The sequence below is a fragment of the Mustela lutreola genome, chromosome 1, assembly GCF_030435805.1.
Source record: "Mustela lutreola isolate mMusLut2 chromosome 1, mMusLut2.pri, whole genome shotgun sequence".
Classification (NCBI taxonomy): domain Eukaryota; kingdom Metazoa; phylum Chordata; class Mammalia; order Carnivora; family Mustelidae; genus Mustela; species Mustela lutreola.
Window position 1 is genome coordinate 15,645,151 of NC_081290.1, and position 144,179 is coordinate 15,789,329.

Genomic DNA, 144,179 nt, shown 5'->3' on the forward strand with positions numbered 1-144,179 from the left:
CTTTGTTGATCAAGGAAACACAGTATGGCTAGACATTAAACAAAAACTACTTTATCTCTGAGTTTATTAAATGACTGGACCTAGCCTTAAAGAACTTGAAATTTTCCCTTCACAAATAATTTGGGAATAGAAATTAAATATACATCTTTTAAAATTTCTTTAAGATTTTATCCACCACTTAAATATATTGAAACTTCCTAAGCCGGATTCCCTTGAGAAGTCTGTTAATAGTAAATTGCTTCTATTGCTTCATTTTGGCAAGCAGGACCATTCATTTTACTTAACATGGGTGAGGAACCTACTCTCATGGACTATATTATTTATATTATTTTAAACATGTTCTTGTTGCAAAATAATGGTGATCATTATCCATATTGCCTATTACGATGTGCGTAGTGTGTAACTAGCTCATAACTCTTTCATTCAGAACCAGCGCCATATAAAATACACCTAAGAATAATTTGTTACATGATTTTAAAATATGCTATTTTCCAAACGCCAGCAATCTATCAATTCTGGTAATAAATATGCAATAACAGTGCAGTATTTTCCTTTTATTGTATATCACTTATGGTAATAATGCTTCCTTTTCATTATCTATCTTTTATAAATAAAGACCAAATGCTTCTCCCTCTATCATAAATCTAAATTACACAGTACATCATTGACTGCTTTATCACCTTATAATACAAAGTCAGATATATTCCATTTAAATAACAAGAGAAATCAAATGCTTATAAAAACATGTTCTAGCACACTTTAAATTAATACATACAAATAGCAGAACCATACTTTCAGACCAAGTGAACATGGTCATGGAGGAGAAAAATGGAGTCCAAAAACGGATTTCTCCGTAAAAATTTCAAGGAGTCACAATCTGAAGAGAAGTGATACATTTAAAGAGCATGGCAAATATTTTGACAAAATTTTACATTTAATATGCATTGAGAGCTGATCAATAGAATATACAGACATAATGCGAGCAGTTACCTTCTTGAGGGCTATTTATTTTTTCATTCTTGCCTCCTGTTGGGCAAGAATGATTTATGAAATAACGAAAAGCTGCATTTTGCTTCACCACTAACCAAAAATGCAGAAAACACCACGTTTGAAGTCCTTTGTAAGACGGTAGCCAGGAAATGTGTCGTACTGAATGGAAAAGGTAAAGGAATTGTTTAGGGCGACCCAAGGGTGTATAACGAGGAGTAAAGGCATGAAATGAAGTAAAAGGGAATTGTAGGCTGATCTTCAGATCGATGTCCTAAGTTTATTAGGCTCTACAACTCTCTCTCGAGGGACATGGTGAAAGCCCCATTATTTCAGTCACTTAAAATTAACCAGGCAGAATACTCTAGGACATAATGTAAAAAATAATCCTGTATTGTCAGAATCAGATGGAAGAGATGATCTAACAGGTCTTTTCTATCATTAATTTCCATGGTCTATGAACTAGTGATTGTGGCTGCAATTAGCAGTGTTTAAATGAAAGTGCAATTTCAATACCACAACTAGCTTCCCTGGAGCTAAAAAGCCTGGACCTAATTCAAAGTGAGAACAAGGGGAGGAGGGCGAGAGCCAAACCAAACTACAATAAATATACTTAGAAGTGACAAAAGAAGGAAATTCTAATGTTAGTGCTGCTGGAGTTGGCTGTTGAGTCTTTTTTCTTTTTCTTTTACAAAGGAAACTTTGGTGGCAGTCCCAGCATTATTCTTTTCCACTCATGCATCATCTTGATTCATCGATTTATTTTCAGGTTCGGGGATAATGAATGTTTGGAGACTGTAAGGCTTGGCTCTCTAGTTAGCCACTTGAAATTGGTCCATGTCTTTATTCTCTCCATTTGTATGCTATTTTATCAAGCCATTTCGAAAAGATTCAAAATGCACAGATGAATTTCCAATGATGTCTAAAAAATTAAACTCTCTAGGGCAATGAAGTACAGGATCTCTCACCAACCAGCCACCCTTAGTAGCTATCTTTGTCAAATTTTTAAAAAGCATTTAACTTTCCTTCAGACATTTGTTAATGATTTATTCTCTTTTTTTAGGTTAAAAAAAGGAGAAATGAAAAGGAGCAATTCTGTATCCTTGACACTGATTCTGAAAAATAACTTTCAAAATAAGAAGGAGAGCAATATTTGACTCTCATACTTCCTAGAAGTAAATATTTCAGAAAGGTGAAATGAACATTGTAGAGCAAAGGCGCTTCCCAGGGAAAAGAGAGCCATTTTCATATCAGTAAATACAATCGTAGAAGTCTATCGGATGTTTGCAGAAAGGCAGAAAAAAGAATTTACCCGAATTTTACTTTCAGTAAAAAGGAAGAGAACGGCCATATTTTAAAATTCTTCAAACAAAATCATTCTTATCTGTTTGAACTCCGCAGTCATTTTCAAGCGACAGCCTCTGCCTTCAAAGAGCACACAGTCTAAATGGCAGGAGGAGATAAAACATGCATTAAATGTAACATTGATCATAATCGAATAATTTAATAAATACAACTGTATGTGTTGAAAAGATGAATTTACCTAACTGGTTCAAGGACAGAACCACAGTTTATTTATTTTTTAAAAAATATTTTATTTATTTAATTGACAGAGAGAGAGATCACAAGTAGACGGAGAGGCAGGCAGGGAGAGAGGGGGAAGCAGGCTCCCCGCGGAACAGAGAGCCTAAAGCAGGGCTGGATCCCAGGACCCTGATTTCATGACCTGAGCCAAAGGCAGAGGCGTAACCCACTGAGCCACCCAGGCGCCCCAGGACAGAACCACAGTTTGTTAATCTTTGACTCTGTGTGTGTGTGTGTGTGTGTGTGTGTGTATTGTGAGGATATAAAAAGGTATTTCTGCAAGTTGGGGCAGAATGAATAACCACATGGAAAAATGAAGTATATTAGGTCTTTGGGGAGGGACAGTTGTATGTTGCCAAAGGCAGACGTTTGAGAAGGAGTGCTAAGAATAAATGTACACACTAGAACAAGGATTTTCCATTCTTTAGCCATAGAGGACCATTAAAACGTTCTGTGTTTGTTTGCTCACTTGTTGGTTTGTTTAGCCAGGACTACTGTGATTAGTATGCGAACTACAAAGATTTCTGTGTCAAAGGGAATAGAAAGAAGAGCCTGCTGGAACCACAGAAATCCGTGGAAAGGCCAAGTCCAAAAATGCTAACATTTTCTTTTCCCCAATTTTTTTTTTCAAATTTAATTTGGCCCCTCATACCCCCCCCCCCCACGAAATATCTAGAAAGTATCGCTAGATCTTGAATAACTATGAATCTTTCTACTATAATTCACGGGAAATCAAATGTAATTAAACAGAAAAGGATAAAACAAAGTTTATCCACATCACTTAGGGCAAGCAGCACAATAACCTTGGTAGAATTAGTATATACAACAGCAAGTTGATTCTGAAAGGCTATTGAATGAAAGCGGAAACCACCCTGTAATCTCGTGTACTAAGTACAAAAATTGGCCTAAGAGTTTCAGCGGCCGCTGTGAACTGAAACAGGGCAGACATGGGATCTAGGGCTTTGCTCCCTAGTATTAGGTTAGAAAGCTAAGACGCAAAGCTTGGAGAACCACAGGGGGGCGCTTTGACGGAAAACAGCATCATTCATTTTCAAAAAAGAGCACCTCAAAAAAATACTTCTGAGGGAATAAAGATGTATTTTGCTTTGATCACTTTTAGAAACTTCTTTTATCAGTCATATTTTCTCCGATGGCAGGAATATAAGCTTAGCCACATGAACATTCACCTCACAGAGATCATGTAGCTATAGGCATCTGTAATGAAACACTCTAATCATTTTTGAAACCGTCTCTATCATTGAGTACGACCTAAGTATGTATGAACTGATTTTGTTGTGGTTTTTGTTGTTTGGTTGGTTGGTTGGTTAGTTTGGTTTGGTTTTAACTGGTGGCTCTAAATATTGATGATTTATTTTGAACATTTCAACTCAACTTTATCACAAATTTTGCCAAGGTTATGTTTTTTGTTGTTTGTCTGGTTGGTTAGTTTGGTTTGGTTTTAACTGGTTGCTCTAAACATTGATGATTTATTTAAAACATTTCAACTCACCTTTATCACAGATTTTCCCAAAGCCTATTACTACAGAATAAACTACACTGTAGGAGAAGCTTAAGCCTTATCATTAGAGATATTTTTACCTATCAGATGTTTCTATGGCAATTGCTTCTGCAATTATTATCAAGTAAACTCCAGTGTGTTTAATGTCGCAAATCACTTACGTAGCCTCTTTCTGTATATCCAAAGTGAACATACATGATCTTACGAGCTTCTCTAGAGCCTACTGGCACCTCAGTCATTGTAAATGACCTTATCTTCCAGCGTCATCAGAGAACACAGAAGAGAATAAGCACAAGAACTCTCACAAATTTCTCAACATCCACATAGAAATTTCTCATCACTTACATTCATCTTTCTCTCCCTAGTTCCACTTCCATGAGAAGAGACACCCTTCTATGTACATGTGGAAGGTGTTAAATATTACAAGGTACTTGAGTGATAAATGAGTAGAAAGAAGGATGCCCTACAGAACACACACTTCCAAATCACAGGACAAAGATGACCATACTCTTTGTATCTCACTTAATCATGTTCCCCTACCATTTAGTTCATGACATGTGAAGATTTTGATATGAGAGACAAATAAGACAAGATTTTGAAGTATTATACTGGAGAAGGATATATATATGTATCTATCTATCTATATATATATAGAAAGAGAGAGAGATACAGATATAGATATATAATTGGAAATGAACTTGGACTGGAAGAAAGACATCTTGGCCTTTCTTCCTTATAATTCTAGGCTGTTCTAAAGTAAAATAAAATCTCTTAAGAGATGCGAATCATAATGATCTTTGTTTTAGTAACTAATCTTCACATGTCCATGGAGCCTGAGTTCTAAAGGATAATATTAACATCAGCTTTAGTCTGCAAATTATGTGTGTGTGTGTGTTTTTTTTTTTTTTTTTTTTTACCATTTTACAGATGAGGCAAGTGATCACTAGGTATTAACTAATGTATCTAAGCTCACAACTTTTTCTGTCTGAATTCATGGAAATTTTCAGTAAACATTTTCAAAAACATGTTTTTTTGGCAAGTATTTTGTGTTTTATTTTATGTATTTTGCATATATTTTCTTTGTTTCTGTTAACTGGTATAATTATCCCATTTTTAGTGATAAGAAAATTAAGGTTGAGTCTGACAGTCCTGGGAGTGAAGAGTGATCCAAGAAAGCCCACGGCAGATCCACCAGCACTAGCCTGGCCAGCATTATCATCAATAAGGCCATAGGCATGGCAGCAGTTCTTAGCATCTCAGGGACTGAACAGCGAGGAAGGAACCAGTTTTCACTCATTTTTGAGTCTTCCCCAGTTTGAGAAAACCGGGTCTGGCACCCCAGGTAGAGGTGAGGCACAAAGGAAGCAGCAGACCAGTGACCTCCAATTCATGACATCTTACACTAACATCTACTATATAAAAATATTTAAGATAAAATCAAATGAAAGAATTGTGAGATTTATTTTTGTGTAGAAGGGTTCCATAAGGATGATAAATCAGGAAGCAACTTCATGATACAAGAGGGAGAGAAACTATTTTGTCTAGTGTTATTGAAGGAGGCAAGGTACATTAGCAGTAGCTAATGTTACAGATTGTGTTCCAGGTCAAAGCGGAAAATCTGAAACAGATCATAACCATCATGGATGTCAACCATCCCAAATTACCCACAGCACCACCAACATAGTGAGAATGAGGAAAAGATGAATTAAAAGACGGTTCATGGAAGGCAACCCAATAATGCCATCCTCACTACAAATGATGGTGATTGTCACATTACTGGATATAAAGTCACTATGACCCTCAGTCAGGTATCCTAAGCTTCCCTGGGCAGTCGTGGAGAGTGTTGACAACTGTAACTAAGGTAAAGGAGGTAAACCAGAGAGACAGAATGTGTGCTAAGGTTGCAGAGGGCAACCTACTCAGCAGGGGGCCTCTTCACCAATGACAGCTTAAAGAGGGCATCAGTAAAGGGTGAGGATGAGGGAAATTGAGAAAATATGACCCAGGGAAAATAGTCACCTCGGTTTAGGTACTGCCACATCTTTAGCTACCTACCCAGACTGCCACAAAACTAAATTACAAGATGATAAAGAAAAGAAAAGGAGCACATCAATCATCTGAAGAATTCTTAGTCCAGAAAACCCTACACTTAACCCAGGAAACCCTCAGGTCTGGCTATTGAAAGTGTAATCCAGGAACCAGCATCATCAACATCTCCCAAGACTTTGTCAGAGATGCAGAACATTGGGGTCTCACCTCAGCCCTACTAAATCAGAGACTGCATTTTAACAGCATTCATTCCGAAATGATTGGTGAAGATGTCAGGCTTAGGAAGCACTGTCTTAATTCACAAGAAGGTAAAGATACATTAGCATCAGATTCACCAGATGAGCAAAATACATCTGCTTCAAGCTGTGCAATGGTTTACTGATGAAATGCTGCCTTAGCAACTTTAACCTTATCCAGTTTTGTTATTCAACTAGAAGTAATTGACATGAAATTGTAGCAATAAGATTTGAACTAAAGGAGATAGAAAGAGTTCAGTGTTGGGTCTGTTATCAAAGGAACGAGACTGAGACAAAGTTACGCAAAGCCTTATTCTATGCCAAGCATTAGAAGTTAGACTGACTGGCCAGGGCGGCCTCCTAAGAGAGCGACGCCTTACAGGCTTGGTCTTACAGGCTAGTTTTTATAGGGCACAATCACAGACATCTGCATACGTGGCTTTGGCTGACTGGATGTCTCCTACCTGTGTGTTTTAGTAACGGTTACCTGGAACCGATACTAGTAACTGTTTTGGCGTTTATTAAACAACAAAATGGCCTTGTTTTAAGTATGTGTTTTAGTAACAGTTACCTGGAACTGATATCAATAACTGTTGAGGCATTTATTAAACAACAAAATGTCTACCTAGGCAATATGGAGTCACTATGGCTAAGTAGGCCCAGGCAGGCCCTAGGGGATTAACATGTTTTAACGTGGAATCGACCCCAACACTCAGATGTTAGGAAATACTTAAAATGTATAAATTCATGAAGGTACCATCTTTGAAGCTTTTTAGTTAGTTTGGTAAATATTACAATAAGTAATAAAAGAACAAATGAAAAACAATAAATATGGCAAAAATAAGTTTAAAATCACTTGTCATAAAAAAAATTAAGTGAGTGCCAATAAGTAATCCTTTTGTTATCCTTGGGAACCTAATTTTCCACATAAGAGACAGATTATACAGATATAAGATTAAAGATATTATGTTAAAAAAATCCTTGAAATCCTAAATTTGAATTGGAGATACTGTTTTATACTCACAATGCATATCTTTAAAATGTAATATTTCTTAGATATAATAATCAAATGCAATGTGTGATTCTAGACTGGATCTTAGATTGAAAAAATAAAAACATCCTTTGCAGGACAAATTGGAATAATTTTAGAGAAGAGGATTTTATCATTATATTAAATTTGTTTTTTCTAGTGTTATCTAAGATAATATCTTTCTTTTTAAGAGATGTGTGGATAATAGCTTTGTTCTTAAGAGATGTGTAGTGAAGTACTTAGATTAAGAGGGTCATGATTTCTTCAATTTACTCTCTAATGTTTAGCAAAATAACATGAATAAACAAAATACAATATAGGTTTATATATCAATCCAGATGAATCAATAGAGAGGTAGATAAAACAACAGTCACAACATGTTAACAACTGGTGAATAGAGAAACATACAGAATATGTTGTAACACGTAAAATCAAGGATGCTATCAAAGACTGCTGGAGTTGTATCTTACTCCCATGAAAAGGCTCCCACAAGTCAAGATTTGTCCCACGAGCAGGAATAATTTGAGCATTAACAAGAATAACCATTACAATTTATTAAAATATTACATGTCTAATTCTGTGAGTTTATCAAGATACAAAAATATATTTTTTTCAATTCCCATTCATCATTTTTGAAAAATATCCAGAACTTGCTGTTTAAAACTGTGAATAAAATAAAATAATCAGACATCTATCTTGACAACTATATCACAGATAATTAATGAGAAAGTATTTCTCTCTATGGCAATATTGCAGCTAAGAAGCAAAGAAAAAAACATAGAAAAATACTATTTTTCAAACTCTTAATGAAAAAAATTTTTTTTTTAAGATTTTACTTATTTATTTGACAAACGGAGATCACAAGTAGGCAGAGAAGCAGGGAGAGAGAGGGGGAAGCAGTCTCTCTGCTGAGCAGAGAGCCCAATGCGGGGCTCGATCCCAGGACCCTGGGTTCATGACCTGAGCCAAAAGCAGAGGCTTTAACCCACTGAGCCACCCAGGCGCCCCTAAGATGCATAATGAAATTCTTAATTTAGGCCATGATAATCATCAGACATTAATATCATAACAGCAAAGACGACTAGCTAGTTTATACCCTTTGATGGAAGAACACAAGCCACCTATGAAACATGCTTACTAAAAACTTCTAACTTGAATCTGATTCCAGTTCCTATACTAGATGGATGGATGGATGGATGGATGGATGGATGGTGGAAAGAACAAAGGAAGGGAGGGAGAGAGAGGATGAGGAAAGAAGGAAGAAAGGAAGAAACGGTGGAGAGGAAGGGAGGAAGGAGAAGATGAACAAAAAAAAAAATGGACTTGACAACTGCGTAAGTACTTGTTATGTGCTGACTACATAACACTGTCTGCATTACCTATGTAGCAGGACTTTTGCTGTTTTGTTACATAATGTTCCTTTTGATAATGTTTTCTTATGTCTGGAACTTTTAAAAGCACCTTTAAAGATTTTCACGCGGTCTTATGTGCAATTGTAGTGATTTTGTTGAGAACTTCATTTTTAATGAGCAATATAACTTCCAAAATTATTTTCAAATGTCCATCTATAAGCATATACAGATTTGTTCCAGTAAAAGCAACAAAATAAAACAACAAACACATCAACAACCAAATCAATAGTGGGAAATAAGAAGGATAATGCTTGAGAATATAGTCATTGAACTGTATGAGGAAACATAAACTTGGCCTTCAGAAATAATAAATTTGTTATCAAGAACAGGTTAGGGGCACCTGTGTGGCTCAGCTGGCAAGTGTCTTCTTTTGGTTCAGGTCGTGATCCCAGAGTCCTGGGACTGAGTCCCCTCATGGACTCTCTATTCAGCAGGAAGCCTGCTTCTCCCTCTCCCACTCCCCTTGCTTGTGTTCCCTCTCTTGCTGTCTCTGTCAAATAAATAAAAATCTTAAAAAAAAAAAGAGGTTAGAAAATTGTAAAATCAGTATCAAAAAGTAAGCAAAGCTCGGTTGTTCAATATCGATAAAATAGAGCTGATTTTAAAACTATTCTAAAATCTTCTGTTAACATTTTATGGAGAAGAAAAGTTACAAAGGGTAACTTTATATTTTCATGAATTCTCACAAATGTAACCAGCACCCAGGTTAAGAAACCCAAATTATCAGCACTTAGAAGCCCTTATCATGGGACTGGCGAAAGGAAGAACCAAGAATTGAAAATCAGAGAAAGAGGGAGGAAGAGTGGAAGGCAGGAGAGTGGTCTTGGGAGACCTGGGGGGGGGGGGTCACCGCTGTTCTCTTTCACCTGAGGTCTTTGAAGGACTTCAACTCTCTTCGAGTGGAGGGAGGATCCTGACTAGATGTTTCCAGCTCTGCTCAAGGCTCTCTGAAGATGTCGTATCAGCAGACCACGCAGTTGTTGCATCAAGCAGAGCAGATCCCTTTGAAGTCTCAGGTCATCCGTGGTCATCTAGGAGGAGGGGGAGAGATGTAGATGGAACGGAGTCCCAGGAGGGCTCAAAAGGAGGTAAATAAAGGAGGACTACGGGTAGAAGGTGGGAAGACCATCAGTGCCCCGAAGCAGAGGAGATCTCTGAACTGCAGAATGGGAGATGCAGGTGAACGGCTTGGAGTCTATGAAATAAGAGCTAAAGAAACAGCTGGATTTGCAACATACACTCACACAAGTGGTAGGAAGCTAATCAGAAGATTGAGGACCTCCAGGCCAATCAAGGTGTCAGGGCAGACCAGGAGCAGAAAATAAAGGACTTGGAGCAGAAGCTGCCCCTGCAGGAGCAAGATGATTGTGAAGGACAGGAAGTGTGCCGAGGCTGCCCCAGATGGCAAGGGAGCTGCAGCACTAGAGGGTGGATGATGCCTGCCTGCTGGAGATACCCGAGGCCCACAGGCTGCTAGAGGAAGAGCTAGAGGGGCTAAGCAGAGGCTGGAGCATCAGAAAAAGATACAGGAAATCTGGTTGACCTGTAACTGGATAAGGAGAGGTTGCTGGCAAAGCTGCAAAGCTGGGAGAGACGGGACAAGACCATGGGCTGCCCCTTCTGCCCCCGCAAAGACATTTCCAGATTCATGGTTGACCTATAGTCGAGGAAGCTAGCCCTGAAGGACAGGGAAAGCTCCATCACCAGCAGCCCCCTGGGACAGAAGATCAGGCAGCAGCTCAGAAGGAGGACCACCAGATCAGCTCTCTGCTGCCAGCGGAGAGGAAGAAGAGGGAGACGCATTAGGCATGGCCTGAAGACTTCAACTCCCACTGCTGACTGACAAAGGTGAGGAAATAGAGGCCCAGAGAGCATGAGGTGCCCAAGCCTACAGTAAATAAAAAGCAGTATGTCCCTTACCCTGATTCTGTGCTGCTTCCCTTTGGCGACCACTGGGGTCTGTCCTGGTTCCCTTCCACCTTCCAGCCAGAACTTGTGCCGTGCCCTGCGTGTGGCAGCCAACTTCTGATTTCCTTGGCGTGTTTGAGCACATCAAAAGTTCTTGCAGCAAGATAACCCATAGAGATATGTCTAATTGTGATGCTGTGGCTTAAAATTAACAACCTGGTAAGTGGTGTTAATCGCCTCTGCCTCCCTCTCCCCAATAATGAAAGTTAGAAGAATTGTAGCAGCTCTTAGTGGCAGAAGGCAGGAAGGTGAGTGGTGTGGGAGCAGGTGCCCAGGACCAGGACAGGGCTGACAACCTAGTCCTCTCTTCTTGGAGTGACCCACTCCCTTCTTTCTTCAGGTCTTTGGAGTTGCCAGTGCTTTGTGCAGAGGTGTCGGGACTCAGGCAGCACCGATGTCCCCTCAGATGCTAGTTCTTGCTACTCCACCTGTTCTAGAAGTCCCACAGCCCCTCTTCTCCAGAGCACCTCATGCAGACTGGTCCTCATTCTCTGTTCTGTCATCTTCCTTGTATCACAGACAGGAAACTGGGGGTGCGTGGGTCACTGGGCTGTCATCCGCAATTTCCAGCTGTTTTCTCCAGACTTAACTGATTGTGCACCCTTTTGTAAAAAAATTTCAATATGCATGCCAATATGTGCATATTCATTCTAAAAGCATATAAGCAGATATGAGACCCATGGGCAATGATTAAATATTAAATAATTAAATACTGAGTACACTTATTTTGAAAGTGTTTTAAACATGAGATTACTTATAAAATGTTTTAAAGACTTCTTCATTTTAATTGAGATATAATTGACATAATATTAGTTTCAGATGTACAACATAATGATTCAATATGTGTATATATTGCCAGATGATTACCACACTAAGTCTGGTTCATATCATTCACCACACATAGTTATAATTTTTTCTTGTGATGATGGGAACTTCTTTCTTTTTTAAAGATTTATTTATTTATTTATTTGACACACACACACACACAGAGAGCGAGCGCAAGAAAGGGGGGAGTGGGAGAGAGAGAAATTTCTCTCAGGCTTCCTGCTGAGCAGGGAACCCAATGTGGGGCTCGATCCCAGGACTCTGTGATCATGATCTAAGCCGAAGGCAGATACTTAACAACTGAGCCACACAGGCGCCCCAGATGAGAACTTTTAATATCTACTCTCTTAGCAACTTCCAAATATACAATATAATATTACTAACTATGGTTACCGTACTATACATTACAACCCCAAAAGCTTATTTATTTTATAATTGGAAATTTGTAACTTTTGAAGCTTTCACCCATTGTTGAGGACTTTGGCATCTATGTGCATCAGGGGTATCTTCTAATTTTCTTGCCATGTCCCTGTCCAGTTTTGGTATCAGGGTAATGTTGGTCTTTTAAAATGAGTTTGGAAGTTTTTCCCCCTCTTCTTTTTTTTTTAGGATTTTGAGAAGAACTAGTATTAATTCTTTATTAAATATTTGGTGGACTTCTGCAGTGAAGTCATTTGGGTGTGGACTTTCATTGAGAAGCTTGATTACTGATTCAGTCTCATTAGTAGTAATCATTCTGTTCAGATTTTCTATTTCTTCATGTTTGAGTTTTGATAAATTGTGTATTTCTAAGAATGTGTACAATTCTAGGTTGTCAGCATCCCAGAGGCTGAAAACCACTAGAAGGAAGAACATACCTAAGGGGAAAAAAAAATCATATTCAATTACACTCAAAGCAACACCTTATTCTGGTTTGAGGGGAATGAAACACAGAGCAGAGTATCTCTGTTTCAGAGTTCTAAAAAACAGTTCCTCTTTCTTATTAAGGAGTATCAACAAAGAACAACAAATTTAGTGTCATTTATGTGACTGGGAGACTAAACTACAAAGTCTGATAGCTTATTCCTATCCATTCTTAATGGGGTGAGGGAACTTAGTCTATTCACAGTAAGAACAGATTTTCTGCAGGTGCTCCATAAACAAATAATGGTGCAATTTACCTGATAGTTATGTTTCCTCACCTTCAAGTATGAACTCATAAAAACCCAAACCAAGCATCAAAATATTTCAGTATATCAGACTCAGCAATTGACACAATTTTGATGTTTTGATAATTTATCTTACTCTTCATAGTAAATACATCTGTGCTCTCATGAGTTCAAAATCCTCATACTGAACCTCTGACGTATTTGACAGTAAGCTCTATTTCTAAAACAGCCTAACTCTCCTTAATATTTCCCTCTACTTCTAAAACACCTTAATATTTCCAAACCTTTACTGATCAAAACACCCAAGCCTATTCCTCAATAAAAGGAGACATCTGTTAATACAAGTATATTGAATCCCGAATTGTTACAAGCTCCTTTACGATCTAGCAAGGCAACTGTGATTTAATAAGGAACAAACCACACAGAATTATTGTTTTCAGGGAAAGCACATAAAGTGAGAGGATGAATAAATGGTCTAGATGTTTTCATTTACTCAAGTGATAACCTCAGAATACACGAAAAATGTATCCTGCCAGTTGGATCTAAACTGAAGAAATGTCATTGTATCACTGTGGTTATGAATCACCTTCCCTTGACATGAAATAATAAAGATTATGTGTACCTACAAATCTGCCTAATACAAAGAGAAGGAAGATTAAGCATCTCCATGTATTTGAAAGCTAGTTCCATGGAAGTCTATATATTATAAAATTTTTCATTTCTAAAATACATTTGTAATTATCAATAAGAAGAAACCACTCAAAACTCTTATTAAAATGAGGGTTTTAACTCCCTAATTCTATGCTACTTTTTATGAAGCTAAAAATAAACTTTATATATCTTTTAACTTACCCTTTTAAATCTGTAAAAAAAAATTTCTTTGGAAAATACATATAATATGTCTTAAACCAGCTGTCTCTGGAAAGTACGTAATAATGTTCCTTGGTAATAAATTACATCATAATTAATGACATCAGAGTACTCTCAGAAAGTAGTACTAGATTTCACTAGTTTGATTCTCTTTGTTAGCAAATTGCCAAACAAATATTTATATTATTTCTTTAGATAAATCCATAGTTATTTTCTTCTTAAAATGCCATGCTGGGTACAGTATGTATCTTGATACTTTAAAACCTACAGTAATTTCTACTTTAAGCAGTTTGTCACTATATTTTACAAAGTTAACAGTTTATAACATATTGGAAAAAGAAAAGTGGTCTTTCATTACAGATAATTTCAGAAGCACACCTCTGTTCTACAACAGGATAGACTAGAAGCTAGTTCAAATGGATTCTGTCTCATTCTCATCTTTAGGAGCTAAACTTTCCTTTTGCATACTATGACACTGTTAGCTTTGAGGAGTCATTAAATTATTAATACACTGAACAGAATCTCCCAGACTAATGAGGTATTCATTGGTACAAGGTGAACAATCAGTGGGCAAGGAGACTGGGTGCTGTCCAGAGAGAGTAACACAGGCCCTCAGTTTGGTTCCACAGATTCATGGTATTTTGACCTACCCATCCACATCTGGTCTTCCAACCCTCTGACTCCCCAAAGTTGAAGAGCTCTTTTTTTTTCCTTTTCTTTCTTTTTTTTTTTTCTTTCCAGTTTCATAGAAGTTGAATTTCTAAGACACAGATATCCCTTCTCCTTTTCTATTACTTCCTCAAATAAACATTTATCCAATTTCTGCTTCTGAAAAACTCTTCTTATTGAGGGACTTCTGGGTGTTTCAGTTGGTTAAGAGTCTGTCTTCAGATCAGGTCATGATCCCAGGATCTTGGGATGGAGCCCCGCATCAGGCTCCCTGATCATCAGGGAGTCTGCTTCTCCCTCTCCCATTCCATTGCTCATGCTCTCTCTCTCAAATAAATAAGTAAATCAGAAAAAAAAAAAAAAAAAAAAAGAACGCATCTAAAATCTTTGTGACTAGTGAGTGAAGTATCCACAGCCCTTATGTCTACCTTTGTAACAGATGGCTGAAATCTAACTGTGCAGGGCTAAAAAAATAAGTGTATCAAGTATCATTTGGGAAAATAAAATGCAGTCAAGGTGAAAAGGAACACTCAGAGGTTAACATTTTGGAATATTCCAAATTGGGATAATATATTCTTACTCTTAAATATTATACACACACACACACACACACACACACACACACACACACACATACTATTTATTGTTACAAAACTGTTGATTCTTATTTTATATATTCTGAAGTAAAGTATTACCTTGTCAAAGGCAGAATGCAAGCATTAAGTGATAGAGCCAGGAACCAAACTCAGTTCTATACAAATCTGAGCCCCATTTACACTAGACTCAGTGTTTTCATCAGTCCATTTCACCTCCACCACAATAATGGAATATATGGCTAATTAGTATTTCCATACCTTTTATTTATTTTTTTTTCTATTAGGCAGCAAGGGGTGATGATGAAATTTGTAGATGAAATGCGCAGAGCAATTTTATTGTACTGAAAGTAATCTTCATCAATTACAAGACTAAGACTAAACTTGAAAAATCATCCCAAACAAATAAGAATATTACATGGCCTACTCAGACAAAAAAATAATAATAATAATATGGGACTTCAGGTTTAAAAATAAAATTACTATGCAAATGATAATCACATAAATGGAGAAGACATTCAGAATATTTACAAAATAAGATAGAGTTTAGGATATAAGACACAACAAACATTTATTTTTTTCTAGTACATTAGAATAAAGATAATATAAAACCAACATAAATTAGAATAGCATTGTAAGATGTCTTTTTCCCCTACTTTCCACATTTTACTCTTTTTTTTTTTTTCTCTTTGAAGAAACAACTGCTATTGGATGGAAAGAATAAAATTTCATTCCACGTACTTTACCTTGGCCAAGTGCAAATGACTTAGAATGGTGTTTATCTTATTAATCTAAATAGCATTAGGGAGGAGAGAGAAATGAACAGAAGAGAAGTACAATTCTGATTTCTGTGTCTGCAAATGGAAATACTTATCAAAGAATATGGTCTAACTGTGTGATCCTCTGAATAGAAATAAGGGAACAATGTGCATGATTTGTTAACTAGGTTTATCCTATGAAGTGTAATAATGTAATTGTCTGCTACATCAAACAAATAGAAGTATGCTGATTCATTCACTTACTTAGTTACTTCTGTGAAATGTCCTAATTTTCTTTCTTTATTTTTTTAGTATTTTGTTTTACTTTGTTTTGATGATATTGTTTATTTTTGAAGGGCAAAGTGAAAAAGAAACACAAGCTCATTCTAAAAATGATCTTAAAATTCTATTTTAGCCTTTAAAAATGTATTTATAATAAAATGAATTCCAATATGGAACTGTGAAAGTGTTTCTAAGTGCATGTTCATTCTCAACCACAAGACAAACACTTTTTATTGCAATATGATATTTTAGGGTCAAGTATATTTAAAAATCAAGCAATGTTATTTAACTTGTGTTATGCTTCTAAGTTGTTATCCATATACAGGAATGTGTTATAATGAGCCCCTCTTAGTTCTTGACTACAGTAAGCTCTGTGCAGGCAGGAAGCACACAAATCTGTTTCACTGCTATATAAGGAATGAAGGACCTTTGCTCGTCAAGAAGACGTGTTCCTGGGACGCCTGGGTGGCTCAGTTGGTTAAGCAGCTGCCTTCGGCTCAGGTCATGATCCCAGTGTCCTGGGATCGAGTCCCACATCGGGCTCCTTGCTTGGCGGGGAGCCTGCTTCTCCCTCTGCCTCTACCTGCCATTCTGTCTGCCTGTGCTCACTCTCTCCCCTCTCTCTCTCTCTGATAAATAAATAAAATCTTTAAAAAAAAAAAAAAAAAAGAAGACGTGTTCCTAACACAGAATTATGAATGAATTGCTTAGTATTTAACTTCTTTTTTTTTTAATGTGTAAAATGAGAAAGTTAGATGAACTTGTTTTAAGTGTTAATAAGTGAATTCTTTTTTTTTTTTTTTTTTTTTACTTTTTGGCCAAATAAACATGGGAAAAACTATATTTGAAATCTCTCTCCTAAAAATTCACAATGCCTATTAACATGTTAAGTTCTCACAGAAATCTTGAAACAAAACAAAACAAAACAAACCTGTGAAGATTTTTTTAAACCAACAGCTCCAAAATATGACTTCAGAACACTGTCTCTCCCCTCCCTCCAGGCATTCATGTTAGTTTACCAGTGGGCCTTTTTATGAAGACACATGGATTCTCTAGGTATCAAGGTACATTTAATTTTAAACAAATTTAGATCCCTAATGGGATGTATCTTTAGAAAGTAGCATAACCCAGAAGCTAGATCAATTGAAAGTATGGTTATCTATGCTTAAACCAAGCTAAACACACAACATTTATTTATTTATTGATTGATTGATTATTATTTAAAAACATTTGAATTTACTGCATTGAGTTGCCAGAATATTCATAACCGACTTTAAACATCTTCCTAAACAGACACAAATCTATTACTGAGATTAATGACTCTAAAGGGCAACAAACAAAATGCCAACCTACAAAAAGTAAAAGAAGCTCTGACCTACATTAAGAAACCTGTACCTCAGACTGCCTGGGTGGCTTAGTGGGTTATGCAGTTGCCTTTGGCTTTTGTCATTTCTCAGGACCCTGGATGTGAGTAGCACCTAGGCCTCTCTGCTCAGCAGAGAGTTGGCTTCTAACTCTTCTTCTGTACTATCCCCCTCTCTCTTAATAATACAATAAATAAATAAAATCTTATTATAGGATAAAAGCAAAGAAACTTTTATTTCTTATTTCATTTGAACAGTTTTGTTTATATAAATATTTGCTTGGATACACTTAATTTAGTATCTCCTCCAAGTGCTAAGCGAGATTCTTTCTTACAGGTCTCCATCCACTTTGCTAAGCTATTTTAAATATGACATAGTTAAGAGTTAATTGGTTTGTAAATACTGACTTAGTTTTTGATCTCTGCTGACTTCACTACTTCTCTCTTCACTCTCAGAGATTAACTTTTTTTTTTTTTTTTTTAAGATTCCATTCATTTATTGGACAGACAGATCACAGGTAGGCAGAGAGGCAGGGCGAAAGAGAAGGGGAAGCAGGCTCCCCACAGAGCAGAGAGCCCGATGCAGGGCTTGATCCCAGGCCCCTGGGATCATGATCTGAGCTGAAGGCAGAGACTTTAACTCACTGAGCCACCCAGGCGCCCCTCAGAGATCAACCTTAACTGTTCCAAGGTTATAATTCAAAACCATCTTGTTGAATTTCAAGTCAACTACATATCAGATTTCAAAATTAATACCTTACACTCTATCATTTGATTCTATGTCTCCCTCTTCTGTCTGAAACTTATTCTGTATCTCTATTATATGACATCACATTTCTTAAAAGTGCCAAAGAAGAATATTTTACTGTTAATGAATTAAATTTATTTACTTAAAAACAAATCAATGTAGGCAGAGCAGTATGTTAAAAAAAAAAAAAATCCTACAGAAGTTTCTTTAGGGAACTAGTGTATGCAGGAGAGTCTTAGAAATGTATGTAGAGAAGAGCAGGGTATCAGAGTAGGGGCAATGAAATAATGACAAAGGAAGTAGATGTGCACTAATCTGACAAACTTCAGTACTTCCCAGCTGGTCTACGGCTGGCCCTGGATATGCAATTACAGTGTGTGCATGTGGGTGGTGGCAGGGGATGTGTATAGAGAGAACAATGAATAAATAAATTCATCTTTTCACCCACTGGAAAATGCTTAACAATTAGAAGGAAGAAAGGAAGAAAGGAAAAGAGAGAGGGAGGAAATGAGGGGGGAAGGGTGGGAGAGAATATGACAGGAGCATTACATTTTAGTCCTATATCTCATAGTTAAAATTGACAAAAATATACACCTTCTCTTCACTAAGATTGAATCCTCTGAGGTTAAGAATGGCAAAGACAAACACCTATACTCATGTAGTTTGTAAAAAATTTACTGAGTCAGATCTGAAAACAAAAATATATTAAACAATATTTTTATTTTTCTTGGGCGCCTGGGTGGCTCAGTGGGTTAAGCCGCTGCCTTCGGCTCAGGTCATGATCTCAGGGTCCTGGGATCGAGTCCCGCATCGGGCTCTCTGCTCGGCAGGGAGCCTGCTTCCCTCTCTCTCTCTCTCTCTGCCTGCCTCTCCATCTACTTGTGATTTCTCTCTGTCAAATAAATAAATAAATAAATCTTTAAAAAAATATATTTTTATTTTTCTTTTAAGATTTCATTTATTTATTTGACAGAAAGAGAGAGAGAGAAAACACCAGAGAGGAAGCTGAAAAGGGAGAAGTAGATTCCCTGTTGAGCAGGGAGCCCAGTGCTCCCCAGGAACCCCGGGATCATGTCATGAGCCAATGGCAAATGCTTAGCTGACTAAGCCCACCCAGACATCTCTTAAACAATATTTTTAAAAGTTACTTTGATAGAGAAATCTCTGATGAATAAGAATTCCAAGTAGCTTACTTAGATCCCCACTCTGAAAGAATGTGGAGCTTACCTTCCCACTGTGTAAGTGGCCATTGTGCATTGTTAACTTCCTTTCAAAGGCTACAGTATGGACAGTGGCAGGGGAATTAATATTACAGTGGAGAAATCTAAGAAACATTAACTCAGCCAGGTGTTCAAAGCTAAATTCAATGGGGATAAGCTAGGTTTTAATTTTATATTTCTACACATCTAAAGCTATTCTAAAGTAATTGAAATTGCAACTGAAAAATTATTTGTATAACCAAATGATAAATTATACACATTCATTAATCTTATTCACTGAAACCAATAAAAAGATACTGCTTGGAATTATATTCATTAAAACATTTTGCAGTGATTATTTCTTATTGAGATCCTTCAATATTTATCAAATTTGAAATTTACATCTATACCCCATTTTTCCTGAATATTTCACCATAAGTTTGATATCAATGTATACAAACAAACAAACAAACAAAAATCAAGTGAGATTATATATGGTATATGGAAGATTACCAAAATACAATTTTATTCCCACTCTGCTTGTCCCCATTTTTTTTTTTGAGGGTGAGGAAGATGGACACACAGATATCAACTTAAGGTAACACATTGACTATTATTTGGCATCTACTATATATATCAGGTACTGTGCTAAGCCTTTATGAATACCCCAATGGAAATAATGCAGTCCTTCCTCAAGGTGCTCACAAGAAACAAATATATCACACAGTGTGATTCTACTATGATTGGGATAAACAAAATGTCACTATTGGAAAAATACATCCAAGACCAACTGACCAGTTCTGGGAGTTGTGTGAGGATTACAGAAAAAATAAAGGAAGGAAAATACACTGAAATCCAAATACTATGCAGGATTTGGTCAGGAAAACTGGTTAAAAACAATAAAGGCAAAGAAAAGAACACATGTAAATTTTCAGGAATAGAGGCAGGGCTTATTTGGGCACGAAAATAGTTCTGTAAGTCTAGAACATAGAGTACATAGGCGAGATGGTGAGAGGTGGGAAGGACATTTTATAGAAAAGACCATTTTACATTTGTTGAAGAACCTGGATTTTACCTTCATGGTGATCCAGTAATTGTGCTCCTTAAGGGGCTCCCAAGGGAAATGAAAACTTCTGTCTAATCAGAAACCTGCATGCAGATGTTTATAGGAACTTTATTCATAATTGCTTAAACTTGGAAGCAAGCAAGATGTGTTTCGGTAGGCAAATGCATCTAGAACCTGTAGTACATGAAGACTGTGGAATATTATTCAGTGCTAAAAGGAAATGAAATAACAGATTATGCAAAGCCATGGAGGAAACTTAATGCATATCACTAAGTGAAAGAAGCCAATCTGAAAAGGCTACATGTTGTATGATTCCAACTAGATGCCACTGAAAAAGACAAAACTACAGAGATAGTAAAATGATCAGTGGTTGCCAGGGGTTAGGGTGGGGGCTGGGGAAAGGGAGATAAATGGATAGATCACACAGGATTTTTAAGGTAGTGTAAATACTCTGTGTGATACTATAATAGCAGATACATGTCATCACACATTTGTGCAAATCCATGGAATATACAACACCAAGAGGGAAGCTTAATGTAAATTATGGATTCTGGATAATGGTGGTGTGTCTGTGTAGGTCCACTACAGCAAATAGACCACTGTGCTAGGTAATGTCGATAGTGGAAAAAACTATGCCTGTGTAGCAGCAGGGAGTGGATGAGAATTAAAGTCAATTAAACAAAACAAAACAAAAAAACAAATACAGCACCAAGACTGGCCCCCAGGTATATGGGCCCTCAGATGAACTTAAAACTGCTCTAAAAAAAATAAAGTCTGAATAAATGAATAAATCTAGTTTTACAGTTGGGTCTAAATTTAGAAACTATAAAGACTGGAGGGGGTATGGATGAAGGATAATTAATGGATTAATTCATTCAATTAATGACTGAATAATCATGGCCTAAACTGAAAGATCAGTCAGCCATGAGTTGAAGTAAGAAGAAAATAGTTTCAAGACATGTGAAGAGATTTGTATACATTTAGTAAGTCATTGGTTATGTCAATGTTTTATCCTCATACTGGAAATAAAAAGCAAAATCTTGACATAATTTACAAAATCTTTAGTTCACCTTGTCCTTACTAACATATCATGTTCATCTAATATGTTCTCCATCACTCATGGTGATCCAATCCATCAATACTGATTTTCTTTATGTTTCTTTATGTTCTGTGAATGTGCCCAGACATGTGTGTGTGTGTGTGTGTGTGTGTGTGTGTATACACCACACACACACATGTCTGGGCACATTCACAGAACATAAAGAAATATATATATATATATATATATATATATATATATATATATATTTGCTCTTTTGTCTTACTGGAATAATTGCTTTTCCCTGATCTATACATGACTGACCATTTGGCAATGATCAATTCATCTTAGAAGACATTTCCTCAGAGAGACCTTTCCCCAGAGATTCCTCACCCCCTTCCATTCACACTATCCCAGCACTCTTATTTTCTTCTTTAGAGTTATTACCATCTGAAATTATCTTCCCTATTGATTGACTTACATGTCTGTGAGCTCTTCACTTCACTACAATATAAGTTTCCTGAGGACTAGAATATTTTGGTATCATAGGGTCTAGGAGATACTCAATAAATATTTGCGGATAGATGCTTGAATCAATGTAGATTTAGCTAGTGAAAGAGGAGACGGGGATGACTCTTAGACTTTTGGTTTTAGCAACCATTTGAATATCTAAGAAATTCAGTTAAGCAATAGGAAGGATGAGTAGATTTGTGGGAGAGGAAAATGCATTCAGCTTGGGATGTTTTCCATTTAAGGTGCTTGTAGGCACCAGAGTGGAGATGTCCAACAGATATTGTAGGTTTGCCTGGTTCACAAAAATGATGGAGGCTGGCTGGGGATACATATGAATAAGAACAACAATAATAGTTGTCCATGAAAACTCAAGCCTGATTGCATTGATTGGGGAAGTCAATTATCATTATATAAAGTCTCTACTCATTTGGAAAGAATGAGATTTGAATTTGCCTCCCAGAAACTAGTAATTAAAACTGGCAGAACATTAGTGAGCTAAGAGCCTCAGTAAATTTTTATGTGATTTTTATCAAAACAAGTTAGTTTTAATTTTTTTTTAACTTTTATCTAATTCCTAATTGCCTTGTCTACTTTACTATCATGAAGACTGAATGAGGTAGGAGATCCATTGTCCCTCAGTCCTTCTTATGATATGACATTTTATAGAAGATAGTTTACCCATTTTTTGGAGGGAAATCTAATAAATGTGCCTCAGAATATTTACCCTTTGGCGATAGAGTTCATGCAGTATTAAATGCTTTCTGTGGTGTGTGAAAGGCCTACAACATGAAGAAGATAGAGGAGTTCAGCAGGGTGGAAAAAATAAAAAAGTAGAGTGCTGTAAGCATTTTTTAGTCATCCTACTTGTATTTTAATCACGTGACCCAACTCTTTAAATTTAATACGATACGGGTAAAATACAACACCACTAAATAAACTGTGGTGGAAGAATGATTTTTATAGACATAGAACACCAGGCATCCTGTAACCTCACAGCAGCTCTGCAAGGTATTATTAGCCTATATTAGAGATAAGGAGATTGAATTTCAGCAGGATTAAATTAACTCCACAGAGCTAGCAAATGGCTGGGCTGTGGTTTGAAAGAAGATATATCTGATTTCAAAGACTATGTTCTTAGCAGTATACCATGCTGCCTCCTTTGTCAAGCTTACTTCCACTGCATTAACTTTTTAAATCCATTCAACAAATATTTATTGATTGCTTTCTATGTGCCAGACACTCTGCTAGAGCTTGGGATACATAAATTAACCAGCGAGACAAATATTCTTCCTCTCATGGTTCCTATATGCTAATGATAAGCTAAGCCAGCAAGCATAATAAATACACAAAATAGATAGAATATTACAAGGTGGTGATTGCTATAAAGCAACAGATTTAGGTAAGGGGAAATCTGCATGCTGGGATGGGGTAAGGGTTGTAGTTTTAAATAAACATGTCAGGACAAACCTCATTGACAAAGTGATATTTGAACAAGAGCTTGAAGAGAATGAATGGTTAGTCATGAGGATATCTGGGAGAAAGGTGTTCCTGTCAAAGCTTATAATATGTGCATGGGTCCTGCATCAGTCGGTTTCAGCAGAGAGTACATAGCTCATTCAAAACGGGTAGTTGGTGAAAATTTGAATATAGGGACTATTTATAAGCGTGTGGACAAAACACAAGGAAGAGTGCAGGCTCTCAGGACTGGTAATAAAATGAGGGACTGAGAAAGCAGTTAAGGGAAGACAAAGCAAACCAAGGAGAAAGACCATGGCCTCCCAGGAGCTCTGGAAGCCTCTGATTGAGGAACTCAGCCCATCTGCACTGAACACACAGGGAAGGAGCCAGGGTAAGTGCATGGAACCCCTCCCCTCCCTCTTCCGGATGCTTTCTTGGTGATGCCTAGCAGAGGAACCCACCAGAAGCCAGAGGGGAGGGAAACCACTGAGAGGGCACAGAGGAAAGTAGAGAAACATAAAGAAAGGATCTATACAAGAAAACCAAGATCTCCAGCTCACACCCTAAAGGAGAAATCGTGCCTGGTCTTTCTCAGAAAGCATATGGAACCCAGTGTGACTAGAGCAAACTAAGTGAAAGAAGGCATGGTAGGGGAGTCAGAAATATATGAGAAGGGACACACGTCATACATAGCAAAGAAAGAGTGAATTTGAAATTTTAGTTTACGATTGCATGTGTACATGTGGTTACTGATTTAGTTTATGCATTTTCCAAACATCCTTACTGATTATATAGTTCACATAAAAAGCTTCCTTCTTATTTGGAGAATCTCCTGAACTTGGAAGCTCTTTGAATAGACAGAAATCTGGAAATTCTCTAAAAAGTTACATAGTACTAAAACTCAACATTGCACTGTGTTTTTAAGACTCTGGGTTCCGGTCACAAGCTGATTTACACTGAAATCTGCAGTTTCCACTTTCATATTTCATAATGATTTACAATGATTCATTTAAGCTTTTTAAGCTGCAATCATATCACCTAAAAATTAAAAATAATAATAGGACATTCCTTAAAATGTTGCGGTGAGGACTGAATGAATTAATGTACGTATAAAAGTTATTGTAATGCCTAGTACATTCCAATGTTAGACATATCTTTATGTCTAAAGATATTATTTGTTCATAGGCTAAACTATTTTTCTTAATCTTCCTTCAGAGGTTTGCTTTTGTACCTTTCAGAAATCTGGCAATAATTCTAGGAGAGGAGCTCTCCACACTGACTGTGTCTAGTGGTGTATGTTAAGATTCAAAACAGAGCAGGTAGCCACTTTTATCTATTGTATATTTTTCTGAATATTTAACAATGTTCTTGAAGTGTAAGAATATCTAGGAAAAAAGTGAAAAGCATTATGAGTAAGTTAGTTTTATCTAAGCTACAAGGTAATTAAAACAATTCAAATATAAACAAGTTTTCATTAGCATGTACCCTTAGGAACTTCTGAGATTTCACCTAAATCCTGGCGTATAATTTAGGATTTCCTCTTCCAAGCATAAAGTCACTAACTATGTAGAATGAAGTGTTAGAAACACCATATAAATGGGGCTATTCATTGACTGTGGATTGTCTTTCTGTTTTATTGTTTTGTCAATTAAGAACCTAAGAGCCTTTGAAGTATTCCCTTCTGATAACTCATTTTGACATAGAGCTGCCAGGCATCATCCGTTCCAATAAGAAGTGACAGTCCTAAGATTAAACTATCATTTCCCTATGAAGATTGTAAAGGTGCATTTACTTATAATTAGTATGCATGCCTTGACGGACCAGACATTTGCAGCAGTCTTTCAAATAAAAAGACTAATTAACTATAAATTAATATTTATAAGGCAATCTAGTGCCTGAATTTGACTGTATGTATAGAAAGATGATTCCAAAAAGCAAAACAATAAACTAGAGTTATCTGTCTTTCAGGGGTAAAAAAAAAAAAAAAATGTATTATCTGAGTTATTATTTCCTTCTTGATTTGAAGTATTTTGTTTTAGGCTTTACAGTCTTTATTTAGGGAATGCTCTTTTGACCAGTACAGTTCTTCTATATAGACAGATGGTTGCATTGGCTGACTGTTGATGTCTTAGTTAAAAAAAACATTGTTTTGAGCAGGGAGCTGAATATATTCCATTTGTGAAGAGAAGTTGTATTTGAATTTCCTCCAGCTTTCAAATAGATAGATGATGGTTAGATAGATAAACAAGAAACATCATTTAGAAAACTCTTCCAAAACCAAGTGGCATCCCTTAAATATGATATTCTAAACCTAAGGAAATGCATAATAGCTCTGCTAATATTCAACTAGAGAATATTTTTACATGCTTTACTTTTTTTTTTTTGCATTTTATACAAATATACAGTATGAAATTACAATCTCATAGCATACCTTTTCAGGCTCCATGTGTCCGACCATAACCACCCTATTCAACACAGCAATTGACCCCCTACTACAAGCCCTTCTTATTCCATATACTACATCTTACCTTTTTCCAAAATTCTATTAGAGAGCTGATATAATATATAATTTGCCACTTTTTTTTTATTGTTTATTGACTAACCTCAAAACACTCAGATAAGGCTATTTTTTGACTGGTATTTCCCTAGCATATGATAAGTGCTCAACAAATATTCTTCAAATTTATTCTTTAATTTATTAAAGACAATCTTAAGATATCCTAACATTTTGCTTTGTTCTAAACCATATTCTGTCTAGCAGAAAACAGTATGTATTGGTAAGAAAGACAAAAGGGTTTTAAAAAGTATCTCTGCTTTTTATATCTTCTAGCCTTTATAGCACACATTGTTTATGTCACATCATAAGGAAAAGACATGGTAAAAGAACATGCTTTAAAATCACATATGGCTGCAACCATTCTTAATTTTCTCTTATATATATTTTTAGAGAGAGGGAGAGACGGAGCGAGGGAAAGAGAGAGGGAAGGACAGAGGAAGAGGGAGACAGAGAAAATCTTAAGCAGGCTCTATGCCTATCTGTAGAACCTAACACGGGGCTCCATCTCACAACCCTGAGGTCATGACCTGAGCTGAAATCAAGAATCGGATGCTTAACCAACCAAACCACCCAGGCGTCCCTCCTGACAAATACTGCTAAATTAAAAAAAATTAAATATCAAACTATAACCTGATTTCAGGAAAAGCATGTAATTCTATTTAATTAATGAAAAAACGATGCAACATCTTCCACATTCTATTAGCCCTGGTCATCATTTTGGGTGAGTAGCTTATGTAGAAATAGAATGTATGCGTTAAAAAAAGAATAAAGAGTTCACCTGGTGGGGGGCTTGGGTGGCTCAGTAGGTTAAGCGTGGGACACATGGTTTCAGCTCAGTCACATGAGGATCTCCAGGTTGTAAGACTGAGTACCATGTCAGGTTCCCCACTCACTGCAGAGTCTGGTTCAGATTATTTCTCTGTCTCCTTCCCCCTTTGCCCCTCCTCTCTCGTGCTTGCGCACTCTCACTCTCTCTAAAATAAATAAACAAATAAAAACTAAAACAAACAAACAACAACAACAACAACAACAAAAAAAAAACAAGAGCTCACCTGGTATCAGACAAATGGTGTGATTCAGAAGACATCAGAACCAAGCAAATATTACAGCCGGTAGAAATGTGTCAATGACACCATGGTCAATGGTTATGTGAGGAGATGCAGGGACCATGTATCAGAGCAAAAGAAGGTGATTACATGGAACATGGTGAATCATGATACACAAGGTGTGGAGAATTTGGGCAAGGTATATTCTGCAAAGTTATTCCAGATTTAAACCAATGATTTTCCTATCTGTGTTCAGCCGAGATCAGGGGACACCTTGGGAATGCAGATTAGAAGCGTAATGGTTAGATCTCTGCTCTCTGTATCTGTGTTAACCCATTGGAGTAGCTTCACTTATTGGTTTATTGGCTTTGATGTCATGATAGACATGTTGTGAATTGGGTAAGAATAGTAAATTCTTCTTAATAAGATTAATGATTTCTGGGGATTTGATGTACAGCATGGTGACTTTAAGGGAAAGATTGGAGATAAATATATATCTATCTCCAATATAAGCCAACACAGGTAAGCTAGATTGGACATTGAATAAAAAGCCAATAAAATAAATCTGCATGCCCTCTGGAATTCTTCCAGACCATGAACTATTTTTAGTGTTTTCTCAATTCTTTCCTCCCTCTGTCCTACAACCATTGATATCCCCGTGATTTCAAATTCTGAGCTTCATAGTACAATATTAGTGAACCACCCCCAATAAGCTGATAATTGAAAATGACAATAGTAAAATAGCACAGAACCAATAGTTACTAAGAATGCATGTGAAGAGCTTTGAATACATCATCGTTTTCTTGAAAATCTCTTAATTCCCACCACTACTGCTAACAAGAAGCTTTCTTTTTGAAGCATATTTTACATAATTTTAATCCATGTAAGACAATGGCAGAGATACAGTGAGGATGGTTTCCTCTAGGCCATGGACCCTTGAAAGCAGAGAGGACACCAATTTTTGCTCAGCGTTTTACTTCTTGTATCTCACATGCTGCTTGCATATGGTGTATAGAGTAAAGGCATCCTGCGTGATTTATTTGGCTTAGTTACCTAGGTGACTGCTTTAAGAAGTCACCTGTGTGATATTACAAACGTAAAATCATACCATCATCCTTCAGGACTGCTCATGGATAGTTCAATTCATGCACCTCAAACCTGCACAAGGCATAGACCTACTTTAACTGACACATGTAACATATTCATACGTGCTAATATGTCAATTTTCATTTTCAGCTTTATCCAGAAGCGTGTTCTAGTCCAAAAACGAACTGAAGTAAGCTGCCAAGATAAAAGCAAAAAAGCAAACAACAACAAACACTCCCAGATTTATGTTTCTTTTTCCAAATTCAGCTATTGAAAACAGGAATTCAACTCCACTAAACATGAACATGAGCTCAAGTTACTGTCTTCAATAGCATATTCAATCCTTTTACAGACACACCTTGGGGGGAAACCAACCCATCTTTAATTAATTCAATTAAAAGCAATTTTGTCAATTAACCTGATAAAATAGAGCTACCTATGGGCTGTCTGCTGGTGTGCTCCAGAGCCCTGCTGCCTGGCTCCTGCCTTTTGAAAAGACAGCTGCTAATTATTTGCCACATTTGCAGACAGTGCTTTTGTTAAGGGTAGTGGATTTGTTGAAGCTTTAACATGATTTCAGCTGACTTTCAGTATTCTAGCCTTTCCTGTCAAGCTCTATTGGTTGTGTGTTGTAGCCTCTGCATGCCTTCATTTTCACGTGCTCATGATAAGTGTTAGACTTGCTATGCCATGTCAGTAATGTTTTCTACAGATAATTAGAAGAAGTCATAAATATCAATCCTGTCATGTAAGAAAGAAATCGTTTCTCTGCCAACATAAACACAGATGTACACCGTTCTTGCTGCATAAGCCCCATCATTTGACATCACTGTGTGTAAGAACTTTGCGGTACTTTTACTACTCTCTTCCATATAGCTAATAAATTACTTGAAATTTAAATAGTTAATCACTAACAAAAGCAACAGGATTCAGTTTTTGCACAAATTACGACTTGGCAGGCTAAAGAGGAGAATTAGAAAGGAACCAAATATCTTTGTATTAAAGGCACAAATTGAACCATCATGTTTTTGGATTAGCAACTATATACATGTTGATTCAGTGACTCTAGGCAAGAGATGCCAAAGACCAATAAGAATAACTTGACTGATAAGAGACAAAGTACAGAAGATTCAAAACAAAGCCTTTTTGTCTAAAAGCACTATATTTGTCCATTGGATTTCTATGAATGCTAGGAAGTGAGATGATCAATGTGATAATCTAACTCAAGGTATGTATGTAGAAAATCAACGTATGATTATGTATGAACACAGAAGCATATTATTTTAATATTTCTAGTATATTGATATTTTAATTGTCTGCAAATAGTACTCAAAATCCTTGAAATAAAAGGAATACATACTATATCCAATTCATATTAACCCTCTTAATATCTTAAATATTAAATTGTAAAATGGGGAAAATTACAAAAAGGAGAGTTGAAAATTATAAATAATATGGAACCCAATCAAAATTTTGTGGTACCTTTCTATGATATGACGTGACATTAATTGATTAACTTGCCCTTGATTTTATACATTTGTTTGTTTTATTTTGTATTTTGTTATATATATTTATATAAGATGTGTATAAAAATAAAAATTTATTACACATACTTTATATAAATATATATCATTATACACACGTATACATATACATATATAATCATTTTATGCAGTAGACAACCATTTTCTTTAACACCAGTGATTGAATCAACTAATGAAGAAATAAACAGCAATTTGATTCAAATAGGAATGGTACTCCAGAGTGTTTTAGAAGAATCGTTATAGGAGAAAAGAAAAAGAAACTGAGACATGATGACCAGGAGATATGGTAGAAAAAGGGGATGATGGCTGCATAGTATTCCATTGTGTAAACCTGGTGATTCACAGACCTGTACCCCTGGGGATAAAAATATATGTTTATTAAAAAAAATAAAAAATTAAAAAAAAAAATCAAAAAAAAAAAGAAAAAGGGGATGAGGAGAAGGAAAGAGGCAAGCAAAAGACAGGCTTTGACAGCTGCTACATCCAAAGTGATTGAGATTGGCAAAATTAGAAAACAGCTTTTCAATAAAATTATGCAAAATAGGTAAATTGAACAAAAAGCTTTTCTTGTTGGCAAAAATAAATTCCTTCTATTACTTTTAAGACTAAAAACCTAGTATGCTTGAGATCCCAAAGCTAGATAGCTAGATAACAAATAAGAACTAAAAATAATAATAATTAAAAAAAAGAATGTGGAAAACATGACTCCAAAACATGATTATATGAAAAAAGAACTTTTATTTTTTGACACTTTTATCAATGATTATTGATTCTTAGACATGATTTATAAACTGATCAGTCTATTGCAAAATCACAGAGAATCAGGGAAATAAGAGAAAAAAGAAATGATGAAAATTACTGAGGCTAATGTAAAAGAACATTTAAATGAATACCTAAAGACCTTGCTGACCAACAACGATGGGATCCTGACCTCCATCTTAACTATGTTTGTATTTTGCACTCTCCATCATGAAGTAAAAAAATTCCATGGCTATGAAAAATAAGTCCAAAACCTAAAGTATACCAAGATCAAGAAAATTATAAATAGTAAACTATTAAATATATATCATGCAAAAAACTGTATTTTACAGATTTTTTTGCCTAATTTTATTGTAATTGATTCATTTGAAATGAAACTATTTGAGGCAAGTCATTGCTTTCAAATAAAGGAAGGCTTATTTCTTAATTTTTATTAGCAGATGCCTCGAGTCAGTACAAAGTACCTTATGTTTTCTCAATTAATATTTTTTAGAATGGTATAATAATTGTAAAGACCTATGTGAGGCTTTTCCATTCCCTTTCTTACTTTTGTCCTCAGGTCTACAAAGTTTAGAATTCATTTATTCTATACTGCAGAGTCATTAATATAATTTCCTTAATCTCATTTATTAATTCAACAGGTCTGGGGTGGGTCTCAGGTGTCTTTAATTTTAAAGATCTCCCAGAAAATTGTATGTACCTTTCCCACATTTTTTTCCCACCAACTTCTTTTGTTAAAACAATGGTTTAGACCAGAATGCCCCCACCTAAAGACTCAGTTTTCCTTAGAAACTAAGCCTTTGTTCACTTAAAAACATATTTTGGATATATAGCTTTATCAATATAATGAATTATACCCTGTTCTCTTTAATGTTTCATATCACCCAATTTTATAAAAATAATATTAATTCTTTCATATGCTACCTTTTGAGATCATTCAAGTTATCTCCTATTACTTTTCTCTCTCTGTGTGTATATACATATACACACACATATATGTATATGTAAATATACACAATGTTGAAAACCATATGTTCTGTTAATTCATAAGTATATTTGTAGGATATATTATGAATATTGAAATTACATCAAACCTACTGTTTTGATAGAAATGGTCAAATTTCTCTATCAAAAAAAAATCCTATCTTCAACATGTGAACATTTTTTTCCCCCTTAAGTTCTAAGCTGAAGATTATGGTCCTTTTAACTATTGCTTTTGCCAGTTTGAGAAGTTAAAAAACAGTGATATCTTTTATTATATAAATTTCTATTTCTCCAATTATGAAAACTTGCATGCTATAGGTTAGAGTTATTTTAATATGTTCTCTCTATTCATATGGTCTTCCAAATTTTGAAGTTCTCTTCTTGTGAATTTTAAGTGTTCTCTGTATCAGGACATTAGTATATTTCATGAAATAAACATTTACCAGAGGGGCACCTGGCTGCCTCAGTTCATTAAGTGCCCAGCTCTTGCTTTTGGCTCAGCTCATGATCTCAAGAGTCCTGAGATCGAGCCCCCCATTGGGCTCCATGCTCAGAGGTGAGTCTGCTTGAGATTCTCTCTCTCCCTATCTTTTTGCCTTCCCCCCGTTTGTGCACACACTCTCTCTCCTTCAAATAAATAAGTAAAGAAAATAATTTTTAAAAAGTTATCAGAAGTTTAAAAATTAAGGTGCTGTGAGCATGAAGTTTTTAATTCCTGCAGACATGGAGGAGAAAGGGACTGAATTTTAAGAGTGTATTTATATAAAAGGAAGTGAAAACTTTAATGAGCATGTCATCAATTTGCCTTTAACTAATTTCATCTCCTGAAAAGAGATGCATAAAGATGGGGAAAATTTCCCCAAATTCTCCTTTAACAAGAGGTAAGAGCAGCACTCTGATTCACTCTTCTTCCCAGTGATGAAAAACAGATGAACACACCTAATGTCTATAGAAGTCGAGGATCCACTAAATATCCCTAATATCCCTAAATATATACTGGAATAATGTGGAAAATTTCAACCTCAGATCAGAATACTATCTAGAAGGGAAACTACTTCATTTTTTCTGCTTTTACACTAGTGAGTTTTGATTTTCATAATCATGTAACTTATTTTTTTGTTATTAGCATTAGTTGTTATTTAATATACCATTTGACATGTATTACTTTATTTCTAAATAGAATTGATAATAATAGTAGTAACTTATAGGTATGTGGTAGACAATGTTCTAGGCACTTTATTTTTCGATTCCTTTCAGTCTCACAGTAGATCATTGTGGTGGGACAGAAGTTCATGATTTATGCACAATCCCTTGTTGTATATCTATGATGAAGTAGTCTGATCCATTCTTAGGTCAAGAAGTTAGCATTATTCTGACTTCCACAGTTACATAACATCTTTGATTAACTTGTAACTAGTGTCTAAGTATTATAGATCTCACTGTGCAATACATAAGACTGGAGATATTTGACACACATTTATGAACTCAGTGAAGATGTCCTCTTTGCCAAATCTGATTCAAGATGTCTGACTTAAATAAGATATTCTAATATACCAAATGGAATTTCACACATGAGTAGAGACTAACACAGAATAGCAGAAGTGTGTTCTACTGTTTGTTTTGTTTTGTTTTGTTTTGTTGGCTATATTCTATGTAGTCAGTCTTAGTCAGGTGCAGAGTCTCTCTAAGCCTCCAAAATCCTTCTAGGTTTATAGGTCCCGGTTCCCTGAAAAAACATTTTAGATGTTTTGTATTATCCATCCAAAGTGTGACACCTAAAAGCAAATGAGGAGAAATCATTTTGGTTTCTGTTGAATGTTGATTCTAAATGGAGAATGACCATTAGGAAGGACTCTAGTTTCGTGGTATCTTTGGGTGCCAGCAAAGACTGTGTTTGTTCATGAGGAGTCTTGTGCTCCTGTTTTGGTTTGTTTGTTTGTTTTTCAGGTTACTCCACTTACTCAGTGGTTTATTGATCCAAGGCCTGGACAGATGAGTCAACAGGGCCTTCTTCAAACACAGCCCTCCACACATCCTGAGATTCAGAATCCAGACGTGGCTCTGTCCTTGGCTTCACCACTTCCACAACATTTTGTCTTGAGTATCTCCAAAGCTTAACATGTAAAAATTTTGTACACACAGACAGACGCACATCCATTTTTGCCACAGGCGGTCACACTCACTGAAATGCTTCCACTCAACCATTTTTGTGTGCTGGACACTGGGCATCTGTGGCTCTCCATCCATCTGCCATCCACTCATTCATCCATCTGTCCATGCACAACAAGAGAGCATCAAGTTCTGACCAATCTGAAACCGGGGTTCACAGCAGTGGGGGCTGGGCTGCAGACCTTAGCCCTTGCCCAATGACCCCCCAAGAAGATTATCCCTTTCTGAGGCAACAGAAGCCAGGGACGAGTGGCTAATTAATGGTTGGAGTCTCTAACCCCAAGTGGAGATAGTAGCCGAGATCTCAGCCCATGCATCTCCTGAGATGGGAGATGGTAATATAAATGGAGGTAGAATGAGAAATACTATATCTATGATCTTTCTAAGTATCATGCTACAAAAGTTAATTTTCACTTCTATAAAATGACTTTTTTTTTTTTTTTTGCCCTGCACCTTTTGTGTTCGACTGCCAAATTTTTGTGAATCTTTCCTTGACCCCCTTTTTCCTTTCTTTCATAAATTTGGCTGTAACTTCATGAAGTCTTTTATCTGTTGCATTCTATTTGTGATTGAAAATATTTCAAAATACTAGCCTCAGTATTATCCCCTTGTCCTTGCATTCAACAAATGTCTTCCTTTGAGAACTAAAGATTCCTCAACCCAATTTTCCAGTACAAATACCCAGACATGAATTATTTACTGTTTTGTGGGGAAAACTCAATTATGAAGCAGGGAAAAGGAAAATGAGTTATTGAAAATTAACATTTAAAAGACATGCACATAAGTTTTGGACCAGATATTTGGATGCATCCTTGGTCAATATTTTTTCTCTGTGCAGACCTCATTGACATCAGGAAGGAGAGAAAGGAAGGATCACACACATATCACTCCAAATTTTTATTTTATTTTTTTGGCTTATTATTTCTTCAGAGCTATTATAGAATCATTTATGTATTTCACCTAGTCTTCACTAGATTGATACTAAATTAAATGGGAGGTTTTGCTAATGTTTTAAAACTCTTTAGTAGTCAGTTTCTAAATCTATTAAACTGTGACCAGAAACTAAATCCTGTATTATTTTTATCAATTATAGGACATATCTTTAATATTTTATAGGCATTAGAAAAGGTACATTAATTTTAGGATATACATTTTTATCTAACTTTTAGGTATTTATAAACCAAATCTTAACTTAAATGCATACAAATGCAATTCAATTATATTATTTACATTATCCAAATATTCTGTACTCAATACATTATTATCTACCTATCTTTCTAGTGATACAACAATAGCTCAAAGTAAAATGAAGTTTTAAGATATTCTATTCTGACTGACTTGAATGTATATACATGCGATTTTACATATGTGCCTATATAAATATTGTTTTTAATTTCCACATACATTTTTATGTTAAATCACTTTGTCATATAATCAACTGATTTTTATTTTGAAATTTATTATGCCGGAGATTAGTATTGCCTCTTCTATTTTTCTTTGTATTTGCATAATATATTTTGCTCATCTCATGAAATATAAATGAGAAATATAGAAATGTAAATGTGTTATTTTGAGCCTCAAATCATTAGATTTTACTTCTTATATTGAACAAAACTATTTTCTTTTTACTAAGAGAAGGACAGCTCACTTATACTTACCAGCAAAAGTGTTCTTTATGTTTTCATTTACTATTTTAAAAATGTTTTCATATTTTAATGTCTCATTGATACTTTTGTTCTTCTTTTCTTAACTGTAAAAACTAAAAAAACTAAAAATTTTAAAAGATTGAAGCTCAATCTGTCTTGTGGTCAGGGCTCTAAGGAAATTTCACTGTACACTGCAACCTGTATCTTAGCAAGTATATTCTGTCTGGTTCAAAACATGTATGTTCTCAGTCTCATCTTCATATAGATCTGTCTTTGAAGGTAGAAAATATAAAATCTGATAAATCAATTTATTTTCAGGAAAACATATAGTAGCAGAAGCTAAAAGTTCATGTCTCATTTCTTCCTATTAACTTAAGTGTCAGTTTAAGAAATGACTTTTCTCCTCCGTAGAATTTATCTCTTAACCCAGTAATCTCAACTGGGGGAAACTTTTACTTCCCTGAGAATGTTTGTCAATATCTGGAGACATTTTCGTTTGTCATGATGGGTGAAAAGTTGCTCCTGGCCTCCAGAGAGTAGAGGTCAGGGATGCTGGTAAATATTGTATACTGCACAGGACCACAAAGAATTATTGGTCAAAACATCAGCCATGCCTAAACAGAGAGTCTCTGCCTTACTCTAACATTTGATCTCTAACGTTAGAAATATTCTGTAATAAAAAAGAGATTTTCAGTTCAGAAACTAGAGATCCTCAGTGACAGTTTCTGGTATTCATATACATCATCCTAGATCAATTAATGAGGAATGAAAGTTAAACTTAAAGTAAAAAGAAAAATTGCCATAGTTTCTTTCTCTCTGTTACGGCTGAATTGTGCACCTCCAAAATTCGTATATTGAAGTCTTTACTCCCAGTACCTCAGAATGTGACTATATTTGAGAAAAAGCCTTTAAAAAGGTAATTAGGGTAAAATAAGGTCAAATGGGCAGGTCCTAAGCTGGGGGGGGGTGTCCTTAGAAGAGGAGATTAGGACACAGACACATACAGAAGGAATACCATGTGAAGACTCTCGAAGAAGGTGGCCATCTACTTAGTCAAGGAAAGAACACGTCAGAAGAATCCAACCCTGCCAACCCCTTGATCTTAGATTTCTAGACCCCAGAACTGTGAGGAAGTACATTTGTGTTGTTTCATCCACCTCATCTGTGGTACTTTGTTGTGAGTGCCCTAGCAAACTCCAAAAGTCTACCTCTAACCAGATCCCCTTGTCATGTACATTTGAGTGTCTTTCATGGCTTGCTTTAATGACACTGCTCTAATAAGTATGATCAAAACAGTCCTAAAAGGTCTGGCTGATGAGGTTTGCTTGTGTTTGCTGCTCTTGGAAGCACTGTAATCATCTCCATGCAAACAACCCTGGGGTAGTTTGCTGATGATGAGAAACACAGAGCTCAGCAAATACTTTATCCCATTCACCAGCCCCGTTTCCCCCAAAACAACAGTCATCCAACATGCAGAAATGGAAGCACTTGGATGTGCAGAGAATGCTCAGCAGAGCACAACTAAAATTATGAATCCACAGACTCTTAAGTAAGCCACCGTGATTTGGATGGTCTATTATGGTGGCAAAACCTAGTTGTCAGGTAACTAATAAAAATTTACAGGTTAAGGGTCAGTTTCCTTAGATTTTAGTTTCTGCAACAAGAGTTAGATTCCATTGTTAGTGCTCTAACTAGGAAAAGCCTATTGGTTGCTATTGCCTTCAGCAGACTGGACACTTTTCTTAGTCCTTTTGTTGTAAATCCATAATTTCCATGAGACTACAGGATTTAGCAAATATAAGCCAATAGTCAAAAGCCATTAGACTGTGGATATTATCAAGGGGAAAATAGGATGCCTTCAATACTCAGATAAATGCTAAAACTCAAAAGACTGATTATAACAAAAATTGGGGGAGTACATCTTTTGATACCATTTATTCTATTGCACAGCTTGACACAGTGTACTATAGTATGCCAATAAATCAGTTGTAGCAAATTATTTAATGATGCATTAACTGTAGAATTTCACATACATTACTGTTCCTTAGCCAATGCTGAGTGCTTTTTCAACAGCTTAATCCATCCCTGAAGTACTGGAGCACACACAGTCATCCATCATAGCCAGACAGACAGTTTGAACTGCAGTTTTCTTATATTCTTTTATTTTATGTAAAAGTAGCCCTATCAATAGGAGGTTAGATACTCAATTAGAACTTCCATTAAATATATGCATATGTTTATAAAAAATAAAAAATTTTAAAAAAATATATATGCATAAAAGACCATGCAAAAGGTGTTTCCTTAATCCTTCTTTAAACTTATTTATTGATTTGCTCTTCACTCTTCCTCTACTCCCTCTCCCCCCCACCCCTGCCTAGTGTAACTTACAGTCTGTAAAAGTCTAAGCAAAATAAAACTAGAAGTTACTTATAAACAGATAACTTGGAAAAAATGACTTTAAACATTATTGTAGGACATATTTAGACAGGGATAATGTAGTAGCCTGAGTAAAAACCCAATCTAATTTTGTTTCTTAGAAAATTTTTCATCATTAATTTTGTTGTTTGCATTAATTTAATAAACCAAACAAGTTTCACACACATCCCAGGTAGATAGTAAGTAGACAATGTATTATTGGAGCTTTCATTAAACAGGGAGGACTGAAAATGCTTATTTATCCCTACTCCCTTCTGAAATTTAACTAAAATGATGGTAATTAAATATGAAAGTTACTAATCCACAAGGAACCTTTGAAATTAAATCGGGGATTAGAGTTTTAATTTTGAATGACTCAGTATACAGATATTGCTTTCCTTCGAATGCTTACTGCAAAACCTTGTAGCTCACCCAAACTACTCTTTCTCTCAAACCCCACACAAAATCCATCAGGAAATCTTTTTAATTCAAGCTTTAAATTATATCTGACTTCTCACATACCCACCGTGGTGCAAAACACTATCGTCTTTCATTTAGATTATTACAGATGCTTTCTAGCTGGTTTCCCTTCTCATACTCTTGGTCCTTCCTGTAAAAACAACAGGGACTTTAAAACGAAAGTCACAGTATTTCAACTATCTTCTCAAAATTATCCAATGTGAAGATATTCTACTGGGCACAGAAGAACTAGTCTTAAGCGGCTGGTGAGACTTCTGGTCTGGACTTCTCTAGCTTCCTCTACTCTACGTCTTAGAACACACCTGAGGTCCTGCCTTAGATTTTTGTTGTATTCTTCTATCTGTCTGAAACATTTCTCTCTCGAAACAGTTCACTTTCTACTTTCTGCAGGTTTCTCCTATTATCCCAATATCAACAAGGCCTTCTTCTGCTTGCCACCATGATGTAACAGATCCTCAACTCCACTCTGACCTTAACCCTTAGTCTGTAGTATTTTTCTCCACAGTACCTGTAATTATCTGATTTTTTGTTTGTTTGTTTGTTTCTTTCTTTCTAATTGTCTGCCTTTCCACATTAGAATTTAACTGCCATGATTACAGGGACCTTTTCTTGTGTATATTGTTCTGTATCCAGCATATAGAAGAATGCCTGGTATTCAATAGTAGGAATGGATGTAAGTTGATGAAATGATAAAATAAATGATTGCATTGCAATATATCATATCTGAGATGTTCTCTACCACCAAGATCTTTCATTCTGGAAATCCTCTTTGACCCACTTTGACCCACTTCCTATTTCTAGCTTGTCTATTTTCTGAATTACTCCCTTCACTCTTAAAACTTCTGCCTGCTCTTAAGTTCACCATCTCAGTCCATCCGTGGACAAACTCCACTATTCTGTCAATTTTTTCTCACCTCTTTGCTGTAGATACCAAGGAAAGACCCGATGGTTAGCCTTCTCAAAGATGTCATCATCAATAAACTAGTACTACCTTTCCACATTAACTTCTGTCATGCTTTTTTGATAATGATTGGACATTAGAAATTACTACTGCCTGTGTTCTCTGATTGTCTAGCTGCCAGTTATTGCTACAACATTCCACAAAACTATATGCTTTGGATGCATCATGCATGTTTTTCTGTATGTTCATATTCAAAATTATATTTAGCACTTTCAGGCCACTAGGGTATTTGATAAAGAAAGCTTGTGCTAATTTTTAAAACACTGAACAGTTTGTTTTAAAAAATAAATAAACAGACCACGTTTCTCTTTAATCTGCCTATTTTGCCACTGAAACCAAAAGTGCACTACATGTTGACTAACTAGAATTTAAATAAAGGCTTGATGGGGCACCTGGGTGGCTCAGTGGGTTAAAGCCTCTGCCTTCGGCTCAGGTCATTGTCCCAGGGTCCTGGGATCAAGCCCTACATCGGGCTCTCTGCTCAGCAGGGAGCCTGCTTCCTCCTCCTCTCTCTCTGCCTGCCTCTCTGCCTACTTGTGATCTGTGTCAAATAAAACCTTTAAAAATAAATTAAGGCTTGAAAGAATGAAAATAAATAAAATGTATTTATTTTTTAAATAGGCTCTCTTTAACAGATCTTGGTGCCTGCTTAATTATAGATCAAAATCCTTTTTAAGGAAATGACAATATAGTATAAGGTGTTTCAATTGATATATTAATTCTCAACTAAAGGCACTTAATATACAGAGAAATACCCAATGTTGGTACCTAAGTATTATCTAAATAAGTGATGATATTTAAGTTTTATGATCCTGAGGCAAAGTAAGAACAAACAAACAACAACAGGGGCACCTGGGTGGCTCAGTGGGTTGAGCCTCTGCCTTCCGCTCGGGTTATGATCCCGGGGTCCTGGGTTCAAGTCTCGCATCAGGCTCTCTGCTCAGTGGGAAGCCTGCTTTCTCCCCTCTTTCTCTGCCTGCCTCTCTGCCTACTTGTGATCTCTGCCTGTCAAATAAATTAATAAAATCTTTTAAAAAACAAAACAAAACAAAAAACAAACAAACAAACAAAAAACCAAGCAGACAAATAATAGAGAAGTGAAAGGAAAGAAGCAGGTATTTCAGACATTTCCATGAAGAACCTGAGAGGGGATGATGAAATAAACTACGCTCTTTGGATCTGGAACAAATAAAATTTGCACACTTGTTTCACATATTAAACCCATTGGTTATCTTCTGTGTCTTACCTATTTTTGCATATGGAATTGCCATATTACAAATTGTAGCTATAGATCCCACCACTGACACGATGGAAAACCTGTTATCATACTAGAGAAATAAGTGTCTCAAACTATGAGGAGTCTTAAAAAGCAAATGAAAATTGATGCTTCTTGTATGCTAACTTATGGTTTCCAGTAATAAAATTCTAGCCTTGTTCTGGTCATTTTTCTTGTTTTCGGAAATGATCCTATCATATTCCCTAACAGGTGAGGGGTCTCTCTACTACCAGTTTCCCTGGGACCAAGGTCTTGTCTAACTTTTAGTGTTCCATTAACTAGAAAATGCTGTGAACTTTACTTTGTATTATAAGGTTTCGTCAACTTTTGCCAAATCTAGTCGTGCCAAATATATGCCTATATTGCCATCTGGTCACCGCTTGATTCAACCAGTACCTTTCTGACTCTTGATTTGCTCCCAGAATCTTTGACGTGTCTGATCTTCAAGACCTTTCTATTCCTGGGCATGACACTTTATACCCAATTCTGGGCATATGTTCTTCACTTTTGTCGTAACATCTAAGCTACATTTCATCTTTAAACTTCTATTCTATACACAACAACAAACAAAAACTTCTGTTCCTTTCTCCTCTTTTTGTCATCTTTTCCTCTCAGAGGTATCTTCCCTCAGCCCCTGAAAGGTATTCCTTTCGCCTTACATCATGTTTCCATCATTTCTTTTCTTGTCTAGGAAACAACAACAACAGCAACAACAACAAACTCTTATCTCTTTCTCCCTGCTTTTACTTTACCTGCCCCTATAAATAGAGCCAACTCCACTTCTTCCCTAAACTGAATCCAGAATGATTTCTATGAATTTAACCACCTGCTATGAACTTCTTAATCATCTCTTGTCTTTCTTGACAGAACAGTTTGTAGTCTTTGTTTCTATTTTCTTCTCAAATATTAATACAGTCAGTCCTTCATACATCACAAAAGGCTGTCCTTACCATACCATTCCACAGTTCAACAAACATACCTCTCAAGTAATAAATGTCCTTATTATCTCCAAAATGGTCAATGACCATTGTCTAGTTTTTGTTTTTTCCTGTAGTATTTAAATTATGTCTTATTTTTAACATTAGTTTATTCCTCAGCTTCATAGTCTACATGCTTATAGTTTTCTTATTGCATAGACCACTTTTTTCTTATGCATCTCTGACATCTTTTCTGCCTTATTACAGCATTCTTTTCCTCATCCAATACATATTCTTTAGGGTTTTATTTTAAGTCCTTGTTCTCTTTACAATTTTTTTTCTCTGAGATATTTCATTAGCCTCTCAGTTACATAGAGATAGTAGCTGAAGGTAATGAGCAAGTGTATATATCACAATCCTTTTTCCAAGCTCTATGATCCGATGGCATAGGATTCTGGAGATAATTAACTAGATATGCAATGACCTGGCACATCTACAGTAATCGTATAAAAATCTGTCACTTTTCCACAAATGAGCTCTTTATCTCAGCATCACTCTTAGTACTTGGCATGTGTCATTACAATTACCCAGGATTAATACTTAGGAGTCATTCTTACTTTCTGAGTTTGTCATATTGCATATCCTAATAATTGCCCAAATCTATAAATTCTGCTTTCTGATAAATTGCCATTACCCTGATCTAAATCATCATCACCTTTTTGTTGGGTTGTTTAGTTTCTTTTGTGGGGATGGGGGACTTAACTGGTTTCTTAAATTACATTAGGGCCTCCATTATTTACTGATACACCTTATCTATAAACATCTCCAAACAATCACCACTCGTTCTTATTGATTATAATATTAAACTTTGCCTTTTTAAAAATCTTTTTATAACCTTTAGACTCTCAACAATCAGGTATTAATGGACTTTTTTTTAAGATTTTATTTATTTGACAGAGAGAGAGAAATCACAAGTAGGCAGAGAGGCAGGCAGAGAGAGAGAGGGGAGAAAGCAGGCTCCCTGCGGAGCAGAGAGCCCGACGTGGGGCTTGATCCCAGGACCCTGGGATCATGACCTGAGCCGAAGGCAGAGGCTTTAACCCACTGAGCCACCCAGGCACCCCAGGTATTAATGGACCTTTTGACAAGCATTATGATTTCTCTCTCATAACCACTCCTAGACCAGTCTAACTTATCAGTCCTTAAGTATCTGTGTACTTTCTCATACATTGCTCCTTACGGTTATTTTTACTGAAAGTCATTCCCAGTCATTCATGTGTTATCTCAATCTCTCAAACTTATACATTCTTCAAAACCTTGCTCTGTCACTTTCTTTATAAAGCCATTCCTAGTTTATTACTTACTGATATATTTATTTTTCCACAAATTTTCATGACACTATTGTGCATCTTTTTGGGCATTTGTTGAACTGTTCTTTCTTAAGGTTCATACATTCTTTTGAAAAATATTCATTAAACCCTTCATTTCCTTCTCAATGAGGCCTATTCTATGCACCCACTTAACATTACAATCCTTTCCTTATACTTATAAACTTATTTACTCTTTTCCCAGCACTCATCAATTTCTAAAATACCACACATTTATATATTTATTGTGTTTATTGTATACTATCATTCTTTTGTGCACTGCGTTGAAAGCTTTATGAAAGCAGAAATTTTTGTCTGTTTTTTCACTAATATATACCAAAATCTAAAATTATGCCTAGCAATGAGTAGACATTCAACAAAAATTTGTTGAATGAATGAACACTGACTCTATTCCAAGTACAGTGGGCACTGCAATAAATAAAACTGACAAAATTCATGGATCACTTATTCAGGGAATTGTGCTATTGGGAAGGAAATTGATAGTAAATACAAAATTAACCTAGAATCAAACATGTTGAAAAGGAAAAAAACAACTTATCTGCACAAATGACACGTAGGCTGCATCCTGGAAGATATACAGATGCTATTCTTTAATGAGCTGTCGACATGAAAATATTGCACATGTGAAAACACTAAGCTCTTTAAAATCTTTATTCAACTTAAGTGATGTGAAGAATATGTCCACGAAGGGATCTGAGAGGAAAGCCTGGGTCATATCATATAGGATGTTTTTCTAAGAGCACTGAGAGATCATTACAGAATTTTAGAGCATTGGAAGTGTAGTAATTGTACTCATGTATTTGAAAAACCACTGTGACTGTTCTATAAGGAATGAATTGGAGAAGAAAAAGGGTTAATTAGATAAAATCCTGCCTGGTAACCTATTATAACAGTTCATGTCCAGGGAGGGTGATTCTGGTTAGGATGGTAACCCATGGAGGTGAAAGATAGCAACTTTTTTGAGTACACGATTTTTCTCAATGAACTCTGCAAACAGCTGGAGGGCAAGAACAGTGGAGGATACATTTTAGTTATCGTCTGGGATGGCGTCTTTATGTTAAGGGAGCATTAGGTTTGGATTCAGCTATATCAGCGTTTGTAGTTCACTTTCCTTGTTTTTAAGCTATGTAGGTTTTTTGTTTTGTTTTTAAGATTTTATTTGTTTATTTGACAAGCAGAGATCACAAGTAGGCAGAGAGGCAGGCGGGTTGGAGGGGGGGGAACAGGCTCCCCGCTGAGCAGAGAGCCCAACGTCGGGCTCCATTTCAGGTCCCTGGGATCATGAACTGAGCCGAAGGCAGAGGCTTTAACTCACTGAGCCACCCAGGTGCTATGTAGTTTTAGTAAGTACTTAGCTCTTTAAATCTCGGTTTCTCTGCATGTATATTGAAACTGATATCATACCATTTATGAAAATTTGATAAAGTGTAAATTATACATGGAAATCTCCTAATAGAGATTGGTTAACAGAGATGATTATCTGTAGCAGGCCCTCAATAAAAACGCTCCTTTCATGGACTTTCATAGTTCTTTGAGTACTCTTTCTGTACTCATATTCACTCAAAAAAATTGTAAATATTGGTACCAATAACTTTGGGGAAACTTTGATTTCCTTTTCAAAAATTCAAGTAAACAAACCTTTAAATTATGTTAAAAATGAGCTTAAACATTCTCAAATGATTACACACATTCAAAACCATGATTGGAATAATAAGATATCTAAAATAAATAACTTATCTTCTAAATTTAATTTATCTATGCTTTAAATGACACTTTTTAGTTTGGAGATCACTACTCTTTCCACAGTTTACTGATTGGAGATCACTACTCTTTCCACAGTTTACTGAGTTTTATCTTCCAGTTTTCATTTTGATATATCTTTCTGGGTCAAAAACAGAACAGATAATTATTTCAGGACATACATATGAAATTTATTAAGTAGACTTAATTACATTACTTTGCTAGCAATTTACTAGTGATTTTTAAATATTATTTTTCTGCTGGCATCTCCGTATATCATCTAAAGGTATACATGCCTCATATATCCAATAATTGAATACTCCTTTTTTTTTTTTTAAATTTTATACATGAGCAACCTGAGTCCTAAAGTGATTAATTGTTGTGCTCAACATTACAGTTCCTTGATGTCAAAGTTTATTTAGTCTTCAATTTCTATGTTCTCATGCCTTTTGGCTACACCAACTATTTCTTTTACACCAACTGTTTTACACCAACTGTTTCTATTTATTTCCTTACTGACATCTAACCTCTTCTACTGATGTTATATTCCAGATGATCTGGAAAGATTCAGTGGCAGCAAAAAGAGAAAGAGAGCAAGGAAGGGAGGGAGAGAAGAGAAAAGGAGGGGAAATTGAAGGGCTGGGCTTTTCTGGTTACAAGCTATGGGCCTCCGAATGCTGCTGGTCACCTTCTGAAGCTAGGGAGAGGCAAGGAGGCGTTCTTTCCTAGAGGCACGGGAGAGATTGTGGCCCTGCTGACACTTTGATTTTGAACTTCTAGCTTCCAAAACGGAGACAATAAATTTATGTTGTGTTAAGCACCCCAGTTTGTGGTACTTTGTTGCATCAGCCCTAGCAAACTAATCCAGTCATTATCGTCATCCTCTTCTGCACAGGTTTGTAGCTCAGAATGACTGCTAAGGGTCTCCGTTGTAAATTTATGATTTTTGAACTGCTTCCAAAAGCTCCCATAAGGTGGGAAACTCCTAATGCATCAGATCTGAGAAATCTCCATTGTTGCAAGAAGGGCTTGGTCTTTTTCACCAGAATATAAAGAAAAGATAATTTGTTCAGGGATAGGTAGATTTGGAAGTTTCAAAACTCATTAGGATAGCTGAGGTGAGCTCTGAATCTTTGCTGGGTCTGCAGACTTCCAGTGAACATCTGGCTTTGGAAAAGACGGAAGAAATGCCTCAACTGATTACCAGCATCAAGAAATACCATTTCAGTGATCAAGTAGACCATATTGAGATTGTTGAAATATTAAATTATTAAATCATTGACTATGTTTATTTTTAATTATTACAGGCACAAACATTAATCGTTTATAATCATTATCTTTATCATGAGGTTTAGATTTACATATATTGATTGATCATAGAAACTTTGAGAAGCACATGTGAATAAGTAATACAAAACCAAAGTATTGGGAAAAAAATCTTCTTTGGCTATCCACATGGAAACATTCAAGTTTTGATTTAACCTCATTTGATTGTAGAATGGCCCGTAAAAATATGGGGCACGCTTTTAAATGGCACCTATTTAAAATGACATGCCAATGAAACACGGCAAAATGAATCTCAGGGGAAGACAACTTAATAAGACTATAAATTTCTCAATATAAATTTAAATGAAATGCCTTACGAGATCGTGAAGGATTGCTGGTTAGCCCCTGGCTATCAGGGAAATGGTGGAAAGGTCCCATGAGAACAAGAGCTTCTGAGAAAGGAAGGTTTTCTGTAAAAGGGGGATGTTATGTTGGGAAATTAATCTCAGCAGGAAAACCTAAAAGGGTCGAATTTAATGGGGTTTTGATAACCCTTATGTATATATGTGGTATTACCTAGCTTTGAAGAACATTCTCTTTGTGTAATGGGCTTTGATATAATTTACAACTGCCACTCCTTTTTTGAGTTATAAGTGGTATATTTTCCTAACCACCCCAGCACTGACATGCTGTGTGTCAAATCAGAAAATGTTTCATTTCCTCTAAAAAGAAAATGCTTTCATCAAAAACTGTTTCTTTCCAGAGAAATACTTGCAACACACATTTCTGACATACATTTTGGGGAAAAATTCCTTTTTTATTATCACAAAAAGTCACTTCAGGCTGTGCTGAGGTACTGATTAATACTTGCCTGGGTGACACTGAAGGTACTCATGTTTCACCGTGCTCTCCAGACAGGCAGTAATCGCTTCCAACACACCATGTTGTCATTTCTACTCCCAGGTTGGAAGCACTTAAAAAAAAAAAAAATGCATCAAACATGGAGTAAAAAACACAGCAAGAAAAAAAAAATACAAGTGGAAGTTGAAAGGACTATCGCTTTACTCAATTTTGTTTTACCTGATTTATTTAAATGATTTCTGAATTAAGAGACAATGCTAAGCCAACAGGAAAGAAAAGCTTTCTCAATCTTTTGTCTTCAAGTGTTAGTAGATGTTAAATTAAAAATGAAGGGAAGATTAACATAACTTGCTTGAAATTTATAGGAAAACTAAGGCTTATTGTTAAAGTTGTCCTTGACTATAATTTTAGGGAGCATGTTAAGTCTTTAGTCTCTGTTTGGTTGATCTGAACAAGTTGTTTGATGGTGGACCTAGACAGTGGTTAGGGTATGGAAGCCTTTGGACATGCCTCTATGTAGGATTAGCTAAAAAAACAGAGGCATTCAGGCATAATTTTCAGGACTTTCTTCTTTGTACTCTCTTGAGTCAGCTGTTAAACTTTTTTCTTTGCACACTGTCAAGATGACTAATAATATTAGGAAAAAGTACATGACTGATATTAATGAAGATTGATAGAATGGTTCCTGTGCACCAGACATTAAAATTAGCATCTTACAAACACCAGTTTATTTAGTTCTTAGAGTAAGCCTGAAGTGTATTTTAATATTGTCTCTAGTTTACAGATATTTAACAAATTAATATATACAGAAATTAGATAAGTTTACAAAAAAACACTAATTAATGAGTGGAAGAACCAGAGTCTAAACCCAATTCTATCTGATTACTTTCATTACACTCTTAACCACTACTCTAGGGTACTTTACCACCTTGAATCCTTTAGGTACTTCGTGGAGCAAAGAACCACGATCATGAACTTTATAAGTCCATGAATAATAAAATTTCTTGATTGATTAAAAAAGTGTTGGGATGACACTCAAGAAAAATTTTTATACGCATTCTACTTCAGCCATTTGGGCCATAAATAATTCTTAAGAAAAAAAAAATCATTCTTAATGGAAAACAAGAAGCATTGTCATATGAAAGATGATTTCAACTGGATTGCCTACAAGTATGTCCCTTGGTCAAATCTACACTTCAGATTTTATTCTTTAAACATTCTATAATAAAACACAGTAGAGATTGAATGTTTTTACCAAATAAAAAAATAAATAAACAAAAGGCTGCGCATAGAACATAAGAAGAAGAGCTTGTTGATGACAGTTATCACTGATCTGTATTGCTTTCCAACCCAATACGGCAAAGGATATTTTTAAAATATTTATTGATTGATTTGAGAGAGAGAGCAAGCACATGTGGGGGAGGGGCAGAGAGAGAGAATCTCGAGCAGACTCCCACAGAGGGCTGAGCCTACATGGGACTGGATCTCACAACCTATGAGATCGTGACCTGAACCGAAACCAAGAGTCAGACACTTAACTGACGAAGCCACCAGGTGCCACTGCAAAGGATATTTTTTTAAGGGTTGGAACATTTCATGCTTTGATCATGTCCAGGCTTACACTGTTGTGAACTATAATGAGAGGGAGGGAGAGACAGACTGTGAGAGGAAGGCACAAAGCAAGTCTTTATCTAAAACATTAGCTAAAATACTATCATATCACAGTCACTATTTTTATAAATTGTTTGATCTTTCTGTTTGCTAGCTATAATTTTCTAACTATTCCCAATTTACCTTGAGGTTGATTTTCATGAAGAAAGCTTTAATTTATAGTGATCGTGTTTTAATAATGAAATAGAATATGAAAGTATATATCATATGGGATGATAACATATTAAATATGCAATGATTAATAAGATAATAATTAATAATAATTAATAATAATTACGAGTAGGCACTCTCCAGTGGGGCATAACAGAGTTATGGGCAGTGGATGTGGTTCATCCCTTCTTTAGGTAGTAAGAGAGTACATTCCCTGTAGAGAATTTAAATACAGTAATAACAGCAAATAAAGGTTGTTTTGTTTTTCATTATTATCATATGGCAATTCTAAATAATGTCAATAATAAAATATTTTTTGATATGCTACTTTTTTTCCTTGCTATTCCACTTATGCTCTACCATAAAGATTTATGAACAACAGGTAATACTAATTTTTAGCTTATTTAGAACAATTGTTTAGGAAGAGATTTTCATAATTAACATATTGTATATTTTGTGTCTGTTCTTTCTTACATTTTCTTTTTTTTAATATTTTATTTATTTATTTGACAGAGAGAGAGAGGTCACAAGTAGGCAGAGAGGCAGGCAGAGAGAGAGGGGGAAGCAAGCTCCCCACTGAGCAGAGAGCCTGATGTGGGGCTTGATCCCAGGACCCTGGGATCATGACCTGAGCTGAAGGCAGAAGCTTAACCCACTGAGCCACCCAGACACCCTTATTCTTACATTTTCAATAATTATTTACTCTGTCTGTAAATACAGGCCCTCAGAATTCACAGGTGAGCATAGTATAACTTATTTCCCAGAGGATCCCAATGACAGGAATGCTGGAGAGAGACCCTTGAAAATGCTAGTGAAGTAAAGCCAATATCATACAGTCTATAACTTAATTTTTGATATGTATGTCATTAAAAAACTCATTAAGACATACACTGTAATGTGTGCTTCTTTCCTTTTTAATAATATTTTATTTACTTTTTTTATTTGAGAGAGAGAGAAAGAAGAGAGAGTATAATGTGTACTTTTTATATGGATTTTTCAGTTTCAAAGAAAGTTCATTGAAAGACTAAATACTTTAACGGAATATATACGAAAATAACATCATATTAACTTCATTAATTATAAAAGTTTGTATTCATGAAGTTCTAATTATGTTCTTTTCAATGAAAAGCTTTAGTTTTTAAGAAAGTTTTAAATTGGGGTGTCTGGGTGGCTCAGTCGGTTAAGCATCTGTCTTCGGCTCAGGTCATGATCCCATGTCCTACAGAGAGTTCCCATATGCCCTGGTCCCCACGCAGGCACAATCTCCACTGTGAGCATCCTGCATTACAATGGTACAATTTGCTACGGCTGATGAACCTAGAATGACACGTCGTTATCACTCAATGTCCATAATTTACATTAGGGCTCACCTTGGTGTTGTGTATTCTAGGGACACATGTTTGGTGACCCATCATTATAGTATTATATAGAATATGTGTATATTGTGTGTATATATGTGTGTGTGTATACTGTCCTAAAAATCCTCTGTGCTCCACCTATTCCTTCCCCACTCCTTGCCCAAGCCCCAGCAACCACTGATCTGTTTACTGTCTCCATAGTTTTCTTTTCCAAAATGTCACCCAGTTGGAATCATATGGCATTTTCTTTTTCAGTAAAACAATAGCCATTTAAGTCTCCTTCCTGTCTTTCCATGGCTTGATAGCTCATTTCTTTTCAGCAATGAGTAATATTCTACTGTGTGGAACCACGTATCACTTTTTTTTTTTTTATGCATTTACCTCCTGAAGGACATCTTGGTTGCTTCCAGGTTTCGGTAATTATGAATAAAGCTGCAATAAACATTCACGTGTACATTTTTTTTTTTTTAAGTGGGCTCCATGTCTAAGGTGGAGCCCAATGCAGGGCTTGAACTCATGATCCTGAGATCAAAAGCTGAGCTGTGATCAAGAGTCAGATGCTTAACAACAGAGCCACTGAGGCTCAGTGTACTTTTGTGTACTTTTTTTGGTGTGGACATAAGCTTTCAGCTTCTTTGGGTAAATACCAAGGAGTATGATTTTTTTTTTTTAAAGATTTTCTTTATTTATTTGATAGGCAGAGGTCATAAGTAGGCAGAGAGGCAGGCAGAGAGAGAGGAAGGGAAGCAGACTCCCCGCTGATCAGAGAGCCAGATGTGGGGCTCGATCCCAGGAACCTGGGATCATGACCTGAGCCGAAGGCAGAGGCCTTAACCCACTGAGCCACCCAGATGCCCCAGGAGTATGATCTTTGATGGTATGATGAGCACATTTTGTTCTATAAGATATATATATATATATACACATATATATATGTATATATATGAGAGTTAGTATTCCTGATTCATAAGAATTCCTAGAATACATATTAACTATGATAAATGCAAACAATGTCATAAAATAAATTACTTTTGTCTAAATAATTTTAAAAACAAAATAAGAAAAATTCTTCCAAAATATTAGAAAAATAAAATTGTGAAGTAAGATATTAATACATTTTCTTATAGTTGATATTGAGTAGATTGAGATCTTCAAACTGATGGTACCCAGTTTGTCCTTTGTATTATTTATAAAACATCCCTAGCCAGAGTATTACACCTTCATATAACCATTATTAAAACTCTATTTGAGAGGGGCGCCCGGGTAGCTAAAGCCTCTGCCTTAGGCTCAGGTCATGATCTCAGGGTCATGGGATCTAGCCCTGCATTGCTTTTTGCTCCACGGGGAGACTGTTCCTTCCTCTCTCTCTCTCTGTCTGCTGCTCTGCCTACTTGTGATCTCCGTCAAATAAATAAATAAATAATCTTTAAAACAAAAACAAAACAAACAAAAAAACCCTCTATTTGAGAAATGGAAGGAAAGTTTTGCTCTTCAGTGTCCAATATCCATGTCAAGAAAAGTTTGAAGACAATTTTAGAGTGTTAAGTATTTTATTTTATTTTATTGTGACACATACACTGATTTCTCCATTTTTTTGTTCTCCTCTAGACATTAGAAGAAAATGACCAAATTCCAGATAAATAGGACCTGAATAATTATAAAGTGCTTAATATTTAACTTATCTACCATGAAATATTTGTAGATAGATCAGAAAAGTTTTTTTATCATGCATGGTGAGTGAAATTTCAATAAGCCTCTTTAAAAAATAACCATTTCTTAAATGAAGTAAAGCTTTCATTTAATTGCATAGAAAAACATTACCTACTCTAAAGTAATATAAGGCAAAAGAAGAAAAGATACTGAATTTGGTAGAAAATTTATAAAATCAGGATGTTTATTCAGCCATAATTAATACCTAATAAATTATAAATATAAAAATTTTTATATAGTAGAATTTTATACAACTGATATATTTTGTGATAGAGGAATTTATACTGGAAAAAGAGGAAAGTTGAATCAATCCTAAATTTTTTTTTATCAATTTCTTGCTCTACATTTTTCTTCTTTTATTTTTATTTTTTTAATTTATTTTTTATTTATTTTCAGCATAACAGTATTCATTATTTTTGCACCAGACCCAGTGCTCCATGCAATCTGTGCCCTCTATAATACCCACCACCTGGTACCCCGACTTCCCAACCCCCCGCCCCTTCAAAACCCTCAGATTGTGTTTTCAGAGTCCATAGGCTCTCATGGTTCACCTTCCCTTCCAATTTCCCCCAACTACCTTCTCCTCTCTATCTCCCATGTACATTTTTCTTCTTTTAAATTTCATTTTAAATTGAGTCCACAGCTATTGGTTAAAAAAGAGAGAAAAAAAAAAAAAAACTGTGACTAACCTAAAGATTCTTGAGAATTTTAAGCAAACTACATAAGCCAATTACATAAGCATATGTACAATTATATATATAATATGCAGCTCTTGTCTAAGGCCTATTTGTGTTAAAAAAAAAAAAAAGAAAAAAGGAAAATTAAAAAGAAAGAAAAAGGAAAAAAAAGACTTGGGAAGAATGTGTAGCATGAGTGTAAGTGGTTTCTGGGCCCACCCCTAGATATTAAGATGCACCAAGTGTTGGTATAGCCCATGAATTTGCCTTTCTTTTTTTACTTTACTTTATTTTATTTTATTTTATTTTATTTTTTAAATTTTTTAAATTTATTTTCAGCATAACAGTATTCATTGTTTATGCACCACACCCAGTTTTCCATGCAATCCGTGCCCTCTCCAATACCCACCACCTGGTTCCCCCAACCTCCCACCCCCCACCCCTTCAAAACCCTCAGATTATTTTTCAGAGTCCATAGTCTCTCATGGTTCAGGACCTTCTAAGTGCTGCTGGTTTTTCTCGTCTGGAGACCCTGCCTGATTGGCTACTCAATCTGTAGTCTGTAAAACAACTTGCATCTCTGGGGAGTTTTAGAAATGCAGAATTTTAGCCTCAGCCAGAACCCACTGAATCCAAATTTAACAAGATTTCCAGATAATGTGTGTGTATTTTATATTTTGAAAAGCACTAGCCTAAAGCATAAGAATATGGAAATTTTCTTTATGAAGATAACAAATTAACTCTAGAGATCTACCATATATTATATATTCTACTGTTGTGTGTATATTAACATGAAATAGGAGTGAAAAGCCAGCTGGAATAGTTTCCTTGACACCCCATAAAATGCAAACATATAAATAAAAAGGTTATGGGAATTATTAAAAGTGCTGAATACAGATAAAATTAGTTATGCAGTTGAATCATATTGATTATTGGATTATATGAACTATTGAGATTATCATTTGTTTATATGCTGCCTATTTTCATTTCTAATTTGAAAAAAATATAATCATTCTCAATGCTATTCATAATCAAAGAAAACTATTCTGGCAATAAGAGAAAAATAGTCACCTAGAGAAATAACCCTATAGAGCCCAAATTCTGCTAAAGAATGAGCCCTGTATTTACTAAATCTGTCAGGAAAATCCAGGATAACCTCTCACATTGTCATTCAAGGTAAAACATGGCTTTTTCTGTTTCTTTCTTTTCCCATGATTCTTACTCTTCTAATGGGGTCATTTCTAACTTGACAATTCAGGTGCCTCATCTCTGCTGAGCATATTTTCTAATGTGTCACCGGAGTGGTAATTTATCTCTCCTTGTCCCTTATCACTGGGTATGAAACATTTAATAATTGACACTTTACACGGTCTGTATTAAATCATTTTGTCAGCAGGCTTTCATTTATTGGGCTCCACACAATCATAGCTCTTGGTCTCCATGGTTTGAAAAGAAGCAAATGTATGTTTTCATGAGAAACATCACCTTCTTCAATGGTAGCAATGTCAAATAGTCATCATGTTTCTTCTCTAGTGAGCTTCAAATACCTGGAGAAAGGGAAAACAGTTGCCAAAGTTCAGATCCTACATTCCTGGAAATTACAATCAATAAAGAAAAGGGAAGTACTGGGATTAGAGCAAAAATGGTGCTGTACTAGGAAGTGGAAGAGTCTAGAAGCCCTCTGGTTTTATGACCTTGAGCAAGGCTTTATCTCTGAACCTATTTTTCATCTATAAAATGAACAGATTGTACAAGAGGAGCATTGACTCACTCTAGCTTTAACATGACTTAATTCTAGGTGAATGACTCATGTTACCTCTTAAAGAATAAAAATGTTGTGAAAACTGTTTTATAAATTATATGTGGGCATTTAGGCCTAAATATGAATACTGAATGTCTCTTTGTTTAGCCTGAAGGAATGAGTCCAGTGATTGTATTTGAAACACCACGTGCCTTAATGGCATAGGAATAGCAGAGCTAATGGAAGGTTCAATGTTCTTTTAATAACCCCCAACACACACACACACACACACACACACACACGTGTACAACACAGAGTTTCTGCTATAATTCCTTGATAGATATAGTCATATTAACACAAAGAACAATTAATTACAGTCCTGACTAAGGACAAAAAAGGATAAAGGGTACTTTAGGAAACAAAGAGGAAATTAGAAGTATTTTATGCCTTGCACGTTGACAGGTGTGTTAACACGCTGAAAGGAGGGGGTAAAACCTGTCATTGCAACTACTATTAAAAAAAAAAATTTCCCAAACAGGTCAGTGTTAAATTAAACTTGTTTTGGAGCACAGTATTTATATTACATAGACTTTATCACAGATCATGCTCCCTGAAACATATGATTACTCATTAAAACCTGATATAGCCCAGCTGATGCACAAGACAAACACCATTAAGTATTTTACCTAAGTAAAATTAGAGACCGAAAGTAAACATTGCTAAAAATTTAACACACTCCTTCTAGAAGCATACTTATAATGCTGTGTTTATATTTGGTGTGTCAAAATGACCTGTGTTTTTTTTTAAGTAAAGGATAACAATGTAATGAGATGATAAAAACAAACCAACAAAAAACCTTGGCTTCTTCTCATTTTGTAGTATGCTCTGGCTCACTGACTGACACTGAATAAACTTAGAAACAGTATCTCTGCAGTTTGTTCCTGATACTTTCCTAAGGTGCAAACATTTATTTTTTCTGTTCATTTATTTGAACAGATCTGCCTCTTAAGAAGCAAATTAAAATTTTATTTGTGACTTTGCATTAGTGTGAAAAATGCCATCTGGAACAGCCTGAGACACGATTATCTCATTTAGCCTAATGGAAGTTCATCAGGTAGCTATGGTTCTGGCACCGAGGAGAGAAACTAACAGGCTTCACTCAAAACAATAGGCTATTAATATTATTAATAATACCAAAGAGTTTTGTATTATTTCCTACTGAGAAATTTCCTATTTGACTCTACAACATGTTATTGTAAAGAACATGGACACACAATATGGTGGATATTTCCTGAAGTCTTATTTGTGATTATAGAAAATTTATTTCATTGGCTGATAACAACATAAAATCATAAAATTTGCTGAAAAATATTCTCTTGACAAATAATATTAGATTAAGTTATTCATGCCCTAATCCTGAATAAAATTTAAAAGATACATATAGAATATTATTTTTGTTGTTCTAGTGATATGTAAGGATTACTTGATATTTTATAATGAATCAGAGATCATTTTAAACCTATCGGCCATGATTCAACAGATAACTGTATTAATTTCTAGTAGTACAAAACTGCCTTCGTATTTATTTTCTAGTAAGGTAAACAAATGAGACAATGAAGAAGAAAAAAAGACATTCTTTTCTATTAAAATTAAATTAAGGGGCATCTGGATGGCTCAGTGGGTTAAAGCCTCTGCCTTCCGCTCAGGTCATGATCCCAGGGTCCTGGGATCGAGCTCCACATCAGGCTCTCTGCTCAGCAGGAGCCTGCTTCCCTTCCTCTCTCTGCCTGCTTCTCTGCCTACTTGTGATCTCTGTCAGATAAATAAATAAATAAATATTCTTTTAAAAAATAAATTAAGTTAAATTAATTTTTATTTTTCACTATAAAATAATACATGTTCATTGTAGAAATATGAAAAATAAGGGAAGGAGAAAGTAAAATTAGTCTATAATTCTGAGATTCACAAATAATGGGTGAGCCTTTCAGACTTTTTTTTTATAATTGTTATAGATTTATATATTTCTAATCAAACAAGTGACACATAAATAAACGTTCCATGAAAGAAATTCAAATGTTATTACAAAAGGCATTGAGAAATTCCCCCAACACACAAACACACACGTGCGCGTGCGCACAAAGATCACACTCTAAAAACCAGTTCTATTAAAAGTTTGTTATGTATTCTTTCAAATAATTTAACATGTACTTTATACAAATACATGTATTTTATAAACAGATGTATGGCTTATTAAAGAGATAACCTATATTGTGATATAATTAAATTCATCTAATTTCTCCTTTGTGATTTTGATCTTTCTGTCTTCTTTAAGAAATCCTTTCTTGTACCAATATCAAAAATTATTCCTCTTTCTTTTCTGTCCCAGCTTATTTCTTTGTTGTTAAGTCTTTAACACTGGTAGAGTCTGTATTTTAGAAAAAAAGAGTTTTAATTTTTATTATATTTTATATATGTATGATATATTTATATGTGACACATAAATATATATTAATATATTTTATTCATATATATTCATTCAAATATATATTCATATATATTCAGATTTCACAAGAGAAAGGGGAACCCTCTTACACTGTTGTTGGGAGTGCAAATTGGTACAGCCAGCCTGGAAAACAATATGGAGGTTCCTCAAGACATTAAAAACAGAGCTACCCTACCACCCAGGAATTGCAGTACTAGGTATTCATCCCAAAGATACAGATGTAGTGAAAAGCAGGGACACATGTACCCTAATTTTCATAGCAGCAATGTCCACAGTAGCCAAAATGTGGATGGAGCCGAGATGCCCTTCAACAGATGAATGGATAAAGATGTGATTGATATATACAATGGAATGTTACTCAGCCATCAAAAAGGATGAATACCTACTATTTGCATCAACATGGATGGAACTGGAGTTGATTATGCTAAGTGAAATAAGTCAAGCAGAGAAAAATGATTATCATATGCTTCACTCACGTGTAGAACGTAAGGATAACACTGAGGACCACAGGGGAAAGGAGAGATAACTGAATGCGAAGAAATCAGAGGGGGAGACAAATCGTGAGAGACTCTGGACTCCAGAAAACAATGTGAGGATTGGAGAAGGGAGGGTTGTGTGGGGAGGGGGTAACTGGGTGATGGGTATTAAAAGGGAAACATGTCGTGATGAGCACTAGGTGTTATACACAACTAATGAATCATTGGCTAAGTGACCATAATAAAAATAAATAAATAAATATCCATAAATTTTAATGGCTTTATTAACATTTCTATCAAGTAACAATTATAGCATATGTATAAATCTGTTCCTGTATTATTCATTCTCTTGCAGGATTGAATTTATTCCACTTTTACTAGCAGCACAGCATTTTAACATAAGTTTGCAACATTACCTTAATACCTATGTAGGAACATTCCCTGAACTATGAATATCCTTTTATAAAATTTCCTAGATATTTGTGAATTTTTATTTTTCTATGTGTATTTTAGAATCACAATTTGCACAATTGCAAAAATAATGTGTCTTGGGTTTTGATTTGAATTTCAAAAATGGCATGCATTAAGAAAAATTGACATCTTGGGATGCCTGGGTGGCTCAGTTGGTTAAGCAGCTGCCTTCGGCTCAGGTCATGGTCCCGGCGTCCTGGGATCGAGTCCCACATTGGGCTCCTTGCTCAGCAGGGAGCCTGCTTCTCCCTCTGCCTCTGCCTGCCATTCTGTCTGCCTGTGCTCGCTCTCTCCCCCTCTCTCTCGCTGATAAATAAATTAGATCTTTTAAAAAAAAATTGACATCTTTATAACACGTTGTCATTTCATCCACTAACTTGGTATCCCTGTTTCTTTGGAAGTCCTAATATGTATTTAACACTTCAAAAACTTTGTGTAATAGGCTGAGTAATGACCTCCAAGCTGTCCATCTTCTAATCCCTGGAACCTGTAACTATTATTTTATGTAGATGTGGAAATTATCCTTGATTATCTGCGTAAGACCTAAACATAATCACAAATGCTCCTAGGAGAAAATATTAGAAGTTTTGATGCTGAAGAAAAGGTGTGTGACCATGGAAGCAAATATAAGAATGATGTACCATAAATTAAAGAATGCTAGCAGCCACCAGAAACTGCAAGAGTGAAGGAACATACTCTCCTCCCCTAGAGCCTGGGGCAGGAAAGCAGTTCTGCCGACACCTTAATTTCTACTTGGTGAAACTGTTTTTGGACTTTTGATCTCAGTAACTATAAGAGAATAAGTGTGTATTCGTTTAAGCCAGAAATTCTCTGGTAATTTTTTAGTAGCCAACATTATGTGGATTTTGATAACAGTCATATCTAGTTTTTTGGGGTTTTTTTAGATTTTATTTATTTATTAGACAGAGAGAGAGCACAAGTAGGCAGAGCAGTAGGCAAAGAGAAAAGCAGGTTCCCCACTGAGCAGAGATCTTGATGTGGGGCTCGATCCCAGAACCCTGAGATCATGACCTGAACCAAAGGCAGAAGTTTAACTAAATGAGCCATGCAGGCACCCCTCATGTTTATAGAGTTTTGTTGTTGTTGTTGTTGTTTTGGTTCTTTTCAGTTGTAGATAATGCAGAATTTCTATTATATTTTTAATTGGCTACTATAGTGATAAAAACTTTCTTGATTTATATATATTGAACTAGTATTTATCAAAAGTATTAAAGATTTGTTAATCTTAAGACATTCTATGTAAATGATCAACTTTTTTTTTAAAGATTTTATTTATTTATTTGACAGAGAGAGATCACAAGTAGGCATAGAGGCAGGCAGAGAGAGAGAGAGGAGGAAGCAGGCTCCCCGCTGAGCAGAGAGCCTGATGCGGGACTCGATCCCAGGACCCCGAGATCATGACCTGAGCCGAAGGCAGCGGCTTAAGCCACTGAGCCACCCAGGCGCACATAAATGATCATCTTATATGGTTTCCTTAGCCATTTCTTATGTATCTTTTTGCTTCTTCATTTGTAGGCAATTGATCAGGATTTTCATGTTGAGTAATAGTAGGAATTATAATCCACTTTGCCTTTTCAACATCAAGGGAACACTCGTAATGTAATGTATCTGTGTTATATATGCTATTTGGCCTGGTTTTATTTTATATAGATTTTTTGAGGTTAAAGAAGTTGCTTTTTGTGCTATCAACTCAACTAAGCTGGAACTATTCTCCAGAATGCACTTCTCCTATATAACTCCCAGTTAGAATTGGCTGAAAGAGGAATATTTTTAGAAGTTGAAAGTTATAAGTGAAGTAAAGGTGGCCAATACCCTCTGCAGGTCAGTGTGGTGAGATGAGGAGACAGCGAAAAGCATTCAGCGCTGGCAATTTTTATGTGGCTCTCACTTCTGCTTCACACCCAGTTCTCTTGACTGCTGACCATGGAGATCAACTGCAGTTCCAGACCTACCACCTGATTCTTGGTTGGATCTATTTGTTAGCTTCCCATATACCCAGCCATGAACCCTCCATTTCCTTACAGGGGTATAGTTGGCAGAGATTATAGATTCAATGTGTTAGCTTATAAGGCTAGATAAGGTTCTCACGGGGTGCCTGGGTGGCTCAGAGGTTTAAGCCTCTGCCTTACGCTCAGGTCATGATCTCAGGGTCCTGGGACTGAGCCCTGTATTGGGCTCTCTGCTCGGCAGGGAGGCTGCTTTCCCCCCCCCCCGCCCCCGCCTGCCTTTCTGCCCACTTGGGATCTCTTTCTCTATGTCAAATAAATAAATAAATAAAATCTTGGGAAAAAAAAAAAAAAAGAGAGAGAGAGAGAAAAAAAAAGAAGAAAAGGCTGTAATGGTTAATTACAGACTGAGACCAAAATATGAGGTGACTCATGTTAAATTCTGTTCTCACGCCAGAAATTCTTGGTATCTAACAGAGGAAGATACACAAAGATGAACAGAGACTCAAAGCTGGAATGGATTTATAATGTCAGAGCTGTTTACCCTCTCCCTAATTACATCCAATAGGAAGTTGAATAGAATACCCTTAAAAAAGGCTTCGAGAAATATATTGGATGTAGAGGAAAGACATCCTTTAACAACGTTGTAATGGCTATTCTCTGCAGAGTAGAAATAACAGTGAGAAATGCTGCCACTGAAATGGGCAAGGACCATGGGGTAGCATTTACTCATTAGGGACATGGTGCATGTGATTACTGTAATGAATTCACAGAGATCATTTGCATTGGCTAATTGATCATGATGTCCTTGGACTGCAATAAGTGGGAAACCTACTAAAATTTCATTGATTTGTAGCAGTAAAAAAGCTCAGAAGTCTCATTTGATCACAATAGAGTCACTTCTTAACTCTCAAGAGTTGAGCCAAATCACAGACCCATTGTCTCTTAATTAAGAAGAGGAGAGATCCTTCTGCGGAAGGATCTTAATTTACTGCAAATTTTAAATCTACCTTCTATCCTTCCCTAACATGACTTGTGGTCATTTGCCAGGATAGCTCTTCACTGAAAAAGTGAAAATAACCAGACTTACAGGGATACTGGACACTAGCCCTGATGTGACTAATACTTGGTGACTCCAACAACATTGTGGTTCACCAGTCAGTTGGGGTGCTTATAGAGATCAGAAGATTTAATGAAGTTTTAACTCAGATCCACTTTGCAGTAGTCTGGAGTGTTCTTCAGAATCTGCAATTTGTGTGTTAAAGTTGACTGATTTAACACCTCAGAACAGTCAAGACTACAATGGTACAGACCCTTCAGGAATGATAGTATGACTTGTCACACTAGGCAAGGAATCATGACCAAGAGAAATAATTGCTCAGAGACAAAAGAATATTCAATAGATGTGGGAAGAAATTATAACTGTCACTTCACCTATGACCAAATGAACAGCCACAGAAAGAGAATTTTGGAATATGTCAGTATTTCTTCCTTACTTTGATGTTAACCAATTATGTTTTCTTTTTCTCTACCCCTACCCCCATCTCCTGTTGCACTACTATCATAAAATACCTCACTGTTTAAATCACAGGATATCAAAAATGGAATGTCACTCAACCACAAGAAAAATGAACCAAAGATGGATAGAGCATAATGTGGAACTTTTGAATCACCTTTTGAGGAGAGGGTTTGGTGCCTTCAGTTGAATGAGAGCTGGTTACTTCACGTGAGATGGCTTTGTTGTCATTTGTTTTTTTGACCATTAAATGTATTTAAAAATGTGTTTATAAAAATCAAATTGACTAGAATGGACAGTACTTTTGGAATTTTGTTAAATATATGTTAGAGTTGGCCAAAGGAAAATTTGGGGTGAATTTTAAAAAATGGATGCAGAGGCAGCTGTTACTCTCTGAAGTCATCATGGTTAAGTGTGGTAACGTACAGACATAAAATTGCCAGCAAATTCCAACTTGTCTTCAAACTCCTCCACCCACATGCAGCTTTTCTTCCTAACTGTTGAACCTATTGACTAACGTTGGCCCCATGTCCTTCACCAGAAGCTAGACAGTGGACCCATAATGGTGATGTCTCATAGAGAGCTCTCCAAAAGACCTCCCTTAGTAGTTCCATTTCAGTGGTGAGATGAGCTAGGTTTTTAAGATTTTCTGGTTGGTGACTAGTCCTATCACTCAACTTCCTTCTCAGAACTTCAATATCTAGCTCCTCTAGCAGTTGTGCAAGGTCAAAACCCTAACCCTGTAAATTAAGGTGAGGTTGTCTCCTTCATTGAACACACTGATCTACATCATGTAGATGTAGATCACTACACTTCCTACATCGTGTTGGTTAGTTGTCACTGGGCAACAAACACCCTAACACTGAATGACATAGTGCCAGCCTGGGGTTGCAGTTTGTCTTCACATTCCTCCATCCACATAGAGTTTTTATTACTTCTTAGGTAGCAGAAATAGGACAGCTGGGTAGTTCTCTGATCTGGCTCATGATCAACTGACCTGTCTTAATGGGAAGTTATGGGACTGGAGGTTAGCTGGTCTAGAAGGTTACAACCAGGACAATTCAGTTCTGCTCACATTTAACAACCAATAGCTTGCTAGACTGAGCTTTTTCTCATAGGAATGGTAAAGTCTCAAGAGATAGCTAATCTAGGCTTGTTCTCAGATGAAGGATGTAGAAAATCTCAAGCTCTGTTTTGAGACTATTTTGTGCATCAAATCTGTTAACATCCTACTCACTGCAGATAGTCATAGATAGTCATAACCAAAATCAGAGGGAGAGGGCATCACATATTTTTAAGGAAAAGAAGCATGGATAAAGGGAGATTATTAACTGGGGCTATCAATGATATCAATTTAGCACATATTTCTAGTTTTTTAATGTATGGTTTTATTCACAAAGTGGAGGATTGAATATGTTAATGGTCAAAGTTAAGAGATGGTATAATTGTTGACAATATTTGCAACACAGAAAATCAACAAATTGCTATTTTTAATGTATAAGAAGAATTTAATATACCTAAAAATCACACAATAGAAAAATGGACAAATAAAAAATTAATAAATAAATAAAGCATAAACCAAAATATAGAATAATCATAGATCTTTAGCTTTGTTAGTAATAAATATATAAAATCAAAATAATATTGAGATACTATTCCATAAGCATTATTAACAAAAACAAAAAAAATGTAAGTCTGATAACAATTACTGGCAATATAAATTAACATATCTTAAATCCATTGTTTTGACAGGAGGAAAATAAGTAAAGAGAATCTCGTGTGTGTGTGTGTGTGTGTGTGTGTGTGTGTGTGTTTGTGTGTGTGTGTGTGTGTGTGTGTGTGATTAAACTACACATAAGTGAGTGCTTTTGGGGAGAAAGAATAAGTAGTATATGAACGTAACATTAATTTAAAAATATAATTAAATCATACAAATACACACTCACATAAGTGCATGTACACATATACAAGTGACCAAGAATAATTTTTTTTTTTTTTAAGAGGGAGAGAGGGGGTGTTCTCAGGAGTGGCAGAGGTGGGTGGGAAGAATGGAGCAAGAGGCAGAGGGAAAGGAAGAGAATCTTAACCAGGATCCTGCTCAGCACAGAGCTGGGCTCAGTGGTTCTCATGACCTAAGATCTTGACCTGAGCCAAAATTAAGAGCCTGATCTTAACCAACTGAGCCACCCAATTACACCTGGCCAAGAATGATTTAAATAAGCTGCTGTGCTAATAACTCAAGATTACAATCAATCCTATGTCTAAAAAAAAAAAAAAGAGAGAGAAAAAGAAAAAAGAGAGAAAGACCTATGTCTTCTATCTAATTAAAAAAATAGTTGTGGTACCCAACCTCAAAAGTGAACCCCAATGACCCTAGTATGCATGCAGTTGTATATTCTCCTTTTATATTAAGTAGACCTGACCCATATAATCAATAGGATGTTGTGGGTATCAATAGGATAGAACAGATCACATAGAAATTATATGACATGAGCTAAGTATGAATTTGTTACACATTAATTTGTGTTATGACAGCACTCTATTTCTTTTTTTTTTTTTAAGATTTTATTTATTTATTTGACAGACAGAGATCACAAGCAGGCAGAGAGGTATACAGAGAGAGAGGAGGAAGCAGGCTCCCCGCTGAGCAGAGAGCCTGATGCGGGGCTCCATGCCAGGACCCTGGGACCATGACCTGAGCCGAAGGCAGAGGCTGTAATCCACTGAACCACCCAGGCGCCCCACAGCACCCTATTTCTATATGCAGAAATGTGTATTAGCTACCAATTGCTGTATAACAAATTATCTCAAAACTTGGTAGCTTTAAACAACCATAAACATTTATTAGCTTTGTTTTTTGGCCCATAAATTTGGAATTGGCATAGTGGGGTTGTTTTGGTTTGGAGTTTCCCCTTCATAGACAAGATGCCAGCTGAGGCTATAGTCATCTGAGCCTTGACTGCAGCTGAAGGATTTGCTTCTGAGATAGCTCATTCACTTTGTTGTCAAGTTCGTGCTGGCTGTTAGTAAGTACAAGAACTGTTTCTCACCATGTGAACCTTTCTATAGCACTGCTTGTGTGTCCGTAAGCCATGACTTTGGCTTCCTCCAGAATGAATAATCTAAGAGAGAACAAGTCAAAAGACCCAACATCTTTTATGACAGCCTCAGATATCACACACCATTTCCTCTATTCCCTATAGGTTACTAAGGTTACCACTATTCAATTAGGTAGGGGACGACACAGAATATCATTAACAGGACATGAGGTACATTGAGGGCTTTGTATGCGTAGATCTATATCTGGATTCTTTATTCCATTCCACTGGTCTACTGATTGACTTCCACCAAAATAACACTATTTTAATTAACATAAGTAACAAATATACATTCCAATCTGGTAGGGAAAATACTTCCTCTTGTTTCTTCTTCTTCTTTTTTTTTTTTTTTTTTAAAGATTTTATTTATTTATTTGACAGAGAGAAATCACAAGTAGATGGAGAGGCAGGCAGAGAGAGAGAGAGAGGGAAACAGGCTCCCTGCTGAGCAGAGAGCCCGATGTGGGACTCGATCCCAGGACCCTGAGATCATGACCTGAGCCGAAGGCAGCGGCTTAACCCACTGAGCCACCCAGGCGCCCAATGTTTCTTCTTTTAATGTGCATTTATTTTGCCCTATGAGTTTTATTTTATTTTTTTATTAAAGATTTTATTTATTTATTTGACAGACAGAGATCACAAGTAGGCAGAGAGGCAGGCAGAGAGAGAGGAGGAAGCAGGCTCCCTGCTGAGCAGAAAGCCCGATGCGGGGCTCAATCCCAGGACCCTGGGATCATGATCTGAGCTGAAGGCAGAGGCTTTAACCCACTGAGCCACCCAGGTGCCCCATGAGTTTTAAAGTCAAGCATAATTTTCCATAAAAAACCCATTTTTGGATTTTGATTAAGATGTAATTTAATTACTATATTAACTTATGGAAAATAAGGGTATATGGAAATATGGAAAATGGAAAAAATATGGAAAATAATGTCTCTCTAATACTGAACCTTCATATCCATGATCATATATGTTTTGCTTAATTTATTTTCTTTTAAAAAATATTTGTATGGAGATACAATTGAAATATAACATTAAATTAGTTTCAGGTGTATAACATAATGATTCAGTATGTATAAATTATTAAATGATCACCAAAAATCTAGTCAACCCATCCATTACCAAATAGTTATGTAATTTTTTCTTATGATGAGAACTTTTAAGATCTATTTTCTTAGTGACTTTCAAGTATGTAATACATTATTAATAACTATAGGCATATACTGTACATTACATCTCCAGGACTTACATATATTATAATTTATAATCAATTTATGTTCATCTTTATATTTATAATCAATATCAAAATCAATAATTGATAATACATTGTTTTAAAATATTTTAGTAAAATTTATTTATTTTCTTATTATAATCCCACAGATTTCTTGTTATGATTATTCTTATGTACATTACAAATTTGTTGTAATTGTGAATAGGATAATTTTATAAAAATTTTAGTACATTTCTTTGTTGCTGCAAGAATTGTTCTTTTTTTTGATATTGCATCTCATATACATCCACATTGTGGAATTCTCTCATTATTTCTAACAGTAGAAATTTGTTAAATGCCATTTAACAAATTTCCTTTTGATCTATACATCTAAAATATAAATCACATTTCCTATATCAAGTGACCACTCGTAAAGACTTCTAAATTCAGTTGTAGTATGCAAGTGGCCTGTTGTGATCTAACTAGAAATAGTCTATGTGAATAAATTGGTCACAAATAATTGTCAAACATAAAAGACATAACAAGAGATAAAATAATTTAACGTTAGTTTCTCCATCACCTCTTTTTATTTCTTATTTTTAAAAGAGAATTAATTATTATTATTTTTTAATTTCCTTAAGTAATCTCTACATCCAATGTGAGACTGAAACCATTACCCTGAGATCAAGGGTCATATGCTCTACCAACTGAGTCAGCCAGGCACTGCTTTCTATTTCTTTTAAAAGATCTTATTTCAAATGTGAATGAGTGTCTAAGTATTTAATTTAGAATGTATGTTTTTAATGCTTTATCTTTGGAAAGCTGATATATTAGCCAATAAACCACTATTAATAAAATATTTGTTATATATTTTTCCAAATTAAGACTGTATATAATTTGTAGAAAAACACAGTTATTTACTACTTTGAGTAAATCTTCTTTGGTACGAAGTTCATATGTTAACCTATTTGGGATGAATTGATAATAAATTCTAAAATTATGACTTATAAAATGCAAAATTTATATTCACAGTCATCTACAGAGTTGTGCATTAAAAACTGGTATTTGTATATTTCCAAACCTTTGGGGGTAGGCTGAAAAAAAAAATCATTTGAATTAGGAAAACATAAAATCAGATTAACTCTTTGATTTCAATCAGTGTTGGTCCAGGTTCTTGGATGGGTTTTTTCAATTCAGACAAGGTGATTTTCACTGGTTAAGACAGCCTTTCACTGATTTAGCCAGATTTTGTCTCCATCCTTCTTTTATGACATATAATTGGCATACTTCAGGTAGACATATGGTGCACAGCTGCATGGTCCCATTTTTTTAAAGCTGGCATACCTCTTCTATTTTGTCCCTTTAACTCATTTCTAGAACTCTTGATGTAAATTCCCAGTTTCTTCCTTTAAAATGATAAAAGGTAGAAATAAATAAATAATAAAAATAAATAAAAGAGAATTATAAAATAAAAATGTATTTTCTCATATATCTAACCTGTAGGTAATAAATAGGTATAAAATAAAATTTTCTCAAAATGAAGTCTTTAAATCAGAAATATTGAATTTCCTCAATACAAGGAAACTTAAGAAATTATTTAGGCATGAGGATGAAAAGGAAAAGATCAAGAACTTGGATAATCAGGGAAGTTTGGAAACAAATCCAAGTTGTAGATGAATGAATAACTTGAGAAACCAATGTAATGTTTCCTCATGCCAATCTGGCTTCTTTCCAGTGTCAATGTATGTGAAACATTAAGCCATTTCTACTTACTGGCTTTCTTTAGTGCTGCATTAGTTCTAGCATGCCAATTAGAATAGTCAACAGATGTGAAATTTAAAATGTTCTGGAATAAAATTAATTATTTTCAGAAGAAAAATAATGAAACTTAGATTTGTAAACCTTAGAACTAAAATTGTATCTTTTCAGAGTCCTGGTGCTCAAAAAATGTTTAAAGCTTTCCTTAATACCTGTTATAGAAAGTCATGATTCATTTGCATTAGGAAAGTCTTTGGGGTTAACACATACAGTTTGAGGGAGAGAGAGAGAGAGAGAGAGAAAGGATGTGAGATTTCACATTCATGCATATCATGTCTTTTTTTTTTTTAAGTGAGTTTTGGTAATACACAAATTGCACCAAACCTCTAGAGTTCTGTTAAAGAGGAGAAAGAAAAATGCAGCTATGATCTCACCTATCAACACCCCCAAACCAGGTAATGGACAGAACTAGGAAGTATAGTATTCTGCTCAGAGAGCATTGGCATGGACAGATAACCAGAGAGACCCCAAACACAAGAGCACTACATGATCATCTTGGCATTAACTCCAACTTCAGAGAGAAGCTGAAGAAGGAGGAAGAGGAAGAGGAGGAGGAGGAGGAGAGGGAGGGGAAGGGGAAGAGGAAAGAGAAGTAGATGTAGAAGGAGAAGGAGAAGTAGAAGAGGAGGAGGAGAAGGAGAAGAAGAAGGGGAAGGGGGAGGAGAGAGGAGGAGGAAGAAGAAGAAGAAACAAGTTTATTGAGATCCTCACAGGGCAGAATCAAGACGTCCAATTTGAATCTATGTCAGTTATAGATGAGATCGTATCATGATTCTTACACAGCTACTTTGTGAATGAAATATATTCTTTTTCCAATGTAGTTTTGATATTTGGCTGAGTACTCTCTCCACCCATGTATTAATGTGTTCTCATACTACTTCAGATAATATTTGGACCACTGACCTGAACTCTAAGCCACATGTTTTTAGAATATTGAATGGTTTGGCTATCAAAGGTTAGGCAAACGTGTTCTAGATAAAGAATGGCCTGACAGTGAGGGGCATTTGTCCTAAAAGCAGAGTCTTATGTACAAAAACATCCCATGTAGTTATTCATCTTTTCTTCTTTAATTCATTGACAAATCTGCAAAATTTACGGACTGCTGTATTTTAGGGAATGGAGAAAGAACAATGGAGGAGGCAAACGACGTCTCTGCCATTCCAGAACTTGTAATTCTATGAGCAAAACCAGAAAATATATATGTTAAAAATTAAATCTGACAATTGTAGACTTGTTTAGTTCTATGAAGTTGTGAGAGGAAAAGAGTTGAGCCTTCTGAAATGGAGAATAACCTCTTCTTCAAAGGTAAACATGGAATTAATTAAATGGTTAAAGATTAAATGCTTAAATAATGAAAAGAAGCCTGACTGGAGAAGTTTGGATGAGCCTCAAAGCTTATATGATTCTACGAACCGTATTTTTAAAAATAAAATACTAAATTATAATGAAAAAATTAGGTTCAGGTGGCTAGTGCAATTGCAAGGTCTTGAAACATACATTTCATTTATTTCAAACAATTTGAAATATAGTAACCGTGGTTCATACCATGTAGTGTATTTGGTTAAATAAACAAATATAGGTTTCTATCAAAAATTCAATGGGAAATCATCAAAATGATCAATTTTGTAGCTGACTAAAAAGTAGGATAAGAAGTATACGAGAATTTAAGTGCAGTCTGAGCCATTGGTGTTAAACAAATGAGAAATGATGGTGGCTTGGTCCTCAATGGCAAAGCACAAATGAGGACGAACCCGTGATGTGTGGAGATAGTGGTGACAGAGTTTGCTAGAAGATCAAATGCAAAACATAGAAGGAATTCCTGAATCAAGGAAGATTTATTTACTAAGGTGGAAAGACCAAGGGAGGAATAGTTTTGAGAGTTTATTTTAGAATCTATTAACATTCACATTGGCAACTACATCAAAAAGTCAGGATTATGATGGTTGGAGAAGAGAAAACTTATGATATTCATGGGAGGAGGCCAGCATTATCCAAAAAGTTTAGTGAATTTCAAAAAGCTATTCAAAAGTGTGCAGATATTTGAAAAGGGTCAGTACTTACCCAGTAATATTTTAAAGCAATCACTTTGGTGAAATTTAGCAATTGGTTTGTGAGATTATAACTTTCTTCTCTTGTTATACGGGGCGATCTCTTCATCGGCGTCATCAATGAGAGAAGATGCCATGTGCACTCAACTGGAAAGATCGACATATGTGATCATAACATTGCTCGAGATATCCTTTATGAGATCGCAAAGAGAAGAGAAGAAACTATCCCCAGCTGACCCATTGTTGGCTCACTTAGGTTCTCAAAAGTTATTTGATGTGCTCTTAGAAATCCCAATGTGGGAATCCTTCCTTCATATCTGCTACTATGACAGATGCTAGTATTGGAGAACTGTGGACTAGTAGGAGAAGTACATAAGCACACAAACAATGTAACAAATAAAATAAAGAGCATAACATGCTTTTATGATTAAGCACTTTGGAGATGATGCAACGAGAAGGGGAGATCAGACAAGACTTTTTGAAGAGAATGCCCATGTTGAGTCTAGAGAATAGCTAGTAATTAGGGAAGCCAAAAAAAAAAAAAAAAAAGTTCATTTTCAGCTCTGCTTGGCGACTTGCAGTAGCAGCACTAACCTACTCAATTTGTCTCTGGAAATTTCAGGGGAAAGGCCTTCATTATGTTGAGGCTAAACAAAAATCTGTTTCCAGTTAATTTTCATCCATGATTGCATGTCTGCCTTTTGCAGCTGTACTGTGTGTCTGCTTCCTCTCACTTGACAGGACTTCAAGTTTTCTCTTTCAAAGGGTTATTGCTCGGTTTCTTAACCTATTTTTCAATAATGAAGTTTTAGAACATTCACCATCCTAATTACCATCAGCTGGACACACTCACTTTCTACAATGCTCTTAACTTATGACGTAGAGAATTAAGCACACCATTCAAGCCGAATTAAAACACCAAGGAGAATTAAGGCAGAAGTATTTTGTCTTTAGAGTATTAAAAACAACGATTTTAGTGGCTCTAAAGTGGTAGTTTTCACATAATCCATAATTTGTGCAATCAGACACATTTGTGCTTTATCAAAGGTTTCCATAGTCAGGCAGTATATTAAACACACATAGAAGGTAGATTTATTACTCAATAGATTTTATGGTTTCTTTGCAACCATTAGCATCTATTATGTGAATGTGAGTTTTGGCAAATGACATGACTACAGTGAATAGGTGTACACATTATCAAGGTTTTCCTGCAATTTCGTAAGAACCTAATTGTGTGTATCTAGCAACAGCAACTCCAACACAAAAGCAGATCTGGACATACATGAGTCCTTTAAACAACTTAACAATAAGGCCACAGTGCCTTACTCCAACTGACCTTCAAAATGTAGCTTAGATTTAGAACAATGATTCTAAAAAGAAGGTGGGAGGAAAAGGTGTAACAGAATCAACAGTGATCAGAAAGGCAGGATAAAACTGAATAATCTGTAAGACTTTTTCAAGCTCTTCACATACCTAAATCCTGAGATTTTGACCATAATTGACATTTCAAAAAATTTGATGGGGAAGAGTATATATCATCGTTAAGAGGATTTTTTTTTCCTACCAAGTTACTGGGGGTTTTTTTGTTTGTTTTTTAAGGAAAAGAATGAGAAAAAAAAATAATTAAACCCATAAATTTTGTGACTCTCCACCAAATTATTTAGTAAAATAGTTTTTGTTCTTTTGATGTGTTTTTTCTTGTTTTAATTTACATGTGTACTAGGCATAGAACAGGCTGGTGTGATCAAGAAATACAGTAGGAAATGTGGAAGGCTCCCGAAGAAGTATAAAATCAAAACTCTTCACATGCCTGTCAAGAATGGCTGTCCAAATATGTTTCAAGTATACTGAGACTTTCTTGTCTACTGAACAGCCCAAAGGGGTGTCTCAGGAAAACACACATTTGAAGGGTGTTGTGAGGAGACTTGCAATGATAATGATATAAAATAGAACTTGGAGAGTCACATCCTATTAGCAAGGCTGGAGACAGCAAGAACTGTTACAGCCACATTCTTTTTACTCCTAAACTATTCTTACCCTTTTGTTTTAAACAAGGACAATGCATCTCCCCTCCCAGGAAAAACAAAACAAAAAACAAAAACTGTCAAGTGGAAATTCTTTAGGCTTTTTGTTAGCAACTACAAAGGTTACATGTGCCATTAAACCCCCACCACGTTTCCAGTTACAAAAGAAGGGTGACTTTCTAGCTAAGGTTAATTTCCCCACTTGTGTTCTGAAGCCCATCCCTTCTGGGTTTTTGAACTCAATACTCCATAAACAATCACATGTACCATGCTACAAATTATTTAAATGGTGACTGACTGAATATAACAATTAGAAGATACTCTTTGCTCAAGTGCATGAGCATAAAAAGACCTATTTCCCAGAGTCCTTACGTTTATTGTTTATTCAAGCTACGTATTCGAGGCTTAGAACGGGAAACATTTGCATTTTCTACCTATGCAGGTTCTTCTTTTATGCAGATAGATTAAAATATTTCATCACATCATCTTGAATTTTCCGAGACAAACTCTTTGTATATAATCGATCTCTCTCACCTCCTTTGAAAGAGAATGGGGTTACCCTATTTCTTTGACTCTCCAAGTGGATCTTCTTTTTTGCCTTTTAAGGATAATAACTCAGGAGACACAGGCTCAGGTGGCTGGTATGGTGGGGGCCGCCATTAAAGTACGGAGGGGAGAACTAACAATGGCTATTAAGTAATATTTTCACCTGTATTATATGACCTGAAGTAGGGGGAGAAAAACAAAAAGTGATTATTCTCGCTGATCCTGCCTACTCTCTCAGAGACTAGGTCCCTTAGAAGGGTTGTGCCTATTCATAATCTTATAGTGGGCTTCTGCTGATGAGGGAAAAAAAGGAAATATTCTTTCTGGTTTCTACCCCACCCCCTAAAACAACAAGTAAAAAAAAAAAAATGAAATGAAAATAAAAGAAAGAAAGAAAGAAAGAAAGAAAATCAAGGACTTGAGCCATTATCTAAATGAAATGATAGGTTTTTTTTTTCATTTTTTGATATATATTAGTTTGTTTTGTTTCTAAAATGAATGGAAAAGGGCTATAATTACTTAGTAAACAAGCATATTTGGAACTTCAAAACATAATAGATAATATCAGTATAGTTTTCTCTATCATAAGTGGATACTTAAAATACATTTTCTCAAATATTTTTATGACATATCACAACCAGATAAATTCTGATTAACTTGTTTTAAAGATGACTTTTTTTTTTAAGATTTTATTTATTTATTTGACAGACAGAGATCACAAGTAGGCAGAGAGGCAGGCAGAGAGAGAGGAGGCAGCAGGCTCCCTGCTGAGCAGAGAGCCCCATGTGGGGCTCAATCCCAGGACCCTGGGACCATGACCTGAGCCAAAGGCAGAGGCTTTAACCCACTGAGCCACCCAGGCACCCCAAAGATGTCTTATTTGTCCACATTTATCATCACTGAAGACTCTAATTATAGCCAGGAAAAAGAAAGTGTGCAGTTTCTTCATAGGAACCCTCACTCTGTATAGGCATATTTTCAAGGAATGAAGCACATTTTGATATTATACTTCATTCTTATATTAGTCCCATCTAAAAGGTTTTCTTTTTTTAATTTTCTTTGCTTTTACTCCATATAATTTAGGGATCTTTGGTTGTTGTAGGTGTTTGGTTGTTTGTCTTCTATTATTCTATTTTGTAACTACAAATTGTTGATAATAATAGAAAAGATCCTTGTTGATAATAATATAAATACACTTTAGGAATGATACAATCTATTTTAGTCCTAAAGAAGATTATTTGAAATATTATATTTTATTATTATTTAGGTTATGAGTCAATTTTTTTATCTATAAGCAAATTCCAAACAGCATTATCAATTGCCTTTATACGTGTATGATCTACAGATTCAGCTTTGAATCTGTTTAAGCCTCTTATGTTTTCCTCATTAATTAATTAGCCGAAGAAATTCCTTATTGGTAGGAGCATCAGGATTTTACTTTTTTGAGAATTTTACTTCCTCCATATGCAAATAAATGTATTCAGGAATCTAAAAAGCTCTATTGCACCTTCATAGGGTTATACATTTTTCTCATATAATTATTGGTAAATAATGTGTCAGTAAAAATATACATTTTCTCATAAAATTATTGCTAAATAATATGTGAGTAAAATTCAGGGTTTTTTTTTTTTTTGGTAAGATTTTATTTATTTATTTGATAGAGAGAGAGAGTGACAGCAAGAGCAGGAATACAAGCAGGGGTAGTGGAGGGAAAGCAGGCTTCCCTCTGAGCAGGGAGTCTGATAAGGGCTCAAACCAGGATTCTGGGACCATGACCTGAGACAAAGGCAGACGTTTAAGGACTGAGCCACCCAGGCACCCCAAAATTCACATTTCTGGCTATGAAAACAATAATGCATTTTCCATAGCATGATGGATATCATATCAGTTATCATTGTAAATATCTTGGGGAATAACGAAGTTCTTAAAATCACTGTCAATCTTGAAACGAAGACCCAGAAAGCTATAAGAAACTTGTTGAAAAAATTATCAAAAATCTATAGGTGTCAGAGTTTTCTTAAAACAGAAGACCTTATATATTGAAAGAGCAGGGATTTGATGTATCATTTCATCAATAAGAACATGAAGTCTTGTCGAACAGTAACTGAAATGGGTATTTTACAAAATATACTGAATTCTAACCCTATCTCAAAAGCCAAAGCCCCATTTTGATGTATATGATTGGACCACTGTTGCCACCTGCTATATCAGATTGGTTCCGATGACGCTCGCATGCAATTATTGATTTATCACCACTGTCAGCGGCACATAGCACTCATTCTCCAGTGGGGTAGCACCACTCTAACCTTTCCCGTTGCTGATTTAGACTTTCTCGTTTCCGTTCTCTTTTGTTAATTCAAACCATGCCTGGTTGGGTTGTCATAGCCTGTCTCTGCTCTCCGCTGTCACATAATAGTTCTAGCTCATTCCAACAGCTCACACCTCTTTCAGGATTCTCAGCTCCCACTTGCATGACGTACTGGTGACCTTAGCTTCATTGGTATTCTGTGAATGTCAGAGATATGCTTGCCTCAGCTGCCTGGGCCCTGGTGAGCAGGTGGAAAAATGACCAGTTGAAAATGAGTTGTTAAGACCACTACAGTGAAAAGATTGATGCAATTAATTTTTCATTATGCACAGTGTCTGCGGATTCTAATCAGTTTGGATTGTTCCTCCTTTGAGGCACAAATAAAATGCAAATGGCTTTGGAATGAAAGGGAGCATTCTTTACGGTATAGACTTTCCAAAGCTGTAAAATGGCTCAGGACTAATCTGTAGTGTTAGAAATATTTTATGAATTAGGCCCTGGCAGGCTAATGTAAGTTCTTTCTGGGAAATCCAAGCTGTAGCAACTATAAGAAGCAGCTTGAAAGGTAGATTTCAAGGGCACAGACAGCAAATGGGAATGAGCCTTGAGATAAACCTTCCTGGATTGGAAAAAGAGTAGGGAAGCAAAAGAAATTTTGATTTGATAAACTAATTGTAAATTAACATGGCACAATCTGCAGTCATTATGTGTGTAGATTTGTTTTCATAATCCATGCCAATCATTTTTGAAAACAAGAATATGGATTTAGAATTGTTTTTAGTCTCATGATAAAATCTTTGCCCCTCTGTTACAGCATCCCCTAAAATTTACTTTGTAGATATGGCAACCATCCATGATGAATTAACATTAACAAGTTAAATTATAAATATGCTTATATTATTACAGATCTCATTTTCTCTTAAGCTAAGGTCATTCCACTTATGAAACAAACAACTGACAATCTTTTATGGTTAGAATGAATATACCAATGTATTTTCACTTACTTCAGTAGAAAATACTGCTTCTAAGTTATATATTTATATTATCTGGGTAAGATATTTTCTTTCATTGGGATTAAAATTGCTAAGAAAAATGTAGAGATATAATTTAAAAACTAGTACTGGTAAAATATCACTAGAATGGTCAACAGAAAAGAAGAGAACGTCTCAGTCTTTTGGTGTGTTTTAGAATTAAAATTTATTCCCATTAAAGATGTTGCTCAGCTCTCATTACAAAATTATTTGGATTTTTTTTCTAAAATATATAATGAGGAATTAAAATATGCCTCTCGTGAAGTTCTCTTTTGAAATGTGATCTAAGTTGAAGATCATATTTTTATGAATTCTAAAAAGCCTTTTACAGCATTATTTGGTGACATGATTTAGGAACAAATAATAGGAACTGCCATTTTCCACTGTGGAATTCTTCCTGACATGAGAAACTGAGAAAACTATACTTAAACAATTCCTGAACAGAAAAGATATTAGTTATAATTATGTTTCACAATGCTTTCTTACAAAATTGACTTGCCTTAGAACATAGCAAAAGTGTTAAATTTAAAGGTTCCACTTTCAGAAGGAATAACTTCTAAAAAGTCATTCTAGATGTGTACATTTTAAACCTGTCTCAACTCTCTCTTTAATATCAACTTAATCAATGAAAAATTTCTTTTGAGTGCACCTTCAGGTGTGTGAAATACAAAGAAACCTGTCTTTACAATTGCCCTCAATAAAATTTTATTCTAGGTCTTAAAGTTTTTGCCAGTCACCTACAATTCATGAGTAGAGAAAGCCTTCTTTCCTCTTTTTCTCTGCTTCTATTCAATTCTCACTTCCTTTTACTTGCTCAAGTAAGGAAAGCCAAATAGGCGAAGGACCCACCTGAACTCAATAATTAAAAATCACTTACAAACCTCTCTTCCCTGTTTATTTATATTTAAAAAAAAGAATGGTAGTTCAACTCAAAAACTTTCCTTTAAAAAAAAAAAATATTTTAGGGACACCTGGGTGGCTCAGTGAGGTAAAGCCTCTGCCTTCGGCTTAGGTCATGATCTCAGGGTCCTGGGATCGAGCCCCACATTGGGCTCTCTGCTCAGCGGGGAGCCTGCTTTCCTCTCTCTCTGCCTGCTTCTCTGCCTACTCGTGATATCTGTCTGTCAAATAAATAAATAAAATCTTTAAAAAATATTTTCTTTACTTATTTATTTGAGAGGGAGAGAGAGATCACAAGTGGCAGGCGAGGAGCAGAGTGGGAATGTGAGGGAGACAGAGCGGGAAAGAATCTCAAACAGAGGCCGCACTGAGCAGGAGCACACTTCAGGGCTCAATCTCATGATCCTGAGTTCATGACCTGAGCGGAAACTGAGTCAGATGCTTAACTGACTGAGCCACCCAGGCACCCCTCAACTCAAAGACTTTCTAATCTGTAGACAATATAAATAGGTAAAATTTGTGGGGAATTCCTGGTTTCCTCACACATTACCTCTTTTGAAGTATCTCCTCATTCTCTAGATACTAGAAGAACCTAAGTCAGTCAGTACATTTTCATTCAGTTTCTGAAATTATAAATTACTGATTCTAAAAACTACAAAATTATTCAATACCCTTATAAATGGGTCTACTTATAAATGGTCTACTATATTCCAAACACCACACTGACACTATAAGTATGAAAAAAGTCTTTGAGTATGAATTCATATTATTTCTAGAAAAGTTGATAGTCATGCAAATAATTATAAAATTCAGTAAATGTTATAAAATAGAAATATATGAAGTGTTATGGACACATAAAAGAGGAAGTTTTCATCTCTTTAGAGTAGATCCTATTCAAGCAGAACCTGACAAAATGAGTAGGTAGAAAAAAGAATTTAGATTAAAAAAAGAAAAGTCCTGTAGGGTCTATTGATTGATCCAAGGCTCATGTGGCTGTAAATGCTAGCATCCAGGGAATAAAATCTAGTAGTGATAATGGGTTAAGAATGTTAAAATCTGGGTGTCAAATGCATAAAAATAAATACAGTAAGAGAGAGGACAAGAGAGAGAGTAGTTGAACATATTAGGAAAAACCATTCGTCATAAAGGACACAGACAGAAAATAAAGATCCAATGAAAGGGAATTTAACTAAAAAAAAATTAGAAGATTTTTTTTAAAGGAGTCACTGCACAGTTGAGAGAAAAGAGATTCAATAAAGATGAACTCAAACTTGTTATACCAAGTGTTTTCAGACACAGAACTTTGAAATTGGAAATATAGCGGTCTTTGACACACAAACATAGACACACACTCACAGACACATAGCTTTTCACTTATTTAGAATAGAACATTTTATTGATTATTTAATAATCTCTGAAGGTTGGCTTTATTATCTTTTTGGTTTATTTCAGGTAGGAGAGGAGACAGTATAACATACTTATGATAGAAATATAAAAACACACTTGTTAGATATGATAGGATTGAGAATCATTGTTTTATCTATCAAAATTAGCTTCAAAGTGTAATCTAGTTTCAAGAACTGTTAAGGAGGTTAATTATATAAGGAAATTTATTTGATATGTAGGTGGAGGAGAACCAAGTCCTAGATGTCTGCCTGGATGGAGAATTGGAAAAGACAGACCTTTTTTTATCATTTTAACTCTCTCTTGATTAGATCTTTTTTTTTTTTTTTTTAAGATTTTTTATTTATTTATTTGACAGAGAGAGATCACAAGTAGGCATAGAGGCAGGCAGAGAGAGAGAGAGGAGGAAGCAGGCTCCCCGCTGAGCAGAGAGCCCGATGCAGGACTCGATCCCAGGACCCTGAGATCATGACCTGAGCCGAAGGCAGCGGCTTAAGCCACTGAGCCACCCAGGCGCCCTCTCTTGATTAGATCTTAAACTATGATATTAAAGTCTGTCTTTCTCTGTAAGTGGTGCATAGGTGGCAAATGTCAAAAAATCATATAATAGTTCTCATTATTTCACCAAAAAAAAGTTTATCATCTATGTAGATCCAGATTCCCATATTCCCCACTATTTTCTAGTGGGGCAGTACCATTTCTTTGAACCCCTGGATTAGAATATTTTTGCATGAGATATAATAAGAATGTAAACATGACTATATTTGGCATTTCATTTAGTTTTTCTTTTTCTTTCAGTCACCAGAAGGTATAAATTTTAACCAAATATGTAGAATATATATTTATATCATATTTATATTTATATTTATATAATCCCAATTTTAAATGTGGTCTTGTGTTTTATTACTAATTGTGTAGTTAGTCTATGCACAGTCTCTTGGGTATTTCTTAGCATTACAGAATCTCAAGTCTCTCCACGACCTATGTAATCCATATGGAATCCAAATTTGTATTTTAATAAGACATCCAAGGGATTTCAATGCACATTAAATTTAGTTTGAGAAGCACTGGTCTAGTATTTTGGTTGAATAAATGACATGTTCGTATACATTTTTATAATTATTGAAAATGAATACCAAATTAATTCCTTTATAATTGGGGATTTTCTCTCCTGTAATGATATATCTCGTTAGTAAGTTACAGTCATAAGTATATGTTTAGCAAGGCCAAAGCCAAATGTGTTGTCTGGATTTAAAGATTTGGGAAAGAAATGGCTCAGACCTCAGGGTTTCATTGGCTTAAGTCTATCATCTAAAGAGTCATGAAAAGGAAGCAAAATAAAAGCATTCAAAATGGATGAGAAGCAGCTTCCAAAAGGACTATGGAAAGTTTCTAACCTAGATCTGCAATTTTGATGTGTACTTTTTGTGTGAGATTGAGCATATACTTGCAATTTGAAATCACACCAGTTCTCCTCTCCTACCTAACCTTTTACAATTGATAAAAAAACAAAACAAAACAAAAAAAAAACATGGTTCCCCATGATACCAAACGTTATACCTTGGGGTATAAAATGGTTGAGGGCATCAAATAACCTATAATATAAAATTTGATGTCTGAGAAGATCCCTTTAGTAAAGGTATGCTAAACCGGCAGCAAAGCTTAATGTCTTTCTTTTCCTTACACATATTTCCATAAAAGGAAACACCTGACATTTGAAATGGGATCATTTTGGATGTTAGAATTCAGATGTATTATGACAGTATGACAGTATGACAGTTTTGCTTTAATGTTCCAACATTATTTTTTATCATAAAGTATGTAAATATATCCAAAGATACCTAAAATATACCACTTTCAATTACATGGGAGTTTTGTTGATCCTTTTAGCTTCATAAAAAATTGTCTTTAAATAATAAAGTAAATAACAATAGAATAACAATAATCGTGGGAAAGTCTTGAGAGAACTTATTTATTTACATAATTTCTACACTCAGCGTGGGGCTCAAATTTATGATGACAAGTTTAAGAGTTACATGCTCTTCCAAGTGAGCCTTGAGGAAACTTGTTAGTTATTTGTTTACTTAGCAGAAATAAGAAACTGAGAAAGGACATGACTTGAATGGCTAAGAAACAAATTCTCTAGCAAATTCAGATGTCTTTAATGAATTTGAAAGAGAAAATAATTGATAAAATACACAAAATAATTGAATAATAGATCATTGTGTGATACGTATCATATAATTCAGAAAAAGTTCAACCATTGGCATGGCTATAACCAAACTTTCTTCTCTTCTCATATTAATCATTATGAAGATATCACAGTGCTTACATTTATAAAAAAGAAAAGTAAGGGCCCTTGGGTGGCTCATTTGAGGGACCAACTCTTGATTTCAGCTCATCATGATCTCAGGATTGTGAGATTGAGCCCCAAGTCAGGCTCCATGCTCAGCAGGGAGTCTGTTTGAGATTCTCTCCTTCCCCCACTGTCTCTCCTCCTGATTGCATGTGCACATGCATTTGCTTTATCTCTAAAATAAATAACTAAATATTAAAAAAAAATTAGGAAAATTAGGAAATGTTTGGAAGCTGAACAGAGATTCCTTCTAAAAGTAACTTTCAGGGGCGCCTGGGTGGCTCAGTGGATTAAAGCCTCTGCCTTTGGCTCAGGTCTTGATCTCAGTGTCCTGGGATTGAGCCCAGCATCAGGCTCTCTGCTCAGCAGGGAGCCTGCTTCCTTCTCTCTCTCTCTCTCTGCCTGCCTCTCTGCCTACTTGTGATCTCTGTCAAATAAATAAATAAAATCCTTAAAAAAATAAATAAAAGTAATTTTTATTCACTGATTTATGAAAAAATCTCTCATTAAAAGATGCATTTGTAAAATTTAAGTATTATCAAAATAACTATTATATTTGTTTTGATCAAGCATGTAGACATAATAATTATAACTTCATTATAGAAAAACCCTTTTGCAATATTCTATATAGAAACATACAGAAACAGAAAATAAACAAAAATCTCAATACATATTTTTGTATTTTTGATATATTTTGTATTTAAAATGAGCATTTTTAGGGGCGCCTGGGTGGCTCAGTGGGTTAAGCCGCTGCCTTCGGCTCAGGTCATGATCCCAGAGTCCTGGGATCGAGTCCTGCATCAGGCTCTCTGCTCAGCAGGGAGCTTGCTTCCTCCCTCTCTCTCTCTGCCTGCCTCTCTGCCTACTTGTGATTTCTCTCTCTGTCAAATAAATAAATAAAATCTTTAAAAATAATAAAAATAAAAATAAAATAAAAAATAAAATGAGCATTTTTAATATTTAAGAAGTATGAGAGAACCCTTGACAAAATAATATCCAACTATATATATATATATATATATATATATTTTAGGATAAGATTCTCTAGGGAATTAGTTCAAGGAAAAAAACAGTATAAATACAGAATCTAAAAGAAAAGCCTGTTCATATATTTTTAAATAAATATGGTAGTACTGAATCATCATGATATTTAGATTCCTTTGGTATATTTAAAAGAGATGTTATTTATTTAAAAGCATCAATATATGCAATATGCTAAAAGCCTTGATATTTGCAATTAGAACCCAAGCTCACTGTGGGGTTAATAAAGCTTAAGTTTGGGGATCCCCTTTTATTTACACAGGCTTTTTACAAGCCCAGAGGCTTTAACAGCATATTTATAAAGCCATATGTTCTTATTAAATTTTCAAAAAGAAATTAATTTAAGTGCAATTGTTTAAGATCTCCAACACATTTCAATTGATTTACCCTTCACACATCTTTTCTGTATATGATTTTAAAGCGGCTTTGGAAATTCTGCAATCCAAAGGGGAAACTGAATTGGTGATACATTTAGTTTGGGTTTAACGCAATAAATGTATACAATCCAAACTCACTTTGTGTAGAGCTATTATTGCTATCTGTTCTACTGTAAAAATGAGTTTCATGGACATTCTTTACCACTCACTGTGCCAACTCATCATTACCATTCCACGGCGAGAGGTCATTTTGTGATATGACCATGTCCAATGGCATCCAGCACTTGAAATATGTGGATAATGGAGGAGAAACAAGGTTTGAGAAGTCAAGAGCCAGAAGCTAGTCTGAGAAAATTTCTTCCCGTCATTAGACATACCCCATGGTTAGTAGGATACTTCATCGATGTCTATTTCAAATAGAAATTATCTCCTCCTATACTTGGCAATTAACACAGTTTTGATGATTAGAAATATATATAACATTTACATTTTTTGTTGGAGTCACAGAAAATAGAAGTTTTAGAATTTGGGGGATGTGAAGGATAAAATTGTGCAGTACTACAATCGGTAAGTGTATATCTTTGTAAAGTCACGTGTATTATGCAGCTCAACCAAAATAATAGAAACTAAATTTTAACCAACTGTGTTGAAAGAGACACCAATCCTCATTCTTTTCTCTGTGGAAAGTATTACAAAATCATAGTAATCTGATAACTTGATCAAAAAGTATGCTACCAATAATACTGTGGTCAAAAACCAGTACTATTGATGGATATCAGGCAGTAAGTTAATACACATAAATTGTTTTCCCGGATATATTTTTGATGTTTGTGTTTCTTGCCTGTGTTTTTTTTTTTTTAATTGTAATTTGCTGTGATTTCTTATTCTATAGAAATACTATTTTCTATTTTTTTATTAATAATTTTGTACATTTTTCTTAAAACATTTTTTGTGTGTAAATTCTGTGTCCCAAAAAATGAAGTTTGCTTTCATTTGCAATGATTTAAATGCAAAGAAAAATTATAAAAATTTATAAACATATGTGAAAATATAAAAATTATATGGTATATTGTATTGCTGTGTATTTTACACTATATACATATTACATGTATATTATATATGTTTTTATATACATATATAGTGTATATATGTTTGTCTGTATTTGTGTATATATGTGTATACATATTTGTACATGTATACATATATACATGTAGATATATACATACATACACACATACTGTATACTGTCTTGCACTGTAAGTTTAAAAAAAGGCATATAGAAGTAAAACCATTTTTAGGTTATTGCTTTAAAAGATAAACATACATTTAAGTGAGTAGTTGCGGCTTCCAAATGTTGCCTTAGTTCCTCTAGCAAGCAAGTCTACAATCTCATTGCTGATATAACCCAGATGGAGGGAAGATGCACTAGAAAGGTCCATGGCCTTTGGTAAGCTTCCTGGCATGTCATTAGTTTGCAGGGGCCATACAGGCACATAATGGTCTATGTCCTACAGTCTGTATAAAGAGTAACAGTACCACAGTTACACAGTTCTATTTCATCTGTAAAATTGAGCCTACATAATAGGTGATGTTTTATGAAAATCTGAAACTAAATATGGATTGTTTTTACCTGATTTTTCAATATCATTTTATAGGTAATCAATTGCTATCATCCATGATCATTTTATGCTGTGACTATCTACATAACTCTATGTTATGATAAACTACACACAACCATGTTTTATGCTACTTTGAAAGAACATTTACACTAATGAAAGTATACATCAGTTAAAAAATTCAGATGAATATGGAAATTGTGTGGATTTAAAAATCACCAAAATTACAGTAGTTATATTAAGATGAAGCAGATACTTGAAATTAACATGAAATTATCTCATCTTAAATTGCAAGTAAAATATGACATATAGATAGTAGAAAGAGAATTTTTAAAAGGAAAATGCTGAGAGGTTCACAAGTGAATCATGGTGGTACTCAGGAACCATGTCATATTTAATGATGTGAAAACAGGAAAACGAGATAGTCATACATCCTGGGAAGCACAGACTCAAACAACATAAGAGGTTCCTGCCTGAGCCAATAAAATACTTAAGTCTAGCATCACTACATGATACTCTCATTTGAGAACATTCAGAAAAACTTCATTTAAACGACACCGGGCCTTGGGTCAAGTTTTTCCCCCTTTTCTTTGTTACGACCTACGTTGGCTTTTAGAGACTTACTGCTTTGTCCACAGATTCTCAGTTTTGTATTTTTCAATTCTTTGTTCTTAAAAGTGATTTTCATTGTTAATACTTTTTGAAAAATCTCTGGTAGAAGGAGGCCTGCATTGTCTGAAATGTGTCTTTAAACAAATGAATAAACAAAGAAGTATTCTAACAAACCTTTGTGATTTCAAGATAAGGAATTTTTATTCTACTAATAAACACCCTTAGAAGGACTGATTTCCTTATTTGCAATCATACAAAAACATTTTCAAATGCTCTCTATGATAACATTGAAAGTTATGCTGCAATAAATATTAATAGCATTTATTCTGAGCACTGAACATGAATATATCAAAGGCAATACTCTTCCATTTGACACTTTTGGAAACTATTTTTGATAAAGAATCAGAAAGGAGATTTCAAGTGACAGTCCTACACCAGCCCTCAGGGGTTGACAGGATGACCTAATTGGTGTTATGAAACCTCTTATTCTTATGATTGATTGATTAATTTTCTTCATGCAAAATGTTATTACTATCCTATTTTCCTTGCTTTATTTGCCTTATCTTCTTTTTGAGAAATAACAGGGTATGTTAGAAAGCAATACAAGCAATCAGACATCAAAATTATATTCTTTGTTATTCATCATTACTAAAGAATATCTGTACAGGTTCTGATTCTACCATCAATACTTCAACACTTGAAGAGACTTAGTCATAGGTTTTGCATATCAAACATACGTATGTGAGGGTATATATCAGCTTTAATTCAACTGAATACATTGTACTGTTCATGTTAGCATATAGCACCTCAACTAGCAGGTGACCAGGAAAGAAAAACAGGGTGGTTATAGAAAATTGTATAAGATTGTATCAAAATTTTGTCATATTTTGGTCAATATGGTTAGCAAGAGGTTTTGGAAGTTTATTTAAAATAAACTTTTATTTAAAAAATAAATAAATAAAATAAAATAAAATAAACTTTTAATTTAATAAAGATTTATTTAAAATAAACAAAATTGGTTTTCATATAGAAAAACTTGCACTCTGTGCTATATTTTGGATGCAAATATTCTACACTTTTTATATCAAACATTCTCAAGAGATTATGGATATGAACATTATGGATATGGTAAAATAAGTAAGTTTTCTTAAGGATGCTACTATTAAGATGTTTTCTCCCAAATCTACTTCTTTGTGGAAGTATGAAGTGTCTATTTTTTGCAAGGCACTCATTTGAAGCACAGATTTATAGCCGTCATTTCAGTCCATTGCTATTATATACATTTATTTGTATTTCTCTATTATTTGTAGAGAACAACCACAATATCCAAACTATCAGCATATTTATGCTTTTTCCCCACTTATAGAATAATATTTTGTCCAAAAAGATGCTCCACCACTACCAGAAAACACTTAAATTTCGGATAGTAACTCTGTCATCACTCTTGGCCTCCAATTATCATTTCTCCGATCCCTGATTATCACCAATTATCTTATTTTTTCATTAGGAGTAACAAAAATAACACTTAAGAAAAATACAAGTGATTATTTTCCTAGGAAGTCATTAGGTTCCATATATCAGTTGCCAATGTGAGGCATCATTAACACAACAGCAGAAACTTTTCTTTGGAAGGGAAAGAATGCTTGGCTTATTTAAAACTTTGTATATTCTACTATAATGAATAAAATTCATACTCATGAAATAGATATGCAACATAAAAATACCTCATGAGATTTAAACTGTTTTATTGCTTGTGGATATACCTTTGTACCAATAAGATGAAACCTAAAAATACTCTGTTCATCTAGATTTATTTCTGGGAAATTGGACTATGTTGACTAGTATACAGTAAAATATTATATATCTCCAGTGCCTGTCAGTAAAAGATCTGACACTGTCTTAATAAACTATATTTTAGGTCATCTTCCTTTATAAATCTTGGAAGAAAGAAACTAAGATATTATAATGAGACTATAATTGGAACTCTGAATAAATATTCTGACTCTCCTTCTTGTTAGCTACCTGACATTAAACAATATATTTAAGTATATTTAAGCTTGGTTTCCTCATTTGTATGAGTAAACATAAAATGCATGCAAAAATCCCTGGTATAGCAGAGTGACTTCTATAATATGCATGCATATGTATTTATATTTATATTTACATTTATATTTATATTTTATATGTGGTGTGTATATGTATGTGTGTTTGTATGTACACACATTTGTATATGCCATACAATTATATTACATGCATATATTATACAATTATATATACATCATATGTACAATTTTATATACACATACATATATAAATATGTGTATATACTATATACATATTCCATAGAGTAAAAAAAAAACAAGTTATATGTATATATATGTGTGTGTATACAGGAACACACTGACACACAGACACTCGCACACACAATAGATCCATACCCACTGCTTAATAATACATACGTTTGCTTTTTAAATTCTGTCCACATATTATGTTTTGGAATATTAAGATAAATATCTCTACTGTGGAAATTGTTGTCATTTAAAATCCTTGGAAAAATATCTGTAATAGCACAATGACATTAGACTATAATTGCCAGAGTTTGATCCACTGGAAGTACCTATTGAAAATCCTGAGCCTGTTCTCCTACTACTTCGGAAAGACACTCTAGGATAATTTCTTGATCTCCATTTTGACCTACAGGATTGATTCTTTCTTCTTATAATTTTTCCTAAAGCAGAAATAATAACCCCCAAAACCCACAATTTAAGTCAGAGTACATTAAAAGGACATGTATCCAATCTAAAGCATGATCCTCCCAGTCGTGCCTAGCAAGGGGAGACACCAGCTATAGGAACAGCCGATTTCACCAGGGGCTACCCTAGGAACTCCTCCCGCCCTTCCCTGTTGCACACTCTTATTTCAAAAGTGCATCTGTGGGAAGGAACTCAGAGTTGGTGCTATTCTGGAACGACCACCCATCTACTTAGTGTTTCCGAGTATACAACTCTCTCACATAATCATTCTTTTATTTATACAAACCAAATGTCTTTCTTGGTGGTCAGTTCTGTGCTTGGCAGTGTGTTGAAGTAACAAGAAATGAAAGAAAACTTCTTACTCCCACAGGTTATACCGTATCATGGGAGAGAACATTCAATCAAATGAAAAAGCAGATGAATAAAACAATAGGAATGTGTAGGGAATTCTATGATAAAAGCTAAAATCTGGGACAGAAAATTAAAGGAAAGAGATATGGTGGGCCAGATGCTGCGTAGTGGGTGGGGGCAACAAGATATTTTGGATCTTTCACTGTTTTTTTCAGAACTGAACGCTTCCAACTCAAAGATGCTTGGTCACTCACTCACTGGTCGGTCCAAACATGGGACAGAATTGTTCCATAGTACGGGGATGGATGGGGAGAGTCTGAAATGGTTTCTGCTACAGCCTCTTGAGTTGATGAATACAAGTGCCATGGGAGGCAATAAGGAATCCTGATTGTCACAAAACATAGCACTTAGGCGGTGGCCCTCAATGATGGCTGCCAGAGTCACCCCAAATTTTTTAAATCCCAGAACATAGTAGAGGCAAGGGGTACAGGTTTTCTTGGGGTGGAACACTGGACTCAGTATTTTAAAAAGCTTTTCAGATATTGGGGGTGCCTAGGTGGCTCAGTCAGTCAAATGTCTGGCTCTTGATTTCAGCTCAGGTCATGAGCACAGGGCTGTGATCTCAGGGTCTCTGTGCTCAGTGGGGAGTCTGCCTGAGATTCTCTCTCTCTCCTTCTCCTCTCTCTGCTCATGCGCATTCTCTCTCTCTCTCTCTCACACACACAGAGACACACAAATAAATAAATCTTAAAAAAAAAAAAAAAAAAAAAGGAAAGGAAAAGCTTTTCATATGCCGAATGGAGTCAAGGCTGAGAACCAGTGGATGAGATTTCCTCATCCACTGGAAATCTCATCCACTATTTTTTTTTTCTATTTTTTGCTAAGGAATCTGGCTAATATATTTTCAACAGAAAACTGATTCCCCCTCCATTACACACATCTCCATTTACTGAGGCAGAAGGTCTGTTGGCTTTCAGCCTTCTATAATAGTTAAGTGCCAAACTCATGTGTGTGTGTGTTATGTGTGAACAACCCTAAGCATTTTACTGATAGGGTAATTTAATGAGTATATTTGAAATAGTCAATCCAAAGCTCATTTCTTTAAATACTAAACTATTTCAAGACACAAAGGTACTTTCGTGGTAGTCATTTATGGGTAAATACAAAGGAATCTCATAACCTCCCAACTTTGGACAAAAATAACCTCCTTCGGAGAAGCCCTGAAGATTAAGTTCAACTCCTTCTGAACTGTGTTCATAATTGAACAGTGTTTTCCAAGTTCATTCTACCTACAACGTGGGTAGCTTTTTTTGAGATTTTATTTATTTGAGAGAGTGAGAGAAAGAGCAGAGAGAGAGAGCACAGGAGAGGGAGGAGGAGCAGAGGGCCAGGAAGAAGCAGACTCCCTGCTGAGCAGGGAGCCCAAAGCAGGACTTGATCCCAGGACCCTGGGATCACGACCTGAATTGAAGGTAGGCGCTTAACTGATTGAGCCACCCAGGGGCCCTGATATCTGTAGTTTTCATTAAAAGTACTAAAATATTTTTTTAAGAAAATGTATCTATTCCATTTTCGTAGAATGTAAATGGCATTTTCCAAAAACTTCCAAGTGGAATATAAACTGCCGTTGAAATAGAATCCCCCTCTGATGCCCCTGGCAAAGGAAAGAGGTCAGGGCTGACTGCTCCTCATTCTCATTTCCTCTGACACATGCTCATTTAGTCATTACATTATATCTTACGAATGACTTTATTTTTATTTGTCTGCTACCATTATTCTTTATTGCTTTGGAAAGAGGGCAATATCAAATGAATCTGGCAAATATCAGATTTTCTCTGTCCTGACCAGAAATTTCTTTAATGCTTATGGTATTAAAATATTTTTAAATTTTTGATGAAGGCATGTTTAATAAATCAGAGAATTTTAATCAGAGATGATTTGAAGTATGATATATATTTATGAGAACTGAGCTAAGGGCCCATGGGCATTCTAAATACCAATTCAATGTATTAGGTGTCTTTTGTTCCACGGTTTCCTTATTTTCAGAATGCTCCAACTCCTTATTTTCATCCAATATTGCTTTATAGGTGAGTGATAGTAGCTATCAGAACATCTCACTTTCTGAATATTCATGAAGCATTTTTTACTTCTCCTGGCAAGAAGAAAAAAAGGGAAATATATTATTGAGAAAGAAACCTCGTTGAAACGGAGGTGCCCTAATTCTGGTATGGTCTTCGTTGACAAAGAACTTTTTATTCTTTTCTGTAACAAAAGAAAAATACCATTGAAGAGTTCTAGACAAAGAAACCTGGTATGGAAATTGTGAGAATAGGTCATCAAAGGATGGTTGGGTCTTTTTTTTTTTTTTTTTTTTTAAAGCAACTTAGAGTTCTTAAAACTATTTTAGATAGTTGGCCTTTGAAAAACGCATACTTGGGTTTTTATGCTTTGGCACTAATGAGAACTTTGGCAAATTTTTCAAGTTCTCTACTGTCTTTGTTTCCTCTTTTGAACAATGGAGTTCATGGCATCAACTTTTCAGGGTTATTTCGAGGCTTTGACAGAGCACCTGGTATATAGTTGGACTAGGTATATATTAGTTTCCTTCCTTGCCTGTTTTATTTAGCCTTTTCCTGTTGGTGAGGAAAACAGCTGAAAACTACTGTCCTAGTTTCCTTACCCCACATCGCTGTCAGTGAGGCAAAGCTATGTAAATCTCTGGCCATTAGCATCTATTTCTGGTTCTGTAGATCCATAGGGCATCTTAGAATCACTTTAGCCACCTGCCTGATGTGCCACATCTCTATATTCCTTCTGCTCACTTCCTTTTCTCTGCCTCCTTAGCCTTAAGCGATAAGAGAAATAGAGAGAACAGAGAAGCTAAATTTCCATCTTATAAAAAGGGCTCTCGCCTATTCGTATTTATCCTCTGATTCCTCATTCTCTATCCTCACAGAGAGTGAGGGACTGAGATTCTGTACAGATTTGTCTTTGGGTAAATTTAGAGGACAGAAATTGTCTAATGGATGGGACAAACCCACATACTAAAAAGATAGCAAACCATTCTTCTGCATAAGGTAGTTAACATTTCGAAAACAATTTATTTGGCAGCACTACTGCATATAATCATAAACCAAGTCAAACAAGATGAACATATGCACATTGTTGAGCTGAGTGGTAGAATGGCTTTTCCAGCAGCAACACACCTGTGTAACAACATAATTTCCAGGTAAATAGCTCTTTTATTGCTAATTAGAATTGAGTTTGAGATATTGTTTTGAAGCTCCAGTCAAGAAGCCTGGCTATTTGCACATCCCTGACTGAAGAATGAACATGTCCTTAGAGCTGGAAAGGTCAGTCTCTCATCTTTTGTTCATATTCCACTGCTGAAGAAGAGGACAGCTCCTGAAACTGCTGCCTTCATCCTCGGCAAATAGGGAGCATGCACAGTTGACATCCAGGTAATCCCCACATGCGGTCCCCTTACTCAATTTCTTTTTTAATTTTTTAAAAAAAGATTTTGTTTATTTATTTGACAGAAGGAGAGATCACAAGTAGGCAGAGAGAGAGAGGAGGAACAGGCTCCCTTCAGAGCAGAGAGCCCGATGCGGGACTCGATCCCAGGACCCTGAGATCATCACCTGAGCAGAAGACAGAGGCTTAACCCACTGAACCACCCAAGCACCCCTTACTCAATTTATTCATAAAGAGAAATTCACTGCTTAGTGTGCTAAGAGCATAATTTAAATAAGTCTGGGGGCTAACATTGCAGATTATAATTTACTCCACTCTTTTTAGTACATACAATTCTTGGGATGGGCTTTTGAGACAAGAAGTTATTAATCTCTCATTTTACCTTTGATTTAAAGTCCTGATTCTTGATTCTATGTTCTTTCATGCTTTGAGTGAGAATTTTAAGGAGCAGTAGAGGAAAAATAAGATAAACCAAGGGCTTTTAAACACTGTTGGTTTGAAATCAGTTGGCATTTAAATCTGCTTCACGGAAAAACAATATCCTTATCAAAGCAAATCTAGAAAGGAACCGAATCAGGTAAAGCATGAATTAACTCTTGCTTTTTATGATTTTCTTCGCCATGTAAAATCGTGAAGAAATCAGCATTAGAGAAGAATGGGGAAGGAAAAAGTTAAGTGTAGATATTCAAGCTTTTCATTTTATAGGTAAAACAACTAAAGATATTCAAGCTTTTCATTTTATGGGTAAAACAACACATTGGTTTCCATAAACTATACTGCTTGGCTAATTAGTAAGAGATCTGGGATGAGAATTAACATCTCCTAGTTTATAGGACAATAGAGCTTTGACATACTGGACTACTCAAATTTAAAGACAACAAAGGAATAGACCTTTTCTTTTGGTACAGATTCTGGTAAATAGTTTCAACCAAGCACTCAAAATAAAATAAAAAGCAAAACCAGTCGCACAGCAAATTAGTGGGGGGGGGGGGTGTGGGGGGGGGGAATGTACAGTTTTTCTAAAGAGAGAAGAAGACAGTTAACCCAAACTAATGGAATCTATGTATGATTTGAGAAGATCTGCTTTTTCTTTAAAGATTCCACAAATATGCCATTCTTTGAAAAATGGATTTACTTAGATAAATGTTACTTATTTAAGCAAGAAATCCAAACTACTGAAATAGTGTGTTATGGTTATAAATGTATCATGGTCTATCCCCACTTATTTCATTTTATTATATTATCCCAATAGCAAAACAGCTTTAAATACTTGTGGTTATAAAAATTGTAGGTCATAAAGTCTAACTTCAATCAACATAGTTTCTACAGTTTAAAATTTAATAGTGTTAAGTGCTGATGGAACAGGAAAACAAAAATCATTGACATTTTCCTGTGGAAAGACTACCCTCTTGTGACTTCAATTTGAACTACAACTGTCTACCTTTTGCAAGTTTGGACGCCTACAAAGGGACTTGGAATAGTTTGACTTCGGAGCTAAAATTACCTTAACAATATTCTTATGAATTCTACTAATTTTTAATTGTAGCCTCACTGTGAAGATATCAAACCTGAATCCTGGGTTTTTAGTAACATTAGATTACAAACACCTCTCTGAGATTTGTAGCCTTAAATAATGAAACCCTAAGAAACCGTGCAATAGGGCGCCTGGGTGGCTCAGTGGATTAAGCCGCTGCCTTCGACTCAGGTCATGATCTCAGGGTCCTGGGATCAAGTCCTGCATCGGGCTCTCTGCTCAGCAGGGAGCGTGCTTCCCTCTCTCTCTCTGCCTGCCTCTCTGCCTACTTGTGATTTCTCTCTGTCAAATAAATAAATCTTTAAAAAAATAAATAAAAAATAAAAAAAAAATTTAAAAAGAAAGAAACTGTGCAATATTTGAAGCTTTACATCATCTTCACTAATGTATTACATCATCTGTTAACTCTTAATTTTAAAGCCATAAACTTATTTTACATGAAAACTTAAAATTTATGTCTCACATTAGCCGCCTTCAAACCTGCCTTTGGCTCAGGTCATGATCCCAGGGTCCTGGGAACAAGCTCCACATCAGGCCCCCTGCTCTGTGGGAAGCTTGCTTCTTCCTGTCCCTTCTCCCTGCTTGTGTTCCCTCTCTTGCTGTCTCTTCTCTGTCAAATAAATAAATAAATAAATAAATAATATCTTTTAAAAAAACTTAAAATACTCACCATTCTATTAACTATTCAGAATGTCATAAATTAAATTACAGATTTTATATAATGTGAAATGTCACCTAAACTAAGCCATTTCCCAGTTCAAATCCAGTGATAATATTTTTTTCAAATAAGTATTAATTTCTTATCACCAAATGGATAGTGAATGGTAACTAAGCCAAATAAGTGGTTAAAGAGTTTCTTCATTTCAATTTAAATCTTGTTACAGTTTGAAGTGTTCAGGTTGCTGGAAGGACTAATTTAGCAGAAGTTTGTTCTCAGATTGAAGGGGGAAATCACTGAGGTTTTACAATCTGCCCAGGACTCTGAACAAGGGATATTTCTTTAGGGAGAGTCCTATGTACCCAAACTTCAGCTAAAAGTGTCTATGGCTTTATGTAATGTTCCCTGCTTCTTGTAAGGATATATCAGCATGCATTTATGTTGTGTAGCAAAATAATAGTAAAATAGTAAAGACAGGATGAAAGACACATAAGGACTTGTTTTGAGTGCTAATAGATCCTCAAAATTTTACCTTTATTCTCATTTAATTGGTAGGCATTTTCACTATTTTTTAAAGATTTTATTTATTTGTTTGTTTATTTACTTGACAGACAGAGATCACAAGTAAGCAGAGAGAGAGGAAGGGAAGCAGGCTCCCCGCCCAGCAGAGAGCCCTATGTGGGACTCGATCCCAGGACGCTGAGATCATGACCCAAGCCAAAGGCAGAGGCTTTAACACACTGAGCCACCCAGGTGCCCCTCAGTATTTTAAAATAATCTCTACACCCAATGTGACACTTAAATTCATGACATCAAGAATCAAGAGTCTCATGCTGTACTGACTGAGCCACCCAGGCAACCCTCACGTGGTAGATATTATTATTCAGAAACATTCACAATGCTTCCTGACCTCTCTAGAAGTGCACTTACTCTATTCTGGACATTATGCTCAACGATGTGACTCCGGATAACTGGATGTCGTCACACATGATTGGGCATAAGCTTGAAATAGGTTTGTCTCAGTTTACTCACTTGCTCCTCTGTTACCATTATCTTAAGAATGCACTTAACCTAGCCTGCTGGCCCCGGAAGTATGAGATGCAGGACAGAGTCCACTACCTCTTCTAACCACTCTTAGTCTCAATCCATTGACTCTGGACTGACGCAGATTTCTGGGCTAAACTGAAGCTTCATATTGTATGCTGCTGAGATTTTCATCACCTTTTCGTAGCACAGCATATTGTGATCATTTTTAATAAGACAACTTTCTTTCCCCAACATGGAAAAATATTTAACTGCTTCAAAGTCATATAGAGTCAGAGTCACATAATTGTTCCGTCAGTTCTCTCCTTCCACATTTTTTTAAAGGTTTTATTTATTTATTTATTGGGGGTAGGGTTTGAGTTGCAGAGGGAGAGAGAGACAGAGATACTCAGGCAGACTCTGCACTGAGCACAGACCCTGAGATCATGACCTGAGCCAAAATCAAGAGTTGGATGTTTAACCTTAACTCTTCATCCAAATCTTTTTTCTTTTTTTAAAAGATTTTATTTATTTATTTGACAGAGAACACACATAGGCAGAGGCAGGCAGAGAGAGAGAGAGAGGGAGGCATGGATGTGCTCAGCAGGGAGCCGGATGTGGGGCTCGATCCTAAGACCCTGGGATCACAACCTAAGCCAAAGACAGAGGCTTCAACCCACTGAGCCACCCAGGCGCCCCTCTTCGTCCAAATCCTAATGAAACTCCCTATTTTGACCTTGAGATCAAATAAATGTCACTTTCTCAGAGAGTACTTTCAGATTATTCTGTTTAGAATATCTCAGCAAATAATTTTTTTGATGACATACTCAACTTTTTTATTTCCTTTGTAGATGTTAATATTACTTTTATTTTCAGTGTTCTTATTCATTTAAGTTATCTGCAATCCCCAGTCAAATATACATTTCATGAAGGTAAAATCCTATCTTTTTGTTCCCTGCCACATCCCCAGTGTCTAGCTCCCCAAATTTTCTCATTAAATATTTTTGAATGAACAAATGAATGATATATTCAGCCCATTAATACATCAATCAGTTCTATTACCTGATCTGGTAAATCCCCACTTCAAACATCACTTAAAAAAAATAGTCCTCATTAGTGTTAATAACCTCTGTCACTGTTCGCTCATTTTACCTGTGTGTCAGCTCTCAAGGATTCAGGAGCTGAGCTGATAACAAATTATTCTCAGTTGATTCCCAGCCCTATGCTCTGATCAGGCAGATATGTATTTTTTAAATTGTCAGTTATTGTCAATATTTATTACTGTCAGCTATTTCTGTCCTGATCTTATTCCTTCTCTTCCTCATTATATTAAACAAGGTAAAAACTCTCCTACCATTTATTTCAAAACTGTACCTTTTTAAGGGCTTCTAACAATGTATGAGTGTATATGAAAACAGAAAATGTTCAAGTGGTTAGTTTGCATTTATTCATTTAACAATAAATATTTCTTCCAGTAATGGATACAAAGATACAAGGATACCTAGGGTCATACCCTCAAGACCTGACAATCTTGGAAGGGAGATAAGAGCTAAGGTAGACATTATGATAAATATAATTATGGCTCAGACTGCTATGGTGCTTTGCAGGGAGTCAGGATATAAAGAAAATTGCGTTGCTGGAGGAGTATGTGAGCTTTGGTTTCAGTAGGATTCTGAACAAGAGAGAGGAACACAATAACTTAGGATAAGATAGCGTGCTACATAATTGACCATTGGTGTGTGAGCAGAATTTAAACAAATGTATCAGCTCCCAGTTGGTGTAATAGCACATTTTATGGAGAAAAGATTGTAATTGAAAGATTTCTATTGCTATTCTTACTATCACCAAAACAATTATTTTAAATAGTATGTCCATATAAATAAAGCCGTTGTCACCATACTGAGCAAATCACTACGAGAGATACAAAGAAAAACCATGAAGGTATTTTTCTCAGGGAGCTTATAGTCATTTGGTAGGTAACATAAACTTTTTGAGAAGATGGGTCACATGTAGTAATTATATTATTTTATATTTTTTAGGAGAACTATTTTATAATTGATAAGTAATGTCTATAACCTGAGGAAAACATTCATAATATAGAGTGTGAAAGGGGCAGTGAGAGGGACGAAAGGGTAGAATGGGGTGAAGGAGAAGAGATAAAAATAGGAAGAAACAAAGGAAGTGGGGGGAGAGGAAGAGAAGAGAAGGAGGAAGCAATGTGCTGTGGGTTTTGATAAATTTAGTTCTCAACCCAAATCTTGCTAAGAAGAGCTGTAGAACAGGAGTTGGGACTTGAAATATAATAGCATTTTGGTAAGTGATAGGAAAGAGATGGTGCATGTGTGGGTGAACAAAGAGTGTTTGGGAGATGGTTCATGAGACAACTTGATTGGGAAGTCAGGATAACATCTTGTATCGGAATACCCAAATTCTGATCCACAGAACACCTGTGAAATATTTAGTGATGCTTGCTATGGACTGATTTGTGTCTCTCTCTAAATTCATATGTTCAAATTGTAGCCTTCAGTACTTAAGGGTATAACCATATTTTGAGATAGTACCTTCCTTCAAAGAAGTATTGAATAAAATGAAGTCTTAGGGGTGCTTTCTAATCCAGTATGACTGGTGTCCTTATAAGAGGACTTTAGGGCATAGGCACAGAGAGACCATGTGGAGACACCAGCTAAAGATGGCCATTTCCGGGCGCCTGGGTGGCTCAGTGGGTTAAGCCGCTGCCTTCGGCTCAGGTCATGATCTCGGGTTCCTGGGATCGAGTCCCACATTGGGCTCTCTGCTCAGCAGGGAGCCTGCTTCCCTCTATCTCCCTCTCTGCCTGCCTCTCTGTCTGCTTGTGATCTCTCTCTGTCAAATAAACAAATAAAATCTTTATTAAAAAAAAAAAAAAAAAAAAAAAAAAAGATGGCCATCTCCAAGCCAAGGAGTCTATCAGAAGAAATCAACCTGCCATTACCTTAATGTCAGAATTCTAGTTTCCAGAATTATAAGAAAATAAATTATTGTTTAAGCCACTCACTTTTTCCACATTCTGACCCTATAGCTCACTCATTCTTCAAAACCAGTAGTGTCTTCCTCAATCACAGAGCAGGTACTATGAGCCCGTCGCACATGTCCCTCTGTGACCTCATGGCAAACTGAATAAAGCCCAAGTGTCCTATCTTGGGGGCTAAGGCCCTATTGACCTGCATTCAGTGTTTCTCCTCACCTCATCTACGTTCTAGTTCCTCCTCTAGCCCATTTCAACCAACCTGACTGGGTTATTTCCCCTTTGGTTTATTTATTTGTTTGTTTGTTTTTCCTCAGGGACATGGCAGTAGATTTGTGTTTAATTGGGTCTTTTCTTCTCCCATTTTTTCTTTTTTTAAATTATTCAAATCTCATTGTTAAGGGCTAGCTGCCTTGTCAGAGATTCCTTGTCTAAGCTAAAGAAATACCTGTCTCCATTTTCCTGATTACTGTTCATGTTACCCTATTTCAGTTTCATGGTTTCTTTTTTTTTTTTTAATTTTCTGCAGCATCTGCTTTTAAGATGGGTTCAGTATCTGTTTCCTTTTGTGCTTTATTATCAATGGCTACTGCTAGTTTGCTACCCAAGACTACAACAGTTACCCACATGAGGCTATTAAGCACTTAAAAATGTGATTACTCCCTATAAGGATGTACTGTTAGTATAAAATACACATCAAAATTTGAATGTTTTGTATAAAAGCATGTCAAATATGTTAATAATGATCATATTTGTGGGGTGCTAAATGATAATATTGTGGATATGTTTATTTAAATAAAATATATTACTATGCTTTTTTACCTGATTCATTCTACTTTTTTTATGTGGTTGGTTAAAAAAAAACAGTTAAGGTTATATAATTGGTTTAAAGTTGTGACATATATTATACTTCTTCTTTTAATTACTTTATTGAGGTATGATTGACACATAAGAAGCTATATAAATTTAATGTATAATTTGTTGAGTTTAGAGAAAAGTAAACATCCATGAAACTATCATCAAAATCTACACCGTAAACATATCCGTCACCTCCAAATCTTCCTTCTATGCTCTTTGTTCATTATTATTATGGTGTGTGTGATAGGAGTATTTATCCAAAGATCTACCATCTTCACAAGTTTTTCAGTAGACAATGTAGTATTTTGAACTATAGGCAGTATTCTGTACAGTAAATCTCTAGGATTCGTTTTTATCTCATATAACTGAAACTTTACACCCCTTGATTAATACCTCCTCATTTTCCCTTCCCTCCAGTCCCCGCCAACCATCATTCCACTCTACGCCCTGCTTCTATGAGTCTACTTTACACTCTTCATATAAGTGGTATCATGTAATATTTGTTCCTTTGTGTCTGACTTATATCACTTGGAGTAATATCTTCTAGGTTCACCCACATTGTTACAAATGGTAGGGTTTCCTTCTTTTTAGACTGAATGATATTCCAGTGGATATATACACCACATTTTCTTCTTCCATTCAGCTGGAGATTGACATTTAAGTTGCTTCCATCTCTTGGCTATTGTAAATAATGAACATGGGGGTACAGAGATCTCTTCAAGATCACGATTTCATTTGCAATGCTAATATACATAGATGGGGGAGTGGTGGATCATATGGTAATTCTATTTTTAATTTTCAGAAGAATCTCTATACTGGTTTCTGTAGTAGTTGCACAAATTTATATTCCCACTAGCAGTATACATTGTTTGTCTCTTGTCCATATCTTTGCCAATGCTTTTTTTTGTGTTTTGAAAATAGTCATTCTAACTGCTGTGGCGGGATGTCTCATTGTGATTTTGATTTGCATTTTCCTAATGATTAGAAACATTGAGGATGTCTTCCAGTGCCTGTTGAGTACTTGCATGTCTTTGGAGAAATGTCTATTGAGTTCCTTTGTTCATTTTTGTAATTGGGCTGTGTTATTGCTGTTGAATGGTAGAAGCTCCTTATATATTACAGATATTAACTCTTCATCAGATACAGCTTGGGAGAATTTTCTCACATTTCATAAGTTGTCTTCTCATTTTCTGGATTGTTTCCTTTTCTAGGCAGAGCTTTTTAGGTTGATATAGTCCCACTTGTCTATTTTTTGCTGTGCTTGTTGTGCTTTTGATGTCACATCAGAGAAATAACAGAAAAGATCAAAGTCAAGAACTTATTCCTCCACATTTTCTTCTAGGGGTTTTACAGTTTCAGGTCGACATGTTTAAGTGTTTAATGTATTTGAGCTTATTTTTGAATATGGTGTATGATAAGGGTCCAATTTCATTTTTCTGCATGCTTATATGTGACTTTCTCAACATCATTTACTAAAGAAAATATCCTTTCCTTTTTGTGTATTTTGGCACCTTTGTGAAGGAGTGGTTATTTCTGGGTTTTTATTCTGTTCTATTGATCTATATGTCTGTTTTCATTCCAGAGCCATAATACCTCCAGCATTGTTCTTTCTCAAGATTTCTTTGAGTATTTGGAGTCTCTGGGGTTGTATATGAATTTTAGGATTAATTGTTCTCTTTGTATAAAAATTTTTGGTGAAATATTAATAGGGATTACACTGAATTTGTAGATCACTTGGCAAGTATGAACATTTAAACAATATTAATTCTTCCAATCCAGGAATATGGAATATCTTTCCATTTACTTACATTTATTTTAAACATATTTTTCACCTTCTTGGTTAAGTTTATTCTCAAATATTTTGTTCTTTTTGATGCAGTTGTAAATGGTATTATTTTCTTAATTTTATTTTTCTATAGTTCATTGTTAGTAAGTAGAGATGCAAATGATTTCTATATGCTCATTTTGTTTTGTTTAACTGTATTGAATTTATTTTTTAGTTCTAACAGTGTTTTCGTTGCATATGAGATCATGCCATCTGCGAAGAGAGATTACTTTTTTTCCAATTTGGCCATGTTTTTATTTATTTTTCTTGACTAATTGTTCTGCCTAGGACTTTTAGAACATGTTGAATGGAAGTGGCAAGAGTGAATATGTTTGACCAGTTCCAGATCTTTTAACTCTCTTGAGTATCATATTAAGTATGGGCTTTTCATATATAGCCTTTAATGTGTTGAGGTAACTCTTCTATACCTTATTTGTTGAGCATTTGTATCATGAAAGGGTGTTGGGTATCGTCAAACTTTTTCTTTTTAATCTTTTGAGATGATCATATAATTTTATTCTTTCACTATCTTAACGTGGTTTATCATGTTGATTGATTTGCATATATTGAACCATCCTTGTGTTGCAGAGATAAATCCTAGTTAATGGTGATATATAATCCTTTTAATGTGTCATTGAATTTGGTTTGCTAATAGTTCGTTGATGATTTGGGGGTCTGATTCATCAAGGATATTGGTCTGTAGCTGTGCTTTCTGGAGGTGCCTTTCTCTGGCTTGGATATCAAGGGAACATTGGCCTCATAAAAAGAGTTTAGAAGTTATTCCCTCTTCTATTTTGGGGAGAGTTTAAGAAGTATTGGTACTAATTTTTAAATATTTGGTAGTATTTGCTTGGAAAGCCATATGGTACTGGACTTTTCTTTGTTGAGAAGTTTTGCTTACTTATTCAATCTCCTTACTTGTTATTGGTCTATTCAGGGTTTCTGTTTTTTCTTGATTCAATTCTGGTAGGTAATATTTTTCTAAGAATGTATCTATTTCCTCTAGGTTGTCAAATTTATTGACATAGTCTTGTTTATAACAATTCTCTATGATATTTTTAATGTTTCCTCCTTCATTTTTTATTTTGTCTTCTCTCTTTTTCCCTTAATTAGCCTACCTCAGGTTTTTTACTTTTATTAAAAAACAAAAACAAGGGGCGCCTGGGTGGCTCAGTAGGTTAAAGCCTCTGCCTTCAGCTCAGGTCATGATCCCAGGGTCCTGGGATGGAGCCCTGCATCTGGATCTCTGCTCTGCTGGGAGCCTGCTTCCTCCTTTCTCTCTCTCTCTCTGCCTGCCTCTCTGCCTACTTGTGATTTCTGTCTGTCAAATTAAAAAAAAAAAACAAACAAACAAACAAACAAACAAAAAACTTTCAGAAAACTCCTAGTTTCACTCTTTGTTTTTTTATGTTTTTCTATTCTGTATTTTATTTATTTATGCTCTAATCTTTATTATTCCCACCCATCTTGTAACTTTGGGCTTAGTTTGCTCTCCTTTTAGTTTTTTGAGATTTAAAGTTAGGTTGTTTACCTTACTCTTTAGATCTTTCTTCTTTTTTAATGTAGATATTTTCACATTGTATTTCTATTGGCTATATCCTTGGCTTATAGCAGTAGCTGAAACATAATTGGTTTGAAAAAAAGTTCATAGTTTGACCTGAACATGTTAGTTAAGACCAGTCACTGCTCTAAAGAATTTCACATTTTATCCCTGCAAATCTGTGATGAAGGCAATTGATTAACTGCATTTATAGATGGGAAAGCTGAAGAAAACAGATTATTCATTATGTAGACTTAGAATCATTGTTTAAGAGAGGAAAAAGGTAGAAATAATAGGCTCATTTTAACAATGATAATCTCTAGCTGGGCAGGGTAATTAGTATTTTTTTTAATCTGTACTTTCTGACATTTACCCACGTTTTCTGCAAAGCACATATACTATTTTACTTTAAAAAATGTGTATATGTATATATACATATATATATATACATATATATATATATATATACATATATATATATATATATATATATATATATATATGAAGCAGAACAAAGCCATTACTAAGGACATTAGGAAATGAAAACAACAGTTAAAGAAGAAAAAAAAATCTCATGCCTGTACAATTTAAGAGTAACCTTCAAACTAATCTTTTTTGTCCTAGTCTCCATATTATTAATTGATGCTAATAATAATAATTAGGATGTATCCTACTCTTATATATACCTCCTAAAACTTTAGCTATTCTCTGAATTCAGTCTTCTTCCTCTTTGTTCTGCAATTCAATCATATTTCTCATATACTTTACTTATACTACTTCCTTAGAGTTAATTATACTACTTCCTTAGAGTTAATACTTACCGGGCTTTGTTGTTGTTGTTGTTTTAATTTTAAATGGAAAGGGCCAAAACCCAAACAAACAAAACAATGACACTAGAGTTTACAATTAAATAGAGCAATTTTAATTTTCCTTCCTTCCTTCCTTCCTTCCTTCCTTCTTCTTCTTGTAAATATGTGCTTTTTTTTTTTTTTTTCTCTTAAAACATTCTGGTCTATAGCTTGATAGAATTATTCCTGCTATGAGAGGAAGAGAGTCAGTCCTCTTAGCAATAAATTCAATGATTGTCATTAGGCAAAGGATATCAGGTGACATCACTAATAAATGCATACTAAACGATGTGTTTAACCAATTAACAGTTCTTTTGTCTCACAATAAAATTATCTCTTAATAGTTTATTCTTCTATTGAACATTTATCAAAGTTGGGATTATATCATCCTTAATTTTTTAAAGCATTCTTTGTTTGTATTACCTTAGTGTCTTACGGTTTCGGAGGTACTTCTTACTCTTCTCTTTGCGGCTCCCCGCATTACTTCCATATGTTGATGGTGTGTAAACTAGGCCTTCTTTTGAATTTTCATTTATCTGGCATATAAAATACATATTAAATAAAAAATAACATAAGTAAGTTTCTTTGGGTAATATATTGATGACTGACTTTGTTTGAATTTTCTTCCTTCCATCCTTCTTTCCTTCCTATAAATAAATACATACACACTCATATGTATATATGTATATGCCTATAGGCCTATAGGCATATACATATATATGAGCTGTAGAAAAACTTGTCTTGGACTAAAAACTTTCATAAATAGTGTTATTTAAAGGGTAAATATAAGTTTAGCAAAAACAATTTATTTCTACCTATGTCCTCCAAGTATCAATCACTTCTTTTTCCTTTGCTGAGTAAAAGAAGGACCTGTTGTAGCTTGCCACACATCAATTTCCTGAGATGAAACTTATTAGAATAAGAACATGATGAATTTTCCCATTTTTCTACATCCAATCAGTCTGTTCATTGTCTGAGAGCACACTAGATGACTAAAGATGTCAGTTGCTTCTCTCCAGGTTTTTCCGGTAGCCTTGTGCTTTAATCCAGCTGCTGCTTTGCATTTGAAAACTAAATCACACTCAATATTTCATAGTCTTTTTGATCTTGGGTTTTATGATAATGAGAGGGGCTATAGAAAACTTCATTCAGAGAATTCAAACAGATTTTAGCACCTGTTAACAGGTATTAAAAAAAACAAATGCATCATTTAAATTCTTCCATTCTTTTCAATTTGTTCACCTATAATTAAAAACATTTTGTCCATGAAAAGTGCTCTAGAAAAGTGCACTTAAAAAGTGCACATAAAAAGTGATTTTTATGCATTTATTTTTTTATTATAAGGCATTCCTCAAATTAACTTCCTATCTATAAATATCAATTTGTCCGTCTTTAAAATGGGGAAGGAAGATGAGAGAATTAGGGTTTTCTGAGTCATCAAAGACCATTTTTGTAGAAAGAAAAAGTCTCAAATTTGTTTATAGTCTTAGTGTCAGTGTTGTAGCAAAAATAGCAAAATTTGAATCCAAGGAACAATGTCAAGGCTCAGTTTAAGACTCAGCTACCAGGGAACACAGGGGACTGTGTTATTCAAACTCTTATTTTTTTTTAGCTGGAAAATGAAGTAGTTGGAGTTAATGATTGAAGCTGAGGTTCTATATGTCGTGTAAATAACTTGTTTTTAAAAGCTGTATAACTAGGCAAATCCATGGTGTGTTATTACCATTAATCATGAAAGATTAACATTTCATTAATTTTTCATTAATTTTCATTAATTTCATTAATCATGAAATCTAAAATAAAATTTTAAAGAAGTTATTAACTGTGGGAAAATCAAGGATTCTATTTGGATATTCCTTTTTAATATTGAGTGAATGACTCTTCACTAGAATTGTAATTGCATAAGTATATATATGTATGCATGTATATAGACATATATGTATGTCTATAGACATATATATGTCTAAACATTATAAACATTAAATATATTCAATATATTCCATAAATAAAATAATAAAGCACTTCTTTTTTTTTTAATCTTTTTAAAAATATTTTTATTTGTTTATTTGACAGAGAGATCACAAGTAGGCAGAGAGGCAGGCAGAGAGAGAGAGAGAGGAGGAAGCAGGCTCCCCGCTGAGCAGAGAGCCTGATGCGGGACTCGATCCCAGTACCCTGAGATCATGACCCGAGCCGAAGGCAGCGGCTTAACCCACTGAGCCACCCAGGCGCCCCAATAAAGTACCTCTTGATCAAGGTCTGTATATCTATATCTATCTATCGATATAGATATATATATAGAGAGAGATATATCGATATAGATAAATATCGATAGATATAGATATAGATAGATAGATATAGTTATCTATTTGAGAGAGAGAGCATGTGTCCAAGCATGGGGTGGGGGTGGGGGGCCAAGATTGTGGGGCTTGATCCCAGGGCCTCAGAATCATGACCTGAGCCAAAGGCAGATTTTTTTTTTTTCAAAGGCAGATGTTTAACCAACTAAGCCACCCAGGTGCTCCAACTAGGTCTATGTCTGGTATTTCTTCTTTGTTTTCTGACAAGTCATTGAGATGCTGATGGCACATGAACCATTAGGAGAAAAATCTGAATATCACTTTTGTATTTAAAAAAGAAGCAAAATAGGAAGATCTCCAACTGTTAGATACATTTAGTTTAAAATGCAAGTAGGAGCATAACATTTAGTCAGAGAACACAGCACAATGTAAAAAGATATTTTCTGAGGCTCTGGGGTGATGTGGAAATGTTGGGGTTCAGAGCAAACAGTGAAGAAAAAATTATTGAGCTATCTTAGGTGCAAATAGTTGTTTTATTAAAGCACAAAGACAGGAACCCTGGGCAGAAAGAGCTGCACTGGGATTGTGATGGGTGACTGATGATGTACTTTCAAGTTGGGAGGGGGTTAGGAATAGGGTTAAGTAAGTCTCTAAGGAATTTTAGAAACAAGGTTTCCAGGACCTTAAGAGGGCTAGCTCTTTTTAGGAAAAGGTCATTTATTACTGTCTAATAAAACCTTAGTCGTGAGACCCTTCAGATGTATATCAGTGGGCCATATGCTTGGAGGGTGGTTGCTAACATATATCTTGGAGGGTAGAGATAAAGGAGTCTCCAAAAGAATTTTTATATGTTAAAGGAGACTTAGAGGATCCTAGAGGTGGAGAAAATGTTAAGCTAAGATGGCCTTTTGTCCTTAGCAAAGTATCAACATTGAGACAGCTGAGTTCCTGGAGGGTGGTCATTTCTTCCTGTCTCAGGATTTGTCAATGGGTTGTATAGTACTAAGGAAATTTAATTTGTTTCTTTTGCCTTTGTTCTCCACATGGATGGAGGAGTAAAATGTATCAGGAGTAGAAAAAGATGGATGCAGATTTTCTTTCCTTTTTTTTTTTTTTTTTTTGCCCTTTTCTTTGTTTATGTTTAACTTACTGGCAATTTGGCAAGAAACACAACTTTACAGAGACAATTAAAGCTGCATAATTATGCTTTTGAACAATATTCTGACTTATGTAATCTTCAAAGCGGAAGTCTTTTGGGGTCTATATCTCAGCATTTAGCTTGGCTGAACACACCTCCTGTTTGAGGTGTGACCTCCTGCTTTGTTTACACAATATGCTCTCTCCCTTCACCCTGTCCTTCAGAGCTCTTTCAGGCTTCTTCACCAGTTCCCAGTGCCCAGTTCTACACATTCTCTTAAAAAAGAGATTGCGTTCATTCACAGAGCTTTAACTATTATTACTTTGTAGAACAGCCTGGATCTTGTATCCTGTTCACACTTTCATCTGTTCAGATTTGACTTAAGTCTCTGTGGCTGATTCCAGACTAAATTTCAAACAAAGGGCATCTTAAGTCTTCTGTGTCACAAACTAGTGAAAAGAATGCATCTGTAGTGAACATTTAAATCTTAAGATAAGAATGATTCTTAACGATATCTAAGAATGGTTGAAAGAACAGTGGTTGTTATCTTAAAGAGGAAATGTGTTCCAGAAATGGCAGAACACTTTAAGGCAGTAGAGTCTAAGGCAAGAGGATAAAAACATTCCTTTTAATGAGGTTTTAAAATCTGGAAATGGGGAACAAGTTTTTTCAAATGAATTGTTTTAGCCATATTATTTATTGTAAAATTCAAGTTGTTAATAACGTGATTCAGGAGATTTTGATGTTCTTATTCATGAACATGGACATAAATTTCAGGAGTTTGACATCGTTGCCGTATGGTATTGGAATAAGAAATTTTCACCATGTAAAGCCATCATTTGGAAGGAAGAGTGGCTCAAAATTTTTGTAAGCAAAGGAATGTTTGTCTAAATTTTTAAATAGTAAAAATACTTTTTATTAAACGAGTATATGTACCACTGAAGGCATTCCGTCTTATACTGACCATAAGTTTTCTATATACCCAACTGCATAGGAAGATCGTAACCTACACCTGATGTCATATAAGAAGAAGGAAATCTATGGAACCGGCACTTAATGGGCTAATTGTGTCCTCACTGTTCATAATTCAGTATTTGGATAAGACAAATAACAGGGGTATATATTGTACAAGAGATTCTAGTGTTATAAAACTTTTCTGACATAGAGAAAATATGCTTACGGTTCTAAGAATTTGATAGTCATCATTAAAAGCCCAATAGAAGATTCTCCTTATAATTTTTCTATTAAATGTTATTGAGTGCTCATTTTGCACTAGATTTTAGCAATTAAACAATGTGTTTGGTGATTAAACAATGAAAGATAAATAAAATATGGATTCTGTCTCTTAAGAGTTTATCAGGAAAGTGGGAAGGGGGCAAGATAACTAAAAACTTTCCATGCAAAGAAACAGTTTTACATACTTAAATGCATTTTAAATGACAAAATGTTTTTCCCATATGTATTTTCCAATATAAGTGCTCCCCACCCATAAACAAGGATTCTAACTAGAGGTGTATATGTGTATATGGATGTGTGTGTGTATAAGTGTGTGTAGATATGGTGATAACATACAATTAGAATCTTAGTATAAAGATATGTGGAGTTTGTACTTTACAGCAGTTATAGTTTTATTTCACTTGGATTCCTTATCCCTAATAATAATAATAATAATAATAATAAAATCAGTTAGATAATAGCTGAACTCTAGTAACCCTAGTTAGCCTGAGAGTTATCTTCTATGTGCCTACAACCCTATAAAAAAGTATTGAAATAATATTATGAACCTCTAAAAAGATACCAAAATATTTCTGGCAATGAATTAAGAATATACTAATCACAGAGGTGCCTGGGTGTCACAGGCATTGGACTCTTGGTTTCAGCTCAGGTCATGATTTCAAGGTTGTGAGATCCAGTCCCTTGTTGGGCTGCAAGGTCAGTGTGGAGTCTGCTGGAGATGGTCTCTCCCTCTGTCCCTCCCACTCATGCTCTTTCTCTCTCTCATATAAATAAATCCTTTTTAAAAAAGAATACACTAATTACAGAATTAAAAATAATAAATATAATGAATGAATTCCATGGTATTGAGATTCAGAATAGGTTTAAGTCAAAGACTAGTGGTAAATTTTGTAATACTTGTTATTAAAATTTTTGCTTATAGTTTGTTTTAAGATTTCAAATAAATCAATCATTAAATATGTGAGATTTATATTTTAAGGTAAGTTACTTTATTTTTAAAGATTTTTTAAATATTACAAAATTGGTTTTCAAAATTTAATGTTAATAAGTTGAAATTTTATACAAATGATTGCAGATATGTTTTATATAGAAATTTTCTGGTAAATTATATTAGGTTCATCTGAGAGTGACAGATAATCAACATAACTACAAATTAAAAATTCATTTAAGGGGGCCTGAATGGCTCTGTTGTTTAAGTGTCTGACTTCAGCTCAGCTACATACATTATGGCTACAACGGAATGAAATAACATGCTTGCCAGAAACAATCAGCAATATGAAAATTATTTGGCCTTCAGTTTATGCAAGCATATGTACAAGAGTGCCGGAGAAGAGTAGATAGCCAAGTCAAGTGTTCAACTACTTCACCAATCTCTATAAATACTGATGGATAATATAACTCAAGATGCCCTGCTGAAGAGAATTACTTTGAGAATTTGGTGAATGCTAACACTTAGACTTCTAAATAAAAAAACAAAGCTATAAAGTTCAGTGAGGCCACACTTTTCAAATCAAATTTTGATTTGAAATCAATTTTTGATTTCAAATTCAAATTTTTCACATCTCTACTATGTAAAGTATATTTCATTAATATAAAAATACAACTAAAAAAATTTTTTTTTGGTGGAAGGCCGATGTTCACAACTTCTTTTCCATTAAGCAGTTGTTTCTGGTGAGGAAAAATGATTTGGTAAAGCAGTTAACAATACATTTTCCAAAGACACCAGAGGATCTGTATAATACTGTAAAGTAGGACTGAATCCTTTCTGCTGTAAATACTCAACTCGGCCTTGGTCAATCAGCAATTTACAAAGATGCCCTATTTTCTTCTCTTCAACAGTAGGGAACCTAAACCGAATAAATACAAAACATTGTTGAAAAAAAAAAAAGGGGGTCCTGGGATCAAGTCCCAGAATCAAGTCCCACATTGGGCTCCCTGAGTCCTGGGATCAAGTCCCACACTGGGCTCTGGGATCAAGTCCCACATTGGGCTCCCTGCTCAGGAGAAAGTGTGCTTCTCCCTCTCCTTCTGCCTGCCCCTCTCCCTGTTTGTGTGTGTGTTCTTTCTCCCTCTGTCAAATAAATGAATAACATCTTTTAAAAAATGTGTAATATTTCTTTGTATTTAAGTCCAAGACACTTAACAATGATAGTTTAAAACCTAAGGTGGGGAAGAGTGACATCAGCCAGCCGGCGGACGAGAAAACTCCAAGCACTCCTTTTCCCATAGAATCATTAGACAACTAGAAATCAGCTACAGTAACTTTACAGGAGTTCTGGAAATCAGTCAAAGATACATAACAACCAAGTGAATACTCCTTTAAGAAAAAGCCTCCTGCAAAATCATAGGAAATTTTGTGGTGCTTTTATTTACTCTTATCTCATCCACTCCCCAGCACTACACAGTTTGAGGAAAGCAGTGGCCCAGTCCCCAGTTCCCCTCCAGGAACCAAAGAAAGCAACATGGAAAGAATTTGTAATCTGTCTGGCTGTTGCTTGTGTGACTGGTCTTTGTTACCTAACTCAGACTTCAGAGGGCCAAAAGTGGCATGCCTCAGGAACCAGGGTAGGAAAAACTGTGGGCAGCAGTTGGCACCGCAGGGAGTAATATAGGGCTTTTGATGTATGGGGCAAGAAATTACTAATTAAGAAATCCAATGGCTAAGATCCCAAGAAGAAACAGGGATAATACTTTGGGGAAGTTAAGACGTTTAAGATCCATTGTCCATATGGGAATCTGGTAAAGGAGCACATGCACAGGTCCAAGGAAGAGTCATGCCCAAAATATATTTGAGAAGCCTTCCTTTGTATGAGTTACCTAGAGGGTCAAATTCACAGAAAGAAAAAAAAAATGGTGATTGATTAGGGTTGGGGGGGAGGGAAAACAGAGTTATTATTTAATGAGTGTGGAGTTTTATTTGGGAATTTGAAGAAGTTCTGGAGTAGATGGTGGTGATGGTGGCCCAGATACGAAAAATATAATAATGCCATTGCACTTTACACTTTAAGCTGATAGAATAAATTATACATTATGTATATCTTACCACAAACAAAAATATTGATTTGTGCTGAAAATAGGTCTCATTTGAGGCATTGTAATTAAGTCATTGCAATTATATCATTCTAAGATCTGAACCACTTGCAGACTCTGAATTCCTAAAATAAAGATAGTCCATACAACTTAAAGTGTAACCATATATTGAATGTTTGCCACAAATCTTCCTTCTAGTAATCTCTAAAGGATCATCTGTCAGGTAGCGAGCTCATGGGTTATTACACACCATCTCTAATCCTGATGTTGATGCTTTGAATCCAGACTGCCACTGTAATCCACTTGAATTTAGGTGATGAGTGGGTTTTTAATTAAATCGGTAGCACAATGGAACAAGGGTTCACAGACCTTATTTTTATTTGCCTAGTTTCTTCATATATGGTTAAAATTATTTTACTCAGCAAACGAGAGAATCTCTACCTTGCTCCCTGATATTTGGATTGGGGGATATTATAGTAGGAATACATCGTGAAATACTTATAGCTTCCTTTTTAAAAAAAAATCATAAGTCAAATGCAAAACTACATCCCCTCTGGTACGCATAGATTATTGCCACCCTCAAAAAATTTGAAAATGCAGGAATGGGGACTCCCATTACAACTTAATTTAACTTACCTTTTCAGTGTCTGTAAAAGAAGAATTGATCTTCAAAGAATATGATGGATTAGATACTCCACGGATACCATGGAGTATCTTCCACTGATGCTATTGTTCCAGATGTGATCTCTCTATTGGAGATAATTAATACTGTAATTACCGATAAATTTTGTGTGATTGGTCATCATAGTAATGGTCCCTAAAAAAAAAAAAAAAAGTCACATATTTCCCTACCCAATTCCTAGCTTAATCTCTTCACTCATTAACTCTGGCCTTCACCATGTGATTTGCTTAGGACAACGGAATGTAACAAACAAAAATGACCCTGGAGGCTTGAAACATGCTTGTGGATTAGTCTTTGCCCTCTGTTGCTTCTTGCTTTTGGAAACTGGCCACAGTGCAAAGAAGATAGGCTGGCCTGCTGGAGACATGCAGCCCAGACAACAGTCAGCATCAACTTCCATGCATAATTATAAAACTGAACAAAATTACAGGAAATAATTATTTTTACAAATTGGAAGAAAGGTAGAACAGGACTGGGATCCCTGAGAAAATGGAATCAAACAAGGTGAGCCCTATAATCTCACAGCTTTACAACTTGATATATAGTGTGAAGACATCTCTTCAGGCTACAACACAGGGACAGTTTCCAGAGCAAATTTTGTCTTATGTTGCCATGAGGTGGGAAGTCAAGAGATAGAAGTTCATATAGAACAAAGCAGTTGGCATTTGGGGGGACAGGGTACCAGAGAGAACAAAACTATTAAGAAAGGAGTTTGACAAAAGTTTCTTTCATGGAAGTTTCCTTATTTCTCTTAATGAATACTGATCTATGCAAGCATAGGTTACAATTTCATGAAGCCAAATACAGAAGAACTTTCAGGGAAAACCTGAAAATCTCAAGCTTAAACATTCTCAAAACTCACTCAAGGACCAGGATAGTGGGAGGAAAAACTATTACTGAAGCTCACACAAGGCTTGGAATCATTTAGGTTTATACAAGTCAGAATGGAAAGACCAAATAATATAGAATCCTCAAAATTATATCAACCTAGTTGTAAGACTGACTTAACTCTTGACTCTAAAATTACTGTGGCTCTGTGTTAACAAAGCAGAAATACAATCTTAGGAATGATTAAACTAATTCCAAGAAGCCTAGGTAAACAAAAGAACAGAATCAAACACTATTTAAAGGACACATCAGAATCTAGCAAACAAGAGTTTGAAATCTGCAAAGTTTACCCTAAAGTGAAGGAAAAAAAAAAGAAAAGAAAAGGAGATAAATGTAATCTATAACCATTCAGATAAAATCAACAGAGAAATGACAAGAAGTGTTGGAAACAAAAGAATTATTAAATGTTTAAAAACTTCCTAAAGTTGGAAGAAGCATGACTGATGAAGAGACTAATGGAAGATACATAAAAGATAAAAGTAGAATATCTAGATATTAAAAATAAAATATGTGAAATTGCAAGTATACTGGAATTAATAAAGACAGAGCAAGGACTACAGAAGAAAATGCCATAGAAATTTTTAAAAATTAGAAACTAAAGTCAAATAGAAAGAAAAAAAGTCAGAAAAATAAACAGAGCAGCTGTGAACTGTGAGACATTATTCAGACTAACATACATGTAGTCAAAGTCCCAGAAGAAAAGGAAAGAGAGGGAGATAGAGACATATTTTTGAAGGAATTATAACTAAAAAGTTTGCATATTTCATAAAAATTTTAAACCCACAGCTCAAACAAGCTCCACAAAATAAGCAGAGCAAATATATAGAAAACCACATCAAAGTAGATAAAAATCAACTTCCTAAATACCAGGGATAAGAGAATATCTTAAAACAGCAAAATATTGCCAAACTTTAAGTAGTCAAGACAAGAATAAAAATAAGAATGACTGCACAATATGCTTTGTAAAGTATATACGCTAGGAGACAAAACAAGAGACATATCTTTATTGTAAGAAAAAAAGTTAATCTAGCGTTCTTTAACCAGTAAAAATATTTTTCAACACTAAAGGAGTTATTTTAAAGACAAACAGCACCTGAAAGAATTAATCACCAGCAAAATGACACTATGAGAATTTGAAAAGAAGTACTTTAGGGCACTCAGTAGCTCGGTAGGTTAAGCATCTGACTCTTGATTTTTAGCTCAGGTCATTATCTCAGGATCATGTTCTCAGGGTTGTGAGATCAAGTCCGTGGGTCAGGCTCTGTGCTGGGCCTAGAGCCTGCTTAAGGTTCTCTTTCCCCTTCTCCCTCTACCCTCACCCATGTGCATGCAAACATATGCTCTTTCTCTTCCTAAAATAAATAAATAAATCTTAAAGAAAAAGCACTTCAAGCAAAAAGAAAATGACACCATATGTTCATTTAAATCTACACAAATGATGAGTGCTGATAAGTGAAATTGTGTGGATATATTTTTCCTCATATTTTACATGTTTTTAAAAAATAAATGAGCAAATATAAAAGCAATATAGCATGAGATTTATGACACATGTAAATGTGATATATATGACAACAGTAGCACAAAAGGTGGAAGAGAATATAAAAGTGTACAACTGTAAGATTCTTTCATAAGTTAAATATATTAAAACCTAGAGATACCTCCAAAAAAAAAAAATAGCGGCAATAAGCTAAAAATAAAGATAAATAAAATCATTTAAAAATTCAGTAGAAGGGGTACCTGGGTGGCTAAGTGTCAGTTAAGTGTCTGCATTTGGCTCAGGTCATGATCCTGGGGTCCTAGAATCAAGCCCTGCTGAGAAATTCTTCTTCCTCTGCCTGCAGCTTCCCCGGCTTGTCCACTCACTCTCTCTCTTTCTCTCTCTGTCAAATAAATATATATAATCCTTAAAAAAATTTAAAAAATCAAAATTCAGTAGAAGACCAGAAAAGAGGGCAGATAAACCCACAAATTACAGGTGGAACAAATAGAAAGCAAAGAGCAAAATAGTAGATTGAAACCTAAACATATGGATTGCTATTTTAAATATTAATTTTATGCACATTACAATCAAAACAGATCATGAGGTAGGTTATAAATGAAGATAAAACTATAGGCTATATACAAGAAAGCAACATAGAAATATATATAAAGATTAAAAGTTAAGTTTGAATTTCCCATGAAGATGGAGTTACAAGAAATCGACTTACCTTTCCTTATAAAAAAAGGTAAAACACAGAACAAAACAAATGAAATAACAGCACTCAAGAAATTGGACAGTAGGAGAATGATACCTGAATGATGGGAAGCAAGTGAGATGATCCATGTGACTTCTAGCTTACTTCCTGGAGAATGTTTCTAAGTTATAATCCAGGGTTGGGGCAACACTACATAGATTGTCTGTCTCTCATTGAAGAGACTGGGCTGAAATTCTAGGGAAGACAAGATGGCAAGAGTTTACAGAACAGAGTATCAGACAGGAGAAACTGCAAGAGAGAAATTCCGTATATCTGAGGAAAGTCTTCTTCTGACACTTAGATGAGTAGTGATCACCATGTGCACATGCTGAAACTACCCAGCGCTGAGAGATAAACTGCAGGGATTATAGGGACTACTGCTTGAAGATTATATAGGGTCAAGAGTAGTGCCTCTTTCTAACAACTCAGAGCAGAAAAACTCAATTCAGAGAATATCACTTGAGATAATAAGAAGGATTTTGCTTTAGTGATGGGGAAAAAAATTAACCCCAGATTAAATATGTCTTTGTACCCACCTAACAGAGATTAATTTATACTCTCAAAAAATAAATAATATCCTAAAAGATCAAACTGTTTCTAAGTAACTATCTATGTCCCAAAACATGGGTGTATTTTCAACTATTTTATTTTATTTATTTAACAGAGAGATCTGAAGTAGACAGAGATTAGGCAGAGAGAGAGAAGGAGGGGGAAGCAGGTTCCCCACTGAGCAGAGTCCGACGTGGAGCTTGGTCAGAGCCCCACTTGGAGCTTGATCCCAGGACCCTGAGATCATGACCTGAGCTGAAGGCAGAGGATTAACCCACTGAGACACCCACGTGCCCTAAAATGGGTGTATTTTTCAGTACAAAACCTTACATTTGGTTCTTTATATCTTTTACTGACTTGCTAAGGCTTTCTACTTTTTCATTTCATTCAAGAATGTTTATAATTCTTTACCGAAGCATTTTTATCCTCCCTGGTTTAAAATTGTGTCAAGTAATTCTGTCATCTTTATTATCCTGGTGTTGATATTTATTGTCTTTTTTCACTCAGGTTGAGGTCTTCCTAGTTCTTGGTATGTTGAATGAATTTTTTATTGAAACTTGTTATATTATGAGATTCTGAAGCTTACTTAATTTTTATGTTTTAACTGTTTTGTTTTGATATTGTTGTGGCTGGGAAAAGTTGTTATCACCTCACTATTAGCAGGTGGAGGTAAGTCAATTTCTTATTGGGTCTCCATTGACACCTGAAGGGGATGGGAGGCTTTTCCTTCCTCTTAAGTAGGAATGAGAACACTGCTCTTCATGTGGCTTGTGCTGACGCTGCAGAGAGGACATTGCCCCTCCTGGGAAATAGTGAAAATCCTGCCTTTCACGTAGGCCACCTCTGACATTTCCTCACATAGGAGGGAGCACCTTGTTCCTGTTGAAAGGGATGAAATTGTAGGCTTGCTACATATTCTTTGTTAACATAGGGTGAGTGGGATGTCTTCTTATTGGCCAATGGGAATGAAGGTTTCATCTTTGTACTGTGTATTCTCTGACACCATCGTAACAGGTTCTTCATTATAGCCTTGGGAGGCTGGAAGTCATGTTCTCCGTTCAATCTTAGCTGGAGGAAAGGAGGGTAAGAGCAATATTTTCTATGGTATTTGCCTGGAATAGAATAGTTACAATCTGAAAATTTTACATCTGTTTGGCAGGTCCTGGTCCTTTTACTAGAGAGAGTCAGTTTTGTTTGGGATTTGTTTTTATGTGTGCCTATTAGTATTTTTAAGTAGTCAGCTTATTTATCTCCAAATTGAGGACTTATGAAGCAAAATTAAGATTCAGGGAATTCACTTCCTTGTCATTTCTAAGACCCAAGATAATTAACCAGTCTACTTTATTCTCTCCATTTTTAATAATCTTCTGAGTTTTGTTTTAAATATAATACCCAGGGTTTTTAACTGTGCTAAGTGCAAGCAATGAAGAAAAGTATACCTACTCCATTTTTCCTGAAATAGAAGTCTACATTTTCTTTTTTGTGATAGGTAAAATAATATGAGTCTACATAAACATTTGATCACATTGACTTCTGTCTTCCTCAAAGCTAGTTTCCTAATCCACAATAAATTTTAGAAACTCAGTTCTGGTGAATCTTGCCTGTAAAGTTTAAGTTGGAGGTATAATAAGGAGTAAAGATGGGATTTTCCTTAATGATGCCATTCTATTTGCATTAAAACTATGATTTGGAGCATTAAATGTGTTTGATATAGATTTTTTAGAGCTTTAGGTTTAATCTACCACTTATAAGTCATTATAATATATTTAGGAATAGTTTTGGATTTGGAAGTATTGTGGAAGAAAGGAGTAGAATAAGCAAACCTTGTTTGAGCTGAAATACGGACTCTACATTTCCTGGCTTTGTGACTGTGAAATAATTATTTAACCTCAATTTCATTTTTTATCTCTAAAAGAACAATAATATTTGCCATAATTATCTCAGTGGATTATTTATTCCTAAATTTTAAATTTTATATAAATCATTATTCATTGATAACAATCATTACAATATTCACTATTAAAACCACATATTTCTGAGACTACATTGATCTAAGCTGAGTCACTGATAATTTTTCAAAAGAAAAATATAATGCATGTGCAAACTGCCTGAACAATAAAATATGAATTTTATGGACATCAAATATACCTGATAATAATAATATGTTTAGAGATTCATAAAGCTCAATGAATATCAATCAGAATAAAAACAAAGAAAGCCAAGTGTACATACTTACTTACTTACTTAATACATATATGCAACATGACTTTTAATAAAACATTAAGAGTTCTGCACATGATATCTATATATAAGTAAGCTCCTAATGGGCTGATTGTCCTACTGAAATAAATTTTAAACTTGGTAGATAATTTCAAAATGACAAGCAAAACAACAACAGAATTTACTCAAATGCTTTGCAGCATGAACAAAGACAAGCTAACTGATTTTGAAGATCAGCTTCTATGTGCAAGAGAAAAGTGACAACATAGCCAAATTTTCTGTTGTTAGAGCTTTCAGCTAGAGGGAAGCCCATGTATAGCTCTGTGTAAGGCATTTGCAAGTTTCAAAGAAAGAAAATTCATCTTTATGGTGTGTTTGAGAAGACAGAGCTCAGTATCATAGATACAAAAACATGCAGAGGGAATTTCAAAGGAGAAGAGCAGTAGAGGAGATAGCTGCATTCTATGTACAAACTGTCCAGAATCTGGTTGATACATAAGGTTTCGAAGTATAGAGTAGACTGCAAGCAACCCAACTGTGAATGAAGACACTGAAATCAGATTTCAGCTGCTCTCCGAGATATGGAGTTTGAATTTTGAGTCTATTCAAGTTAAATTTCCTGTTAAACATACCAATATCCTTAAAAGGAATATAACAGAATCCTTGGTATCAACAATATTATTTTCACAATGTGCAAATATAAACCAAAATTACTCAACATCTGAGTAACCAGGAAAATGTGACCCATTGTCAAATATAAAAGAAATGATTTCTGAGATGATCTATTACCAACAGATATCACCAGAGAAGAGCTTTAAAGCCCTTATAATAACTATACTTGCTAATATAATGAAAAATATTTTTTGTATTTAGTGAAAAGATATATAATATGAACAGAAATTTTGAAACAATAAAAAAATAACCAAATGGAAATACTCCAACTAAAAAGAGAACAATATCTGAAATAAAATTTCACTGACTGGTCTTAACAACAAAATGGGGATTATACAGGAGAGAATTTGTGAAACTGAAAAAGATCAAAATAAATTATGCAATATAATGAAAAAAGAGAAAAAAAGACTGAAAAATATTAATACAGTGTCTGGGACTTCTGAGACAATATAAAAATATTTAAAATACTTGTTATTGCAGTCCCCAAAGGAGAACAGGAAAGTAGTTTTGAGGAAATACAAAAATTTCCCTATTTTGGTGAAAAATACATAGTTTCTAAAAGGTCAATATATTCAAAGCAAGCTAGATATAAGAAAACTATACCTAAAAATATCATAGAAAAAGTACTGCATATCTAAAATAAGAAAAATCCTGAGTGAAGCCATATAGGGAAATCTACAGCAAAATCCATGAATGCCAGAAGACAGTGGAATAAACCTTTAAATATTGAGAAAAAAAATCTATCTACTCAGAAATATTATATGTTGAAAAATATCTTCAAAATATAGATAAAATAAAGACATTATCACAGAAAATATATTGACACCAGAATGTAATACAAGAAATGGTAAAGAGGAGTGCCTGGGTGTCTCAGTGGGTTAAAGCCTCAGCCTTTGGCTCAGGTCATGATCCCAGGGTCCTGGGATCCAGCCCCACTTCAGGCTCTCTGCTCAGCAGGGAGCCTGCTTCCCCCTCTCTCTCTGCCTGCCTTTCTGACTTCTTGTGATCTCTGTCTGTCAAATAAATAAATAAAATCTTTAAAAAAAAATAGTAAAGAAAGTACTTCAGGCTGAAAATAAATGATACAAGAGGATTTTTAGAAGGGAATGAAGGAGGTCAAAATGCTAAAAACTTGATAAATGTAAAAGACAATACTTTCTTATTGTACTGAAAGTAAATATATGATTTAAAGCAACATTATAGTATTATCATGTAAAATTATAATGCATATTGTGATTATGTCATTAAGAGTGGGAAATGTTCCCACGTAGTCCAATGTTTCTACATTTTACTTACAGCAGAACATTATCAAACATAAGAAGAATAGTATTAGAATCTGTATAAATAATTACCACTTGTATATAAATAATTACTTTTTGTAATAATTATATATAAATGATCAATAAGGATGAGATTGGGTAAATTACCTTTAGATATCAGTGGTACAAGTGGAAAACTGTTTCTGAAGAAGGTTTTCAGTAGGAATACCACAAAATGAAATCCCTTCAGGGAGAGAACTACCAAGGTGACAGAAGACTAGGCAGAAAAAACAATGTATTAAGTGTATTAAGAATAAAGATATCAGAAGACCTCATCAAAATAAAACAGATCAGTGGGAAAAAAAGTTGCTTCAGCATATCAGATACAGTATATACAGATATAGTTCATGCACATTCAGGTGTTAACACTAAAGATCCATGTAAATTGGAGTTGCTTGAAAAGTTTTCTGATCTTGTCCACTTTCTCTAGATTTCGTCAGCTAGGATGATATCAGTCATAACTTTGTAATGAATATGTGAACTATGTTATTAGATACAAATCTCTGGGATAATCATTAATCAGTATAGATAAATAAATCTATATAGATACATGGATTTATTTTCCAGTAATAGAATAGATACATAAACATATATGGGATATATATGTGTGTGTACTAGATACTGAGTTTCACAGTTACATATATACCACTATATATGTTTTATTATGCAATAGTTACATACAGTTCTAGATATATATACACACTACAATATGTAATATGGTATATAGGAGCTATATATATTATACACATGCTGTTATATGTAATATGATATATGTGAGCTATATACATATATGTAATATATATGGGCTATAAACATGAGCTATATACATATATAATATATATTATGGAATAGTTACATATATTTATATATACTGTTACATATATTATATATAAGCTATGTGCATTATGTAATATATAGATCTGTACTTAGCAGTTGAGTCTGGTGAAGGAAAGAACATTACAACCACATCACATTCACATTTAAATAAGGCCGATGTTGCAGATGCTAAGGTTAGGAGGGCACACCAATCAACGCAGCTGCCATGTTTTACTCTAATTTCCATCGCTGTTGCTCTCTTATAAGAAGTCCACATGCTGTAAGAAAGAAATAGATGATTTCAAATCTACTAATTATTATCATGATGTTATTAATTTAGACCAAGATAATAATAAGATGGTGTCTATAAAGAAAGACTTCATTATGGAATTAATTGCTTTGATTAGGGTCAACACAGGAGAAAAGATTTGCATAGCATTTAAGAAACAATTACTTTGATGGCTATTCAGGAGCCAAAGACATGCAAATTTAAAGAGGGCATTTTACAATTTCCCCTTTTACATTCAGATGCTAAGTTCTCTGATAAACCCTACTTGTTCAACAGAAAATTAAAATCACTGAATTGAGGAAAATCTGAGTAATGATGTATTATTGATGTATTCTGTAAATGTTCAAATTATTCTTGGCTTCAATTTCAAATTTATTTCATAGAAACAAAAAATGGCATTACAAAGTCAATGTTAATCTTAGTGTTGATGTTGTGGTTGTTTTCCCCTAATAGATGTCGATAGAAGTAAATTATAGTTATCTTTATGAATTTACTGTTTCTCTTTTTATTCTCATAGTTCTTGACTTGAAGACACATATGGAATGAGAAATTTCTCTATGTTTAACACCTGCTTCTAATTCATTGACTAAAAATGTAACTTAATTCTTTTGTTTTGCTGTTCTCAGTATTTTTATTGCATTTTTCTCTTTGATGAGTGTTTAAACTCAATTTGAGAGAAAGCATCTCAGATAAATCTGTCATATAAAAATATATTCTTGAAAAATGAAAAAGTACCAATATATTTTATATGTGTAAGTAAACTAATTTTGTTTTCCCTTTTCTCTTATTTTCTTGGTTGGTATTCACTGTAAGGTCTCTTTGAAGTAAATGACCAAAACCATACCCAGGGGCATATTTGACCATTAAAATTTAGAGGGAGTCATGAGCCTGTAAATGTCAAGATATTTGACTACTCTTGAATAATAAGCAAACTAAAAATAGTTTTCTGATTCTAACACATCTGCTTTATATTGAAAAGTGACCATAAACCAAACTGCCATATGTTCCTTTAAAAACATATGAGCAAAAATATTTCCCTTTCATACTCTTTTTTTTTTAAAATTAAGCTCACATATCAACATCTTACTTTGAAAATAAAAGGAAAAGGTAAAAACGTGGAAACAAAAAGAAAAATACAAAAGTTTGATCTATCTTTGCCATTTTAATTAACAACAACAAACACATCTACAGTCCTTTGAGCCATCAAACACATCTAGAAGATACAGTATTCCTGATATAATTCCTGTCTTTCATATAATCATTTTAGGTACATGAGACACTGCCATCAAAAATTCTTATTAAAATTTTCTTTATTCAGGATCCATAAATCCTAAGTAAAAAAAGTACATCTATGAAAGAATTATTTTTCATTTTAATGACTTTTTTCTCAGAGCCGTTTTAGGTTTGTCAGGTCCCCAATGTTGGGTCCCCCAATAATGGGTCTGTGATTAAAGGAGCGAGACTGATATAAAGTGAAGGTCAAGCAAAGCTTTATTTTGCGCCAAGCATCAAGAATCAAACCGATTGTCAAACAGATCGGTCAGGGCCGCTCCTTAGAGAGAGGACGACCTCTCTTTGTCTCACAGACTAGCTTCTATAGAGCAAAGGCCATGTGGTTGTGTCTGGCCATGCACAGGTGGCCAGTGAAATTGTAACACACAGAGAAAGCTATACAGTCATGCTAGGTGACCAATTGAATTACAATTTACCCTAGTAGATATTTGAACCAGCCTATCACCTTGGTCAGAATTGGCACCCAAAAGGTGCCCAAAGGGCAGGGCCCATACTCCTTGGTAGCTAGGAGACAGTATGAGCCCCGACTGATTGAATACCTCCATCTGGCCTGACCCACCCTTGTACTTGGACTTTATTATCTGGGACTGGTTTCTGGGACATGTTTTTAAGTAAATGCCCCTGGGGGGGAGGGGGGCAGAGTCAATTTAAGTTTTACAACAAAATGGCAGTTCAGCCTAGGTGGGGCTGCTCTGGCTGAATAGGCCCTTACAGGAGAACTGTTTATGATGACCCCACCCTGTCATTGCTTACATGTTATCTACTGTGCTGGAAGAATCCAAAGATACTGTCTCTTTGTCCCTGACAATGAGGACATATGCTATTTGAATTATAAGTCATGTGTAGAGTGGGGTAGGGGTGCAGGTCCTAGTGAGAATAGAAGCTGGAGAAAAGGAAAAAAAAAATCTTTTTTTATGGGGTCCCTTCAGTTTTCCTGTCTCACAAATACATGATCAAAATTGAAATTTGGTATTCAACAATGCAAATGCAGTAATAAATATATTCATTTAGCATGGTCAAATAAAGATTGTATGTTTAAATCCATACCCTAAAGCAAGGATTAAGGAATTAGAGTCTATAATTCTCCTTCAACTGCCCTTCAACTTCAAAAATCATCCAACCAACCCTGACTCATTAAATCTTTCATGAAACATTAATTATATATTTTTAGTACTAAAATCATCTCCAGAAGCCTTGCTTTGAATGCTCCTATATTTCAGATAACCACAGACAATAAATAAATCAGCTCATGTTTTAGTATGTACCAGAGCTGGCAACATTAGTATCATGAGATATTAATTATAGGATTTCAACTATCTTGTGTCCCAATTAGGCTATATAACCAATCCCAGATTTGTTACATTTCCCTGCAGATGTGGTGCTCACATCTCTATCTTCGGAACAGTACTTTATTAGTCAAAGATACTGGTTATAATAAATCGGATCCAACCCTCACTAACTAAGCAGAAAATGAATTCATTATAATTCTGGATTTGTATGAGAAATTCACAGAAATAAGGAAAAGTTTAAGAAACAGGACAGGAAATGAAAAGTAGACAAGAAACACCAAGCTGCAGGAACCTTAGCAATGTCCTTGCAAGTATGAGCAGGCGTTATTGTTGACTTAACCATTAGCACTACTGTGGAATGTCCCTGGTCTTGGGTACCAAGGCTACACTATTGCTGGATAACAACAATTTACCTTTTTCTGCCACGATCATGATAAATCTAAGCCTGATAGATTGATAAGTTTATTAAAGTAACTATTAAGTTGAAAGGACTTGCTTTTGAAAAAGTAATTAGTATTTTACTACCCACCTAAAAAATATAGAGAGAAGAATGGTTCATTCAATGCTCTTAATAAACCTTGCTCAGAAATGCAAGTTCATTGTCAACTTGTCAGTGGATCACCTGGAAAACTACTTCATCTTGTGATGGCATTTTTTTTCAGCATTAAGTAAGAAGAAATATCATCTATTTCCTCTTTGTAGATAGAAAGCCTCAGAAAATGTTGAAATACCAATTAGTAGGAGAACATTGAAATTATGGGATATAGCATAACCTCCTGATTAAGATATCCTGGGGATAATCTTGGCTTCTTTAGTAATGAGTCATATAATGCTGGGTATTTTTTAAACCAGTCTTCAAAATAGGATAATAATTGTAACTATGTATGCATATATAATAATATACCTAGAGTACTGCAAACAATCAGTGAGTTAAAATATTTAAAAAAATGTAGGAGAGAACTCTGACACGCCATAATTATGCCTAAACTTTGTTTTTTTATATAAATACTATGAAAGTTGAAAGATACAGTCTTCACAAAGAAATCAATGTAACATATATGGCTGATACAATTTTGATATGTAAATCATATAGGAATACACAAGAATTATAGGAAAAGGAGATGCAGAAATAAACTTGAATATATGAAGTAGAAGTTAAAATATATAAGCTGTGTTGTAAATTTTATGTCTGGAGGAAGAATGCAAATTATAAAAAGTTAATGAAATTAAATTATGTGGTTTTCAGAATGTGCAGTATTGATGTGCAGATTATATGAGATAAGAAAAAAAATATATGCATCAAAGTTTAAGCAAAAACATTCTGCAATGGATAAGCAATAGCAAAGGGCGGAGTAATTATTTGAAGGTGAATTAGAAAGGAAAGACACACATGCCTAACCAGAGAATGTTCTCAGAAGACTTAGAGAATCATCTTATGATGATCCAAAGCAACAATCTCATCCAGTGGAATGGACTGGCCGTGTTTAGCTAAAAGTGTAAAGTTCCACTTAGGTGGGCTGGATTCAGAAATCCATGTAAACTAGATGGGATTGGTTGAAAGAAGAATGGAGATACTCGTTTGTTTATCAGGCTACCAGAAAAGAAATGGTACCACTAGGAAATTTAGCAATCAGGTGCTAGGCATAAACACTAGTAGAAGGTTTCAATATATAACTAATAATATGGGTATAAATACTATTATGGGCTCTGGCCTTCCTTGTATTGTCTAACTGAATTCTATTGTCTAATTGTTTATTGTTTTATATTGTAGTATCTTCACCATATTGTGTAGTTGTATTGTTGAGAGCCCCAAATAAATCACTGTAAAGATCCTAATACAATATGAACAGTTAGATATAAAGAGTATCTATCAGAGCGCTTGGGTGGCTTAATGGGTTAAGTATCTGCCTTTGGCTCAGATCATGGTTCCTGGGTCTGGGTTGGAGCCCTGCTACTAGCGTGTGTCTAGCTCCCTGCTCAGTGGGAAGGTTGCTTCTTCCTGTCCCTCTGCCCCTCTCCCTACTTGAGCTTTCGCTCTTTCTCTCCATAAAAAACAAAGAAAGAAAATCTTTTTTAAAAAGAGAATTTATCAATAAATTAAAAATCTACAAAACTGAGCATTTAAACTAAAAAGATGTTCATAAAGATTGATATAAATGATTAATAAAGTCATGATAGCACATTGATTATTCCAATCAAAGAAATACAAATTAAATAAAAAAGATGCTTGAGGGGCGCCTGGGTGGCTCAGTGAGTTAGGCCGCTGCCTTCGGCTCAGGTCATGATCTCAGGATCCTGGGATCGAGTCCCACATCGGGCTCTCTGCTCAGCAGGGAGCCTGCTTCCTCCTCTCTCTCTCTCTGCCTGCCTCTCCGCCTACTTGTGATCTCTCTCTGTCAAATAAATAAATAAAATCTTAAAAAAAAAAAAAGAGATGCTTGCTTTACTCTATAAAAATGTCATTTTTACAACTTAGGAGGTCTAGAAATGGTGGGAACTTGGGACAAACTAGCAGGCTAATCATTTTATCTTCAATTATATCCAATAGAAACGGACTACTCATTAAGCTAATTGTGAGTGAAAAAATCATTATTTTGTGTCCCCTTGAAACTAGCTTTAGACAAATATAAAAAGAGGATAAATTCCTTTAAAACACTACAAACCAGAACTATAGGCTTTACAAAGGTGTCTTCAAAATCCTAGCCAGCTGCCTATGAGATTCTTAAGATCTCATATACTTTTAAACACTGCTCCCAACACATACACCTTTTTAGTGTCCAGAATTTAACATAGTGTCTGGCACATACTAGGTACTAAATAAATATTTATTGAGTAAATAAATTAGTAAACAAATTAGTTGGTTGTCTCTTTTTTGATTAGAATTTGAAAAAAAATAATGCAAATAGTTTACATTGAGAGGTTTCCTCAGGAATCAGATGCAACATTGTTTATTTGAATTTAATATTTAAGATAAAAATTTAATGTTTTATACATAGGGATAAAATTAGAAATGAATATTTTATATATAGGAATACAATTTAATATTAAAATTTAAAATTTAATATTATTTCATATTACATGTACTATGAAACAATATAAACTAAAATTTTAATATTTTATATAGAGAGAAAAAATTGAAATACAACTTCTTAAAACAGCAAAATACAAACCCCAAATATAATCTAGACTATCACGTAGTCTATGGAATTAATTGTAACTTGTTTATTTCTGGTGTGGCAAACAATAATATTTTCATTCACTGGATAATTATTGAGCATCTTCTCTGTGACAGGCATTTTTCTAGGCACTGAGACTGTATCGTAAACCAAGCAAGTCTTCCCACTTATCCAGTGCTGAGTTCTTAGTTTATAGGGGCAGATGATAAATAAATATTTCTCTGTGATGGTGATAAGTGGTTTAAATTTTAAAAAATGACATCAGGGGACACCTGGGTGGTTCAATGGGTTAAGCCTCTGCCTTTGGCTCAGGTCCTGATCTCAGGGTCCTGGGATGGAACCCCCTATCGAGCTCTCTGCTCAGTGGGGAGTCGGCTTCCTCCTCTCTCTCTCTCTCTCTGCCTGCCTCTCTGTCTGCTTGTCATCACTCTCTCTGTATCAAATAAATAAATAAATAAAATATTTTTAAAAATGGCATCAGGGTAAGGAGTTAAGAGACTGCTGGTGGATAGGTGTTGGTAGTTCTCTTGAATATGTATCTAGGTGTGAAATTTCTGTGTCTGATGATAACTCTAGTTTGTGGATCTGCTAGACTGTGTTCCAAAGAGGCTGCATCATTTTACATTCCCAACAGCAGTGTAGGAGGGTTCCAGTTTCTCCATAACCTCTCTAATACTTACTCACACACTTTTTTATTATATTCATCCTAGTGGGTGTGAACTATTACCTCATGGTTTTATTTTGCATTTTCTTTTTCTTTCTCTTTCTCTTTTTTAAGATTTTATTTATTTATTTGACAGACAGAGATCACAAGTAGGCAGAGAGAGAGAGAGAGAGGAGGAAGCAGGCTCCCTGTTAAGCAGAGAGCCCGATGTGGGGCTGGATCCCAGGACTCTGGGATCATGACCTGAGCTGAATGAAGGCAGAGGCTTTAAACCACTGAACCACCCAGGTGCCCCTATTTTGCATTTTCTTGATGGCTAATGATATCAAGCATCTTTTAATGTGCTTATTAGCCATTTATATATCTTCCTTTGGTAAGGTAGAACATTCAAATGTTTTTTTCCCATTTTTTTTTTTAAGATTTTATTTATTTATTTGACAGAGAGAGATCACAAGTAGGCAGAGAGGCAGGCAGCGAGAGAGAGAGGAGGAAGCAGGCTCTCCGTGGAGCAGACAGCCTGATGCAGGGCTCGATCCCAGAATCCTGGGATCATGACCTGAGCCGAAGGCAGAGGCTTTAACCCACTGAGCCACCCAGGTGCCCCTTTTTCCCATTTTTTAATTAGGCTATTTTTCCTCTGATAATTGAGCTGATCAGCTTATGTATATTCCAGACACAAATCCCTTACAAGATACATGGTTTGTGAATACTTTCTCTCATTCTGGGGATGCCTTTATACTTTCTTGATGGTGTCCTTTGAAGCACATTTTTTATTAAATTTTATTTTATTTTATTTTATTTTATTTTATTTTATTTTATTTTATTTTATTTTATTTCTTTTCAGAGTTCCAAAATTTATTGTTAATGCACCATACTTAGTCTCCATGCAGTACATGCCCTCCTTAATACCCATCACCAGGCTCACCCAACCCCCCACCTCCACCCCTCCAAAACCTCAGTTTATTTCTCAGAGTTCACAGTCCCTCATGGTTTGTCTCCCCCATCTAGTTTCCCCCAACTCACTTCTCTCCATCTCTCAATGTCCTCCATATTATTCCTTATGCTTTACGCATAAGTGAAACCATATGATAATTGACTCTGCTTGACTTATTTCACTCTGCATAATCTCTTCCAGTCCCATCTATGTTGATATAAAAGTTGTGTATTCATCCTTTCTGATGGAGACATAATACTCCATTGTATATATAGACCATATCTTCTTTATCCATTAGTCTGTTGAAGGGCATCTTGGTTCTTTCCACAGTTTGGCGACTATGGCCATTGCTGCTATAAACATTGGGGTACAGATTGCCCTTCTTTTCACTACATCTGTATCTTTGGGTTAAATACCTAATAGTGCGATTGCAAGGTCATAGGGTTGCTCTACTTTTAATTTTTTGAGGAATCTCCACACTGTTTTCCAAAGTGGCTGCACCAACTTGCATTCCCACCAACAATGTAAGAGGGTTCCCCTTTCTCCACATCCTCTCCAACACTTGCTGTTTCTTGTCTTGTTAATTTTGGCCATTGTAACTGGTGTAAGGTGGTATCTCAATGCAGTTTTGATTTGAATCTCCCTGATGGCTAATGATGATGAACATTTTTTCACATGTCTGTTAGCCATTTGTATGTCTTTGGAGAAGTGTCTGTTCATGTCTTCTGCCCATTTTTTGACATGATCATTGGTTTTGAGTGTGTTGAGCTTGAGGAGTTCTTTATAGAGCTTGGATATCAGCCGTTTGTCTGTAGTGTCATTTTTTAACATCTTCTCCCATTCCGTGGATTGCCTCTTTGTTTTGTTGACTGTTTCCTTTGCTGTGCAGAAGCTTTTGATCTTGGTGAAGTCCCAAAAGTTCATTTTCACTTTTGTTTCCTTTGCCTTTGGAGACATGTCTTAAAAGAAGTTGCTGTGGCTGATGTCAAAGAGTTTACGGACTATGTTCTCCTCTAGGATTTTGATAGATTCCTGCCTCACATTGAGGTCTTTTATCCATTTCGGGTTTATCTTTGTATGGTGTAAGAGAATGGTCAAGTTTCATTCTTCTACACATAGATGTCCAATTTTCCTAGCACCATTTATTGAGGAGACTTTTTTCCACTGTACATTTTTTCCTGAAGCCCAATTTTTTATTACTTTTCGTGGTTTATTTTTTTCCTTTTGTGTTTGTGCTTTGATTTCATATGAAGAAACATTTGCTATATTTTGAGGTTGTGAGGGTTTACCTCTATGTTTTCTTCCACGGATTTTTTAATTTTAGTTAATACATTTATGTCTCTGATTCATTTTGGACTTTTATGTCTGATGTGAGGTTAGATCCAACTTCATTCTTTTGCATGTGGTTATTTACTTACCTATGCCCTTTTTTGAAAGACTTATGCTTTCCTTTATTTAATAGTTTTGGAACCCTTGTCAAAATTCAGTTGACTATGTGCATGGCTTTATTTCTGGACTCAAGTTTATTTGATTGATCTATATGTGTACCTTGTGCCAGTGTCACAAAATTTTGACTACTATTGCTTTGTAGTCAATTTTGAAATTGGGAAGCATGTATCCTCCTATTGTATTTTTCTTTTTCAAGGTTGTTTTGGCAATTCAGTGTCCCTTGTAATGCTCTAGGGATTTTTAAATCACCTTGTCAATTTCTGTGGTGAAGTCAATAGTGATTCTGATAGGTATTGCATTGAATATGTAGCTCAGTTTGGAGATTATTGCCATCTTAGGGTTAACTCTTTTCATCTGCAAACATGGGGTGGTTTCCCATCTATTATTTAATTTTTGACAATGTTTTGTAGTTTTTGCATTATAAGATATGTGATTCTTTTGTTAAATTTGTTTCTAAGTATTTTTTTGATATTATGAATATAATTGTCTTTTTAATTCATCTTTGGATTCATTTCAAGTGTATGGAAAATATGTTTGTTTGTTTTTTTTAATTTTATTTATTTATTTGACAGAGAGAGATCACAAGTAGGCAGAGAGGCAGGCAGAGAGAGTGAGAGAGAATCAGACTCCCTGCTGAGCAGAGAGCCAGATGCGGGGCTCAATCCAAGGACCCTGAGATTGTGACCTGAGCCGAAGGCAGCGGCTCAACCCACTGAGCAACCCAGGCGCCCCATGTTTGATTTTTATACGGAGATCTTTTATGCTGCAAACTTGCTGAAGTTGTTTATCAGTCCTCATAGTTTTTAAGTTGATTCTTTAGTATTTTTTATATAGATTTTTTTTGTTTTTTTTTTTTTTTGACTGATTGAGAGAGATCACAAGTAGGCAGAGAGGCAGGCAGAGAGAGAGGAAGGGAAGCAGCTCCCTGCTGAGCAGAGATCCCAATGTGGGGCTCGATCCCAGGGCCCTGGGATCATGGCCTGAGCTGAAGGCAGAGGCTTTAACCCACTGAGCCACCTAGGTGCCCTAGGATATATATATATATATATATATATATATATATATATATATATATATATAATCATGTTATCTGCTAATACTACTTTATCCCTTCCAGTCTGGGTCTTTTCTTTTCCTGTTCCTTCATTCTTCCTTCCTTCCCTTCTTTCCTTTCTGTCTCCCTTCTTTGTCCTTCTATTTTTGTCTCTTTGTCTTTCTATCTTTAATTGTACTGGCTAGAACCTCTAGTACAATGGTAAATAAAAGTAGTGGAAATAGATGTCCTTGTCTGATTCCTGATCTTAGGAAAAAATGTTCAGTCTTTCACCATTGGGTAAGATTCTAGTTATAGATTTGTCATTGACAGTCTTTATCAGGTTGCATGTAATCATTTCTATTCCGAGTTTGTTGAGTGTTTTTATCACAAAGTGTGTTCCACACATTTACTTTTAGGATCTTCCAAGGAATAACTTACTCATCTTTCTATTGGAGTGGCACCATGCTGGCCTCTTTCTAACGAAGCATCAAGAGTTTAGCTAGGCTACTCCATGGTACTGCATCCATTTTATTTGGCAAAGTGGCTTGCAGGGACTTCAAACTGACATTAGCCCACTCATGCAAATGCAAATGAGGTAAAAGCTGGTTATAGCTCACAGAATCACAAGCAAATGTAAATTCCTCATGTGATTTCCCCTATAGCCCTGTGATCAATGTTTCTTACTGCTTCCCAGGGCCTTCGCCTTGTGTGCCTTAAGACATCCATGGAGCTAAAGAAAACCCTGCTCTTTTGGTTGGAATTACCAACAGATCCTTAGACAAAGAACCCTAAAGCACTCTACCTATAGACCCTAATTAGACAGCTAATAAAGGCATGTACCCCGGACCTGCCTCTCTCTGTCTACACTCTGCCTTACCCTCTCTGTGTGGTCCCTGAAATTGTGCAGTGTACTTTTTTTCAGACCTAAAAGTAATAAATTCTTGAATTCCAGTTTCTTTTGTGATCCATTGTTGAACCACAGCTCATTGTCCTGTACCCTGTGCTGTGCTTGTACCCTGTACCCTGTGCTTTAACACCAATATTAATGATAACACCAAGGCTTTGCTGTTCTTTCAGATATTTATAGATACATTGAAGCTGCTTTCAATGCATCTCTGCTGAGTCGAGGATCTGGCACCGCTATGTGGATTCATGCAGCCCACTCTAATTACATAAGCCTCAATCTTCACTCTGCTGCTAAAATAGCTTGCATTTTGTTATGAAATTGGAGGGGACATATCTACTCACTTTTGGGTTATACAGTTATAGGGGTTCTACAGAACTTAGTGAGACAGCTCCTTTAGTTAACTCAAATCTTCATTTTTCCTCCTAGATACACTCTGCTGCTGGATCAAGTAATAGATACTGTGCTATCTGAAACTCTTACTTTCCTTCGATTATGAGCTGTATTAGCCACCACACTTCACCATCTATCCACCATGTATATGAGAGGAATTCTCTCTAAATCAGCTGTGTCCCAAAACTTACTTTCATTCAACTTGATAATCAAATGCCACCCTCCTTTTTGTTCTCTGCTTTACAACACACCATATAGTACTACATTGTCTTGATATGAATAACGATTATGGTTTATTAGGGTTTTGGGATTGTTTCTACCCCACAATATAAGCAACTGAATTTAATTAGATAATTGTGATAGTATAAATCTTTGCTTCTAATAGAGTCAAGAGATTGCATTAAATTTACAGTTAATGTATTACTTCTTTGTTCAAAAATATTTATAATCTGCCAGTACCTATAGGCTATTGTCTGACTTAAATACATTTGAACTACTGGAATCAGTTACAGTACTCTGGGATGGGGGCAGGAGCAGGGACTGGCCAAGACTGCATATCCCATGGATCTAGAGTGCTAAGCAGAAGTCTTATTTTCTAACCCCATCACGGGTTAGAAAATAAAGTTAAGATGAGACGGCCGTAGCTGAATGCAGTCTCATCAAATCTCCTCATTATCAATGGCCGCATATTTGTAAGAATGCTGTATGCCATGTCTTCATTAGGAAGACCAATTCCAGACCAAGCTTCCTGTTCATGAAGTTGGAAGCTGAGTCTCCAGGGCTTCTAGTGTATGTGGTGGTGGTGGGTAATCACAGGTGAGTGTGAGTGGGTTAGAGAGTAGGAGATCACAAGGAAGAGAAGGAATGAAATTCAAAATAGATTTTTTTTTTAAAGTGATTAGCTAATTGAAGAAGGTAGAATATTGAGCTTATAGATGAAAGACCTTCACTGAGGTAGTCTGGGAAAAGACTGGAATAACAGACTATCCCAGACAAGGAGGTAAGTCCTCAAGTTTGATGAACTTTAATTAATCCCTCTTAGAAGAAGAGACAGTACTTGGATATAAGAAAAAAAAAAGAAATATCTATATCTATATCTATATCTATATATGAATCATTTCTTCACTCCTTCATATATTGGTAACAAATTTCTAATTTTTCTTTTTTTTAACTAGCATTTATATTTCTGGCTAGTAGACATTATCATTTTAAAGAAATCTAATAGTGAACAATTATTATCTAGGACTTAGTTCTTTATTTTATTCTACCAATGTGAATGTCACAATAACTTTAAAAATATTTAAATTAATGAAGAAGTTAACATCTTTCATTGTTATTAGATTATTCAAAGGGATTATACATATAAAACTTTATTTTACCTAGATACTATTGAATTTTATAGTTCCTAACATTGCCCTTCATAGTCAAATATTTTGAAATAAGTTCCAACTTAATTGTCTATTTCTCTTTTTTGTCTGTTAATTTTACCTGAAAGAGTTATCTTAAAAAATACTGAACCTTCATAGGCCAGAAGCATGCTTTAACTTGTTCAGTGGGTTTCTGGTTGATATAATTCACTAATATTCTTTTAAAATGAGAAAGAGGTGAACACAGCAAGATAGTTCTCTGCTTAAATGCTACTATACAGCATCACAGATTTTTAAAAAATATTTTTCATCATTCAATTTAGATTCGTCGTCTGTAGCCTGAAGAAGAAAAATCAGCAGTAGTTCCCACAAGAACAACCATTCCAGGTGGTTATCGGGTTCAATTACAGCTTCACAGCTAGGTATGTGTCAGCTTGCTAAGGAATTGGAAAATAATGCTAAGAATGTATCAGGGGATATTTAGTTTAAATAAGAGAATTGGTTAGAATGGAAAATTTTGTTACATAGAAAATTTTTTTGTATAGATATTACAAATTGAACTTAATCATGTCCACTTAAGACACAATGCAGATATACTTTTGTAGTGTTCCTTGTTAGGTAAGCAGAGGAAAAAGAGTCATTTGCCTTATTACATGAGGATTTCTTATATTCTGTTACTTCATAACTGCATTCAAACATGCAGACAAAATTTAAAAAATGAAGTTTATCCTTTACTGTTAAAATCAAAACAAGAGAGAGGAAATATTTAAAAAAATAAAATAAATAAAAACAAAAGCCTCTGAGAAATAAAAAAAGAAAATGTATCATTTATTTGTGTATTTATATATATTTATCATTAATTTATCATTAATATTTCTCACTAGGTTCAAGGTCTTTTTCTTGTCTTTTATATTAATAGTGGAGATATATAAAAATGTAAAATATTTTATATTAGGGAAATATAAAAATATTAAAAATGTATGTTAATAGTGGAGAAACTGGCTTTCTAGTATATTTTATTTCCTTGGACTTGCATGAAAAAATACTTTTGAGTACTACGCATTCAGATCACCATATACCACAAAATCCTACATGGATTATCAACTGGCTTTCTCTGACAATAGCTAATAGTAGGCTTTGGGGAATCATGCTTTTAAGGAAAAAGATAAGCAGCAGGAAGTCCTTTCAATTGTTGATTATGTAATTCCCAGTGCTGTATATAGCTGTAGTTGGAATCTAAAAAACTCAGATGCATGGACAGTATATTTATATTGTTTACCTTGTCGGTCAGATGATTTGACATATCAAGGTTGAGTTAGCATGAAAATGCAAAATCTTGAGAAAATTCTTGTAAGACTATAGACAAATATGCACAGGGGTGCCAGGGTGGTGCAGCCAGATAAGCAACCAGACTCTTCCGCTCAGGTCGTGAACTCACTCAGGGTCCTGGGATTGGGCTCTGCACTCAGCACAGAGTCTGATGAAGTTTCTCTCTCCTCTTCCTCTGCTCTGACCCCTCTAAAATAAATAAATAAATACTGTAAAAAAAATTTTTTTTTGCAATGATGTATCAAGATGAAAATATTTTTCCAATTGTATTAAATAAACTGATGGGTTTTTGATGACTGAAGAGAAACTGAGTAAAATAACATACTTAGTTTCATCAAAATTGTCTTCATAATTCCTCATTTAGTAAATATGAATGGCAATATGATCAACACTCATATACAAGAATAATCTATAGTATTATGCATTATATTAAAATTTAGAACCAACCAAAATTTTGATGATAGAACAACTGTAAACACTGTAACTTGGTATATTAGTAGTTATTATATGACTTAATTAATTAATTAATCTTTACAGAATAAGAAAGTGGTACTGACAATTATAGAAAATTGATGAAAATCATTATTAAATCTATACATACTCTATGGCAACTTTTTTTTTAATTTTTTATTTTTTATAAACATATATTTTTTATCCCCAGGGGTACAGGTCTGTGAATCACCAGGTTTACACACTTCACAGCACTCACCAAAGCACATACCCTCCCCAATGTCCATAATCCCACCCCCTTCTCCAAAACCCCTCCCCCCAGCAAACCTCAGTTTGTTTTGTGAGATTAAGAGTCACTTATGGTTTGTCTCCCTCCCAATCCCATCTTGTTTCATTGATTCTTCTCCTACCCACTTAAGCAACTTTTAAAAATGAGAAGTTATATTCATATGAAAACAAAAATCTACAAAAAAAGAGACCATCATGATAACATTGTTCTCTAAATAGTGGGGTTATTAACATTATCATTTGTTATTTACATTTTGTTGTACTTTCCACATATCTACAATAAGATATAGTATTTTCTTAAATCAGACAAGAAGCATGATAAAATTTTTTCCAAAAATTTTGATACAATAATGTATATGAGAAATAGCTAATTTTGATATGATTAAAATTAGAAAGTAAAGCAAAATAAATGTTATTTTTTCTAAATGTGTCCCATTTCACATTTACCAGAGAAACATGCTATATGTAGATAACACTAATTTGAACGGACATGGCTTTTTCTTTCACTCAAAGCAAAGGCCATGAGAAAATTTCTAATAGCATAAAATTATTAATGAAATTTTTTTTAAAGACTTTATTTATCTATTTGGCAGACAGAGATCACAAGTAGGCAGAGAGGCAGGCAGAGAGAGGGAGGGGGAAGCAGGCTCCCCACTGAGCAGGGAGCCCGATGTGGGGCTCAATCCCAGGACCCTGGGATCATGACCTGAGCTGAAGGCAGAGGCTTTAACCCACTGAGCCACCCAGGACCCCCACGAAAGTAGTTTTATCCTACACTATACAAATTAATTCTGATATTTATTTAAAGAATTTATGTTTATTTACTGATTTTTTAAGAATTGAGAATTCCCTGTATTCTTAAGATCATCTTTGCCTTTTTAAAATTGGAAAATGTAAACTCCAAGTTAAATTATAATTTCTTATCATTTGCCTATTTGTTTTTTAAGAGTTCACTTGCTAAATTTTTAGGGCTTTTACTCAGTTCTGATAGAAATCAGTTTTAAAGACAATAAGCTAGTGTTTTCTTGAATGAAAAGATTTAACAGAGTTATTTATGCTAGCCTGTGTTTGCTTTTTCTGGGAACACTAATAGTTTTTCTTAATTAAAACCTACCTAGACATACATTCCAGAAGAAAAGGAATTCAGTTAATATTTGCAATTACTTCACTGACACGTAATGCCACAGATATTTGGGACTAAAATATTTCTGTGCAGTATTCAAAAGTATGATTGGTCAAGGCTAATCAATTACTTTGATTATAACAATACATATGAACAGCAGTCCAAGACCAAGGTAATAAAAATCAATAAGCTGATCAATAGGCAAATCTTCTATCAAGATTTTGAAGCACTTCTGTCAGGCTTTCTGCTATAATTATCTCTTGATGAACTTAACATGTTTAATGACTGTGAAATTGTATTTCTACAGAGACAATGCACATCTGGAATAACAGCACGCAATTCAGCTGCCTCCAGAGTACCACTCCATTGAGCACAAGACTTCAAATAGAGTCCTCACAGTGAAAGTGAAGCTTATTCTTTGACATGCTAATGCCTGTCTTGGCTAGGCCTCGTTTTAGACTTGCCAGTACAACAGACAAACTTCAAAGTGTCAGGGGGGTACTTTAAAGTTACTGTAGCATTTGCTTATTTTGAGGAATACACACTTTTGCTATCAGATGAACGGTTTGGACCTTCTCTGTCTCACTTTCACCTTATCATCTTTAATTAGTGCAAAACCCATGAGTACCAGCCTGTGAGATCAAATGGAAATGCCTGTTTGATGATCCAAATGCCTTAAGAAGCAAATGGAGGAGCAGCTGTTTTGTTTAAAATGAAGGGAAACAGAAGGTAGCATAGAAGAAGCGTGTGAAAACTTAATCATCTCCAAATGCTAAATGTCCTTGTCGTAGTTATAAGGTAGGAAGGGTAATAACTGGAAATGTTTTCTACTGAGGGTGCTTGCTCTATGAAGAGCTCGTCCCTCTTAGCTTTGGTGTTGGGGCCTTAGTTCCAGGCTCGCTAATTATCCCTTGAGCTAGTATGTGGCACTGTTGGCCCAAGGAATGTTCTTTGAGTGCAAGTTTACAGTTTGAACTTGAGTTGCCACCCATGGAGGAAAAAACTCTGAATTCAGGAAGAGTGAAGCTATGTGAGTTTTAAAGTTTGAAATTGTATGCCATTAAAGCAAGAGTTGATTCTCATAAAATTTGTCATGTTTTATAACCATGCTAATAATATTTTAAAAATACAGTAAAGTATTGGTATCCAGTAGCCTTTTAAAAAATGCTAGAAAAACATGCAATACAAAGTTGAATTCAGGACTTGATTATATTTCCTGGACATGAGAAAACAACATCCTAAGATTTGATTTGTTTAGACATAGCATCTATAAAATAAGATGTTTAAAAATAAAAGCCACCATAATATGTATGTGTGTGTGTGTATGTATACATACATATACACAAGAGGTGTACCAACTCGTAGAGACAAACCAAGGTTTTTATTTATATCATGAACCTTGCCTGAAGAATAATACTAAAGGAAGATAAAACTAATAGAAATGAGAGATTTAAACTCGTTCTCATATATGTCTGGAGCTCTGGATTTAGACTATTATTTATATATTCATATGTATGTACATATGCAAATTTATGTATATATACATAAACTGATTTGCTTAATCATATCTTATCATTCTTAGTTTATAGGGTTAGATAACACAATACTTCGTGCTATTGATAAATTAAATCAACTCACCATCTCTCTAAGATAAACTGTACTACGGTTGAAAATGTCTCTTGATTTGAAGACTGCTTTAGTCCCAACATAACCCTAGATGTTGATAAAGCTATTTTTCCCTCCTCAGGCACTGAGAGTAGACATTTCTAATATTATTTCATATCTTCTTAGAAACAGGATGCCAGGTAATGCACTATTTCTGAATAGACTGTATGGATTTTCATGTGCTTAAAGCAAGGGCTATTAGTTTCAGGGCTCTTGAGTAAAGTGATTAAGTATGACTATTGGCATGCATTTTGTGAGAGAGCACATAACATAACAAGCAGTGCAGTAATCTTGATAAGGCACCAGACACATCAGAAAGAATGGATGTTTTCCTCTGAGCTCAATACAAGGGCAATGCAAGAGCGTCTATGGAGAATGCAGTCCATTAAACAGAGATGACCTAATTCACATTTGGTTCAGTAATTGGGTCAGGATGCAATAACTTTTTATAGAATCATACAATTTTAGATCTAGAAGAACTAAGAAGCCATTATGTGCACCCATTTTATTTTACTGAAGCTTAGACTAAAATGAGTTAAAAACAAAATGGAAATAAAAGATGCATGATGTGTTAATAAGAATCTTAAATATTTAAAATTGAAAGAAATTTCATATATCTCTTGTTCAACTCCCCCATTTTATAGTTGTGATAAAACAAAGCTCTGAAAAGATAAATTGGTAGCCTTATGATCACATTTCAGCTTTTAGAACTAAAATTACACCTTAAGTGTTTCTAGAGAAGTCTGTAAGTCATTAATGTCACAGACTGTAGAATTAGATTGTCATAGTTCAACTCCTGGCTCTCCCAGTAACTATACCTGTGACTTCCAAAATGCTAATTAAGTTTATGTGTATGTCTTTGTATGCACCTTTGTTTTCACACTTGTGAATAGGAATGAAAATAGAATATATATTTCATTTTATACATTTCTATACCCTTATTTGTCCTAAGGCTTAAATAAGCTGATACATGTTAAGTGTTTAACTCCGTGATTAGCACATAGCAAATTCTCAGTGCCCATTTGAGTGTGTGTGTGTGTATGAGTGTTTGAGAGTGTGTGTGTGTGTGTGTGTGTGTGTGTGTGTGTGTGTAGTTTTGCGGAGGTTGGGATGATCATTAGGAAATATTTTGCAGGTGAGATACTTCTTTCCTAAATAATTCAGTTTGGCAAACTATGGCCCATGGGCTAAATCTGGCCCACCATCTCTCTCTGTCAATAGTTTTATTGAAATGAATTCACATCCATACATTTATGCATTATTGGTGCCTGCTCTCATCTTATAGTGGCAGACTTGAAATACAGGACACGGAAAACTGTAAATATTTATTATCTGACCATTTACAGAAAAGTTTGAAGAAGATCCCTGCCCTCGAACAAGAGCATTCTCCTATACAATAACACCATAATAACATCATCATAACTGGAAGAATTCAACATCAGCATAGTATTGACCAATGTACAGTGTGTTCTTCCCTCCATTCCCCCATGTGCTTTCAAAGCTCTTTTCTTTCTACTCCCAGTAGTCAGCACTCTAATTCAAAAAGTTCACACCAGATTTGGTTCACTCAGAATGGGTCTCTATCTGATGTAGTTATTTTGTCATCTCTCAAAGGTCCTGTTACTTTATTTTCTTTCCCACACAATCTCCACCTGACCCTCCACTCTTGAGTGGCTTTTCTCATACAAAATGGAAGGTTTTTACTCTCTCCCACTTACATTATAGGCACCAGGTTTGCTGATCTATAATAGGACATATGAACTTAAGTAGTGAACATGAGAATGGATAAAGAAGATGTAAGATACACATACACACACACAAATATTACTCAGCCATCAAAAAGAATGAAACTTTGCCATTTGAAATATGGATGGACCTAGGGAGTATTATGCTAAGTGAGATAAGTCAGTCTGAGAATGACAGATACCATATGATTTCACTCATAAGTGGAATTTAAGAAAAAAAAAAAAACAGATAAGCATAGGGGAAAAGAAAAAGAGAGAGAGACAGAGACAGAGAGAAGAAGACACACCATAAGGGACTCATAACTATAGACAACAAACTGAGCATTGATGGAGGCGACGTGGATGGAGATGGGCTGGACAGATGATGGGGATTAAGGAGGCACCTGTATTGAGCACTGGACGTTACATGTTAGTGATGAATCACTAACTTCTTCTCCTGGAAACAATATTATGCAATATTTTAAGTAACAAGAATTTAAATAAAAATTTTGGGGGAAAAGTAGCTGGCATTTACTTATAGAAAACAGAAAGGCTCCCCTTTTTTCTTTATTATGTTCCTTCTCCCTTTTCTTCTACCGATCACTACCATCGTCACATCATTGTCTTTATCCTCGTCATCTCCAACCGAAGTCTTTTTATGAATTAAAAAAAAAAAAAACTAAAGAGACACCTCTGGGGGAGACAGGATTAAAAATGGAATAATTGGCATAAAATTGCAACAAACCCATTTTGATCTTAGTACTTATTTAGTTTGCATTTTCTCTTCTTTTTGTTCCCCTATAATGTGGTTCCTTTTTTTTTTTTATCCCTGGATAATGAATTTTTTCCTTCATAATATATACTTTTTCAGATTTTTTTTCAAATTTTTTATGGATTCAGCTACCTCCACCACAATAATATTACACAGTCTTCTTATTTTAGGGCATTTTAATTAATTAGTTATTTATTTATTTCAGAGAATGAGAGTGGGCACATATATGAGCGAGGGGAGGGATAGAGGGAGAGGACGAGTATTCCTCAAGTAGACTCCCCACTGAGTGCAGAGCCCCATACAGGGTCTGATCCCAGGATGTTGAGCCCATGACCTGAGTTAAAATCAAGAGTCAGATGCCCGAAGACTGAGCCACCCAGGTGCCCCTAATATTTCTTATTATAAGTAGAAGTTATATGGGTATATGTGTTTGTGTATATTACTTATATATCTATTAATATTTTCATTTTTTACAACGGATGCCTTTAAATCTGGAAGGAAACTTAGAGGTAATCTAGTATAGTGTTCATAACATGGGATTCACAGATTGAATTGGTGAGAGTAGATAGGTAAATGATACCAACAGTGAAATATACTCTGAAATAATTAAGGTTGGTAACTACCCATCACATCTAAAAACCTCATTTTATAGATTTGGACACTAAAACATAAAGTTTTTAAGTAACACTCTTAGGATCTTATTCAAAATTAGCATTAAATCTTTATTCTTTGATTTCTTTTTGTTTTCTTTATAGGATAATTAATTTAAAAACCCACAAAACTATTCCTACTGGAGGGTTTAGATTCCCATGTTGTTGTTTCTTCCAAACCCCAATAATACTATTCCCAAAGCTACTAATATAGAATCTGGAAGCTCAATTCAATAAAGGGATTTCCTTGCAGGTGACATTCAGGACTCATTCTTTTGGATACAGACATAAAATAAAAAAGTATGGGGTTTATATTTAATGGCTCCCTAAAGGGAAAAATGATATTAGCTCCAATAATAGCTCTGCTTATTTTAACATAAAATGTGCTAATAAATTCTAATGTTATCATCCAAGTCCAGAAAGGTCTGATTAAGGAAAACTACTCACAGAAGGATAGGTCTTCCGTGTAATCCCATTTTGAGTTTTCCCTATGCTCTTACATAGGAAAAAAAAATGGGGATATTAATAGAGCCCTAATATCAAATGTAAAATATTTTCAAAGTATCAACTTGCGAGAAATTAATTATTTTTTCCAATGCTGATTTATCTCAAGCTGCCTGGAATTGCCAAGTGAATATCTTACAACACTCAGCAAACACATCATCTTGGTTGGCAACAGCCTCAAACTATTTTCCTTGTTTCCTTCACAGGTTACCTTGGAGATGTCTCTGGTTGCTTTATACTTAAAAAATAGCATCTATGTTGGTGATGCTAGGCAAAAATATTGCTATATCAACTTTGCTATCAGTGCATTCTAATATCCAGATTCAGAGCTCTTGCTGCCTTTAAAATAAATACTATAATTATTCTTGTCAGTTGGCTGATATCAGTGCTATCGTCCTTTCAATAGAAATAGTCATAAAAGAGCTCTTTCAATTTTATCTTGTTTTTCTATTACAGACTCTATGCCCTTGGTCATGGATACAAATTCATAAATATGTGATTATTCATTTCAGAGTATTATTTAATTAAACATAACATTCATTCACAAAATATTTATCAAATAATATTAGTTTTTACACAAGGCATAATTCTATATCCTGGAGATTTGAGAGAGAGAAAAAATGAAAATTTTCCACTTTCACAAAGGCTTTTGTTATCAAGAAGGTTAGACATTAAATATGTGACTTTAATAAAATATGACAAAATTTGTAATACTGAAACCACAGGATAATATAATATGTAAGTGGGGGACAAACTCATCTAGAGGTCATCAAGGTCTCCTTGGGAAGTGGCATTTAAGAGTTTGAGAAATGGAAGAAGAATGAGATTTAGGCAAAGAGTAGAGGGAGAAAAGAGTGCTTCAGCAAGAGAAAACATCTCTACAAAAAGCTCAAAGATGGGGCGGGAGCACGTGTGAGAGAGTAGATGTACGGTGTTATCCAAGACTCTCCTTTTAGAAGGGTGTAGAGAAATGAGCCAAGAATAATCATGGGGTCAAATTTTGAAAGATTCAACAGCTGTATTAAGAAATTTACATTTTCCCTAAATTGAGTTCTCTTCAAAAGAAAGAATAAGGATCCAGAGAGATGGAAAGAAAATGGGGAAATTACTCAGTCATGAAAACCATCTTCAGATAATGAGGGAAGAAAGGTAGAGAATCTCAATAACAAGATCTGATTTATATTTGAAAGTATATTGCTCAAGAAGAGAGAAAGAGAAAGAACTGCAACATGCAACAGCATAGATGCACCTTGAACGTGTTAAGCTGGGAAAAATCAGATATAGAAAGACAAACACTGTATAGTATCGCTTATAGGCGGAATCTAAAAAACAAAAAACAAACAAAAACAACAACAACAAAAAAAAACCCAAAAAAACCACAATAAACTTGTAAAAACAGAGCGTAGAAATGTAATTACCAGGGGCTGGGAGGTGGGGAAATTGGAGAGCTATTTGAATACAAACTTGCAACTAGTAGATAAATACATTCTAGAGATCAAATGCACAACATAGTGATTATAATCAACAGTATTGTATCATAAATTTCAAAGTTGCTGAGGGACTACAACCTAACTTCTCAACATAAACAGAAGTGATAATGCACTATAATAAATGTGTCAAACCAACATTGTACAAACTTACATAATCTTATATATCATTGATATCTCAATAGAAGAAAAATAAAAACATACAAATAAATAAATTGCTCTGGCTACATGATGAAGATGAGCTGTCAAAGAGGATGTGTGGAAGCAGAAACTCTATGTGAAATGTGAGCGTGGCCTGAAGCAGAAGAAATAATGCTGGTCATGGAACTGGATTCAAGAGAGATTAAGGAGGTTGACCCAGTAAAGTCTGATGAATGGTTAGAAGTTTTAAAACAGGAACATATAGGAATAATGTGTGATTTTATTTTTATTTATTTATTTATTTATTTGGCTTTTTGGTTGGAGAACTAGGTTGGATTTTGTTTCTGTGTAATGTTGGGACCCTGGAGGAGTAAGTCCACAGGTTTGGAGCTGAGCTAGAGATACAGCAAAAATGGCAGTGATAACACAGAAGTGGGATGTATGAAGTGAGAGGAAAAGATTGCCTAAGCTAGAGTCTTAAATATGACAAAATTTATAAGTTGTATGAAGTAAGAGGAACCTTCAGAAGGGAGAATAAGGATCCAGAGATATGGAAGGAAAAAACGGAGAAATTACTCGGTCATGAAAACCATCTTCAGATCATGAGGGAGGAAAGTGGAGGATGTGATGTTCAATGTTTCTATGGAAGATGATTCAGGAAACAGAGGTAGATTTTCAAGAGTCGTAAAGGCATAGATGAGATATGAGGGATTGTAAATGTAATGTGGACTCAATCTATATTTGTTTCTCTAAAAACATTTGGTTAAAGTAGAATTCTAATGGACTACTGTAAGAAATGAGACAGGAGTAGTTACAGAGTAAATGAAAGGGCTTCACATATTACAGACTAGGGAACAAATTCAAGAAAAAACTGCTTGCTCAATTGTTTCCTTGAGCAGGCTATATGACTTTTGTAAGCCTTGTTTTCCTATGATTAGTACATTACATTAAATCCAATTTTAAAGTGATGAATACTCAGTAACTATTGGCTATTTTTATATCTTTTAAATAAAAGCCTGGAGTATATATTATTTAAACTGTGCATGGTCTCACATTTCAAAATACCATTCAACAAAATAAATTGTAAAATAACTTCACTCCTTCTCTTCACCTTATAAATTATCTTATAAAACTCACAGAGAAATTTAAAAAAAAGTATTCTTTAATATTTTATTTTCTTGTCTATATTCTTTTAGCCTTAATAAGCTTTGGGGAATCTTATATTAAATGCCACAACACTCAAATTATCTCTGACAGTCCTGATTAGCACTGCAGTTTCTCCTTGGCCTCTACGCATCACCTGCCTCTTTCACTACAAGAATGGTTTATTTCTTGCTTACTTTGTAGCTTTGTTTCTTGTGTCTTTTCATTTAGGACTCAGGCTGAGGAAGAGTCTCAAACTAGAGCATGTTTTTTATTTAGCAGCATTAAAGAGCAAGGGCACTGGTGGATACATGTAAAGATAGTTAAACTTTCTGCTTAGAACTTGTGTTCACATTTCATTGGTCAAAACAAGACACATTGCTAAATGTGACAGTGAGGTGGGAAGAATTTCTCTCTATAGGAAAACATCACATGGCAACAGGTACAGGGAACAAAAAGTAAGTAATTGGAAATAGTCACATCATTGAACACAGTAGGGAACAAAAGTTAAAAAATAAAGTTTGAGAAGTGTTTTAGTCAGCATTTACACCAGTCTTCAAATAAGGTTCAGTCTTAGGCAACAAGAGTATTTTATGGAAGTGAGATTTGGGATGGGAAGGAAAGTACTTGGGGACACTCACATGTTAATAAATCTTGCTCCTGATACCATTATTAGTAATATAAAACCAACTAAATGAGTAATCTAGGAACACAGATTTTTTTTTTTTTTTTCCCTGAGAGTGGGAAGACTATACTTATAATTATAGAAGTTGTCGAATGTCTCGGTAGTAACAGTAAGAGCTAAGCATGCAAATATGTGGCTGAAGTGATATGTAGAAGGGAAGTAAGAAAATTCCAAGGCTAAAATGGTGAGTGACTGAGTAAAATGACTGGAGGATATGGAATAGAGAGGAAGACTGTGACAAATTGCCAAAGATTTAATTGATTGATGGGACTCATATGACCGTGAAAAGGAGAAATGAAGGTTTATGCATAAGGATCAGAGATTTAATTGATAATGGAGAAAGAAATATTTGAAAATATTAGGGCCAACATTATTATCCATGGATAGTTAATGTCTGATAAAAGGTGGCTGATGTGGTCTAAATTAGCAGAGTGATAGATGTTACAGTCAGCATTCTTGTCAGTCTTCAGATAGTGACCAACCTCAGGTAACAAGAGTAAAATTATCTTATGGAGAAGAGATATGCTATAGGAAGGGAAGTACTTGGGGACTCTCTCTTGTTAATAGTGATGAACAAGCTTGTTATAGGTCGTACAGTACTCTCTTCTAGTTGTACTCTAAATAAAAAAAATTCAGAACAAATGATCTACCTTGGTAATTTTTTTAACCATGCGTGGAATTAAAATGCTGGTTCTAATTTATATTAATATGGCAGAATAGAGTCATTAATCAAAATGAAAGTAGACTTGAAACTGGAAGACCTGAATTTGAATATCACTTCTCCATGTCATGGAATCTAAGGACTGAATGATCTCTTTGTTCTTTCCAGATCTAAAATGTTTATGCCCATAAGGTCAAGCTCGTACTTTATTTTATAGTGCTTCCTGTCTTTGATTAACTTCCTCTCAAAGTCCCTGCATTTTCTAAGAACATTTAGCTATGGATTTTCAATTTAATGAGAACTTGTTATGGTTTCTTATCTACTTATGACTAATGAGTATTTTTAGTTCCATTTAAGAATCACTTTTCATCTTCCAAAAGTAAGGACAATAAGACCATTAAGCTTCTCCTGTTCTATATATGAAACACCTTAAGATTAGTTTGCTGTAAGCTTTATGCAGTTATATTCAGTCTTTAGCAATTAAACTTCATTGTTTTACCAAAATGATTATGAAAGCGCTTGAATCTGAACCTCATTGAATTAAAATTCATGAAAAAATCAGTCATCAAAACAAAGCAAATTTATTTTGAATATTAATTTAGTAACATTTAATATCTTCTATGAATCACTGAACTTATGAGTCACAAAACATTATAATTTGTAGTAATAAAATCTTTTTTTTTGAAGAGAAAAAACATTGCCATATGTCAGTGAAGTAAAAAATAAATAAATAATAAATAAATAAAGATTTTGCTTTGAGGAGAAAAAATTTAA

The 144,179-nt window shown here is 35.0% G+C and overlaps 1 long non-coding RNA gene across 5 annotated transcripts; it reads right to left on the minus strand.

Annotated features, from left to right (window-relative positions):
• Positions 1 to 53,349: 53,349 nt before the first annotated feature.
• Positions 53,350 to 109,421, minus strand: LOC131823660 (uncharacterized). 5 transcript variants are annotated; one of them, XR_009350632.1, is made up of 7 exons: positions 109,246 to 109,421; positions 101,329 to 101,441; positions 100,049 to 100,134; positions 91,613 to 91,759; positions 68,836 to 68,969; positions 66,301 to 66,362; positions 53,350 to 53,524 (listed from the first exon to the last, which is right to left on the minus strand). It is a non-coding gene; the product is annotated as an uncharacterized LOC131823660 (long non-coding RNA). The 5 variants fall into 5 exon arrangements; XR_009350634.1 differs by lacking the exon at positions 66,301 to 66,362; XR_009350635.1 differs by lacking the exons at positions 53,350 to 53,524; positions 91,613 to 91,759 and adding an exon at positions 73,835 to 73,938 and having other exon boundaries at positions 64,303 to 66,362.
• Between the last annotated feature and the right edge of the window lie 34,758 nt (positions 109,422 to 144,179).